Source organism: Symphodus melops (genome assembly GCF_947650265.1).
Source record: "Symphodus melops genome assembly, chromosome: 6".
Lineage (NCBI taxonomy): Eukaryota > Metazoa > Chordata > Actinopteri > Labriformes > Labridae > Symphodus > Symphodus melops.
The window spans coordinates 25,543,115-25,686,263 of NC_136696.1; the positions used below are offsets into that span (position 1 = coordinate 25,543,115).

Sequence of the window (143,149 nt, forward strand, 5' to 3'; positions counted from 1 at the left end):
CTCTGCCTACTTGTATGTACTAATAACAATTAAGTTCATCACATCACGCCAGAGTAATCTCATTATAGGGACAATTCAGACAACACAAATCTGTACCTTACTTTAGCAAAGCTAATTCATACATGAAACTTTCTACTAGCAGTGAGACGAACTACAGAGGACAGAGTCTTTTTTGGCCTTGCACACTGTCAGATGCCATACAGGGTTCAGGATTTGTGACTGGGAACCTTGTTTTAATCCAGTTTGAGCACAGAATGTCTGACCTCCAGCAGATGTCTTTTTCCTCTCATAGATTCCTACTTTGAGCCAAAGCAGACACCGTGACGAGAGCACCAGCAATCACTGGGGTTTCTCAAAAAGCTCAGGGCCCACCGGCCAGGCACTAACTATGCTTACAACCATACAACCATTTACTGTAAGAAACAACTTAGATGACTATCCCCCTGCCAGTAAGAAGCAGTATATAGTATGACAAATTAAACTTTATTTAGTTTTGCAGGGATTTATGCCTTCCTCTCATAGTTTCAAATTTGAGAGCTGCAAAGTGTGTTAATCTTGGTTCTGTTGTGTTTTTCATCAAACGCAGAGTGAAAGTAATTACTCAGAGGAGGGGAGTGGTCAGGGACGTTGAATGTTGAGGCTTCAAGGCTTCACTCATCACTCTGACGATTCAGCATCCTAAAGAGAAAAAAAAAATCAACCAGCGGAGTGGAAAACAAGCCTGGTTCATTTAAAACAGCTTTAAACTTTGAGTAACTTCTAAAGTGACTGTAATGGCCCAGAGCAATTCCCTGCGAGAGAATGCCCCGCTGATGGACAGATGCCCTTGAGCAGCGAGTGTTTCAACAGTGCTGCATACTGCAGGCTTACATTCCTCAAATTCAAAAAAAGATAAAGAGGATAACAGTCAACCGTGAGAGGCTTTTAATAGAGGCAATCCTTCACTGTCATAGCATCTTTTGCATATTGTACACAGATTGTGTGCATAATGTGTCATTAGCCCAAGGTCATGCCTTAAGATATGTTGACTGCACCCACTGCCAAGGTTTTAGGAAGCCTTTGGAAGTAGAGTAAACCGTTAAACACCTATAACAGATACATTTCTGAGGATCCATCCTTTTAAAGGAAGTCAATGTAAATAAGGCACAATAAGGCCTTTTGGTCCAAACTCTACAACATCTATGATAGATAGGAATAATGGAAAAAGAAAACTAACTTTAAATATTCAACCAGTAAGGGCAACAAAACACTGCTTTTCAACACAGCTTTTACTGATACAGTCGATTGTTTTTAACTGCAGAAAGTCCACTGATCATCATCTACTCCCCATTATGGATCCTGTTCAATAAGAGTGTTGATTGCGTGTTATTCTTTTTTTCGACAGCCTAGCAGATATTGGAATTTTGATACAGATTTAGATGGGGAAAATTTGATACCAACAATTATTAATAATACCAATAAATGTGCAATAAAATGTTTTTAAACCTAAATGAAATAAAAACCATCAAAACGAGTAATGTTTCTATTCCAGCTCAAAAAGTCACGAAACCACAAAAATCACCACATAAAACCCTTCATCTGTCAGGTTGTTTTATTGTTGGTAAGACAACCTGACAGATGAAGCCAACAAATAGCTGCAGGTGTATCATGACTGACTAACTGCGTAATGAGGCCCATTTACCATCTAGCATTGCTTAAAAGCAGCGCAGCGAATATGGGCTGAAACTAAAAGGGCTACACGTCTGTCCTGTCCCCAGTCTGCTACAAACAGCGGCTGCATGGCCGACACTTTTTCCTGTAGGTATTTTTATTCAGACACAGAATAAAGAAGATGCGTGTTACGAGACACGATCAGCTGCAAAACCACAGAAAATAAAGAAATACTTGAAAAAGCGCAACGTCAACAGTGCCTTTCTGAGAAGTTGTACAATTTCAAATTGAGCGCTCAGAGCGGCTGCACAAAAAAAAAACGGAGCGGGTTGCTTCTGCTGCAAACACTCTTCTAATTTGAACCCTTAATTTCAGACCGCCATGATCTGGTCCCAAAGGTTTCTGAATACTAACTCTGTAAACTACAATCAAATTATTTGTCATGTAGCCTACTGAAGTCATTTCATAAGGAAGTGGAAGTGCAACAGAGCCTGCTTAGACTTCCAGGTGCCTTCAATTGAGTGCAACATTTCAAGAAGAACCTCAGATGATAAGTGCACAGCAGGTATGTGTGAAAGCAAACGCCCTGAAGGAAAGTGTTCCGGCCTCCAGCACATGGTGCTGCATTAAAGGCACGATGTGACTGACAGCTTGACAGTTACACTCTGCTCCAGTCAAGCTGACAGATTTGGCTCTGGCTACGCTCACAGCCATGACAAGTTCTCCCTTTGATTTCCTGTGATTCTTCACTCACACTCTGCTCAAAAGTAATTAACGGGTGATGAGCATGTTGCGATTGATTTCAAAGGCTGTGTTTATGTTGGCTGTTCTATCTTTTCCCTTTGTCCTATCAAGGGAGATCTCCCTTGTCACCAACTACTCAAAAGCTGCATATCAGTACACGGCTAAAGATGAAGGAAAAGAAGCTGGTATCTCTTTTCACAACAACTGTCTTCAGGTGTCTTATTCTCTGTGACTGATGTGTTTTGTACCTAAGAAAAAAAGGACATTTTTCTCTCTTAATGTCTCTGCCCTGTTAATAAAATAGTTGGCTCTGAAGTCGCTACACTCATCGCAATTCAACCGAGTTTTATGACATTAAATGCAGTGCTCTATGACAGGCACATAAAACACTCACAGAGGCGTTCAGCTTCTACTCTGTTGGATTCAAACAATAAAACCTCAGGTGTTTTAAGGATTTTCCAGGCTGATGGTGATACCAGTTTGTGAAACCGAAGATACAGTTTGGTTTGTGTCAGGTATGCTTTTATGAACATTTTTGTTGCGTTGGAGTAAAGAAAAACCTTTTTGAGATTAGGTTTCTGAGACTGACATTGATTTCAGAGATAAAAGGCTGCCATCTTGCAGACACTACCAGACAGGCCTTTAAAAGTGAAAACTGGTGCACAGCAAAAATGTGAAACTTTGAAACCAGAGAGAATATTTCATGTAATATGCAATTGGGATCATTTCGAAAATCAGATTAGAAATCACTAATTTGGTTTGGCTTTGTAAGACAGGGTCGACACCAACCTGCTTTTTTTTCCTGTTATGCAAACTGTTTCAACAATCAGTTCAAAGTGGTATCTCCCTGAGATTTGCCTTTATTCATCACCAGGCTCGTGAAAAAGGCACTGGGCCTTCAATTTGGGATGAGCTTTTATTTGAAGTTTTGCTGTATTTTCATTGTATGTCCATAAAAAACACAATGCAACTCCTTAAAGGCCCATATAAGCTGATACATCTCTCGTTAAATCTAAACATAAGCAAATGCATCACTTGCATAGTTACACCAAGAGGAGAAGTACGAATCAGAATTCTTCTCAAAGTTTAGGTAAAAGAAGTCCTTTCAGCAGCATTTTGCACCTTCCACCTCTCTTTCAATGATGGTTTAATTTAAATGGATCATAGATAACACACAGATTGTAAGTTAGGCTGTTTATCATTATGCTATCATTATCTGCTCCCTCTCAGGTATGCAGTGAGCGATAGAGATGATAAAAAAAAGACTTCTGCTCAGAGGAGACAAACCCTCTTAAAGGATGTCCTCCATTGTATCAGTTGTGGAGCTTTTGTAGACCTCAGTTTGATGAGTGTCCCTGTGTTCATTTCTCTCATCACTATGCGTACAGTTCGTGCTCCATGAGAGCTGAGGGGGAACCATTTCTGTCTCCGGACGCCAGGGAGAATAAGATGGCATCATGAAAAACCCCTCCCTGTGAAACTTTCTGTGTCTGATTCCTCACAGACTCTGCATCTTTGGAGGAAGTCAAATCACAACGAATGACATTATATAGACAATCTGATTGGTCATTCAGGGAGAATAACGACGGCATACTTTAGGAACATTGAATTTCAATTTGAAACTAATTTGGCTTTTCAAATTGGATTGGCACTGGGCATAACATCCTGAGAGGGATAAACGAGCTGAGCAGAACAGCAGACCTTTGGTTTTACAGAACATGTCAAAATATTTCCTCAATAATTGATGTGCCAACCACTTTCTTCTGGTCTTTTTTTTTTGTTTTTTTGCTGTGGTCTGAGTATGTCACCATGGTGATGTCTGAAGATGTTTTGTATGGCCATAAACCCAAAGACATTAAATTGAATTGAAAAATTTAATTGAATTTAAAGTTGGAAAGGGAAACATCTGCAATTTAAACATGAAAAATGACCACGTGGAAGAACACACAACTTGGTGTTTATTCTCCCGTCATCTGACCAATCTAATAGTCACTGAATATGGCAGCTCTGGGACACACAAAGAAACAAAAGTCAAGAGTGTTATTTGAATTTATTTAATAACCTACACCCCCACCACCAAGGGCAATCGCATTAAAAAAAAAAAACGTTGTCGTATAATCGTACAAAAATCATTCACTCAGCAAAACGAGACGCAACGGAAGATATTGCAAACTGGATCATTCAAAGCTGTACTTAGTCCTCCGAGTGGACAGATGATTTAATATTTCATCCATGGTTTAACACTGAAATAGGTTAAAAATGAAATCATCCATGACATGTTTAACAAGTGACACGTAGTGCTAATTAGTAGCAACCAAAAAAAAAGCACCATGACTTTAAAGCATACCGTCAGTGGTCAACAAACAAACACCAGCATTTGCAGTGCATATGAAAATAAATAACACTGGATACAAGTACATGGTAAATATATGTACACAGAACGTGAGGGCTGAACAGTCGATGCATAGTAAAGCTCCTTAGTACCAGCACTGTGCCCTTTACTCACAGTCATCGAGCTTCTGTCCTCTAAGTCTCATCGAAGAATTGCACCGAGCTGGGTCGTCGTAAATCAAACTAATTATTGCACTGTGAAGCCCAAACGGGAACGCCACGGGAGCTGTGAGGACGACCTTTAACAGCGGCTCTTAAAGAAGGTCATTTCTACCTGGCATGCTTTGCAGTGAGTGCGACGGACTCCAAATGGAAACCAAATGTGTATGCATCTTTTCAAACAGTCATACCCTCCTGGGACGCATCCAATCAGGAGACGGGTTGTATAGTGGTGTAGTGATTGAAAAGAAAGAACATGAAGAAACAGCAGAAGAAGAGATCGGTGCATTTCTAAGACTTTCTGTTCGTTTGTGTTCTCGCTTTTGGAGTCATAAGAGCAACTCATCTGGAACAGAATCAACAAGTGTACAAATAAAAAACAAGAAAAATGAATGAGCACTTCCATTTTTCTTTCTGTATACATGTTTCCATGTTGACTTCTATTTTCTATAATCATTTTCATGTCATTATCAAATCAGGTAAGAAGATCCAACCGAAGCCATTGGATTCACAGCTTTGCTGCTCAATAAATAGAAACAGCATTTGGGAAACCACGAGGACAAGTAAAGAGCTCGGGTAAACGAAGTAAAGGTAAATCAGAAAACAGAAGATGTTCATAGATGCATGCTTACAGGTGTTGTTTTACATTTTGCTAACCCTTCAAACTTCAGAATATGTCCTGTTGTTTTTTCACATATCGGTTGTTTTTCATTGGACACTTGTGACTCCAAACTCAGCCACATCAGATCAGACCAAAAACAAAAACAAATCAATCAGTGGTTACTACAGAAAAATGCAGAGCATCTTTGCTCTGGAGGGATCCCAGCTGTAAACATGGGGAAGAATCTGTTTAATATTGTAGTATCAGGGAGATTAAACCTCTTAGACGCTGCTGAGGAAGATGAAAGTGGATCTGCTCTGTGGAGATTCTCCCTGGGAAGAGAAAGAAGAAGAAGAAAAGGGAACACACGGGTCGAGCCTGACGATGAGGATGCGTCACTGATGACCGGCTGAATAAGTTGGGGTGAGAACGATCAGTACAGACGGAGTAAACCAGAGAAGGAAAACAGGAAAAAAAACATTCCTCTCTAATGTGGCTGTAGAGTGTGAATAGTGGGAGGCAGGCGTGGAAGATGGGAGCGGGTAATGTGACAAAGAGGGTGAGGTAATCGTCCTTAGATGGGATCACAATGAAATTTCAGAGCTGGAGGCAGCTGTGAGCGCTGGGGCTTGTTGTGCAGAGGCAGGAAGTGCCATGTGAGATCAATAAAGATTAGAAGATGCTGCTGGAAGAGAGTTGAAGGCTGCTGCTGTTGTAGTGTGGAGTGTTTTCTCTCCCCCCCCCGTCTCTGTCTGTGGTTTATTTTGAGGTGCAAACTCAGGCGCAGATATCATCCTGCCTTCAGGAAATCTGGGCGACACGTCATTTCCTTTAATTGTCTCATACAATCTTTCTGTTTTTAAAACAACACAGGAGTGAGTCACATCTTTGTGAACAAATATCCAGTGATAAACAATGACTACATGGAAAACATATTTAGAACGACTGCAGATCTAAGACATGTGAAGTCACATTCAGATGAAGCACACATACACACACACTGGCATCTGCATCTCGCCAGAAGCTTTCAATAGATTTTTTTCCCAAATTGACTTTGTGCTTATTGTTTCAAGAGTTTCATGGTGTACAATGTATTACATTTCCCTTCTTAACATGATTATTGTGAAAACAGCAGAGCAGCCTGCAAAAAAACATTTAAAAGAAAAAAAAAAAAAGTGACAATTTAATAAGAATACACATTGTTATTGGGGGAAATGCAGTCTTATATTGGGAGCATCAGAGCGCTCTATAAAAGTAGTCCGCCTATAAAGTATTACAGTGTCAATCACCACTTAATATGCGCTCAATCTCCTCTAGTCTCTTCAAGGCAGCTGCTCTTTTTTCCTCTATATCTTTAATCTCATTAGTTGACTTACTCTTAGTCCGCTTGTCGGGCTGGCTGCCCTCCAAAGACTCTGATTGGTCCTCGCCCACACCTTCCAGGCTTTCGGCAGAGGATTTCCGCGCATTCTTCTCATCCCCAACCCCCTTTCCAACATCATCAGCACCCCTCCCTTCCTCCCCTCCCTTAACAACCCCCTCCTCTGCCTCTTCCTCAACGCTCCTGGGTGTTTCCTGCTCTGCCGGCACTGCAGCTCCCCCTGTCGCGGTGAGAGGATGCCCCGCCGCGCTCATGGCGGCCATTTTCCCTCGTACGATGCTCAAGTGGCGGCGCACGTACTCCTCGTTCGGTGCCATGGCCAGGGTTTCCTCCAGACAGCGCTCGGCCCGTGGCAGGTCACGCTCCTCAAAGTAAACCACGCACAGGTTGTGCTTTCCTTGCACGTTCGTGGGGTCCATTCGTAGGATGCGCTCGAAGCATTCTTTGGCACCGTGTGTGTCCTTCTTGTGGTTCATGAGGATGTCTCCCTTCAGGATGAGGCCCTTGATGTGCTCCGGGTGGTGGCGCAGAAGCTCGTCCAGGACAGGCAGCGCATCAATCTCCCGTTTGGACTGAGAGTAGAGCAGAGCCAAGTTAAACAAGGCGCTGCGGAAGCCTGCCTGCAAGCCGATAGCTTTACGCATCCAGCGCTCGGCCGCCGCGTTTTCATTGGCATCCATGGCCAACATGCCCAGGTTGAAGTAGCCGTTGGCATCTTGAGGCTCCTCTTCCACATAGAGCAGGAAACGACGGTTTGCCTCAGGCCAGAACTTCGGCTCGCCTGCCACAGAAAGCAGAGAGGAAACGGTTAAAAACGTCAACTTTGGGGCGCCGGTGGCGCAGTGGCAGCGCGCGCGCCCCATGTAGCGAGGCTTTGCTCCTCACACGGGCGGCCCGGGTTCGCGTCCGGCCTGTGGCCCATTTCCCGCATGTCTCTCCCCACTCTCTCTCCCTGTTTCCGACTCTATCCACTGTCCTTCACTATCAATAAAGGCATAAAGGCCAAATATAAACCTTTAAAAAAAAAACTAAAAAAAAAACGTCAACTTTCATGAAGACAATCGAATCTGTGTAGCTCACAAACTCATATCACAAAGAGCGATGAAGGGAGAACGACAAAGCATGTTGACTTAAAAAAAAGAAAAAGAAAAAAAAAGGATGAGAATGACCAGTGTTTACCAGGAGCCAAATCATCCACAGAGGTCTCATCCTCTCAAAACAAACCGAGCACAACATAAAGAAGTTCAGTGTTTCTCTTCTGCTCTTTGGTGGCCCATGAGGAGAACAGTTATTAACTTCCACTAGATCACTGAATAAATTTAAAAAAAAAGTATTCCTCTGCAGATGATGTGCATCTTCTAGGTTAAGCATGAAACCTAAACATAGTGATAAAAAAAACAAGACACATATGAAGCTGCCAAATGTGATCAGAGTTCTGACTCACACACACGTAACGTGCTTAAAGCACAGTACAGGACAGCTTTGCGAATGTGAGTGTGCCCTAATTTGGCCACTGCAATGGAAAATTCTTTTGTGGAGATTAGATGAGATTGTGTCTATTTATTGAACCTCTTTTGGTGCTGCCTCCGAAAAATGTTCACTTCCTTCAAGCAGACCGACTCTGTAACTGCCAGAGGGCGATGACTTCTATCTAGAAAGTGAACGCGGACAGCAGCCGAAGCAGGAATGTGAGAAAATGTTTCGCTGCTCGGCTGACGATGTTCACAGTCACACCTGTGTGCACCCGACTCCCTGCAGCTGTAAAGGTTTGATATGGGTGACTGGAGACCTGGCTCTTGAACATTATTAAAAGGAGTGTCTGTGAAGCCCATGGGGCTGCACGAGTCTGTAGTGCTGCAGCAGACAGTCACCTCACCTTTTTTTGAACTGTGTCATTTCAGAGAGAGCTTAGTGTAAACTATGCACTGTACAAACACAGAGCTTCAGGAGAATGTAATGTTTAAAAAAGGTAAACAAAACAATATCGCAGGTTAATCTCCTGACTGTTTCCAGTCCAACATTTTAAATCCTGCCACGCTGTGACTCATGTCCACACAATCTCATGGAGTATTATGACTTACTAAGTGTCTCTTAAACACTTGCTATAAATCATTTTAAGGGTCACTTTATCAACGCTTCAACTGAATGAAACCTCTTGAGTAATGCAGGACCTCATATTTAAGGTTGCCTCACGAGTCAACGCTGAGGTGAGAGCGTGTTGACAAGTAACATTGCTACCGTAATGACTTGCCCCTTTGTTTGACTTGGTGCGTGAACCGTCTCACAGAACATTCAAAAGGACGACTTCACCTGAAATATACCTTTATATTGAAAGGTAGGGTGATGTGATGTATGGTCCTGTCTTTGCACTAACCTGCAGCAGGACAGTGCGTGAACACTGCGGCTGTCTCAGCTCACATAAACCTCCAGTCAAACCTGCTGTAAATCTAACTGTTGCTTGTTTTTGTGATCGAGCTGATGAAGCGTGACCTGACAGATTCTTGGCCTCGGACTCTTTGGCGGTGCACGTAGGGTTCATTGCAACACAAGGGCCGATCTGAAGAACCTGGTTACACCCTAGAGGCAATATCAGTTGATTTCCTTTGTTCGTTTGAGACGATGTGAGAGAAGGGTTTTTAACAAACGTCAAGTAATGCTTTCCTACAGCAAGTGGAGCTTTGACTCGTAAAAGAGATCGGATTACATTTCACTTCCTCCTGACAGATTTGGCAAGCCTCACTCACCAGACTCCTGCATGAGAAGAGCCGAGTTGAACAGCGCCAGCTTGTGGCGTGGGTGGAGCTCCAGGGCGTGGTTGAAGTTTTTCAGGGCCTCAGACGGGTCCTTCATCTCGATGTTGACGATGGCCAGGTTGTACCACAGGTCAGCGTTGGTGCGGTCCAGCTCCAAGGCTCGGAGGTAGGCGTCCCGGGCATCTGAGAGCTTGTTCATCTTCAGCAGCAACTCCCCTCTGAGTCAAAATAAATTGACAAGCTCATAAATAACATCCAGGAGGAATTTTACATGGTAAATTATTTACCGAAACAGTTCTTGGACCTATTTTTGTGATTTTGTTTTTCCTTTCTCTGGTAATCAATGTCCAATTCCCCCAAAATACAAGTAAGCAGAGTTTTGGTCATGCTCCGGTGAAGTTCCAATTTAAAGGAGTGCAAAGGGCAGACAAAAGATGGGATTGGGTAACAAGGAGTCAGTGCACATTTGTTGAAGATCTTGCAGCTGTTGCTGAAAGAACCGGGTCTATTTAACACACGGGCTAAAATGTGTGTCTTCAGTAGTCTTGTGCTCTGTGCTCAAAGTGTGGTCCAGGGTTCTAGAAGAAAGAATCTGTGCATGTGATGGAGGAGTGCATGAAGGGGGCGTGGCCTAAATTGCCCTGCAGTAAGCAGTGTGCTATGTGCATGTGATGGAGGAATAGGACTGATACTTTAGTGTACTTGCATAAATTCTGGTTGTTAAGTCAGGATTATGCTAAAACATATTTTCCCAACTTTATTTAAGTTCCTAACCTTCAATTTAATAAATTTCCTGTCTATATTCCCGATTATTCCCATAGAAAGTTTCCAACTTTGAAAATTCCCCATAATGTTGCAACCCTACCCATATATAGGGAAATAAATGTGTTACATTGTTGTGTACTAAATGTTTTGTTTCTTGTCAGGAGTAAAAGAATGCACACCATGCAAACGATGAACGCTTATGATTCATGATCAAAGAGTGAAATGTGATGGCAAGAAACTTGAAAAAGATCTCGCCTGCTGATGTAGGCTTGTTTGAAGTCGGGTCTCATGCTGATTGCTTGTCGATAGAGCTGGTCCGCCTCCTCCAGCCGTGATTCGTTGGCTCGGATCAGATTGGCAAGGTTTATGTACACATTCAGATGGTTCGGCGCCACACGTGTCGCGTACTTCTTACCGGGAATAACCTGCAGAGTGGTCAACAGAGACATCACTGTTCACAGTGCATTGATGCCGACATTGATATATAAATAAATAAATAGACTGATGAAGAGGATTTTATTAAAAAAAAAAAAAAAAAAAAAAAAAAAAAAAATTCTCCTGAGCATACAGAGTCCATCTCTAACCACGTGTGTATGAGCACTCTTTCCATTTTCTTCATGTTTGTTGTGGTTGATCGCTATGTGGAGTGTCTTGATGTCCATTGGCTGTTAGTTTACGTGTAATGAAATGTGCTCTAAAAAAAACAAAAGTTTAGTGAGTCGACGATAAGATGCACAGACACTTGCTCGAATGGCTCAAAAACGTTTTATTCAATCACAACGTTTCGACCAAAAAAGCGATCACCTGAAGAAGACCTGAGGTCGAAACGTTGTGATCGAATTAAGACTTCATGAGTCATTTTAAGTAAGTGTATCGGCCTATCACCTAGCTCTTACATTACTAACTGGAATGTGCCTAATGACATGTCGTGGCAAATACAAAACAAGAAAAGTGAATGACAAAAAGGTGAAGGAAAAGGAAAAAAGGTTACGAAATCACAGTTCCACTGAAAAACAACACGTCAGGTTCCTGAGAAAAACATGAAACCCATACAGTGGAATTTCAGACCGCTACTTAAAACAGCGTTGTTGTTGCATTTTTCCAGTGAAACAACGACGGTTTTCTTTCAACAACAAATTAGCGATGGGTGCGTTATATTTTTATAATTTGAGTGTTTAGTTGAGTGTTTTATCATTTATTTGATTTGGCAACATATCAAGGTTCAGTCTAACAGTAGATTGTAAACTTTATAGCGCTTTGGCAGAGGCTGCTATGTAAAGTGATCATCAGAAGTAACTAATCACATTCATACGCTGCCAACCACGCAGCAGGAACAACTTGGGGTAAAGTGTCTCGCCCAAGGACGCATCAGGTATGTTCGAGCTGGGGACCGAACTCCCTGACCTGGCCGTTTTGAGACGACCAACTTTACCAACTGAACCACAGACCCCTTAACAAGACCCTAACCCTTTTTTTCTCCATCTATCCTCTTCAAGTCATTATCCAGACTAAAATCCCCAGAGCTGCAGCGGAAAAATACAGGAAGCAAAGCAGACTATGCCATAGTGCATAGTCTGAACATCTGGTTTAGATATGGATCTGATGATGATGACACCCTTTTATTCCCTATTTTCCCTCATCCCATTCATGTGTGACAATTGAGGCAGAAACTTCCAGGAAAAATCTAAGTGTTCGCTGGTCAATCTCCTCCTCTCTCCCGATCAGCTGAGATCTGATTGGTTCATCACACGTTACCACGGTGATCTACCTCATAAGAGTGAATCCCATTCCTGAGTTAACTGGATAATCGCAAATCCTGCTTCACAGATTACTACCTAGATGTCTACAAATAGTTGAATATTATTAACAGAGCACAGCAGCATGAGCAAGCAGAGGATGTACATCCATGACGAGGATTCAAGAAGTGGATGAAGAGTCCTCTTCCTTTGACTTTGTGTAACACGACCAGGTACCTGTGGCATGAGAGATTTGGCAACCAGGTAGGCCTCTTCTGCCTCTTTGGACCTGTTCAAATTCTTGTAGGTTCTTCCGACATTCATGTGAGCACCGATGTCATCTGCAAAGACATTGATGTGAAATTAAGTGTAAATGAAAAAAGAAACCTCAATTAGTTCATAAAGAGAAGATGCATATTTTGTTTCAAGGATCCTAAATGTGTTCTGGGAACCAGTAAGAAGAGTGCATAGTTTAAAAGGTCACACTGGACAAGGAGGAGTGATGGTGTATGTTAGTACAGCAGGAAATCCTCAAAGGGGCACTTGTTTATTCTGGTAATCTCAGGGAAACACTCTTGGGTGGTGAACCAGAAAATGTGTTGATTAGTGGGCTGAAGACAAACTTTGAGTGTGTGATAACTGTGAAGGCAGACAGAATGATTCAAGTGTAGAGGGAGTCGGGTTCCTGAAAGGTGAAACTGAAATCCAAAACAAATAAATGAACACAAAGGCAGCTTAACATGTAATTCAATTAGATGTCCAGGGGACCGGTTTGTTAGTTTTGGATCAGCTTGTGTTTCAATAGAAATACATGTTAGTTTATGAACTGTCCCCTCTTACATGTGATGCTCTTTTGCACTGTAATGTCGGAGCAACATGGCACCAGAATGTCCTTATCAAATTATGAACATAATATATACAGTATCCCAGAATTCTACCGGATACGTCCTCGTCAGCCAAACCACACAGACTGTGTTCTGAGTGCACAGGCCGACAGCTGGAGGGCGGAGACAAACAAATGCCCACAGTCATTTTACAGACTCACTTGCTACAGTGTGATGTATGTAGTCTAAAACTCTACATCAACCTTAGAAACACATATATATGCTCATTGTTCTGAACCGTCTTTTATTCTGAAAATAAACTGGGTGTTTTAATGTTGTTTCGGTGTCTGTCCCGCGTCTTGTTTCCTGTGATAAATGGATGCGTCGTGCTCCGGCATCCGGCAGAAATAGAAGCATTGTGCATCTACTCCAGAAGCCTCCGGACTGCCGGGGCAGAGACGGAGCTGAGCCGCAGCGGAGCCAGTGGAGGCACACACTATAAATGAAAACCTATCAGTTCCGCTGGCAAAGGAGCAGAGGCAGACAGAAGACAGATCTGGTAAAAGTTGACTGTCAGTCACAGTTAAGGAATCAGTATCACTAAATAAGCCTTTTTTTTATTTCGTCTAGATGCTAAAAAGACAGAAGACATGAAAAACCCTGATAGACAGAGAACCAGATGAAATGTCTCTGTCGACGCTTTAAAACATGACACGTATACTTAAAGCACAAAGGGTTTCACAGTGTCTGGGGACAATGTATGAATATTCTCAGAGATAAAGATTCATCTCATAAGTTCCATGAGGCTTGGAAAGGCTGGAAAGGCTAAGCTAGTTTTACGTTGAATGCTGAGGTTTGTCAAAAGTTACCAATGCACTATTTAGAGTTATCTTTTTTGAGTGTGAATGTAATAATGGGGGGGGGGGGGGTGTTTCAGATGATGAGATCTGTACAAGTGTGTATAAAATGTACCTCACTCACTCAAAAACACCTGATCCACATGTCTTACCTGGCTGGACGCGGGTGGCCTGCAGAAAATAGCGCAGGGCCCTCGCATAATTATTTTGGTTCTCTAAAGCGTGGCCAACATTATTCCACAGCTTGGCGTTGTTCTTGTTGACCTGAAGTGGCAAACAATATAAGGAAGGTAAGTCGTTTGGGTTTGGTCCGATCAGTCATTATCGTTACTGAAAGATATGAGTCATCTGAGAACAAATCTTTTCACACTTTGTGATCAAAGGCCGGGTTTCACTGTCTCACATTGGATCGGAGCCTCGATAAACTTACCCTCATGCTGCCTTAATTATCTTAACTGTTTACCTTCAGGGCTGAAGTGAAGAGTGTATACTCTGACTCCCAATCCCAATTCCTGTTGAAAGTTTTCACTGCATGTGTGGTTAATAGCACTCCAATTATCAGCCAGGAAATCTTCTTCAGGTGTCTAAAAAGAAATGCACAGAAAGTGTTTGTTGAGCAATACTCTATACCTCACAGGCTTCTGATTCTTTAAACCCATTTTACATTATAACTGTAGTAGTGTCTCAAAACTGGACAAGCCTCTAACAAGACAACAGTGCTTCCTCTTCGTGGTGATGATGATGATGGCCTGTGATGTGTTTTCCAAATCTCCCAGTAATCGATTCATCATGCCCGAGGACTCACCCTTTCTGCGAGACGATCTTGAATCCGTGTGCGACGAGGACGCAGAAGCCCATGCTGGGCACATAAAGAACCCGCTCCGCCACGACGAAACCCACGGGGAAGAAGAGGTTGGACGCGGGAACGAAAGGCAGGACGATCAAAGACAGGGCCTGAAGAGAGAAGAGTCAAATGGCAGTCACGGCAAGATTCAGAAAACGTGTTCAAAATGTGCAAAAAAAAAACCCCAGCAAGCTGAATATGTGAATGCTGTAACAGACTGGAGCCGTTGGGGTCAAGTTTGCCTTTATTGGAGAGGACGGCCGAAGAGTGACAGGACATGTTGGGAGAAGAGAGAGGGGGATGACACGCAGCAAAGGGCAAGGGTCGGATTTGAACCCTCGGCTGCTGGGCCTCTCACATGGAGCGCATGGCATAACCACTAAGGCTCTCCGGCGCTCTGTCCCGACCCCCCTACTAAAAAAAGCCTCTGCTATCATTACATGATGTCCAGCCTCTTCTTCAGACTTGTCGCTTCCCCCCCCTCTGATCGGCAGAGTTCTGCAAAGCTTGTCCGTGAAGAAGTGAAGAAAACCCCCTCCAGTGTAAACTAAGACGATTAACGGATTCTTACCTTGTTTATGACATATCGTGTTGCAAATTTGGAAGCAAACTAGTTCCTTAAAGGTATTCTTGTCATTGAAAGGGTTGGATATTCGCAGGTATCGGCTTTTCAAGATGTGACTGTTTTCTTTGTCTACCATGCCGATTGACTGGAATCTGGACCGAAAAAACATGTACCGACAGATCAGTAAATATCAGTCAGACTAAACAAGACGAGGGCAGACTGAGTTCAGGCTGTGGGAAAAGGAAACGTCTTCACCTTTCAATGACTTTTCTTGAATTTGACGAAGAATAATCACTTGATCAGATGCTGGTAAAAATAACCCGACACAGCTTAAAAAAAAAAAAAAAAAAAAAAAGAGAAGATTTCGGCCCCTCAAGTAGAAAACGGTTATTTAAAACAATGTCATGCGTTTTTAATTCCTGTGAAGACAGCAGCTGCCTTCAGAAGAAGCGAAGTAGGTTGATGCAGTTTGATATTGTTATACAACATATTGCAAAACCAGAGTAAACATTGCAAAGGTCATTTGTTTGTTTTTGTTTTTTTTCTGCTGACGCGCGGTGCCCTTTTCAAAACTGAAGCGAAGTGTAAGGAAGTTTACTGACCCTTAAAGCAAGAGAGCCGGTTGCACAACAGATGTTTCTTTTATACCGAGATAAACAGTGTTCACCCGTTCATTATCTGCCGTTTTATTAACAGCTGTAACCACCACAGCTGTACGAGATGCAGTGCTCGTTTCCATCTGTTGTCCCTCGGCAGGTAACAAAGAGCGACACAGGACAAATAAAATACAAAGGCACAAGTGACAGGACACAATAACAGAAGGTAAAGGTTAAACGTGGCCACAGACTTGGTGTTCTTTCATCCCCTGTTTGAGGTGTGTTTTAAAGGTTGCATAGGTTTGGGTATGAGTGGGACAATATACCAATATTCAGTTCCTTTGACTTACAGGACAGATTGTCTGAAGGTCGTATGTCTGTGTAGGACGTCCCACACAGACGTTAAAATGAACAAATTTATGTAAATTAAGTAAGTTCATTTCATCACAAACGTTGCATAGGCGTTCTGTCAAAGACTTTATTGCCTTTTTTTTTTTTTTACAAAGAGATTGTATTGGTTTAAGTGTTGTGCCATCCCCTTTAAGATCCATATCTTCCCATTCACTCTTTAAAAAACAGCTCAAAAAACGTCTTCTCCTTTCATGATTCATTTAGTCACCATCTGTCCTCTACATTGTCTTACATGTCATGTTATCCTTTTTCTTTTCTTTTTTTTTCTCTTCTAATCCTTTTTATCCTATGATGACAATCCCACAATTGTTTTTTTTTTCTTTCTATTTTCTCTATGTACCTTGTCCCCTTATTTCTTGGATCCACAATGATTACCTTGTTCCCATTGTCTTCAACGTAATTATGATTATTTTGTACTTTGTCTCCTTTATCTTTTTATTCTCTTTTTTTTTCATGTATCACTAATTATACTTGTACTTTATCTCCTTACATTTTAAACGTTCATTCATTAGCCTTGTAAATATAAATTGATTGTAATCATTGAAAGGGGTGGAACTCCTGTACAAGTCTGTTGGGCTTCGTTCCCTCCTTGCACCATTTTAATTTTTTTTGGAATGTGTGCTAAACAAATAAACTAAACTAAACTAGAAAGTGACCGTGTGGTTATACAGTATTCAACATGTCTCTATCTGTAGACCTTTATTTGTTCCGTAGATCTTTATTATTAATCGGTCCGGGAAAGTGATGAAGGACGAATACGAAAAACGTCCAACAGAAAAAAAAGGGAGCGCCTGCACGTCGGCTTACAGACACGCTAGCAAAGGCTCATCTTGACAGTCGGAGGGTTGGCTCAAAAGTTTTGATCTGAGGCCTAAATTGGTCTTTTGATCTTGAGGGAGCACTTAAGTAACTTGAACTTGTGTGACTTAATTTAAGAGCTAATAAACAAAAGGAGGTTTTCTATTTTTCAACCATTTTCTCCCGATTAATCCACTTTCATAAATCTGAGTTATGGAGGGGCTGAAAAATAAATGGAACAAAGGCTTTGTGTTTGTGAACACGTCATGTGATCGTCAAGGAGTAACCGAAGAACGTGTTTTAATGAGCTTTGGTTTAACCAAAGTTCTTCATGCTCATAAGCAATGTTATTGATTTTTTTACGATTATTGAGCTGCAAATAAGACTTGGCTCACTTTGTCATATTAAATGCAGTTTTACCTTCCCATAAACAGATTGTATTAAAATAATGTTATACACGTCTTCTGTAGAGCTTCTCTCTCTCGCCCACACGAGGCGGGTCGGAGCACTCACCATGATGACAGTCTTGGCGGAGCTGTGTCTGTAGCGCAGGCTGTGGTAAGCCAGCAGGCCCATGAAGGCGTAGAACATCAGGGTGGCCAGGTTACGAAGGTCCAGGAGCGACTCCACCAGAGGGATGGTGCCCATGGTCCAATCACAGCAGAGCTCAGAGGGATCCAGCAGCAGCCACGCGTTCACAGGAAGTAAGTAGTTGAAGGTCAGCTGTCTGGCAGGAGTGGGGCTAACTGCTGCTGGGTTATCAAATCTACAAGAGACGACACAGGAAGTAAAAGGGTGAGAAGCTAAAAAAGTTTTTGTAATCTATCAATTACAAAACGTTTGCAAGCGCTCCGGAAAAACAAAAAAAAGAGAGCATGTGTGAAATCAGCTTCAGGCAACACCAGATAGGAACAAAAGTGATGGGGCTCAAATTAAATTTAACACAAATCAAAACTTTGGAGCATCAAACACTGATAACAAGTCAAATAAAGATGAAAACAGCCATCAGATCATGTGTAAAATGAAACGCAGTATTTAAAAAAAGAAAAAAGAAAAAAAGAAATACCACGAAATGAATCTGAACAATGTGATGCAATTTCTGGGTCATTTTAAGCTAAAAGGTAGGACATGCTAAAGAAGAAATCGGTTCTCTCTGGGCTACAAAAAACCCAGCCTGTTCCAGTTCCTTATTGATTGGATCAGGGTGGTCACAGATTTGAGCTGGAGAACAAGCGCCGTAACACACTCTTCAATAAAAGGAATAGCCAAAAGGCTCCAAAAGAAATTCAAAAATAAAATAGAAAGATAAGTGCCCAGATTTCCTCTTTTTTTTTGGAATATGATTCTGGCTATTCACCTTAAAAAGCCTCTGATGTGGCTTTATACCAACATATTTTGGTCTCAGAGATTAAGTGCTGAATTCAACTTGTCCCATAAAGTAGTCATTTGTAGAAATACTGCACGAGGCTCAGATTCAGAAGAAAAAACACGATCTTTGTTGATAGAATCTTATCTTCCAGAAATAACACAAGGTTTGAAAAAGACTCCATGCGAGCAATACACCAAATAGCGAAAAAAACTTTTACATATAGCTGATGACAGTACCTTTAATGTTTTATTTATTATTATTTTTTATGTATTAGTTTTTTTTATGTATTAGTCGATAACATTATCTTCTTCTGTAGTTGATAACAGTATCTTCTTCTTTGTCATCTCTTCAATTAAGATGGATGATCTGCAAACAGGCCAACCACGGGTCAAATTTGCATCCCGTTTACAGAACATCTGTGGAAACCGTACCTTTATGAATTATAGCTCCAGCACTGTAACTGTATCTCCATCTGCCCAGAGCTGGAGCTGATAAATCAAGAGGGCTACAATAAAGAGAGGCAGCTTTGATATAACCTGTCAATTACATACTTCTGGGTGTTCCAGTGAGCTGCATCAGGTTGATGCTCGGTCTTTCTTTTTGTATGGGCCACAAAACACTCCCCTCACATTCTGTTGCCACGGTAACGACCCAACACATGTCATAACGAACTTAATCCTTACATGAAGCTTTGGAAAATGAAACCTTACAAAATCCCTTTTTTTTACTAAACAAATAAAGTCCACTACTCCCTAAAGGGACATATATGTTGCCATGGTTTTTTACAAGACCATTGATGATAAAAACAGGTTCAATAATGACTATATGAAGACAAAGGCTAAGTTCGAAACAGCGTACTTTCATTCACACAAAGAGTAAGTAGTATGACCTGATTTTGTGTATGCGGAGAAATACCTGGATGTTTAGAAAAAAACGTCCGATTTTTAAAGTACGAAACAGGGGCAAACTGGTCTTATTAAATCGCCGCACAGTGCACCGGGCGCTCGAGACTGTCCAATCGTAGAGCTCGGCAGCCAGCCAAATTGCAGCTTACAATAAAGCTCCATGCTGAAATTCATTTTATATGTCGGCAAATAACATTTGCCTTGATTATAGTTGTTAAATTCTATTCACTGGACGACATTCACACTAGCTTGATGCTAGCTCACTGAATGGAACGCTGCCATCTGACCTGTATTTCAGTAAGTTGCTAAACAGTCGGGTTAGCATGCAGTATATAGATTTTGAGCATGTGGTTGGCAGAATGTAGTATGTGGTTTGGGACACAGCCTCAGATTTGACAGGGCTTTGTTTGGGGACTGCGAGCCGCCGCCGACTCCAGCTCATCATGTGGTCACTAAAGATGGAGACGTTGGGTTTCTCCATTTCTTCATCTGGTTACATGGTTTTGCTGAGAACAAAATAAACTGGATCATTAAGTGCTTTTGGAAAAATGTGTGAAAGATAAGCATTTTACAACAATTTCTGGAATTGGGCACAGCAATATATTTTAAATGAAATCCCACTGAGGCTCCAATTCGGAAAATAAATGATCTGTCGAAAAAAAAAAAGAGCCCTAGGTGTAAAGAGGCTACAGTCCTTAAAGCGGGCAGCTCTGTGGCTCCTTTCTTTCCTTCTCTCTCTCTCTCTCTCTCTCTCTCTCTCTCTCTCTCTCGCTCTCGCTCTCGCTCTCGCTCTCTCTCTCTCTCTCTCTCTCTCTCTCTCTCTCTCTCTCTCTCTCTCTCTCTCTCTCTCTCTCTCTCTCTCTCTCTCTCTCTCTCTCTCTCTCTCTTCTCTCTCTCTCTCTCTCTCTCTCTCTCTCTCTCTCTCTCTCTCTCTCTCTCTCTCTCTCTCTCTCTCTCTCTCTCTCTCTCTCTCTCTCTGGTAATAAAAAGTATACAAAGCACTAAAAAGCCTTCAGATCTGTTAGCTTCCTCCTGCAGTCAAAATGAATTTGATTTGTCGAAGTTGCTGCCACAAACATTGCGTTCTGCATCCTTCACTGACTCTCTTTCTTTTGTTTAAGGTATCTCATCTCTCTTTGAATCTTAACTTCTATGGTGCAGCTGCTAGTCCAAACCCTTTAGAGGAGGACTTAACTACAATCACTGCTGGTATGTTGATCATCTTATATTCTATATTGTTATGGCTCGAGGACGGAAATTCTCTCAGACAATCTGGAGACGTCTTCAGGATTATGGCGAGAGGATTAGCACAATGAGGGCTAATTGTCTGAAATGTTATCTTAAAGATCAAATTCCTTTCGGTCGAGTCTGGGTGGAACCCTGCACTACCAAAAGAATCTATTCTCCAGAAAAACCTAATGCAACTGAACAAATACCAGCCATAGTCATAGGCAGAGTATTGTCAATTGTTATTTCGTTGATCTGAATCTAAATCCAGATAAGGAAACCTACAGCAGCAGTAGCTCCCTACAAGTAGATGTGTGTCTCCTCGTCTACCTCAGCTTTCAGACATTTTGAGCACTAATTGAATTCAGACTGGTACATTGATTTTATGCTCTTTGCTTATTTATAGTTAAGTTAGCAAAGATCGGCATAATGTAGCTCGTGGGCCATCTTCTGCTCTGTTGAAGGCAACCCCCCCCCCCCCCAAAAAAAACCTTCACTTCAGAGTAGTAAGATTCTTAGAGCATTTTAGGGTCAAAAACAGTTTTTATCAGTATCAGTAAAAAAATACTAAACATTTTAAGATATAGGAGTACGGGCATCATGAAACAATCAAGAAAATAAAGTTCTTAAAAAGACAACACAGAACCCAACAAGGTCTATGTAAAAGTTCAAAATGAAAAAACAAAACAAAACAAAAAAAACAAAGAAGAAGAAACACCGGGTATCGTCTATGTGTGGGAAACACAGGACAACATGAACGTCTCAGAACACCATCAGAACTTTACACATTAGAATATGAACAGGTTTGTACAATTGCCAAAACATTTCTGGAGGTAGATCAAAGATCTGTGAAAGTTTAATGTCAAATATCACAACAACACTGACTAAAATAAGATATTTTGGGGATCTAACTTTTTAACTGCTTATTACAACCAACCGCCTCAGCTCCACAGCTGCTGACGATATTACAGCCTTTCATTTTTTTTAGAGTACTGATTCGAACCTTGACACCTTTGAATCTTGTATTAACTGCCTCCCCATTAATCTTTACGTCAATACCTATTCAAGAAAGCAGTTTTATTGCATTTATCAAACCATGCTCTTCAACCTGCAGATAAATATTGAATGGACTCGAGTTTGGATCTCTTTATTGGTCTTCAGTCTGCTCAAAGTGCTTTTCACACCGCAGGTCACACGGACACATTCACAGCCTGGAGGCAGATGTCGCCGTGGGAGGTCAAGTGGGCGGCCATCACTGTTAACTAATCCCACTCATACATGTTCACATGCTGCTAACGGAGCAGCGGGAGCCGTTCAGGGTTACGTGTCAGAGGAAACATGAGACATGCTACCGCAGGAGCTGGGGATCGAACCCCTCGAACCCCTTGCACAGAGCGTATGAGTCATGTTATCTAGGTAGAGCTCATTGCTCTCTGATTAATCATCAGGTTATAAAAACAATCCCCTGCAGTGATTACAATCTGACATGCAACTCTAAAACCAACACCACAAAGCAGGTTATATCAGCTTCCAGGGTGTGTTAAAGAAGCTCCGAATCTTTCTGCTGATGATTTAGAGGAAAGAAGTTACAGAACAAAAATAACTCATCATATTTCTTTTTTACTCTCTTCAACAAAACGCAGAGTTGTGATCATGTTTGATCTGCAAACGGTTCGCATTTGAGGTTTGAGCTTTTAAGCTACACTGAGCAGGAACAACACAAATGCATCTTCAATTGATTTTCATGCTGAACTCGACGCCCTACAACATGGATGTGGGCCTGCAGTTACATCAGTCAGCTGCAGGAAGTCAGAAGCCATGGGAAGATTTTTCTCTCTAATAAAATAAACGATTACATAATCTAAAAAGACAAAAAATAATAATCAGAGCAGTATAACATGTTTATATAATCCTTGAATCTATTTACATTTTAATCATGACTTTGACTGTGATAAATTGCCCCTGCGGTCCCAATATGCAGATAAGATGCAAACGCTATGAAGCTTGACTTTTTAAAAGACGTATTGACTCTGACGTGCCAACAAACGGAGGAGCTGGAGTTCAGTCACCGTGTTACTGGATGAAACTGAAGGTGAAAAAAAGATCCGAGAACGCTGATGACTTAAATCTTCATCCATAAAGTGTAGAAACAATCTTGATCTCTGGACTGGTTTGAAGCGCGCCTCAGTTTCACCTCTTTTCCTGAAAGACCACCGACGCTGTTGGGTTTCAAAACGCCACTTCAGGCACCGATGGGTGATTTCATGCTGTCCCACGCCACTCTGCCCCACGCCACTCTGCCCCACGCCTCTCTGCCCCACGCCACTCTGTCCCACGCCACTCTGCCCCACGCCACTCTGCCCCACGCCACTCTGTCCAACGCCACTCTGTCCAACGCCACTCTGCCCAACGCCACTCTGCCCTCTGTTTTCATCAATTCTCCCTGCTTCCATCCATCATAAGCTACTCTGAGCTGAGGTCAAGGTGAACATGCAGTTTCTCCTCCAGTTGATGTTCCTCAATGATCTCATGGATGGCTTAAATCAAGCAGTAGCACATCTTCAAACAATAAAACACTTTTCACATCTTTCATATCATGCCTACTTCTTTGCACCAAACTGCAGAAACGTCTGTACGTCAAAAATCCACGCAGAACATTTCGCCTACCTGGTGAAGACAGGAAGCTGGGACTGGATGACTTGGACCCTGATGATGACGAGCAGCAGGGTGCTGATGACCAGGACGATGAGCTTCAGGAGAGTTTGCAGGACAGCGTAAGGAAAGCCGTCTTTACCCTGCAGGACGTGCCGCAGTGTGTCCAACAGCAAGGGCAGGGTGAACTGAGAGAAGCAGCGGGAGGAAGGCAGAGTAGGAAGGGTTAACCGACACACGTTTAGGGTTGTTAAGTGCTGGATGTGTTCAATCTGTACTGGACAACAATGTTGATCCGGGTGTTAGGTGCTCGATCTATGATGTCAAAAAGTGAGACATGCTTTGGTGTGGTGGGGACGAGTGAGAGCAACAAGATGACGGAGCCTTACCCCTTGTGCAACAAACACTTCATAAACACAGCAGATGCCGACGACAGTGATTCCCTGCTCCTTGCAGAGTGTGGCTGCAGCCACAAGAACAACCGTGAGAGCAATAGGAGTCCAAACTGGGAAAAAAAAAAATTATTGTGTGAATAAACAGACGATGCAACTGGGAACATTCTCTGTGGAAACATTATTTCAATCCAAAATGTCACGGCAAACCTTGCACAACACTGCAGCCTTTAACCGGCCTCCTAGAAGATGCAACTTGATGCTTTGGAAGCCTCAGCTTTGAGAGTCCATGGAGCTATTTATTGTTCAGACACTCCACGTCAACACTTGCTCTTGGACGGCCATCAATAACTGGTCAAACATCACTCAAACTTTACAGACCCAATAACAAAGGCGTCATGGTGAGAGTTAAACGGAGGCCAAACATTGCCTTGGTTCACTAACAGCTTGGATGTTGAAGATCACAGAGCATAACAGGGAAATAAAAGTCACATACTATATCTCCCTAACACAAGTTTGGCAAACCGTTCTGTCACGCTGTTTCAGGAACGTCCGCGCTCTTCCTTTTAACGTCCTCATTTCCTGTTTGTGAAGTGATACTCGCCCCAGTTGTATTATAAACTCGTCTTTGACTTAGAGAGCCCTGCGTGAATGAACCATCAAGTTAGGAAAAGAGCAGCCAGCTCAACCATCGGGGTCTTTTGAAGATTCAGCCCCTGAATTAGAGCTCAGTCTAAAAGGATCTGTCACGTGTGTGAAGAAACAGTGACACAGTGATGGCAGACGCTTGGCAGGCGATGTCAAAACAACAACCTCCACAAATAAGATCCACACAGAATCATTTGTGATATGCTTCAGATGTTAACATATTGAAACTGGAGCCTCGCTGATACTTCACGTTGCTATTATTGTTGGCTGAGAATTGCTTATTGGCCAAGCGTAACATCGTTTTCATTCCTACAGTAGCTTAAAGAATAGAACCCCGTTAGATAACAGTGACATCATCACAAGACTGTTGGGGGGGAGTTTATACCTTTGTTTGAACGCTGCAGGGGAGGGTTCAACACGCCACATCTTTTCACAAAGCTCGGTTTAAACTGGAAAAATCTGGCCAATGGCATTATGAGCATTTATAGAGCCCGACCGATGAATCGTCCAGCCGATAATATTGGCATATCAAGTGACAAGTGACTATCAGTGTCTGTCAAATGAACAGACAAGAAAGTCATTGGCAAACCTCTGGGTACGGTATACATACCTGATATATTCCAATATAAGATAACTGCCATTTAAACACACAGGATTTCCCATTTTGTTGGGCATTGTTGCAAGCAGCTTAAAGTGGAAACAAAGTGTTTTTGTGAGGAGGTTGAACCCTGACCGTTTGACATGAACTTTGTGTTGGACCCCCGACCTTGTCACGAGAGGGAATTTTGGTTTGGGGCTTCTGCCTCAGCGATGATTTATAGGTCGAGACGTCTCCACCTTGAATGACGAGAGATGAGGGAGTAACATTAAACTCACCGATGGAATGGTCTGCACCTGTTGATTTAGTGTAGGCCAGGAAAGCAGCCAGGAGGAAGATGGAAGAAAGAAGTTCAGCTCTGCCGACCACACCTGTGACCTGGTGGAGGAAAGAAGCAGTCAGTTATGCAGGCCCTCCAGTACTCACTTCTGTTTGTCATTACTTTATTAAAATGAGGTTTTGTCAGATTAACAACATGACTCTCCATATTAGACAACATTTTATCAAAGCAGTCTTTTTTTTTTTTTTTGCCTCACCTCCCACCAGCACAGGTCAACAAAAACACAGATACATTTTCAACCTGCAGAAAGTTTTTAGTGACAGAGGAGCTGCTGCAGATCCTTGAACAGGACACTTCATGTAAAAAAAACAAAAACAGGTAATAGTCTTCTTCACTCTTTGGGAACATTACACGTGTCTACAATTGGCAGCAAGCACGATCCACATGCTTTGGTTTTTTTGAAAGCAGCTGTGAAAACAGGTCTGTTCAGGTAAATTATCACAGCGAACGGTGCAAACATTTACATCTCTGCACAGCACTACTTCCTGACAGCAACGTCTGTCATTTGTGTAAATGATGAGTGCCCTCGTGTGGAAGAAATAACATTGTCACTTGTACCGTGACCAAAGACCTGAAGATAAAAAAAGAAGATAAATCAACTCATAAAAGTCCCACTCTAAGAAGAAGAGAGCACAAACTGTGCGTCCTTAAAGGACAACAACTTCAGAGAAATACTTTTCACTTTAAAGCACTTTTCTCAGAGTACAAATCAACATTCACGAGAGTCTTCACACCATGACTTCACTGAGGTGAGAAAAACTCCAACGCAGTGTTTCTGTTAGCATGCATCCGAATTCATTTATTTATGACTTTTAATAGTCAAAAGCGCACTAAAAATCAACTTCCCGGAACTCGTCCTATTGTGTCATCAACCTTTAAAGATCAGTTGTAAGTATTGCACGTGTCATTTCATACATCTGTAGATTCATCCTGAAATAAATAACCCAAAATGACCCAGTGAGACTGAGTCAATACATTTAAAAAGAAGAAAAAACAACATACATTATCTTAGGGGAAATGTCTGGAAGATTTCAGTCATGAAGTTGTCATATTATCTTTTAGTTGTTTTAACTGTGACTATCTATAATGGATCGTGGATGAAAACATAAAACATATCACGGCTGACTTTTTTTTTTTCTTCTGGGAGTCAATTCAATAATTCAATATGGTGTCATGGTGACACTTAGTGTTTTTCTTTAATTTGACAGACTTGATTTATGCCTGAGGTTAACTCTTGTTATTGAGAGACGCTCACATGCATTCATGGGAGAGATGTCAGAGTGGGGCTGCTGCACAGGAAGCACACCTGAGCTGCTGGGAGTACGGTGCCTTGCTCATGGGCACCTCGGCAGTACTTGGCACCTTTCCAACAAGCAGACCCCCAAGGCCTACTTCAGTCCGCATCGGAAATTGAACCCTGGACTCTTCCCCTGCCAACCCAAGACCCTACAGATTGAACGACTGCTGCTCCTGTGCTTCACAGACCGTGTTCTTTGTTTACACCACTTTCACTTATTCTACTGCATGAACTACTACTATTCTTTCTGCTGATTGTTTTGTTTCTCATTCATTTATTGTGTACTTTTTTTTTTATGTTGCCATCTTTGAGATTTTCCCCCACTTCAACGTGAAGCACATTGAGTTACTACCACTAGCGTCCACGACGTTTCATGAGACGTGCATGAAACGTCCATGTGCTACACTCAGCGTTATTAATATTTTGATTACAGGGACTGCTTTTGATCGTGGTAAAGAGCGACTTTGTCTGATAGGAACAGAGCTACTTTATCGCTATCACACTGGCCGTAATCAGTAAATGAAGTTATTTGGTACATAACATTCCGACAGTCAGGGAGGGGTGCACTTTAAATCTGAAGTACAATCAGTACATGGGCTTACAAACACGTCATATATGAAGAAGAAAAATGCAGAAGCAGCGTATTATTTTAGCAGATGAATCCAATAAGGAGACGATTTTTGTTTAATTACTGATTGTGAACCCAATTTTCTGTATGCACCCGTCTCTGCCGCAGATTTCTAGTGAGTTACCCAACAACCCCCCCCCTCTCCCCTCATGCCCTCGTACAGCCCTGCTGACATTCGATAATTTGTATTTGAAAATACTTGAAGACATTAAAATTGAAGCCTCCAATCAAAGACGGATAACTTTTAAAAAAAAACCCCGCAGGGGAAGACAGAGGGACACACAGGGTCTCTTTGTGCGTACTTATCATGAAGGGACCTTCAGTGCTCGGAGCATGACTCAAAAACAAATGATCCGTTCACAGAGAGATTCCAGACGACGATAACATGAAGGGCATTCGCTGGACTAACTCTAAGGGCTGATTTGTGAGGCAAATTGTTTCCATTCAAGAAGTCTGAGAGACTGTGCATAGATGAGAGGACACCACGAGGAAGACTGGCGCAGTGGGGCATGCTGTGTAACAGTAGCACTCCGCCCCAAGAAGCAGAATGTTTTCTTTGTTTTTCTACACTGGTCAGAGCCTGTCTGGTCATCAGTTCAGCTATTCCGAATAGGGTGAATTACATGTCCTAATTGGGGGTGTCTTTTCAGACGAGCCTTGCAGAAGAGGGCCAGATCAAGTTCAAATGATAAGCTTCAGGTTTCAGGTTTCCAATCCAGTTCAGTAAACATTGTGGTACCGATAACGTTCATGATGAGTGGCTGTAACAACAGAATAAATATTTAGATACGATCTCGAAATACAATCGTGTTTTATGGGCCGGCTTCGATGAAGACAGCTGATTTTAACTACACACCCGTGGCGTTTTTTTGTTTTTAACACATTCGCAGGACTCCTGAAAATTTCCCCAAAATTATTCGGTTGAGGCCAAATCTTTCCTCGAATTTCCCTGAAGGACCGCAGGTTGGAGGGCGGGGAGACACTTGTTTCATGTGACCTGTGAGCATGTAGCGTGGATGAAAAGGAGGATCCGTGAGGTCTGTGAGGATCGAGCTCTTCCACGCCGTTCGCCATCTTAAACTTCTGCGGTGCAATCCTACAGGTAAAGCTTCCCTCTGTGAACCACATACGAGCAAAACTGAAGAGTTAACTCAGCCAAGGGATAGATGAAAGGGAGAGGAGACACAGGGAGCACAGTGTGGACTGATACACTGCTTTAAGACTTGTTTTTCAAAGAGAAAAAGAAAACAGACTTTGACAGTTAGGAGGAAGCAAGGTCATCATGCTCGCCTGTTGACTTACTTCACCTTCAATGGAAATGTTTATTTACTTAATGTGATATATAACAGCTGAGTACGCTCACTTCCTGTGGACACAGTTCCAACACTGTTTTCATCCTGACAATTTTCAAAGCAGAGCCTTGTTTCTTTAAAAGGGCTATCTAAGATCTGTCAGGTCGTTTCCAAATGAACAGTGAGCAGAACATTATTGATTTCTTCAGTCAGTAGCAGTAAACTGTACAGAACCTGAACCAATCCTGTCCGGATTGATTTTGTCTTTGACGACACAACTTTCTGTGCTCGCTCTGATGTGAACTTTCAGAACATTAACCCCTACCTAAGAGGTTTTAAGGCCGGAAAAAAGGTCAAACATCCAGAAGAAGAGGACTGTCATTCCTTGCTCATGAGGACTAGAAACAGAAGGGGTTTAAGTGTCTTAACAGCAAGGGTTTAAGTGATGGTGGCCTTAATCCCATCTAAGATTCAAAAGAATGCAAGTAAACAAAGTCCACAATGAGACGGACATTTCGAGGCAGTTCATCACTTGCACTTCACTCCCGGCTTGGAGAGCGTCTGTGCCGACCACGCATGGAGACAGATCAGGGCATAAATACAGCCACCTGTTCAGCAAAACAGACGCAATATATGTGACCCCACCCAGCACACAGAGCTGGTGGGCATGTCAGAACAATGTTGAGGCAGTGATGTTATTGCAGTATTGTAAACAGCAGGTGAGTGATTTCCTTAACCCCTCCCTTACTGTTCAGTGAGGGCATGTACATAAATAAACTGCTTACATTCACACTGCAGCCTTTTTTTTTTTTTTTCTATTTTCTTTACATGAAAAAGGTGGACCTAAAAAGTGTTTTTTTTCCCCTTCGATCGGAGCACCTCAAATCTACACTGTAGCACACACTAAAGGTTCACCAAGCCCGGTATCTAAAGAGAAGCCTTACATAGCCGGAGGTCATACGCCTCATAACCACACAAACAAGTCCTGTGATTGGACGTTCTGCAGAAGGAAGATCGCTACGAGCAAATATAATCAACTGCTGCTCAATATGTCCAATACAATATTTAACTCCTGTTAGGAAATGTTCAAATTTAGTCGCCATGGTCGCAAGAGCAGAACCAAAAACTGCTCTTTGTGCATTTTACTGTTTTAATCCTACAACAGAGAATGATTGAGGCATTGTAATTGTAGAACCTGTACGGTATGAAAATCAGCTTTAATAATACTTTGAACAGTCTGTTTTAGATTGGCATCACAGGATGTTTGTCGGGCTAGCAGCTGAACAACTGAGGCTCAAATTGTTACACGTCATAAGACATTGATTTAAATCGACTAAACAGATGTAATCACAGTCAGATCTGTTCATGCTCTAATGAAGTTGAAGCAGTGATATCATAAGCATTTACTTACACACTGAAACTTTTTTCTTTGTTCTATTTGTCTCCTATTATTGTTTGAACTAGTTAATCATCTTTGACATCAGACTTGTCCATGTTTGTGTTTAGGGTTGCAAAGGGGAGGAGAGTTTCTGGTCAATTTTAGGTACATTTCCAGAAATATTTCATGGGACGTTAAGCTTGGGAACTTTGGAAATATTCCAAATCGGAAACTTTCCATGGGAATTAACTGGAAATTGAGGGAAATTAAATCAAACTGTAACATATCCAAGCATAAGTATAAACATTTTCTTTTGTCCTAAACAGAAATCTATAGAACGTAATACAATTAAAAAAAACATTTCAACAGATTAACGTCACATTTCTAAAATAGATCACTCCATAATATCGTCAAAACGTACTACCCTTTATGTATATATCCACAGGCTGTGTGGTCCAGGGTTATAGAATCATCTGTGCATGTGATGGAGGAGTGCAGTGTGCAGGTAGGGGGCGTGGCCTCAGTCGGCCTGCAGTAAGCAGTGTGCTCTGTGCATGTGATGGAGCAATAACAGTCTTAGTCAAGATTATGCTAAAATACATTTTCCCCAATTTTATTTAAGTTCCCTATAAATTCCAGTTAATTCCTATGGAAAGTTTCCAACTTTGAAAAGTCCCGAAAATTTCCAACCCTATTTGTGATTGGTCCCATCCTCACCGCATGATGTAACACTGCAGAGATTGGGAAACCCTGGGATGACTTACCTTGTGTTCATAATTGTGTTCACAATTCTTAACTTTTTCAATGTTTAACCAATTTTCGAAGGGTCTTAACAAGCACGCGAAAGAAAGGATATTTCTGTGACACTGAACTCTTCTCAAAAAGACATCTGTTTTGAGAATGACAGTGTGGTGGAGCATCACCCTACCAATTACCATCAAAGAGAAAGAGGCCTCTATTTTCCTCGAGACTAATACTGTATCTGGGTTTTCTATTAAAAAAAAAGAACTAACAAATGTCCCATTAATTAGGAACTTCAACTTGTCTGACAAACAAAAACATTTACAGTGTTCTTCTTAGAAAACCAAAAAGTCCATCAAATAAATATCACAATTTAATTTCTGTCCCAACCTCAGGCAAATCCATTTGAAGCTGAAGTGCGTGATGTATAAAAACAGGAAGTATGGGTCTGAATTTGAAAGAAAACTTTGTGAGAAATTTCAAAGCTAATCTCCTAAATCCTAATAAATGCACCGTGTCTCTCATGCAGCCAGGTCAATCTATCTCGAAACCACAAAATAAGCATTTCAGCGACAGTCGTCCTGAAATGCTCTGTAAATGTTCAGGATTGAATTTGTGGAAACGGCTGTCTCGAGCTCCGTGGAGTTTTAAGAAGAAAACTAAGCACATAGGAATATCTTTCTCTGCCATTAGACACAATAAACGAACGTTTCACTCACAGCTTCCGTGTGGATGGGATGGACAGCAAACAGCAACGCTGCCAACAAGCCAGAGGTCCTGTCCAGGAACAGTCGGCACACTCGCAGGAAAAGCACACATACAACTGCATGCAAAACGACGTTGAGCAGATGGTAAGAAGCTGCACTCAGCTCACTGAAGAGGTAGTTCAGTCTGAAGGTGAGCACTGTCAAGGGTCGGTAAGATTTATGGCTCCGCTCCTGCAGTTGGACATACAGAATTTAAAGTACAGTGTTCAAAGGCATGGTGTTACATGGTGTCACAAAGTTAAAGAGTCACCTGAAAGTCAAGGTTCAGTGGTTCCAATTGAATTATTAAAATGACCATTAGGAAACTATAACACGTTTTATGACCTAAGACATACCTGAAGACATGTCACAATATAAGATGGTACAAAAGATTTGATCATGAGACGTTTCTTTAAGGAAACATGATGTACCTCAGCCATGGGTGTTCCCCAGAAGTCATTGAGGAACAGATTGCGAAGAGGAGTTGAGGGCCGTAGATCCTTGTTGTCGAGAATGGCCGAGACATCATCAAACACGAAGCCACATGACAGACTGTTCCAGTAACATCCCACCACCAGTCCAGTCAAAAGTAAAATCTCCTTCCATGACACGACAGCCATGGCTGACCAAAGCCGTCATTGATCACTGGACAGGAAAGAAACACTTTGACAACCATCGAAACAGCAGCAACAAGATGTATAAACAGATGCTGGTCTGGTCATACAGTACTAATACGTATTAGATTTGAATTAGATATTAAAGCAACCATTCACTGTTTGGCACTGTTATTTGTGGCTTCCTTTCATTCCTATATGGACCAACTTCAAACAAGCCAAACCGTAAAAGCCAAAAGATTTTAACTATACAACAAACAAATGTGAGCAAATCTAGAATCTCTTCACTGGCTGGCTGCAAGTTGATTGCAGAATTGATTTTAAGATTCTGTTAAAAGGCAAAATATGGGCGGGTCCCTTACTATATTTCTGAGCTTTTTGGACGCAGTGGGAGATCCTCTGGCCTTTCCAGTGCTCAGGCTGATAAACTAAAGGAGGACGAGGCCCCCCAGCCATGCCAGAGCAGATTTAATTAATTTCAAGTTTCTTTGGTGTAGACATAACAATTACATTGGACAGATTATAGATGCATTGATTTTGAGCATTTTAGCACGTCCACAGGCGGCTTTTGAAAGGATGAAACAATTAAAATGAAAGAGAGAACAAAAATCAACAATAAAATAAAAAAGGATTTAAAAAAAACAAGCAAATGCAAATCATTTTCCATGTTAGTTACAAACTACAGAGCAGACAGCAAACAGCAGTCAGTCCCTCATTTATTTCTCTACTGAAGGCAAGCTTTTACATAATAAAGGTTCATTTTTTTTAATATTTGATTATATTCGTCTGTTTTTATATTCTGCTTGCCTTTAATGTGTCTTCTTTGTTAACTGTATTAAAAAGTCCTGTACAAATGAAACACAATAAGCTAGAATATAATAACACAGTACTCCCACTATTATGAATGGTATCTTATGTTGAGTTTACTGAATCGCTACATCCCCACAATATATATCAATGTTCATGTGAATGTTATTTGTTGTTTTAAGTCGTGATTTTTGTTTAAACTTTGGGAACAACTGGACTCATATCTGGGATGAGATGTGACTGTGACAGCCGTCGATACAAAGAAAGCACATCAGGATGGAGCTGAGAAGCAAACATGCTCAGTAAATGTCACATTCTTCCAGTCATTATTAGGTTGCGATATAGCAAATTAAGAACGCTCTTGTTTGAGATAGTAAAAAAAAAAAAAAGAACAACAAGAACAAGGAATTTCTTACCGGCTGCTGTTAGCTAATGATAAGGCTAGCTTAGCAGCTAACGCTATCGAGGCTGAATCAAGTCTTTTTAAAACTACATGAGGTGGGCACAAGTGTCTTGTAACACTTTCCTTAAATATCTTACGTACCGTGTCTATCAGAGGACGGATGGTGGCAGCTGAAGTAGTAGAAGTATTGTGTTTACAAACTATAACAGTGTGCAGCATTCGTTTATGGAAGCTAGCGTGAACGCATCTTCACTATCACTTCCGGTGCAGAGGTTAGCGCGCAACTTAAACGCTAGCTGACTCAAACGGAGATGATGTTTTGACAAACTTTTTAGTGTTTTATAGCCAATACAAATTCTTGAGAGACACGCGTGTTTATCTGTCAAGTGTCAGCAGCCTGGTAAAGCTCCTCTTTTCGGGTCCATTTTAGCTTTTTTTGTTATACTAGTTTGGTTTTGTCTCGGCTAGCTTCGTTAGCTCACCGGCGCTGTCAGTTGTCATTGGTAACCTAGCAGCCGAAGCATCATCATAACATGGCAAAATTAAGATGTGTATTTACTCATTTTGACTTAAATTAAACATTTATTCCGTATATGTCATATGACACTAACTCCAACAAAGATAAGTAAATGACAGCTAGTATTTTCGTTCAATTGTTTAAGGTGTAAATCACAGAGTAAGCTAAATCAGGTGTATTGATTTGTGTATGTTAAACAGCACATGAAATGGTTAGACACGCAGAAATAATAAGACAGCTAACTTAGCGAAAGTGTGTAAGCAACCTCTGAGAAGTCTCTATGGCCAACATGCCAGCTGCTCTTCAGTGGGACAAAGTGAGGGGACTCGACCCAGGGAAGTTGGAGGACCTCAATGATGAAGAAACACCGGGAGTCATCTTCAACATGTTCATTTCGGTAAATGTTCACACTTCACGTCTGTGTTCACTTGGCACCTAAAATGAATCTCAAGCCTCACTGGTTTAAGATGACTGCTCGATTCCTTGCATTGTTATCTCGATTCCTGCTTCCCCTTTATTATTTAATTAAATTGCTTTGTTATTTTAACTGACTTTCAGGATCAGACAATTGTTGCTTCTTTCTTTTGATTCAGTTTAATTGCATCTATTTTTCTGGATCTTTGTTTGTCATTAAGATGAGACATACTATATTAATCCCGCAAGGGGAAATTCAGTGAAATTCATGCAACTACACACAGGCTAAAGTACACACGCACGCACGCACACACACGTGCACAAACAGGATCATATGGACACGCAATAATGGAGTGAGAGCAGTCCTGAGCTGGGGGTGCCTGGCTCAAGGGGACCTTGGCAGCGCTCAGAAAGTGAACTGTCACCTCTCCAGTTATAGACCAATTTTCAGACTTGATCCACATCAGGACTTGAACTGGCAACCCTGCAGTTCCCAACCCAAGTCCCTTCAGACTTGACATACTGTGCATTACATTCTGATCTCACCCTTTTGTTTACACTTCATAGACTCAAAAGCACTTTGAAAACGTCTCATTTAAAGAGAGAAATAAAGGAGGTATATTTACGCTGATCCAAGATTATCATTCCATTAGCTGTTTAACAGTTATGCGCTGACAGAGCCTCTCCTTTTTGTTGGCATTATTTTACATAGGTGCTGTCTTCTGAGATTCTCTCTATTTACATGAAACTTGAAGTTACTCAGACATTTGCAACTCACCATGTTTCAATGAAACATTGTTGTCCATGTAGGCTGGAGAATGGGAGGTGGAGGATAAAGCTCCAGAGGACATCATTCAGGTCTTCAGAGTGTTTCAAGCCCTGTTGAAGGTGCACAATCTTCTCATTGCTTGTCAGTTCTCACCACAGTATTCATGTTGTCATGGTTTGACATACTCTCTCTGTCTTCCTGTTAGAGGAAAGATCAGGAACTTTCTCGCACCGATGACTTCATTCATAACATGGGTTTGAAGCAGATCAAAAAGGGTAAGCACACATTTAAATCTCAGCAGTAAAACTTGAACACATCTCTAAGTTTTACTTACAAACGAAACAGTTAATTGAATTGGTGATCATGACTTTGTAATGTAGAAAAGGAACTCATCGCCAAGGTGTCGAGGCTGGAACAAGAGTGTAAGGTAATGCTTTCCCTCTTATTTGATCTTACTTTTCTGCAAACTTACTTACGTGACATTAGTTGGATCTTCTTTATTCCTGAGACTGCGGTCAGCACCTTGTTGAACGAGGAAACACAAACATTAATGTGGAATGTGATTTGCTCTTTCCTGAGTTACTTCCGTAAACAAAAGCAGCAACAACAACTTCCATCTAAATCTTTAAGCCAATCATAGGGGGGGGGGGCAAACCCAGCTACAAACGGATTGGTTGTATGGACCACTGGATGACAACACCTAAGAAGATTACAGTTAATACCTTGCATGTTCAGCTATTACTTCTAGTTCGAACCTTCTTTATTATATCTCAATTTCAAACTTGCACGTTATCCGAATTGACACGCTATGTCCGTCTGTTAAAGTAAGTCGGTATGTACCGTAGCTACCTTTGTGACAGTGTGTGCATTAATAGTTCTTTGAACAAATGGAGGTGATGGAGGACTCTGAGGTTTCCTGGTGGGGGTTGTTTGGGTGTTTACGTGTCTTGTTTCCGGTCTGAAGGCTCAACCAACCGGCTCAGGGCCGGACACCCGCTTTCTCAGGAATGAGATCCGTCAGCTCGAGAATCAGCTGGAGCAGAGGGAGAAGGAGTTGACCCAATGCAAGAAAGACATGGGGAAAGAAAAGACAACCAACTCTGAGGTATGAGCATGTTAACTTGAATTCCCCCTGCATACGGTAGCATAGGAGCGAAGCATTAGGATTGAGTCCTCGGATGGCCTAGGAGTATTAGGTCACGAGGTAGCACACATGCTCAGTACTTCGAAGGTGCTGACAAGATTTTTTGTTTCTACAGGAGGAACTTATGGAAAGGATAGAGTTATCGGTCCACATTAAGTACCAACACGCTGAGAGATACAACCGTTGTTTACATTTTCCAACGGCAAATATTCACAATTAGTGACACACAGGACTGTTTTAGGAAAGCTGGACAGCCAAATCACTGAAGAATACTTCCTCGCAGGAAGTATTCTTCCTGAAAAAGCAAAAATATTAATAAATGAAGAGGTCTTTAAATCCTTGGGCGTCCAGTACACTCGATCAAATCTATTGAAAAATGCACATGGAACGCGTGTTAAATTTAGACTTTGTTTTGTGCATTTTCTACTCTCTGTTTGTTGGTTGTTAGTTGGTTGCACAAGCAGAGGCGGCGGAGGAGGAGGTCAAGAAGCTGAAAAGAGAGGTACGTGGCAGCTGGCACTACATCTTACAGATCATAAAAATCTATTTTTTTTATTCAGTTCTCCATCTATTTCTCAGGGTGGGACTCAGACTGTAGGTGTCAGAAAATCCTTACAGCTTTAGAAAATTTGACCACTTCACGCACATGTGGAGAAATTCCCCAGATGTTCTTTCCTTCTAATCTGAAACATGCACACCCTACACGATTTGAAAATAAGGAATCTTTACAACACGGGATGTTTTAAAAATGATTGGGTTTGACGAAGGGGGCAAAAAGGGGGGCTGATATGGCACTGTATTAGTGCCTCGTGATGAGAAATAAAAACTGCTGGCGTCTGGCACATGTGCTAACAATCATTAGGGGCTACGTCAGGAGTTTGGACCCAAACTCCTGTAGTCTGGACCTGGCTTTATCCCCTACTTTTTCTGCTTTTCCTTCTTTTAATGTCTGCTTCTGAAATGTCATCATCTCTTTTCATCTCTTTCTTCTCCATCGTCTAAGATAAAAAAGCTTAAGAAAAAGGTAAGAGTAGAGGTAGTGATGTCAGATGTGTCATTATTATATCTAGCGTCTCTAGATTAGTGTACACTCACGGGACAGTGGGTCAAGTTCCCGCTGTGAGACTCATTGTGTCCTTCCCCGCACCGCGACAGAACGAGCAGCTCCAGCAGGATGTGGACTTCTATCGCGGCGAGCTGGAGCAGAAGGAGCTCGCTCCGTCCAAAGACGAGAGCGCAGAGACCCAGAAGAAGCTCATTTTGGCTAACCGCCAGCTCTACCAGTACATGGAAGACATTCAGGTATTTAACTCTGGATGAATGAGCTGACAGAATGTTATCTGGCACACCTGGTGGTACGAGTGCTGCAGTCTTTGAGAAACGCGGTACCAGCAAGGCGTTTGGCGAAGGACAAACCCTGCACCTGCCAAAAAGACCCGCCAGATCATGTTGATGTCAATTAGTACGTTTTATGATGTCACCTTGTCTTATTTATGCTTTTGCTCTCACCAGCGCACTGAGGATGAAAACGCGCACCTGAAAACACAGAACGAGCAGATGCAGAAAAGTCTGGAGGAGTCTGTGAAGGAAATGGAGAAGATGACGGACGAGTACAACAAGATGAAGATTGTGGTGCAGCAGACGGACTCCATCATGGACCAGCTCAGGAAAGAGAGGGATCACGCCAAGCTACAAGTAATGACCCTCCTTCTTCGATGAATTCCTGTTTGCATCCAGAGTCAGCGGTGGGGCTCGGAGACGGTGCTCTCCATAAAATGAGTCGGCCGAAACCGTTTATCACTTAACTACCATGTTATCAGCGACAGGATGGGGTGCATCTGTAAAAAAAGACTCCAGGCTTTAAGCTGTCTCTTGTGTGTGTGTTTTTACATCTTTGTTTGATCGATATTACTGAGTTACTTGACTCTGTGTGTGTGTGTGTGTGTGTGTGTGTGTTTAACGTGCAGGTGAGAGAATTGACAGATAAGATTCACAGCATGGCTGAAGACGATGATCCAATTATGGCCGCGGTCAATTCCAAAGTGGAGGAGTGGAAGGTAGGTGTGAATCTAACGACTCTAACTCCTCTTGGCTTTTCTTTCCTTAACTGCGACCTTGTTTAAAAAAATATGTGCAACAAAGGTGAAGAGGTGTAACCTATGGAGCAAAGTCTGCGACTTTATTAGTCCTGTCTGACTGTAGGAAAATAAACTATACCGCCCCTCAAGGACCTTTTTATGAACTCATAAACGTTATGACTACAGGAGCACTTGGACTGACACACAGGATAATTCCAGTGTAAAGACGCTTTGCCAGCTAAGTTCTGTTACACTGAACCAGTTAGTGCCAATCAAAAAGGCGATTCTTCGATGTAAGACAGCGGGGGCGTCTACAAAAGTGTCACACACAGCAGGAGAAAATAAAAGTGTAGGTTTGTATAAAGAAGGAGGCTAAGTATTAATTAAGACTGATGAAGAAAGGCTGGGTTTTCATAAGTTATAATCAGGTTAGCTAAGTTTGATCATGTCATTTTTCTTTCATTGTAGGTGAATTTTTTTTTTTTTTTTTACACGTTCCAAATAAAACATTTCAGTGAAATCCCATCATCCCGTCTCTACCTGCCGTCAAATGGTAGGCAAGTCAATTGATAGAGCACATTTCATGGTACACTCAGTGTGTCAGGGGAATACAGGAATCATTTACTTCCACAGTCCATGATTAATATGAAGCCAACATCAGACACACCGTCCATCACAGTTGTGATTTATGGAGTGATACTCAAATTTTAAAAGCAGTTATGTACTGTGTGGGGAGCAAATGAGGTGTTTTTAGGACTGGAGAGTCATCGTGACAGATTTTCTGAGTTAACCCGTCTCCCCATATCATGTCTGTGAAGTTTGTGGACACACTAGAGTTTTTTGTGTACCTTTTACGAAGCATTAGTCAAGAGCTCCGAACAGTATGCACAGAAGAGACTTCTTTTTTTTTTTTTTTTTTTTCAGTTCCTTCTGCCTCATCAGGGATTTTGGTGTAGTCGTGTTAACCTGACCTGATCTTTTCCTCTCCACCCTCAGAGAGTGCTCTCCGGAAAGGACGACGAAATACTGGTGTACCAGCAGATGATCCGTGACCTGAGGGAGAAGCTGCGTTCGGCACAGTTAGACTTGGATAAAAGCAACATCCTCGCCTTGCAGCAGGTAGTGCCGTTACATCATCCAGGTGGATTAGTTTGCATGAGAAGCGCTATACAGCGACATACACGCTAAAGTACATCTCTCAGGAGATGTGGTCATAGATTGGAGAAATTGGCTTTAAATAGAACAAACTGTTTTTCCTTGGAGATACTACAAACTGGGATTTCTTTAACATCAAGGAACAATTTTAATGATTCCATCCATATGTTGCTGTATAAATATTTGATACTTGATTCCCAACCTGATCCCAGTCTGTGGGGCTACGTGTTCTGGCTGTAGGACGTATGGATGCTTGAGGATCAAAACAGGTTCTTGTAAAGCATCATCAGATGTGTTTTTTTGGCACTCATGTCGAAGAGGCTTTAAACATGACAGTGGGCTCTAGATTTATTCCGTCTACCTTACATATCCATACGGGCACGCTGACAGTCCTAATCACAACATGGAAATTATTACTTTCTGTTTATCGTGTTCACTGGAGCAGGAAGTCCTGACCTGGACATGGTTTGTCTTTTCATGTTCTTTCATCTCTCCTGTCAGTTTTCCTATTTTCCGCTCTCTCTCTTTGCTCTCTGTCTCTCTCATGTTTTCATCAACCTGTCAACATGTCCTTCTTTTCGCCTCTCTATCGCTGTCCTGGGCAAAGGTCATATATGAGCTCTGCACCGTAAGTTTCATTGTGTGCCTCTTACCACCTTTTCCCTCAATGCTTTTATTTCATAAATGCCTTTAATGATAAAAGTGTCAATAATCCTGTGTGTCATAATCATAAATTTGTCCTTTTTTTCATTTTTTTTCTTTGCTGGTGTTTGTTAAAGGCCGTCCAAGAGAGGGATAATCAAATCAAGATGCTGGGTGACCAGGTGGAGCAGTACACGGGGGAAATGGAGAAGCACACGCTGCTAATTGAGGAGCTAAAGACGTCCACTAAGAAAGAGAAAGGTGGGTTAGGATTTCTGATTGAACACCTTCGAAACCACGGCCAATAACTGTGTGGTCCAAAACCATCCGAGCACATCCACTTCAAAGTCAAGAAGTTAAAGTAGATAAAAGGAACTTTGTTGAGTTTGAGGGCCTCTGGGGTCGAAGTTGTGTGTTAAAGTTACCATGGTGATGTAGGGTCGGCTTCATGGTACTGAAAAATGGGAGTTCACAGACCTCCCTTCCACATTAATCTTCATTTGTAATGCATCTCCCAGTTCTTTGTTCTGAGCCACCTTACCAATACAACTATTTGATTTATCTTTACTTCTGCTTCACGACACAAATTCCATTGACTAACCACTCCTCTTTCTGTGAGCTCCTGACTTGTTTGTTTTTAAATGATTTACTTACATTTAAGACAGATATGTAGCTCTTCAATAGCGCCGGTTGAGTGTGCGCTTGCAAGGATAAGTGTTTCTGCCGGTCGGCTTGTGGTAGAAAGTGTTAAAGTTTAGGAGATGGAACCTAATTGTACTATTTTGTTCAAACAATGTATTTATTTACACGTGCTGCTCCCTTTAGGGAACTATCAACCTGATTGATATGCGGGTTCTAATAGTTGAGGATTAAACTATTCAATCATTGAGCTGTAGAAAACATTGGGCCGTGTGACGTTTAATATCCAAATATTCTTTTTGGTCGTCGCAAATGAACGTTTTTGTTTTTTCTTCACCCAGGCCTACCTCCAACCGTGCAGCAGAGAAAGATGGAAGATCTGAAGTCCAGGCTAGAAACGGCAGAGGCCAGAGCCGAGGATGCCCAGCGAGCGGCAAAGCTCGCAGAAGTTCATGCTGAGGAGAAAGACAAAGCGCTCATTGAGGCTTCAAATCGCCTGAGCCAATATGAGTCTGTACGTCCTCAAATACCTTCTGTCTCTTTAAGTACTTATTTCAAATTCATCAGGGGTTTTTTTTTGGGGTTTTTCGGTCCAAACTAAATGATGTGAAACCAAAATGACAAGAAGAAAGGCTTGTGTTTGTTTTCTTGTCCATCATCACCATTATAGAACACTTCGACATGACAGCGTGACGAGTGTTATCAACCTTCTTCATTCATTCATCCACAGGCTGAGGGTTTGTCTTTAGCTGTGTCCAATCATGTCCTGATTTCCCCACAAAGCTTTTAATTGAAGCTCAAAGAGGTGAAACAAGATGTCTGTGGATGAATATTCAGTGTCTGCTTTGTTTCTGTGTCGCAGGGCACTTATGGCCTGGAGGCGGCCATTTTGGAAATCAAAGAATGTAAAAATCAAATTAGGGTGAGGGATCGTGAAGCAGAGGCCATGACCAAAGAGATCAACCAGCTCGAAATGAGAATCAATGACCTTATGGATGAAAATGAGGACTTCCGAGAAAAACTAGGTCTGAAAAAACTTAAAAGAAAATCTTTACTTATTCAGTGTTTCAGTCTATTTTGACAACTTGATGTATTAGCTGTGTCATTGATTTCTTTAATTCGGGTTCCTCTGTGTCTCTATCAATCTATCACAAGGTCTGGGACCAAAGCAGGAAGTGGATCTGACAGAGTTCAAGCGAGCCAAAGAACTCAGACAACGGCAGTACAAAGCCGAAAACCAGGTCCTCACCAAAGAGGTAAAGAAGTGTGAATCAAAACCTCTTCTGACGTAACCACTGAGGAGCTCTCGTCTCACTCTTTGATATCCTCCCAGATTGAAAGGCTGGAAGAGGAGAGACTCGAGCTGAAGAAAGCGATCAGACGCATGGTGAAAGAAAGAGGTGAGGCAGATCTCACTGAATTACAGAACAAGTCAATTCAAAAAAACTCTATTTGTCCCCGGAGGGAAATTCAGAACATGTATTGTTGGTATCAGAGCAACAAATACAAAAAAACTGTCTGCAAAACAGAGACTTACTAAAGAACTGGATTTCACCCTGACGGCTTCAGGGGTTTTACAGGATACAGCAGTGTGTTGGATTCCACCCAGGAGACGAAAACCAAAACACACCAAAGTTATATTCTTTTCTAGTCTAAACTAGGATTGCACAACAACTGTTTTGATTCACAAAAGGTAGTGCATGCTGTTTGGTCATGTTTGGTTTAATCTGTAGGAACGCTGATTGTTTTGGCTGAAATAATAATCTTAGCGCTCATCACATCGATCTCATATTGATTATTTTAGTCTTGTTGCAATGACATGCAGGCCAGCAAAAACCCAGATACCCAAACCTCTGCGTCTATAGATGAAAATCAGAACCAGTGAGTTCTGCTGTAGATTTCACGGCTCCATTAAAGAGAAATGGAGATAAGGCTGATCACTTTTGTCTTTAGTTTATCTCTCGCTCACTGAGCCAGCTTCTCTCTCTCAGGCCAAATTCGAAGTTCAAAATGAAACCGTGCAAATGTTAAACAGAGTAAGGGTTCATGTTTTAGACTCTGCTTTGTGTCAAGTGCTAACAACAATCAGCTGTGTTTTCAGGGCTCCCACATTCAAGCCTGCAGCTGGAGGATGACGTCTGGTCCAGCACGAGCGAGCGACTCTCACGCAAACAGAGCGCCACTCGCACAGACGAAGAAATCCGAGTGAAGGTAAGCTCCCGGATACTCACCTGAGTGTGGATCAAGGCCAAGTGTTTCAAAGGTAGACAACTGATCCAAAAAGTAAAAAAAAAGGATTCATTGTGTCTATCATTGAATACAATCAACAAAAAGGATTTGTTTGGCTGTAATGATCTGGAATATTCAAGTTTAGATCCAAGTCCCCTCTTCTAATCGGAAATAATAATAATAATGAATAGCAGCTATAATGAAACTTCCTGTAAAGTTTTAATGAACCTCTCTCTCTCTCTCTCTCTCTCTCTCTCTCTCTCTCTCTCTCTCTCTCTCTCTCTCTCTCTCTCTCTCTCTCTCTCTCTCTCTCTCTCTCTCTCTCTCTCTCTCTCTCTCTCTCTCTCTCTCTCTCTCTCTCTCTCTCTCTCTCTCTCTCTCTCTCTCTCTCTCTTCCCCCCCCCCTCCCTCCAGAATGAGTACCTCGAACAAGAACTGAGCAAAAAGGAGAGAGAACTGGAACTGCACAAGACCCAGTTTCATGTCAAACGTAAGTACAGCCCTGCATTCCAAGTTCATATTTTTCCCTGTTGTGGTTTTGGTCGGTCTGGTAATCCTTAAAGTATCACAGGATACACGGCAGGGGCCCCGGCTTTACTGATTTTGTTCTCGTCTGTGCTTCATACACTCTTAGTGGATGAACTGTCAAAAGTTAAAAGAGACCTGGAGGCTGCACTTGCAGATGTTCTGCAAGCACTGAAGATAACCCAGGAGAACGTTTCATCTGGTGCTGCTCTCAATATCCCCAGTGTGGAGAGGCTGGCTAATGTAAGTGATACCGATGCACCCAACGAGATATAAAACACAAAGGTTTGGGGTCGCCGGTGGCGCAGCGGCAGTGCGCGCGATCCCACGTATTGAGGCTCAGTCCTCGCGCGCGGGCGGCCCGGGTTCGCGTCCGGCCTGTGGCCCATTTCCCGCATGTCTCTCCCCACTCTCTCCCCCTTTCCGACTCTATCCACTTTCCTCCCTCTATAATAAAGGCATAAAAACGCCAAAAAATAAAAAACACAAAGGTTTGAGCTTCTGTTGTCATGACTACGAGCAGGTTTTGATCAGCTCAGTCTTTTTCATCTACACAGTTGCAGTTGTTCAAAGTCACTTTAACTTTGTTTCAACATGAAAGGTGTCTGGCTGAGATTAAAGGGGACTGCTGGAGGGTATTTTGACATCTTTTAGGAGCTTCTGTAGATTCTTTCTGCCGACAGCTGCAAAAAAAGAGAGTAATCATTGTCACTTCTGAGACCACGTGTGCCTGTTCACTGGTTGCTTCAAGGACATGCTTTTATCACTGAAAGGCTCAGACTGTTTTAGAAAATGTAAATCAACTTTACTTCAGGGTTCCCTACAGAGATGGACATTGTTACATTGCTACTTGTTATATCGCTTCATTTAAAGCTCACATATTGTCCTCCTTTTCAACAAGATTGAGCAAGTCTGTTTCGCCGTCTTTGCCAGCACAGCGTGCTATAAACTTTTCAAAACACGATGAATGGGGGATGCATTGTTAATCACATCATTATCCGCCTCTTCCGTCAGTGTGCGAAGACCAGATAAGACAAATACACGAGCTCAGGTCCATTCATGTAAATGTTGTTGGTGTCAGTCATGTGATTCTTTTTGACTTCAGCCAGGACCCTCACAGAAAAAGTTCACCAGAGACAATGACTGATAAAACATGATTTGAAAGTTACCACATGTTTCCAATGCACATAGTTTTACCGCCTGCTTTGCTGCAGACAATGGGCAAACAACCTCGTAGCTATTACGTTTTTTTGTAAGTTGAGGAAGGGCTTGTCACATAGCAACCTTATTAACAACAAATGCAGCGAGTCAGAAACAGTCGATGGTAAGCAAACCTTCAGTCTATCGTTAAATAGATTGATGAGCTTTATTAGCTGGTCAAACTGGAGCCAGATGAGGATCAGTTTTTGTTTGACTTCTGTGGAAGAAGGTGCAAGCTGCATTACATTTAATATTTACAATCAGCAGTTAGATTTTGGATAAGCAAGAATATTTGTTTTCAGGTGTAACACTTTTAAGAATCTCTTAGATGTTACTCATTAATCCAGTGCCTTTTGGGGATATCTTTAATGACACTTTGACTGAGTGTTTCCTCCCAATTTCAGGTTCTAGATGTAAACAGCATGAGTGGGCAGTCTGAGTCCGCCCTGCACCTGAAGTCCCAAATGCATCAGCTGCTGGGGAGGAACGAGGAGCTGAGGCAGGAGCTCAAATGTGCCCGCGAGGAAGCCACCAGCAGCTTCAGTCAACTTGCCTCAGCCACAGAGAAGGTACACCCGGCCGCAGAGTCCAGGTTCAAAAGACCGATTACAAAAAAACCACAACATGAATGCTAATCTTGATTCACCACCTATGAAGGTGCTAATAGGGTCGTCACAACTTTTAAGCATAACAGTAACAATCACACAATGTTCATGTTCAAGGTTCTTTTGCACCCATTTAAGGCGGAAATTGAAGAATTATCCTCTAATATGTTCACCCAAAGAAAGAATTTTCCCACAAATTTCAGAGCCGTTTTTGCCAATTGCCCTTGAAGCAAACATTTTCAGGCTCAGGATTTGTTTTCACTTTAAGCCCTGTAATTATGTTACATCATGAAAAATAGATATCGTTGCCCTCGCTATGGGCGACCCGGGTTCCAATCCGCCCTTTGAAAACAGAACGCAGAACAACAAACCCACAGAAGTTGCCATCTAAATATTCTGAGTGTCTCAGAATATGAAGCCTTAAATAAACAAGTGAACCCTAAACAGACTTTGAGTCTGTTTTGAATGTACTTGTCATAGCCACAAGCCCACTTAGTCTCTGGTGGCAGTTTTCAATTATATTCCCAACAGTATGGTCAACAGACTTCCTGTTTGGGGCCAAACCCCCATTTACCCACATTTAATTCACTTTTTCATGTCTGACATTTGATCATCTTTTTTTTTTCTCGAGTCTCTTAGATCCACACAGTCCGGTTCATTCAGGGACACTTCAAATGCTAACAGCTGACTTTCAAAACAATTAAATTTAATTTAAAAAAACTTGATTTGTCCCCGGGGGGCAATTCAAAAAATGTCTGAAAGTTCTAACAGACGTGTTAGGCAATTAACATCATGGCAACTGATAGAGACTGAATCTTTGCCTGACACATTTTCAGTCTTTTACGGTCGTAAGAATGACTGGAACTTGACGATGAGCAATCCATCTCCTCCGATTTTAACATGTTGCTTGTGTTTTGGGTGTCAGGAGAGCAAGGCTAATCGAACTTAGAGCTTATTTTTTATAGAGCACATTACATTTTATTGAATGAAACAACTGCCAACAATGTTTATTAGTTTACATTTTTTAACTTTGTTTGAGATCAATAAGACGTATCATAGCTCCTCATGAAGTCCTCCACTCTCTTCAAATTGATCGTATATCTTGTGCTTTTTTATTCCCTTGTTTGTTTCTTTGGCTCATGTTTTGTATTGAGTTTATTTTTGGAATGACCCGACTCAAAAAGCCAACGGATCTGTTTTAAATTATTGCTCTGAAGAAACAGACTCACAATGTAACAGCGAATAACAAAAACTAAAATAAGGCAAATTATGAACACAATACGAGGTATGTGATGAAATTAAAATAAGTTAAAACGAGAAGATGAGAGATTCAACAAAAAAAATCAGCGGAGGAGAACTTGATGGGATTTTTAGGACATAACTGACACTCTATAGCTGTTAGCATTGTCCTCGTGTGTCAACGTCTGATTTTTATCAAGCCGCAACCTCTTGTGCTTAAAGAAATAAAGCCGAAGTGCAAAAAAACCTGCAGTTCCAAGAGCGTCCACTTGAGGCTGGCTGCAGAATCCCTGAACGTCACATACACACCCCATTTTCTTTTACTGCACAATTCACATCTTTACAGCCTGGTTCCTGGCACATAACTGTACAGGATATGAATTATTTAACATCTCATCTGTTTTTAACTTTTAAAAAGATAAGAGGTTTTTTTTATGACTCACTGAATGTAACTGTTTGTCAGGGGGCTTAACATCTGCCTCAGCCAGCTCCAGCTTTTTGCCTGTGCTTAGGTTGACTTCAAGTGAGGTTTTGACAGCATTTCAAATATGGCTTCCTCCAGCGACGGGCTGGTCTTCTTCAGCAACCAGTGACTGACATCACTGAGACTTTGTTCATATTTTTATAGAGTCTATGATTTTTATGGATGCTTCTCAATTTCAAGCCACATTTCCAGAGGCGCCAGTAAAGACCACAACATTGTAATGCTCTTCCTGTTTTTTCATGGCCGTTAGGTGAGCCAACTGAAAGGTGAATTGGAGCTTTTAAGGAGGGCAGGCAGCGGTGGAGTCGTCCTCCGACCTCTGACCCTCCCAGAGGACCTGGAGCCCAGCAGCACCGAGGTCATCAGCTCTCTCAACGAGTACTGTGTCCGACTTCTTCAGGTCAGTGCCTCGGCCTTCCTCAGACGTGGGCTGCAAAATCTTCAACTCAACATCACATCACAATTCAAAATGGAAAAAAAAAAAAACCTGTCATGATTTTGTTTATCAGGAGCTCAAGAACAAGGAGGAGCAAAGCGAGAAGCTCGTAATAACACTGGAGCAATACAAAGAGAAGTTTTCCGTTGTTAGCCACCAACAAGGACTCCTCTATAAGGAATATCTCAAGTTAGTTAACAAGAACCTTCCTCCAAGCTTGTTACTGTTTTTTTAGCTTTGCATAAAATGTCAAACTGTTGTGTTTTGTTTGTTTGTTTTTTCCCAGTGAAAAAGTGGAGTGGCAGAAGAAGAAAGAGACATTAGCAGAAAAAAACAACCAGCTTGAGGAACAGGCGCAGGTGGATGCTGTTAGACTCCAACAATTTAAAGTAAGCCAGATAAATAAATGCTTCTAATGTTAAGCAGACCAAAGTGCTGCGAGATGGACTACGTGAATGGTTTAAAATGTACCTGGAGCATTTTATCATGTGCCTCTCGTTCAACCACACACACACACACACACACACACACACACACACACACACACACACACACACACACAAACATGCACACATCAGTGCTTTTGGATGTTTAATGTTCACAGCCTGCAATGTGGAACAGGATCTGCCATACATAAATCTCACCAAAAACCCTCAACTCCCCAATTTTTTTGCCTGTCAATTATCCTCCAAGTCATTAAATGTGAAGTACACATAAGGGGAACAGACCCCTGAGTCTGTGAAGCTTTTTAAAATACGAGCGAGACCCTTGAGTGGATTAGACACAGATTGCCTCACAGCATGAAGGACCAGGTGTTTAACCTCTCACATGTTAGACAGAGGTCCAACATGTGTAAGTCCTATTTGAAGTGCTTTTTTTTTTTTTTTTTAACAAATGATTAAGTGCAAAAATGGATGAGACGTTGTTCAAGAAAACCTAAGAAACATTTTGTAAATATTCCTCTGTCACGATTCTCACCTCCTGCTGAGTTTATCCCTTTTATTAAACATGAATCTTCAAACAGCCTTGTGTTCATCTCCCTCCTACAAGGAGCTGCTCGACACACTCCAGAGGGACCCAGAGGAAATCAAGAGGCAGTGGAGCGAAGCGTTGCGCAACGTGACGGTGCTGAAGGTCAACGAGAAGAAACTGACACGTCGCTACATCACCCTGCTGGAGCAAGAGCAGCACCTACGCAGGGAGAACGGCAAGCTGAGGGAGGAGAGCAGCCAAATGCAGGCGTCTGTCACCCAGAGGATGGGCTACCTGCAGAGATTCAAAGTAGGGAGACAGGAAGTTCACCTCCATATAAAAGAAAATCTAACCCTTCTGTGTGTTTTTTTAGCAGGGTATACTCACATCTGGTAAATAAAAGTGTGGAATTAATCAAGTCAAACAAGGCTTTCGTTTGTCCGACTGGTTAACAAGTAAAAAAACCTGTTTTGTTATTGTCAATCGAGAAATATAAATCCCAAGTATACAACATTAAGAAAAAGATGTGCCAGAGGAATTGATTGTTTCCCCTTTTTGTTGCTTGACAAATGAATTTCCCCGTCTATATTTATAAACGTCTGATGGACTCTTGTAAGGTCGAACTTTAATCACATCGACCATGGCCACAATCCTGCAGCCAGCCTTTAGGCAATAAAGCAGAATGAAACAGTACAGTGCTTTACAATGCAGGACTTGATGGCTGCTTTAAACTGTTGTCTCCCAGCAGATAATAGATGATTAATTATGTCTTAATAACTGCCCTCCAGATGTCTAGTCTGCTGATTTTCCCTCCTGACTCTGCAGACTGCAAAAAAAGGAAATGATGTTCTCCCCGCTCACAGCCGTTTAACAGAAAAGAACAACTATATCATTATACCTCCCATATAAAGATAACACTACTGGAGAATTCAAATACACAACACAACCTCTTATGAGACTGAGTGAGATGTCAGAAACACACGACTGCATGTGTGAAAATGATTCCTGTTGTGTGTCATGCTAAGGAAATGGCTGCCTATAAGATCGCAGCACTGCAGAAGGCTCTGGATGACAGCGTGCCCTCATCAGACCTGGAGAAGGCCAACAGACAGTACACAGAGCTGACAGTCAAATACAGAGACATGCTGCAGAGGGACAGCCGCCTCATCCAGAGGACCACTGACCTTGAACATTTGGAGGTATGAAAACACGTTTTACTTTAAATCTCCAACAGCAGCACCGTCTCTGATACTTAGCTGTGCACTGTGACTGACCTTCGTTTGCCTCTTCCCCCCCGTCCTTATCTTCAGAACGAGAACGAGTCTCTGAAGGAGCAAATATCTTCCATGAATAAAGAGCTGGAGATCACAAAGGAGAAACTGAATACTTTAGAACAAGCATGGGACAACGTCAGTGCTAATGGTGAGAAAAGGCTAAAATGACTATATATGTTGCTTTATAAATAATTTCCTTGATATAATATGTTTGCCTTTTAAATGCAGCTTGTTGTAGAGTCACATTTCTGTCTAAAGAATTAGATAGATGAGTAAACATCAAGAAGCATGTCTACCTTAAGGAAATGTGTTGCAAGAAGGATATGCATGTTTAGAGCTTGTGTAAGGATTGTTGGCAGAAACAACCTCATGTATGCAATAAGCTTCGATGTACTCTGTGTTTAATCCTCTGTCTTTACACCGACGTTCTGATTCAAAGCCGTATGTTTCTCTCTTCATATCAGGAGGAGAAAACAGCATGGATAAGGCGGACAAGGCGCTGGCTAACAATGAGATGGTATCAGCCGCCAGGCGGATCACAACTCTGGAGATGAAGGAGCTGAACGAGAGGCAGAGAGCTGAGCATGCACACAGAATGTATGAACAAATGAAGAACTCCCTCAGGCAGGTGGAGGATCGAAACTTAGAACTGGAGTCAAAGTTTGCAGAGGTATGACGCCAAGGACAAGAAAGGAGCGGGTTTTTATCTGACACAAATGAGACTGGTTTTTGCTCGGGGCAGTGGTAGTTGTTGTTCCAATTAATGTGCTCGGTGTCAAAGGCTGACGGTTCACCTCACAGAGATGCAATCTTAAAAATAAGCAATACATGTAATGTAAACATGTTAGTTCAACAAACCCTAAAAACAGCAAACAAGAAATCAGTTTCATGAGAAAGTTTTTGCTTCGTGCTCACCATTTTTCCCCAGGGGTCTTTGACCAAAAGAACATCTTGAAGCATTCGTACCTGTGGTTTTTTCTCCCCTTAGTTGACCAAGATGAATGTGGAGGCCCAGAGGGTAGAGCGGGAGCTGAGGGACGAGCTCGCAGGCAGCATCAGCAAAGCTGTGAGTGACGCTGACAGAGCCAGGATCGCAGAGCTGGACAAGGCTGAGGCTGAGCTCCGCATCGAGGTTTCAAAGTACGTGCGCTTCAAAATCCAAGAGTTCAGAAGTAAATGACAAAACTTTCTGAGGTTATTGGATTTTAATTACATGTGAAAGAATGACTCAAACTCATAGTATTTACTGAGTTTTATGAAGGCTTTTAGGCCAAATTATATTCTTGGTGTAAAGGATGTGATGTGATGTGATGTGTGTGTGCGTGCGTGCGTGTGTGTGTGCGTTTGTGCGTGTGTGTGTGCGTGCGTGTGTGTGTGTGTGTGTGTGCGTGCGTGCACGCAGGCTTCAGGAGGTGTCTGATGTGGCAATGATGCAGGCCACTGCTCTGCAGGCCAGACAGCAATCCAAAGAGCAGGAGATGGAAGCTTTGAGGAGACAAATACTGGACTTGCAGGTAAAACGTTGTTGTTGTTGTTGTTGTTTACAGATAAACATAATCTCTGTTCTGTTCATCAAAAGTGTACCACACTTCAACAGTAATGCAAAACTAAAAACACCAGTGCATCCCATGTGCAATGCATGTGTTATTGTTCTTTTCATTGCTGCTGACTTTGTACCTGTTTTTATTTAATACGGTTTTATTTACTAACATTTGACATGTCTTTCTTATTAGAGAGATATTAGATATTATTACTCCTATAAACGTATTGTTCAAATGATTTTACCCACATTTGACAATCGTCACACATCATGAATCCTGACGCAGTGGACGACTAACATCTGGTTCTTATTCATGTCATGAAGTGGAGACTGTATGAGTCCAAACAGAACCTCTCCAGCAGTCAGTGAAGTACGTTAATGATGTCCTCTCTTTCCTTCAGTCCCAGTCAGACGAGAAGGCCCTCATCGTGCGTCTCCATCAGCACATCCTGGCTCTGCAGCTCAGTGAGTCAGCTGCTTTGTCCAAACTCGAGGCCGCCAGCACTCGCATCCAACAGCTGGAGGTCTACAAGCTTCGTGCTGAACAACGGCTGGACGCCAGCGACTCCGCCCTGTTCCTCGCCCGTCAGGAAGGCAGGAACCGCTGCAAGCACCTGCGGCAGACCGTCCAGTCGCTCCGTAGGCAGTTCGCTGGAGCGCTACCGCTCCCCCAGCAGGAGAAGTTCTCTTTGACCATGGTGGGTCTACTGGAGGACAAAGCAAATGCCCAGGAGGAAAGGAAGAAGGCGGTAGAGGAGAGGAGGAGGGCCGAAGGAAAGGCGGAGGAATTGCAACAGAGACTTTTTGGCCTGGAGGAGCTTGTATCAACACTGAAGGATGTGAAAGGGGCGCAGAAGGTTGACTTAAAGATGAAACGCTTCAACTTTAAAGAAAATTACACAGCTACTATTATAATCTCATTTATCCGCCGGACACCTGTCAACATCTCTGAACATCCAACAGGTTATCGAGTGGCACAAGAAGATGGAAGACGCACGGCTGCAGGATCTGAGGAAAGGCCGCGAGCTGGTGGTCCAGAAGGAAGAGATCATGTACCTGAAGAACCTGGTGAAGGAGCAGGAGAGAAGCATCCGCTCGCTGGAAGAGGAGAGTGTGCAGCAAAACATGGTGAGGGTCACACAACAAATTTGACAAAGCTGTGAGTGAGGCTGATGAGCTCCACATTGACATTTTGATGTATGTGTGCTTTAAATCTTTTTTTTACAAGGTCATTGAGGTCACTGAAGTTTATTGAGTGTGATTACAAATTCAATCAATCTTGTAAAACCTGATTGATTTATTAAAAATTCATTAGACACAAATTTCCAAAGCTGTGAACCAGCTGGAGATAATTAAACAGAAAAAAGGATTTTTGTGGCATGTTTACTTTTATCAAAGAAAAGAGAAGCGTTGAGAAACTCACAGTTAGAAGTAAATCTGTTGATACAGTATAATTAGAGATACGTTATTTAAAATGTCTGCAGCTGCTCCTGTACAGAACTTAAGCATTAAGAAATATCGAAGTGTGTCAAAGAAATAAGATGAAAGTAATAGCTGACACTTGAAGCAGCAGAAGTTGTAGAAGTTGGTTGTATTGAGGCGATTGAGAGTAAAAAAAAGTAATTCATAAAACTCCTCTCTTCTCATGATAAGCTTCAAGATGAACGGCAGCTAGCGTGGGATCAGCGCGAGGTGGAGCTGGAGCGCCAAGTGGATCAGTACGAGAAGCACCAGAACGAGATGCTGAGCAGTGCTGAAAAGGCAAACACGTCAAGCTAATCATACTTATGAACACAAAAGGAAGGAATATGATTACATGCTTTATTGTCTGTGGTTTTCAGTTCGAGGACGGGACTGGATCACTACCGGACCCCAGTCTTCCTGTGGCTCATCAGTTAGAGTTCGCGTTGCGAAAAATCCGAGAGCACGTCCGCACGATCTTGGACACACAGGCCACCTGTAAAAGTCTGGATGAGGTATGCTGTTCAGCTCCTCTTCACCTATCCTCATAAATCAAATGCACAGCTTATTACCCTTTTTTTTTTTTTTGCAGAAGTTGAAAGAGAAAGAAGCCGCCATGTGGACGGCGGAGAAGAACATCTTGTCCCGGGATAAAGTGATCAATGAGCTGCGTCTTCGGCTCCCAGCAGCTGCCAACAGGGAACGACTGCTGGCTGATGTTTCCAATCACGTAGAGGCCCAGTCGGACTATCAGCCCGCCCTAACGCTGGCTCACCAGACCATCAAAGACCTCCAGGGTCGGCTTGACAGAAAAGAGGACGTTGTGCAGAAATACCAGAAGCAGTTATCTCAGGCCCGACAGGTACAGCCATGCAAGGAAAAAGACTCTCACTGAAACAAGTCAGGCTTTTTAATGATTTTTAAAAGAAATAAGCCAGAGTCACGTTTTATCAGGCATGAGCTGTAGTTTGTGTTTAATTTAGTGCCTGTGGTGAGATCAAATAGATAAGAGCTATTTCCACACACACATTCAGACTATAAAGTTTGACCAAGGAGTAAAAGTGTTCGTCTCTTTAAATCAAAAAAAAGTCCCTGACATTAGAGGGTTCAGTGATAATGAACTCTTTCTACATCCAAAGTATGTAAATCCCTCTGTGCCTGCTTGTCTCGGCCAGAGGCAATAAGTTGTCCGATTGTACAACAATCTGTCCCGTTCTTGTGTAAGAAGTGTCTCACATACGCCTGGAATTACTCAAGAACGAACAGATTAGAATCGGGTTGTAAAAAGTCGAGGACATTCTGATCTCTTAACAGTTTTTTTGGCCATAACTCAGGAATTCATTCACTATTTCAAACCAAATGTTTTTGACCTGTACTGCAGTGAATGTGATGTCACAAAGACCTTAAGAAGGAAACATCTTAATTGGTTAAAATGGCCAATTGGATTGTTTGATAAAGTCAACAGATTTTTTTTTTTTTTTTTTTGGGGGGGGGGGGGTTGGGTCAACAGTACGGATGACCGCCGTCACACCTGCTGTGACTCCACCTTTGTACTTTAACCCTGAACCTCAAAAAGGTCTAACGTTAGTGTCCCAGTGTGTCATTTCAGGCAGCGTAGGAGAAGCAAAAGAGGAAGAACACACGTGAAGAAATATGCACACACTCTCTCTGACACACGCACATCCCTGTTTCATCCTGCTGGATCAGCTGCTGACACACACTTTGTTCTGCCTGTGTTGCACCCTTACTACCACCTCTGAGGTCGGCCTAGCGTCTGAACAACTGTTGCCACCCTCAGACTGCCTGCGTGCCTTTCACACAGATGTTGAGGTTTAAGAATCCCGCGAAGTGTGAAAAACGCTGCAGAGAAACACAGAGAGACAAATTCTCTGTTGGAAAGTATGTTGAGCCTGTACATGGTTTTGGTGTGACCTTTTATTGTTGTTTCCTTTTAATGATGTTTCCTTTACTTAGTTAAGCCGTCATAACGTTGGGAATACTAAGCAGTGTGAACTGCAACTTGCCGAATCGATGGAAACGTAAAACCTTGAGACGGTGGCTTTTGTTCCTTGCTGCGTTGAAATAAACCCTGTCGTCCTCCAGGATCAAGAAGAGATGATAAAGAGACACCAAGAGGAGCTGAGATCGCTGCATCAGAAGTTGGACTTGCACACAGACAGCTCCTTGGACACCTTTAAACAGACGGCAATGGTACGCATGATTTATTCTTTAACTGTCCATGTTGTGTTTGGATTTTCTGAGTCGTAATACAGGTTTTATTTTTGGCCATGACAGTAATCATAGACGTCATATTAGCTGTACCTGTCAGCATACGGTACGTTATTATTCCATCAATGCATTCTCACTGAGATTTGAAAACATCCACTTTTCTTTGTGTCTCTTTAACACCAGAGTTTGATGAAGAAGCCCACCCTCAAGGTGCCAACCACCAAGCACCTGGAGCGCCTGGCCGAGCTGGAGCAGGCGGTGGCCGATCAGGACGTCTCGCTCTCCTCCGTCACCGAGAAACTACACCGGACCGCTGCGGACCGAGAGCGAGAAAGGGTCGCCAGGGAATCGCAGGCTAAGAAATACACGGAGGAGCTGTCAAAGTGACTACACCTTTATTAAACCTCATTTCTTCATTAACAGCCTTTCCATTTATGTTCTTTTATTTTAGTTTTGAGAACTTTAACCTGGAACGGTCTGTGTACACGATGCGACTCGCTGCAGGACGATACAACTTGACATGGTGTGATTCAGTACGATACGTGTCGGCATGTTACGAATCGACATGACATGAATCGACACCACACAATAAGGCGCAATTTGATTCGATGTCAATTGATACAATATGATATGACCTGACACAGAACGACAAGATACGATAAACTTTACTGTGCCCTTGTGTGCTGCACCCATTGAGCTGCCCCTACAGTAACATGCAGTATAATAATAATAATACATTTTGTTTCTTGGATGCTCCTTTCAAGTCACCCAAGGTCACCTTACATATGATAAAAGCATAAAATAACAATGCAACATAACATGCAGTGTAATAGGCTTATAAAGGCCTGATGTGCTTTAGTCCATTTTTGTTCATGTATATACAGATGGATACTTTCAAAATATGCCTCACTCCTTCCTATAGGTTTATCCTACTCCAGCCTTAATCCCAGATTACTTAGAACTAATGCAACTGTAGGCAATTGGTTAATGGAGATCACAGCGGGGGTTACAGCTAATGTGGGAAAAGCCCTGTGCAGCGGACTGGTCAGCAGGTCATGTCAGTGTCGGGGCATGCTTCAGAGTCCTAAACAAACCCTGACTAACTTCCATATTCTTTCCTCTTATGTGGACTCTGGAGGATTTGGTTTAATGTCAGTGTCGAGGAAAAACAAGCTGATACTGTCTGACAGTGAGGAGCAGGGTGAGTTTAGCACCCTTAAAGCCACTTAAGAGGGTAATTAAAGGAGACTGGATGTAATGGGGTTAAAAGTTTAATTAAAAAAAAAAAAAGGCTTTTAAGAGTTCATCAGTCCATTTCAGTCCTATGAGAGTGAATTCACCGACCTGTATTTGATAAAAAAAAGTTAAGCCGGATGATTAGTCAGGGTAAGTAAATAACTAGCCTGTGTGTTTGACTTCCAAACCAGGAAGTACATGGAAATATCTCCCAGCAGAGTCGAAATATTTCGGCCATGTTGCTTAAAGTTTCCCACTCAGACTTGGAGGGTGTTGGGAGTCGTATGCTGCTTTGATCTTTTACATTTCCTTTTGAATTTTTTAAACATGCTTTCAATAAAAATCTGTCGTCAAGCCTGGCTAACAGTCCGGGGGTATTTGTCACAGGCTGGAGGAGCATCACGCTGCCCAGATGAAAGCTCTGACCGAGGAAAACGAGGAACAGCGGAGTCATGTAGTCCAGATGGAGAAGGAGATGAACTCCCTCCGGACCGAGCTGGCAGCGCAGAAGGAGGCCAACGTGCGCTCCCCCAGCAACACCATGAAGAATCTAGTCGAACGACTCAAAGCACAGCTCGCCCAGAAAGAAAAACAGCTCAAGGTTGGTCTCAAAACATTTCAGTTTTCATTCTTTTGGAGGAATGAGGAAATATCGCCCGTCTTTAGAGGAAGATATACTTCATTAATCCCACGACAGGAAATTGGGTTTTAGACTTCGACTTTCTTTGTTGTCATTCAAACTTGAACTTTACAGTGCAGATAAGAACATGCATCGGGAAGTAGTGCAGGATAAAAAGAGCAGCAAGTATTTACATGAGGGAAGTAGTAAATAGATCCTGAGCTGGTGGTGAGGGGGGTTTGGTGCCTTGCTCAAGAGCACATGGGCAGTGCTCAGGAAGTCAACTGGCACCTCTCCAGCTAACAGACCAATTTTCCAGATTTGTTCCTTGAACTAACCCACGTCCCTACACACTGAGCTACTGAGCTGAAGTGTAGTTGAGTAAATCATTTTTTTTAGTCCAGTTTAAACCAAGTGTGTCAGAGGGGAAGAAATAGATAAAGATCCATTAACCGTAATATGTTGTTTGGCTTCCACCCTCATTGCATTCATCATGGGCTGACATCAGGCTCTCAGTAAGGCTCTGCTGGAGCTGCGGAAGGAGATGACGTCAGCTGCCGAGCATCAGGTCATCGCCAGTGCTGCACAAAGAGAGGAGAGTCTCAACGTCCAGGCGCTGGTTGACAGACACACCAAAGAGCTGAGGGTGAGCGGCATCATGTCTGTGGTCCATTACCGTCATTTGTCAATTAGCTGAATAACTGACATACAGAAAGTCTTGGTAGTAAATGAATTAAAGTCACACAAACCTGCTTCAGCTTGTCGAACACTCGAAGCTTTATTCCAGCTGGAGGTTGAAAGTTTGCGAGCTTAAATCAAATAAAGCAACAGAATGCTGTAAATGGAGAGAGTTGTGTTTAGAGAACCAGTCACATTTCACAGGAATAATTAAAAATATTAATAAACCAAGCAGTTAGTATAACATTGATGGATATATCAGTGTGTTTTTGTCCAGCTCAAAGACCAAGGTTTTTCTGCTCCTTCATGGCACTCGGGGTCGTGCTTATTTGTTGCTATTAAGATGATTTGTAAAATATTTACGAAATTAAAACAACAGGGCCACAGGCTATGATCCTCCAAGCGGGCGGCCCGGGTTCAAGTCTGACCTTGGGCCGCTTTCCCGCATGTGACTTCAACTCTGTCCCCTTTTCTTTCCGGATAAAAGTAGAAAAGTGCCAAAATCAATCAGGAAAAAAAGAGAAAGAACTAATAAAAATGCAATACACTACAGTATTAAAGTACTCATAACCACAGTGTAGTACACATTTAGTGCAATTGTGATTATTCCAGGCAACAGCAGGGTCAATTGAAAGCTCAGGAGTGTCACCAAATGTATCTTTGACTCTGGAAAACTCATCTGTCCAAAGGTGAAAGTGCAAGAACTTAATGAAGAACTGCAAGCTGCAAAGGAGTGTGTCAGAACAGCGAGAGGCCGAGAGAACACCCTGAAAGAAGAAGTGGACAGCCTGAACCACGACCTCCAGAGGACGCAGAAAAGCCTGAAACGTGTGCAGGCTGAAAAGGAGGAGTGCGAGTACGAAATCCAAGAGCTGAAGCAGCAGGTCAAGAGGCTCAGCAACGCCCTACAGGTGAGAGTCTGAACGTCAGAGCATTGCCTTATGTGCACACGGGCAGACATTCTGTCTTTGATTTGAAGAGTGCAGAAGAAAAGCCCCCGTCTCAATGCTGCCTTATTAATGGTGCCATGCTAATCGTTTTCTCTGTGCTGATTTAGAATCAACCAGAAGCTGACGGGAAGGGGCTGACCTTGGAGAATCTGCAGAAGAAGATCAGGAGGCTGGAGGCCGACTTGGAGAAGAGAGCGGAGAAAAAACCTGCGAAGGATGATTATGGAAAGGTTTGAGCATAACACTTTGATGCGACAGACATTCTACTTTATTAGCACTACTGTCATCAGCATCAGTATGGTTGACTTTTTTTCCCCTGACAGACCAAAGAGGAAATAGTGCGTTGGGAGGAGGGGAAGAAATGGCAAGTGAAGCTGGAGAAGATGAAGAATTCAGTGAAGGAGAAGGAACGAGAGAGTGAATCCTTGACGAAGCAGCTCAGCACGCTGAGAGACCTCTATGCCAGGTCAGACACAGTAGATCTCAAGCAGGTGTTCTCTGACCTTTTCAACCTCTGGGTTCATGATAGAATGACTTGCATTTGAAGCTGCAATACATCTCCCCGTAAAGTTAGGACAAGGGTAGGAACGGCAGATGTTTGCAAAACTTGAAAGAAAAATCTGGCTCGTCCCTTTTTCAGGATGCTGAGTCGTAAAAAAAAAAAAAAAAACAGGAGATACGTTTATGATGCACAAAGACTCGCAAACACTACACAGAACAGTTAAAAGGGGACATATGATGCTCTTTCTTTCACCTTTTCAAACAGTCCTCTGTGGTCTAACTGAAACATCTGTGCTGTAACTAGATCAAAATATAACATGAATCAAGCAGCAGAGGAGGTTTGTGACCCTGTAGAAACCAGCTCTCTCAGAACGCTCCGTTTTGGTGTGTGTGTCACTTTAAATGCGATGAGCCAACCTGAGTTTGCCCAGTAGACATCACTCCTCTGTAGAGAGAATAAAAATGGCGGACCTGCGCAAAAGTTTTGCTCTCGGCTGGAGGTGGAGGTTCACATTCGTCTGCATGCTCAACTATTCTTCTCCCTTAACTGCTATTGCAACACATTTATGTTGGGGTGCATGTTTTGTTGTTTGTTGTTTTGTTTTTTTTATTACGTGGTCGCCTATGACTGCAAACAAAGGTTTAGTAAGAGTTGGTTTGCCGTGACAACATGCAGCTGATCCTGTCGAGCTTTGGTTTAGTCGTCAATGAGAGAAGGTGACGAGATCTCAGCTCACTGGGGTTTTATGGTGTGTTCGTGTGCAGACTGGAGCAAGAGAAGAGTGCGCTGCAGAAGAAGCTGAAGGCTCGAGGGGTGACCGTGGATCAGGTGGTGGGGGTGCGGTCTGCTGAGATGGAGAAGGACGTGGAGGAGCTGAAGAAGAAGAATACAGAGCTCGAGACAGAGATCCTCACTATCAAGTAAATAACCGTCTTCACAAACATTTACAGTGGTTCAAAAATGCTGTACAGGCTCAGTGTAAAAAATGTAGGAAGTGCATGCTGACTCAGAGTACTTGTGTATGTTGAGCATCACTTTTAAAACAGATGCTTTAACAGGAGGCCTCGTTTACATAATAAATTCAGTACACATTTATTCCTTTACATTTTGCAGCTATGATTTTTCATCAATTTAGATGTTAAAAAAATAAAAAGAGAAGCATTACACAATCTTTTAACAACACATTTTAAACCAAAAAACACAGATGCATACTGAACACCAAGGCCTTCAGGTAAACTTCATCAGAATCCACTCCTGCTCTGTTCACTCTGCACACTGATCTCATAGTGGGTATAGGTGTGCCCAGTCAGTGAGGCAAGGAGCACCACACACACACACACACACACACACACTGAGTGGATCACTGTAGGATGAAGGATACGGAGTGGGCTGAACTGATGAGTTTAATGCTGGCGTTTTATCGCTGAATATGACCCTGAGGTCAAACTGAGGTCACTGATTCTAATCTATATCCTCATAAATAAATAAGACCCGTAGAATTTTGATCTCCAGCATCTTCAGTGTCGTGGAACTCTCTTTATAATCTCTCACATCGCAGCTCACACGCGATTGAATTACGCCTGTTAAATATTAAGTGTTAATACGCGTTTAGCTTGCAGTCTATGCTCATCTGATGGCCGCAATGACGTGTCATTTTTGAATGAGGCCAGTGATGGTATCAGTCAATAACATGTCATGGTCAATATTCATTTATTACAAGAACACATGTTAACTGTCTTTATGGAGGTCATTCATTCAAACTTGAGACAACTCAACAAGAGAATTAATCACACATATACACATAGAGCTCACACACACACACACACACACAGAAGCAAAGACAACACAAGCAGTCAGTAACAACACTTTAACAGAAGGTCAGATGAAGCTAAGGCTAACTGTGAAGCGCCCCCTCGGATTCATTAGAGCCAATTTAGTGTTTGATTTAGGATTCAGGAGGGACATGTTGCAGATACTGTAAAAAACATGAAGGACAGACACTGACACTGACTTCTTTATTGATTTCATTATTGCAGAACTGAATGATCATTTCACTTTGCATATTTTCCTCACAGATTTACAAAAGTATAAACCTCTTACTATTGTCTTTTACACTCCATTATATTGACTCTGAACCATTTTACAAACTTGCTGCTATTCTATTCCAAACCAGTATAGGACTGTCCACTGCTGCTACTGTGTACAGTATATATCTTTATATCTTAATAAAACTTGTCCATTTATTTTAGTGTTTTTCCTGTTTTTCGTGCTACCTGTTTCTGGAGTCTGAATTTACCTGAGGGAACCGTCCCAAGGCATTAATACAGAAATGTATCAGACGTGAGGTTGAGTCATGACTAATAATCTCTAAACTTGCAGACAACACCAAGCTTTGCCTCGAGATGACGCCATGGAGAACCTGACCCTGAGGAATCGCTTCCTGGAGGAAAGACTGCACTCCTTAGAGAGCCAGATATCCAAAGAGCCTCCATCCAGACCCTCTGTAAGTAGTCCTCGACATGCACAACACCACTGCTGCAAAGATTCAGTCAGAAGGATCCAGATAATCAGGAGTGGGAGCATGGAAATGTAATGAAGCGAAAAAGTCTTTTTTTAATGGCTCTGGGCAGGTGACGTCTTCAGACTGAGGCGTCATGTTGTCTGTGCGTCTGCAGAGCAATCTGTACATTTCATCTTTTTCAATAAGATATTCACAACAAGCCTGGAGGGACATTCTTCAGATTTGGCACACGTCATCTGGGACACAAGGATGAAGTGATAGGATTTGGGGGGCTGCTCACGGGATCAGATCTCAGAACAAATGTGAAATTGATGGCACTTTGGTGAAAACAGTTGTGAATTCTCTTCCTTTTGATGTCACATTTGCTCGAGGGGAAAAAACACTTTCATGCCAATTCTTTTTTTAAACTCTCACACTAACTTGTAAAAAATACACCCATTGGCTGGCGGTGATTTGTTGGTACTAGAAGTTCATCAGGCAATCAGTTTGTGACGCCGTGTGTCTCCTGAGTCACTCCAGGAGTTGTTGTCCACATACTGCGTCCCTCATGGTGCAAAGTTTTTCTTTTTTAAACTGGTGTCGCCGCAGGAATAAGACATGAGGTAAAAAGGAAGTGCTATCCTAATGTTTACAATCAGACGGGCAAAGCAGAAGGCGACATGACAGCACGATCGTGTCAACCCTACGTGTTATCAGACGCATCAACAAAGAGTGGATCAGAACATCCCGGGGAGCAGTCACACCTCGATGCTCACTGGTTCTGTGATATTTAAACGCCGTCTCCCCCGTTCTGCTCCCTCACCCTGAATTTTGCAGAATATTTCCTCCTGCGATCCTTCCCAAATCAACACACCCCGACATCTCGCACTAATGTTAGCGCGCAGCAGTGGTGTCCAAACTTTGTGTCATGTGGGCAGAAATTGTCGTGTTAGAATCGCTCACTGGGCCACCCGTTGTTTTATTTATATATATATATATATATACATAATTTTTATTTATTTTTTTAAATAATGTAAGGAACTATTTTCTATTGAATATATATTTATTGAATATATTTAACAGGCTTTGTAGAGCTCTCTTGCTAACATGAAACAGAAAAATAACAAAATATGCCTGATCTGAATGAGGCCTCGCACCAAAATCTTCAGATTCTTCAATTGAAGTCAGGGGCCGCAAAAAATCCCAGCAACGGACACAAATGGCCCCCGAGCTGCACTTTGGACTCCCCTGCCGTGCAGGAACAAGTCGTCTGTTTGCATTCACTCGTGTAGCTCACCAGGAGTTTTGTGCATGTGAGAAAACAAGGGGCGGCATCAAGCATGTGACCACCCAACATAATCATCTCAAATCTTCTTACATGAACTCATAAAAAAAACGCTCTCCCTGTTACATCCTGATGAATCCAGCATAAATGTATTTTTTTGCAGTGAGCCTTCGTTGCCATGCGTCCTGTCCTGGATTGGTTCCTCTCCTACTGTATTTATCATCCCGGTGAAAAGGATGTGCAATGTATTGAGATAGATGTTATTAAATATTGAAAACAGAAGACGTTTCATTGCACAGAATATTTATTGCACTTTTTGTACACATGGTGTTCATCGCTGCTTTGTCGTAGAAGTCGAAAACATCTCCACTTTTCAGCGTGATCCAGATGTTTCCCTTCCCCTCTCTTCATTCATCATTCTTCTCTCTCTCTCTCTCTCTCTCTCTCTTCTGCGTGTCTCGTCCTTCCCTGGCGCTGGATTTAATCTGATTAACTACCTGTTTAGGGGGAGGCTTCGTCCGATGCTTTGAGAGGGATTTCTTCTCTTACTTTTGATGTCGGGGATGGGTCATGCGGAGGGAATGCAGCTCAAAGCCCTGTTGAACCCTGCTGTCTCTGTGAAGCTCCTGAAGGCCCCACCGACCAACAGGGGGAGCCAGAGCAAGACCAGACAGCTGGAGAAACTCAGTCCAGCATCGAGGGAGCAGAGGATGCTGGTGTGGGAGAAAATACGGCAGCAGAAGCGAGCGAAGAAACTGAAACAGATGTTATGGAAAGCACTCGAGATATGCCAGGCGATTCAGAAGTTCATGTGGCTGAAGAAGCACAGGACCAAAAAGGAAATGACAGTGATCCATCAGAAAGAGCAGGGTCAGGGGAGTCCTCCTCTGAGCCTGCTTCTGCAGCGAGAGGTGATGATGTGAGTGATGCAGCGATTAAAGACGATGGAGACACGGGGGATGAAGTGGGAATCGGCGAAGAAAAGCCAGATGACACTCGGCAGCACCATGAGACTACAAGGGAAGCAGCAGAGGAAGATAATCTGCAAAAGTCTTATTCAGCTGAAGCGGATGCAGATTTGAGCTCCACACCAACAAAAGGTCAAAACAGGTCGAAAGAAAGGGATGCTGGTTCGAGCAGATCTCACAGATATCTGAAGGTACTGCAGGCCTCTGTAGTCACCTCGCTGAAGTGGTAGTGCTGTGATTGCGTTCCAGTAGATGTGGCAAAACTCGAGGCATGAAACGTGTGTGGTTGTCACAGTCTCAGATTTGAAACGAATCGAGTCAAATTCCCACAATTTCCATACCAAACCAAAAAAAAAACCTATAATTGGGTAATTTCTTTTCTTTTTTTTCTTTTTTTTAAACCAAAAATGCAAGTTGCAATGCTTTACTCTTGCATTTCCCTTTGCACCAGCTTGGTTTGAAATACGATGACACTTCTGAAGCTTCAGACGGCTGAAGATAGTCGGGTAGTGTGTGTGTGTGTGTGGGGGGGGGGGGGGGGGGGGGGGGGGGGTAGTAACTGACACGCAGTAACTGCAACGAGGACTGTAGTCTCTGGCTCCACCTACTGAGCTCCACCAGAGTCCCCACTTATCTACTTTTTATTTCTCTCAGTCACTACGATAACATTAGATCAGATAAGATTTGATCGTTCTCAAACATGTGGCAGCTTATTGGTTGTTGCGCGCGCCCAGGTACAGAGGCTACCTGTTCCTCCTTTACTGCATGTCATTTCCAGCTCTCTCTCTCACCCTGATTTCCAATCCTATCCATTGAAAGGCACAAAAAGCCCCCAAGAGTAAATCTTCAAAAAAAAAACTGTTTTTTAAAGGTATTGGACAAATCGACAACCGTAGTGTTTTGTTACCCTGTTGGTCTCCGTCTCCCTTCACTCCCTCCAGTGCCTTGTACGCTCTAAGCATGGTCCCAAATTGCTGCTGTAGAGTGTAGAAAAGAGAATTTGAGAAGCTGTACTCATGGCTGTGTTTTGCTCATTTCGTGCCTCTGGTTTTCCGACAGACTTCAGGACGAGGCACAGGCACTCCATCACAAAGAGATCAAGACCTCCAAAAAGAAAACCTCAAGCTGGCCTCTGAGAACCTGGAGCTACGTTTCCAGATGGAGCAAACCAACAAGGACTTACCCAGACTCAAAGTAGGCCTAATGTCAATTAGAAAGCAATTTGCTTGTACAGTGATACCTCAGAAAAAGACAGTTTTTTTAAGCCTCTTGTCAAGAGAGGACATGAGAAGATGTCCACTAATCCCATACCATGTGATTCAGTATGAAGCTCTGTGTCGCCCTGTGTGATTCCAACATGCTGCTCTGACTCTTCAGCTTAGTGCACATTTAAAAACACTCAAACACTGTTTATAGGTGGAGATTTAAAATATATATTTTTTTGGGTGTCTCTCGACTGAAACTTCAGATTTCGACACGAGGCTGCTCGTAAAGCCTTCATTAAATAAAGGGTTGGCAAAAAAAAACATGAGCACGTCTGTTTATCTCAAGTAGTTACTTACCACACATGTCACGTCAAAAAAGCTCTTACTCAGCTGTAAAACAAGTCTTCTTTGTCTGCATTTTATTATCATCATTGTTTAACCCAACGTGATGTTTTTTATGGGATTTATTTTCTCCTTGTCTTTGTCACAGGATCAAGTGTCCGATCTGAAGGAGATGTGCAACGCGCTGAAGAAGGAAAAAGCAGATGTTGAGAAAAAGCTGGCGCACGTACGCGGAGTAGGTTGACATATAGCTGTTTCTCGTTACCTTGTTAAGTGTCCTTGTTGACTTGTCACTCCCCCCCCCCCCTGTAGCGTGAGATGCTGAGGTCTTCAGTCGATGATCATGGCTGCTATAATCAGAGCGTCTCGGATCTGGTGTCCGCTTGGCGTTTTCTCCGCTGGCTGTGCGCTCAGAAAGTGTTTGTGCACTGCACATCCGTCCCGTCTCTATGACAACAGTTTTTATGACTGACATATTGGAGATAGTTTTGTTTTTTTTCACCCGATCAGACATAGAGTTTTCGGCTGCTAACGCTCTCTGCTCATTAAAAACCATAAAAAAAAGGAAAAAGGTGCTGGAGCTTTGAAAAACACGCCAGGTGGACTTTTCTATGCATATTTTGTCTCTTGTCTCTCTCTATCCTTTTCATGACTTGCTGCTAAACTGTGCAGCTACAAATAAAGTAGAACTTTTTCGTCCTCCTTGACATCAGAAGAAAGAAAAAATACCGCTGTACTCCGAAAGACTTTCAAAGTCAAAGTCCTCTACGAACAGAAAAGGCTAAACTAGTTCCATCCAGCACTCTCTTCTTCTGACTTGTTTCCTCATCAGGCTGGTCACAGTGGTAAAACCGTCCCTGAACTGGAGAAGACCATCGGGCTGATGAAGAAGGTGGTGGAGAGGGTGCAGAGGGAGAACGACACGCTGAAGAAGTCCAGCGCTCCTGTCAATCAAGAGAAGATCTCTGCTCTGGAGCAAGAGAACCGAAGACTAAAGGTGGATGATTATGTCAGTACGCGTCTCCTGCTTTCTGTTTGACGTGTTCTGCTGAAGCTGACGTCCAAACGCTTTGTTGTTTCCAGACTGACTTTGAAAAACTGAGGAGTGAAAGCGAGGCCGAGCTGAATTCCAAACTTGAATCTAAAACCAAAGGACTGGAGAGAATAGTCATGGAAAATGAACGTCTGCGCAAGGAGATCAAAAGGGTAACTTCATATTCCAAGTTGGTTATTTATTTATTCTGAATTGACTTGTTACATTCTCCGCTGTACGTCCTCTTGTTCCGACGTGGTCAGGACTTCTTGATTATTGTCAAGTAAGCATGAGATATGGATCAGGTCTCTACTCAGTGAAATCATTAAATGACTTGACGATATCCCAAAGGAAACATGCTGTGTTGAAGTGCTGGCTTCTCTGACGACAACACAGCAGCCAGTACGTCCTCCCTCGAGCTTTAGATTCTGCTCCTCAAGGGTCTGGATTTGTCTGGACCAGAGAAGGGAGGCATCCCACTGTTGTGGACGCTCCTCGGTTTGCCAGGCAGACGGCAAACCAACGGGTGTTGCAGCGATGGAAGCGTGCAGTGGAGCTGCTTCAGATAGAAGTGATTGTACCTGAGCTAAAAAAGCTTCTGCAGGTTTCTAATAAGCTCCAGCAGCAGAAAGCTGCTCCAACTAGGATCAATGTTGGAGATGCTTTTGAAAATAATATAACTATGACATGGCAACCCACATGCACATCGACTCAGCTCGCTCCAATGCTGAGAGTTTTGACTGCAGTACCCATTTTAAACACTAGGTGTCAGATTCTCACATTGCTCCTTAAAAGTAATAAAACGTATTTTCATGTTAACTGTTGTAATGCACATTTCCATCTAGCGATAAACTCACCCCTCACACGTTCGAGTTGTCCGACCTCGATGTGAATGTTTCATACTGTTCCAGGAGATGGAAGCTGCCGAGAGGCTGAGAGTGACGAAGACGAGCGTGGAAGTGACCAATGAGAAGCTGGAGTCAGAGCTGGAGGAAACCAAGCAGAGACTGCGTGCAGCTTTATCCAGACCCATCTTAGAGGGGGCTGACAGTAAGACCTGGAAGGCTTCTGTGGTGACAAGGTCAGAGGCCATCACAGTATTTTTAGCGTGTGCACAAACTAGCAAACTAGCTTTAATGAATTGCGTGTGGTGGGAGGGGAAATCATCAACAAACCGTAAAAGACAGAAACACCATTTTTCTCCTCTCAGGCTTCAGAGTTGAAACCTTGACCTGATGTTCTCAGAGCGTGAGCTGACGTGTGTTTCTCCTGCATCCACAGAATGTTTGAGAACAAGATGAAGGAGCTGGAGAAGGATCTCTCCCAGAAGACCTCCAGTCTGTCTGAACTCAAAAGTCAGCTGAAGGACGTGACGGAGCGGGAAGACAGAGCTCAGATAAACATCCGGCAACTTGAAGATCAGGTACTGGCTCAATAATTACTGCATTTAAAAAAAAAAAAAAAAAAAAAAAACCTCAGGTACACATAACGTTGATTAAATTTGGACAGACTGTGCGAGTTTATCTCCTAAAAGAATTCAGTCAAACTGAGAGGGATCAGACGGAGCAAACATACTGGCTCTCCTGAAAGCTACGTTCCTGCTCGAGCTGCACCATAGTATTACTGTGCACCATCGATCCTCCTGAGATTTACATTTAAACCACAGACTTCTGTCAAACACTGAATCAGGACATTTTTAAAACCTTTGATTATTCAAACGTGGAGCTGTGAATGTCTTTTTACAAACCAACACAACAATAACCAACTGCAGCTCGGGCACTATGAGAGCAGAGCCCGACTGATTCATCGGCCAGCCGGTCGCATTGTATTACAGCAGCAGGTCTTTCACCAGCAGAGGGCGCTATGTGGATTACAACAATCATTCTAACTCTCGGTAGTGTTACGCAGTGATGCACGTACATGCACAGTTACTTCTCCAGTTTATTGACCATCTTTTCTTCATTACATATCTTCACTACATAAGTGTTTGATTAACTGCATTCGAGGGATCAACGCACTAAAAGTGACTACATCTATCTCTGCACACTGAAAATAGATGTCAGAAGACATATAGGGATTGGGATTTTTTTTTTCTCCTAAAGAGATAACGTTATCGACCCTACAATAGAGCAAGAGCTGTTTATGCCTAATGTGGACCAGCGAGGACAAATGGTATTTGCAACCTGCCACCTCATAAAGAAAGGGGGCCTCATCTCACTGTAGATACGAATGGTGCAACCACACAGATACAATAACTTTGAGGAGTCACTTTTTAACCCGCTGTGATTTATGAGGTGATTCAGTGACTGATGGAAACAGTAGATCCCTGTAAATCTCTCACACCGCTCATACAACACTGCTGATAAATGACGCTGGTGTGGTAACCATTCTCCTCCAGCCTATCCATCAGGCTTTTTTTTTTTAACACAACTCCAACATCTACGGCATCTTGTTGAGTTCGCCTGGTTTCAACAATCGTTTTTAAGTCTACACCTGGGAATTTGTAAAAAAAAAAAAAAAAAAGTGAAATTCTTTCCGAGTTAAGATGACGAACGTGATGAGGTCATGATCGCTTTATTCGTCAGGCAGAAGAAAGCACCAGAACATAAGTCATCGATTAACCGTTTCCACACACTGAGCCGTCCGAGTCAGCTGCACTCCTCTTTAAACTTCACGATCTTGTCAAATCAGTGGAGAAATGAAACGGCTAAGTGTGCAGCGGGACTAACGTGTTTAAATGAGCCTCACGTTTTGATTCTTGTTTTTTTCTTGGTTTTTTTAAGGTCGACATGCTGAAAAGGTTTCCCGCTGCTGCAAAGTCAGACGGAGGACTCTCTAAGGAGTTCAAGGCAATGAGGTGTGTGAGGAAGAAACTCAAACTAACAAGCAGCGATACGAGGGCTCAGATGTTTGGATCACGTGATTGTGTTGTTGTTTATCCAGTATTATTGAAAATGATATCGATGTTGTCTCGATGAATGTCCAGAAAGAGCCGAGCGGCCGTTGACCTGATGCCGTTTGAGGAGTCAGAAGACTAGAATAGAGATAAGACGAGCTGGAGCGTGTTCATACAGACCTCGGATCAGTCTGAGCTTTTGAAGTCGAGCAGTTCTCGGCTGGTTGACGGAAATCATTTGTCTTTGCGGTCGGGCTCTGCTTGGCTGCAGAAAGTGACTCGTTGACCCGGCGTGTTTATTTCAGACTGGTGAACACGGAGCTGCAGGACGAGAACACGGAGCTGAAACAGAGGCTGGAAGAGTACAGCCAGCGGTACGGCGAGACGACGTCCAAACTAGGTCAGACTTTTCACCTCTTATTCTGAATTCATTCTCATACGATGCCGAGCTGAACGTCTGTCCGTGCACGTGTGATCGTGTTAATGCACGTGATAAAAACGTGCGATTATCCGTCGTGTCCCGTTTCCTCTCAGATCCCGGGAAGCTCCGAAACCTCCTGCAGGAAGCAGAGAAGGAGAAAACAGCGCTTCAAAGCGAGGTGACGAAGCTGAGGAGAGAGCTGCAGAGCTTTGACCCGACCTTCTTTGAAGAGATCGAGGACTTGAAGTATAACTATAATCTCGAGGTGAAGAAGAACATTGTGCTGGAGGAGGAGCTGAAGAAGGTGTGTGACCAGTTTGGTGTGAAGATGGACCTTCCCACCGTCTCCGTCAGCTGAATCAGGGACGCTGTTACTGTGCCTTTAAACTCCATCAGGAACGCAGAATCAATCACCTACATGTACTTTAATCTAGTCTCAAACAAGCAGAACACATTATTGGATCAAATACTTCGTTTATTGAAGCTCCTGCTGATGAGATGACAAACATTTAAAGACAGAAAACGACAAATATTTATTTTAGATTGTTTATTTTTATAACTTGAGCTTCCACGACTCCAGAATGCAGACAAACTGAGCTGTAAACTGATGACCTTAGTTTTTCATCTTAGTACACGTAGTCTCACATTTCACAGGATTTGATTTTCGGAATGTGTGCACGCGTGTGCGGTCTTTACCTTCGACAGCTCCTGACGTCACGCTAAAATGTTGAGAAGTTCGGGTTTTTTTCAGGCTGCTTGCTTTAGGACAGTTTTTAGGAGTTTGCTGCATTCATAAATATTGCAGTGTTACATCTTCACACAGCAGCACTGTGAAGTCAGTCAGCTTATCAGTAACTACAGTTTGATTTTTTTGGTCCAAAACTGAAAAGAAACGTCTGAGAAACGGCCTCAAACTAAAGTTTCTCCCATCAGGCAGCTGTTCGTCTGTGTGATGTAATGTAGCTTATGTTTCTGTGTGTGTGTGTACAGTTGTAACATAGTGTGTGTGTGTTTTTGTCAATAAATCTATAATCGTTTACAGACTGGCTGTTGATTCTTCTCTTGACAACAAAGAGCTGTAGTCAGTGTCTAAAGTAAATCAATGCAACATGTGGAGTAACTTTGATTCTTCAGAGTCCAGTTGGTCATTTAGAGTAAACATGAAGCTGTCAGCATACAGTCATACTCGCCCCCGCTGACTGTTTACACGTCAAAGTGTAAGTCCTGCAGGCGGCTCAGTCTTTGTCCCTTTAATGCAGCGAAGGATGAAAACAAGTCCTTGCTGTTCCTGTATTCATCAACCGTCCCGTCGACGTGAACCAGCACCGACTTGTCAGCGAGGCAGGTCTCCCCGTCAGGCCACCTCAGACCCAGGTGATGACGGTGAACCTGCAGAGATCACAAATGCTCACTACATGTAACGCAGCATGTGTTAGACTGCCAATAATGTGGAACACTTTGTAAGAGTCTACAGCTTCACGCATCGATGACCCGAACTGTGTAGACATTTATTTTTCATTTTTCAGAGTACCGATGTGACACCTTTGAATCCATCTTTAACTGCCTCACCATCCCGAGACGATTTCAACTCGATGTGCACGCGAAGCCTTCTCACCTTAAGGAGCGTGCCGTCGTTGCAGTGCCACACGATGCCCTCGACTCGGCCCTCTGGACTCTCCTGGAACCAGGAGCGGAGCTGCTGATAGTCCACCGGTGGAGGGTTTCGGATTCTAACGCTCCCGTGAGACACCAGGAAGTGAACCGGCTGCTTCTTACTCCCCAGCCCTGTGAAGACCAGAACCCTTTAAAAGACCTCAACGCACCTTTGAATAATATACAAACAGGACACATTAACATCTGAAAAATAAAACCCTGACAGCGCAGATGCCATGTGTTCACCGTAAGGGTTGGCGTTGACGTTGGTCCCGATGAGCTCCAGCGTTTGCTCCAGGAGGTCAGCCAGCGGCACCGCACGGATTTCTAGCACATCTTCATCATCAGCGCTGGGTCTGAGAACAATCACCGCCCCGACTTCATAGTCCACCACAGAGGAGTGCCAGCAGTACTGTTTGTTGTCTCTCTCCACGGGAACCCAGCCTGAACGTGCACACAGGAACAAATCAAAGCGTCACCCGCAGTCACAGAAACAACGTTCAAATCCATGAGCTGTGTCTCATGGAAACCTTTCATTCTTTTCTTTACACACTCATCTTTAAGCCCATTTCAAAATCTGATGCATTATTCAATAAATCCCAATTACAAGCTTTTATTTTGGTGATATTCTCCTAAAAGTCCTTCCTTTCTAACTCCTCCTCTGTCGTGCAGGAGCAACACAAAATGAAGCTGCGTTAAAGAGAAACTTGATGCGCTCCCGATGTCAATTTAGTCTCAGGGATTTCTTCTTTTTTTTTTTTTTTTTAAAGGACTTGATTGTCCAGCATCAGAAGAGCAGCAGCAGAGAGTTTACATAGGCTGCTTGAATACTTCACATATGAAAATGTCGCCCAATCTTCAGCGATCTTTAGACCTCGGGGGGAAATGCAGAATAAAAAAATTCCCTTCAAGAACTCCATTTGAATAAATACTCTGATTACACTCAACAATACTTTCGAGTAAATGTGTGAATTGAAAATGGTAGTAAAACCCTTCTGTTGTTCATAATTCCTGTGTTGCTGTCTCTGCTCTTAGCTGCAGGATGAGGAAAGCGTCCTCCTCTGGAGCTATCGTTTGAGTCGACATGAACGTGCTCACGGTTGACGCTCGTAAAGTCACCCTGCCTTCTACATCGTATCGAAACGCCTCCTTCGCTCCGTTCACGCACCTGGAATGTGTCCGTGCTCATCGGGCAGTGGTTGGCCGTTGAGCTGTTTGACTCTGTGGGCGGGGATCCACGCCTCGGGCACCGTCTTAAAGTCTTCTTCTACGTTCCACGTGAATCCTGACGACGAAAACACAGACGGTCAGAATCATCCTCCTCTTCCTCAGAAACCCCCCTTTTAAACACGTTAATGGTGACACGTGCTGCCTGCTTGATGGTCAGCACTACACTAGTCTAATCTCGTGTAGCATCCATCGAGGGACTTCTCGACATGTAATCTTTAAAACGTTCAAACACGCAGTCTTAAATCCAAACACTTTGATAAGATACCTTTGCAGCTCCTGTGGGCATGCTGATACTTTTTGAACCTCTTCTCCGCCTGCTTGTTTGGTTTCCTGTCCAGTCGAGCCCACAGGTAAGGTTGCCCTACAAAAAAACAACAACAAAAAAACAGACAAAGTACCAACGTCATTAACATGCATCATCTCTCAATAAGAAGCAGACGAGAAAGATGTTCCCTCCCTAACATGAAGCAGATCTTTTTTGGTGCTTTCAGACGTCCACTCGCTCGCTTCAGAGGGATCAAATGCTCCTTTTCTTCCTGAGACGTACCGACCTTCATATAAAGTCACGTAGCAGCAGGTGCCGTCTAGTTTTTCTGTGGCCAGCGCGCAATCAATGTCGGCCTCCAGAGCAACCGGGTTCACACTTTCACTGGCAACAACCTGAAAGGGCTGAAGAGACACAGACGGTTCAAATTAACATAGTAACCTTTGACCTCCTATAAACCCTGATCTCATTATCACTGCAGTAATTCTTGCCTTTTTTTTTTTTGTTATTGTTTCAGGATGTTTTCTTAACTTGTTGCATCTTTTTTTTTTTTTTTTTTTATACAGCTGCTGGTGTTTTTCTCTCTGAAGTCATTATGATTCACTCGTAATGCTGTGTTCACTTTGTGGGTGATTTCTTCTCTCGGGCTGCTCTGCTTTTTGTTAACTTCAAAACAGGAACTGTTCATTATTTTTGTGGTCGTATGAAGGCCCGCAGGCCCCTCCCCAATAAATTATTTTAATTTAATATCCTGTATTAGCATAAACGTAATAGGAAGAGTGTTTTTAAAACTGTCAACTTTCATTCAGATTTAGAGGAAAAGTAAAAGAAGATAACTAAGCAGACTAAAATAGCAGAGGGAGAAAAATAAATAAATTGCTCTGCGTATATTAATGTGGGATTGATGTTTAAGAGTGTAAACGTGTGTGTTTGACTTTGTTTATATTGGTCGTTAAGTGTGTGTGTGTGTGTGTGTTGTGCGTGTGTGTTGTGTATTTGCCCCAGTGGTTTGGAAGCTCAAAGGGGAACAGGCTTCAAACCATTTATAAAACAACAAAATCAAAAACAGAAATACAATTAAACAGAGCTGAAGGAAAGAATGCAACAGAAATTAAAATAAAAAAAGGGCTTCGTAGGTTTGTCTGCAGGTCAGGACATGACCATGGAGTTTCTCCAAATAAATTTAGGGTATCAAATGTTTTCTTTGTCCTTTAGTCATATCTGAGATGTATTGTTATTTTTTTAGGTTAATTGTTCTGGTTATTGTGCCGTGAATTTGAGGCCTGAGCTAAAGAAGTGGAGCTTTGACTCTCTCTTGTGTGAGTCTTTACAAGATTAAGATAAAATAAAATAATCCTTTATTCATCTAGCAAGCGGAGAAATTTACAGTGCTACATTGGTGTTGATTATTCATGTGTGACATTAGCAAAAATTTATTAGCATAAATTAGCGATTAAAAAGACCGTATAGATACACAAAGTGTCATTCGGTTCACTGTTTCTGTCTTTGGCCGGACAGGAGGAGTGTTTGAGGATGTTAGCACCTGTATTACTGACGAAGAGACACACGTCACCTAATAAACAGAAAGTACACAAAGACGTTTGGTTTCCATGGCAACACACTCTCTGTCAGTGCCTCCTCCGTGGTGGGCTAGCAGCAGCACTCACCTGACAGTCCCGTTTTCTGGATGCTTCTTCCTTCACCTCGGTGAGAAAAACACACGCTATCTTCTGCTGAACGGAGCCCAGACGACGCATCGTTGACGCATTTAACCTCCACGCGAGACCACGTAAAAAAACCGGTCACGTTTGTCGCTGTGTACGCTATATTATTTCTAAAGGTTGTTTTAAAGTTCAGCATGCGAATGGAGGTGGGCAAAACACGCGGTCACGTGACGAGCTCGTTCTTCTTCTTCTTCTTCTTCTTCTTCTTCACCTTTTTTTTGTCGGCTGTGAAATTGCTCATTAGCGCCCCTGAGCGGTGAATATGGATCAGTCTCTAACTCCATCACTTACAGTAATGTGACAGAAACAAGAGGCCTACATTAAATGTCTATTATCACATTTACATTACATATTTACTTTAATTGAAACAGATATCTGACTTCTATCTATCATTTATCTATCTATCTCAAAAAAAAAAGTGTATTGTAACTAATGTCTTGTGTCCTGCTACTGGATGCCATGAATTTCCTTCGGGATCAATAAAGTATCTATCTATCTATCTATCTATCTATCTATCTATCTATCTATCTATCTATCTATCTATCTATCTATCTATCTATCTATCTATCTATCTATCTATCTATCTATCTATCTATCTATCTATCTATCTATCTATCTATCTATCTATCTATCTATCTATCTGTCTATTACATTGTGAATAAATTGAATTTCTTAAAGATATAACCATTTTTAAGTGTAACTGCATTGACAACTCGTTCACCTCTAAGTAGTAGTTGTCATAAAAATTGTGATCTCTGCAAAATTGTTAATTACATTTCAAGCTTCAAAACCTTTTCTTAATTAACTTCATTAATTAAAGCTTATAATAGACTTCAACAACCATTCAAACAGGACTTCAACCTGCCGACCAATTTCAGTGTCCAAATAGCAAACAACGGTTTTCTTAAAAATTGATCCAAAAAGACACTTAAACACAAAGAGAATCACTATTTTCAATTGATGGAAAAACATAAAATGCACAAGCATATTTACAATCATTTTGTAAAGCTTATGAAAAAAGAAAAAAAAGTTAACCTTCCTATATGGTTTGTAAATGACTAGTTAAAAAACGCTGGGATGAGTCTGAAATGACTAAATCCACGTCATTAATTAAAGAGAGAGTCAACGTGAAGCTACTCTGAAGAGTTTGTTTTGGTGTCAGGATTCACACAGAGCGTGATGTCACTGGAGTACTTCCTGTCTGATTCTTCATCTTCTTCTTCTTCTTCTTCTTCTTCTTCTTCATGTAAACTGTGCAGGTCCATCTCACTGCTCGTGTGCTTCCACATCTCTGTCTCTATGTCGTCCTTCTGCTGCGTCTGAGACCAAAGGGTGAAAATGTTCCTTTTTCCGGAAGAAGAGAGAAACATATTACACAAAATATACATAAAAAATCAAATGTTAAATCTATAAAAGCAATCATAGGTAACAATATATCTCTACACTCGTTCAGACTGGGTGAATTAAAATGTTTTTCTTTGATTTTAGTGTCTGTTTTAAATCTCTTTCTGTTTTAAAATATGGTAAAAAAAAAAAAAGAGGAAAAAAATCAGTGTCAGACCGTTTAAAGTAACACAAGAAAACACAACTCACAGTTTGTAGTACCAAACGACGCCTGCTGCTGTGAGGAGCACAGCAATGACACCGAGGATGATGAGTGTTGTTGGTACGTCTGTAAAACAACCACAAAAAGAGATTCACATCCCACTGCAAAAAACTCCATTATAAATCCAAACTCATACATACATACATACATACATATATACATTACACCTAATGTGTTGAGGACAAATAAGATCTTATCAAGACTAAAAAATGTCAATCTAAAAATAAAGAAGACAAGTACACACCTCCTAGAGAAGATTTTTCAGAGTCCATCGTTGGTTTTGTCACTGACGCCGACGTGAAGGAGATATCTGAGGCATGATCAGCGGTAGAAAAGGTGTCACTGAGGAGCGTAGGTGACGAGGTGACGAGGTGAGGAGACGTAGGGACATGAGTGGAAAAAGGTTTCTGAGAGGTGGGAAAGGAGGTGATGACGTCTGAACGTGGGGTGATGACGTCTGAACGTGTGGTGATGACGTCTGAACGTGGGGTGATGACGTCTGAACGTGGGGTGATGACGTCTGAACGTGTGGTGATGACGTCTGAACGTGGGGTGATGACGTCTGAACGTGGGGTGATGACGTCTGAACGTGGGGTGATGACGTCTGAACGTGGGGTGATGACGTCTGAACGTGGGGTGATGACGTGTACAGCTGAAGTCAATGATGTCAGTCCAGACGCTTCAGTTGTTGTCAGCTCTCTTGAAGGTGGAGACTCGGTTGTCAGAGTGAGCCCAGGTGAAGCAGGTGTGGATGTCAGGGTCACTGCTGGTTATAATAGAAATCACTAATTGGGAGAGCTTCAATAATTAAAAAGTAAACATGAAACATTTAGAAAATAAACCGTACCTGATGCATTGAAGCAAAAGACACCAAACATTCTATCTTCACTTGCAGCCCACTGCGCCACTCCAGTTTTCCCACTTCCACATTTTTGGTCAGCTGTGAGTCGTGGAACCACAGCCACCTTTTCAGAGATCCATCCAAATCTGTTTACACAGGGAACAGAGCAAAGATAAAAGAATCAACGGACAGGCAAAAAAAGTGTTCTTAACTGTATAAACAGAACAAGAAGAGAATTTATGCAGATTTCTGCAGCTTCAAGCACAACACCATACCAGGATACAAACCTAAAGATTGCACTTTATTCAGCTCCATAATGATAACTCACAAGGAATATTGTAAAACAATGAAATTCAAAGTCAGTAGGTTTTTCCACCTCTGCAATACCACTGTGCAAAACTGGAAAGAAGGCTGACAAACCCACAGCGTTCAGGCAGTGCAGTATAACACAACCCTATACGTTACGTAAAACTGCACAGCAACAGCTCTAATTCTGTGGAATGAATCTCAATCTGTAAGTCTTTGAATCCACCCAATGAAGTATAATAACTCAGCATACAATGCTTATAAGTAGTAGGCCTCAGTCTGCTCTGCTGTTCTCCTGCTCACTGTTTCTGCAGATCAGCTGAACACCAGAGAGCAACATGTTCACACTGGAGGGCTGAGTGAGGTCTCAGATATGAAAAAAGAGCATTCATAGTTAGGGCTCCACTTGTTGTTTGAAATGACCGATTTAGTAATAAAGTGAAAGTTTTATGTTAATATAACAACAAAATAACTGACTAACCAAATGTCTTCAGTTGTAAATCACTATGTAAAACTGGCTCTTTAAGTATCAAATCACTGCACATGCACATCTGTCATCCTGATAGAAAACAGACAAATAGACAAATCATAGTTGTTGTTTTTTTACTTAATCAGAAACCAGTGTTGACCAGACTGTATTTTTGTGGCACTTTGTTAAGAAACATTTATCTCTAATTTTATTGTTTTTTAAACCATTAAGAAGCTGTTCATAAAAATAAACATATTTGACCGTTTCAATTGGTCAGCAGGCCTCAACAGGGTCTTATATCACTACCAGAACCAGAACCAAATGCTTCCAGCCTACTTGCACGTCTGCAGGCCATACTGCACTGCTCGCTCCATCTGGGCTCTGGTCGCCATGGTGACGTTGAGGAAAAGGCAGGCATCTCTTGCGGCGGTGAAGTTGAAGGTGTACTCTCCTCCTTCGATGAGCAGGAAGACTCCAGCTGCGGTGTGATCTTGATTTACAGGCAGGTATATTGTGAGAGGCAAACACTTTGAAAGCATCCAAAAGTGAAGCTGTCATTTTTGATCACAATGATTTTAACTGGATTCTAAATGGGAAAGTAATTTTTATTTCTGTGCATAAACATTTTAAAGTTAATAATGGGGTGAAGAACGCCTCCATCTAACCCCCTAGTACACGGGTACAAAAACATCCGAAATAAAATTCAACACATGTAACTTGTAAAAATGCTTTCTTCATTTACTGTGGAAAAGCAACAAAGTAGGAAGCACAAGTTGGAACTTAAAGTCTCTTTACGTCGAAGATTACAGGTAGGAGTAGCGTTATTTTTATGCTTTCAAATCAACAAAAGAAAACATCAGAACAGCACACACAACTGATTCAGTTCTGGGACTAAAAGTGACGCTCCATCGACATCTGAAACATGTGACTTACCTTTATTCAGACTGGAGTCAGAGGCAAGTGAAAACGCTGCCAAGAACCAAAACATGGACAGAGTAAACACCAACAGTCTTGCCATCTTTTCTATAAAAATCTCAAAAAGTGAAGCGTTTGAGGGCGAAGGAGCAAACACAGCGAACGCAGAGGGAACAGCCTGCAGGACAAACGTGGTGTGGACGAGGAAACAGGAAGACGAGGTCAAACCTGCCTGATGGCCCTGAACGAGATAAAACACCAGCTTTCACATTATTTTAAAGACCTTCACAGGAACTCTCTTTCATCCAAACATTGTTGTTGTGGATATACTGTATGTCAAAAAATATCACGAAAGTGCTTAAGAATGAAAACAAATTGAGGATTTCCTGGAAATATTAAAGCAGTAAGACAGGAAACATTAGCTTTAAGTGGCCTTGTGAGAGACATCAATAAAAGAAGAGGATCCTTGTGGATTTGTTAAAAAAAACAAAAAACACTTTAAGCATGTTTTTCAAAGGTTTTCTGTGGGTTCGAGATTTTCTGCTTAGCCAGCATCCATCTTCCAGAGGTTTGTTTCCTCTGACAGGCCTGTCGGAAAGCGAACTTCCTCCACATTGTCCCTCTTCTTTTTGTCTGTTTCGTTTTTTCTATTGACTTTAACCCTTCGTCTCTGTCACTGTATGGAGCTCGTCTGTTCTCTGTCAAACTGTGGCGTGTTGCTGCTGCACTGCGTTGCTCTCATGGCTGAAGGGAAAGTCATCCGGCCTCCTTCCTTTAGCGCAGACACATCAGCATGTCCCATAGCGCGCATCAAAGAAGAAGCAGCAAACTACATGCTGTTGAATCTGTTTGCATGCTCACAGAAGGAGTCAGAGTGGGTGGGATCAAACCTCCAACTGTGACAGGGGAAGTCCACGTTACATACATGACCAGTCATTTTAACCTTTCAGTTATTTACATGACTTTTAGCTATGTTTCTCAGCCTCCTGCATATCCTAGTGCGAGCTCTATTATATTATTGATTAGAACGATAAATAAGAAGAGGCACTGTTAGCTGCATGTTTGTCTTAAAGGGATACTTCATCCATTTACATGAAGCTTTGTATCACTAGAAACATGGTAGTAGTGTTGAATGGTCATGAATCCAGCCCTCATTTTGCCCTGAGACGAGAAAAATGTGTTTTTCTTTGCTTGAAAGTTTTCTTCATGTGATGCAAAAAGCGTCATATTGCATCACATAAAGAAAACTTCCAGGCAAAGTGAAACATATTTTTCTCTTCTCAGGGCAAAATGAGGGCTGGACTCACGACCATTCAACACTACTAGCATGTTTCTAAGTATCCCTTTAACTTTGATTCACAATGCAGAACTGCATTCCTCTAGATCCAACCTCATCACATCTGCTCAGTTGAAGCTTAATGTTTCACATTAATTCACATTAAAGATCAGACATTTTAAGATCAAAAGTCTGTAAACACTTCTTTAGCCCAGCGTGAACCCTCAATGTTTTAGTAACACCTCCCGTGTTGGTCGTCTGTATTAACAGCCACTCGCTGACAGCTCGGATGTTTTAGTGTGTGGTGTTGCAGAGGGAGAGAGGTCAGCATGTCCTCCTGTCGTGACTGAGTAAATATCATGTAATGAATGGTCATTCCTGCCCTGATTCAGGCTGCAGGGTGCAGACTGAGGATGAGCTGTTAGGGATAAAGAGCTGTAACAGAAAGGAGCTACAGGAAAAAAGAATTGGTCAAACTTCACCGGTCAAGACCAAGAGGAAATTTCCAGAGTTGAAAAATGAAGCCAATGCTGAAGTACAAAATCCGGCAGTTCTTCGAGGGTTCGCTTGAGTCCGGCTCCAAGAGATCCAAAAGTCACGTAACAGTTCATAGTCCATAGGCTTCAAACCCGCCTCAGCTCCAGCTCTCAGCCTGTCGTTACGTCGACTTAAAGTTGCCCCCAATGGGCCTCTGAAGCCCCCTGCAGTTACAGATGGGGGACGTCACTCAGGCTTCGTCCATTCAAATTTACTGTACAACCTATGCTCAGGTTCAGTGGAAGTCTAACTTCACCCATCAGGAAGAAAAAGCATAACTCAGAAAACTCAAGTCTGGGAATCCAGTCTTTCCAGACTGGAAGGGAAGGTCGTCCATCCCTCTGAGGCTGTATTCATAAAGCTTCCTGGTATTTAGAGTTTCCCACAAGTAGAGAATTTCTTGGAATCATTATCAAGTTGTTGGTTGATGGTCCCCGTTTAAACCAATTGTATCACCTAAAAACTTTTCCCAACTCCCCGTGTGCAGATATTGTTGATGTAGTTTTGGTGCAGACATTGAAGATCCTCCTCTGAGCTCATCTGAAGATCGTCAAATTTCACATCAAAATCTGACGAAAGATGCCCTCCTACCAAAACACACAGACTGTGTGTTGTCCCGTGCAGGCTTGTCCTATCATGTTGCCTCATGCATTCTTAATGATCCACGGTTGGTGATCGTATCCACTCAGTGAACTCTGCGTGAAACTGAGAACATCATTCACTTCCCACCTCGACATTCTGAACACAAACTTAGAGCCCCTGGTTACTCTAACAGCATCTGTACAAACACAGAGAGGAGTCACTCTGAAGTAGACTTCACCAATCTGGCTTTGAAATGTCACTCAGAGCCAAATCCCACACAGATCTGCAGACGGTGGGGAAGTCCTCGATGGACGACAGCCTGTACACGTCCGTCTCCATGAGCAGCAGTAACATAAATAGAGGCGGCCGCTTCGCGAACGGGACAGTAGAGGAAGTCAAAGGTCTCTGCAGACCGTCCAGGAGGCCTGTACGGCTGGTCCGGCCCGTCAGTGCCGTCAGCTCCAATGGATCCTTTCTCCAGATCAACCACCTGCAGGGAGAGCTGGTCAGAAAGAGGAAGGTGAGAGGTAGAAGAAGAAGGTACAGAACTGAACTTCTCTGTCCAGAGATTCACTGAATGGCTTTAAAAAGACTCTCTGTGACTGCTGAGCTCTTCTGTGGCCTTCGTGAGCCAATGAGTTTTTGAGCGAGTCGACAGTGAAAGATGTGAGAAAACAATCTCACAACAAAGTCCGTTTAGTAGATCTTTGTTTTTTCAGCATTTTTAACAGAGAGTTTTGTCTCATTTGAATTTAACAGAGAAATAAAAACAAATCCGTCAAAAACTGTATAGATTTAATTTGCATACGGAAATTGTGCATCACTGAAAACTGAAGCCAAAATGACCTTCTGTGATTTTGCTGTTGTTGTAGCTTAACCTAAAGAATTTGCTAAACTGCTATTTTCAGGGTCAAGAAGGAGCTTTGTTGAAGTATGACATGAGAAATGTCTTAGAGGCTCCAGTCCAAACCTTAAAAACCTTTAAAAAAAACAGTGTTCTGTTTCAAAGCGTGTTTACTGAAGGTGATTCTTGGAGTGTTTTGTTTTATTTAATCAATTTATGAGTTTTAGGACCTTTGAATTTATCGCCAAAGTTGTTGTTCCAAACAATACATCACGGATAATGTGAGCCTTCCTCAGGAATGTGAGGATCTGAAGAAAGAAAACAAGTACCTGTCAAACGAGATCCACATGGAGCGGATCATGATGCGCACGGAGAACGAGCTGACCATGAGGAACCTGAGGAACCTGAACCAGGAGCTGCAGGCTCAAGTCAAAGAGGTAAGAGGACTCGCACAGTGGACACGGCTCACAGCACTTCACCAGACAATATGACTCAAGAGCCTTTTTCAAAAATCATTCAAAAAGAATTACAGTGTAGGTTTTTTTTTTTTTTTTGCAACATGATGACAGTCAGCACATCTCAACCTTGAGTGTGATCTTGCTTTTACACAACTGTTATACAAACTGCCAAAAATCAATAGCACATAATTTACTTGTCCACTAACTCAACGAGCTCCACATCTTAAATGAAACGGAACTGTTGCTAAGCAACCCAAACTTTCCACTGCGCTCTGCTCTGTTTGTTTCCACGGTTGTGCACGGCTGGCTACCTTGTTGAATGCACATTTATCTGCATGTTTACATCTTAGCATGCCACCAGTGTTGTGTGATTCTGATGTATCAATCAGCTTCATCAAGGCAAACACTGTCTCCTCGTGTGTTTCGTAACTCTATTACATGACTATACAACGGACTCTGTGAAATACATAGTCCGTGAGCTTGCATAAATGTTTATTAGAGTTGCATGTTGACCTGTATCCACACACTGCAGCTCAGTGCTGACCCTCATTCTGACTCGGAGTGCTTGGAGTTGTGTTACATCTAGAAACAAAGACAGGCCTCTACTGTTTCCTGTCTGAGTCACTAAAGCATACACCTCTCTCCCTGCCTGTTTCTGACTCCCCATCAGCTGAACCAAAAGCTGTATCAGAGCCAGCAGAGGGCGACGCTGTGCTCCCGGGCTGCAGGTGAGGCGGAGGAGTCCAGAGGGGAGGCGGAGAAGAGCAGGGCCCACGCTGAGGCTCGGGCCCTCGGGTGTCTACGGGACAAGGAGACAGCGGAGGCAGACAGGAGCCGCCTGAGCGAGGAACTACAGCAGCTTAAGAAAGAGGTACACGTGAACACCCAGAGTCAGCGGGTCACCTTTAAACTGCATGTTAGTGACACCTCAATGATAGCTTGTGGAGACAATTAGTAACCATAGCAACATGTAATAAACACGTTCCATGTTCGCCCCCTTCCACCTTACACATTATCAGTGAGCTATTCCGATTAAATTAGGGACTTCTGATGAAGCATATTTTTCTTCTTTCAGCACACTGAGATGCAGCTCCTACTGGCACAGACAGAGAAGAGCTACTTTGAAGCCAAGCTGAAGCTGGAGCGAGTGTCCGGTGAGAAACAGGCTCTGCTGCAGGAGAACAGGAGCCTGGAGGGAGACAGAGAAGACCTCCGAAACAAGCTGAGACGGATCACAGAGGAGAATGTAAATCTTAAAGGGAGGTGGGTATAATTCAAGGTCACATGAGTGACCAGTACAAAGAGTACTTTTTTTGTACTCAAGTTGGTAAATTAATTTTGTCTTGCCATTGTTGGCCTCTCTTTAGATCTTTAGAGGAGCAGTCATCTTGGTTGTTCAAAACAATTCCTCTTCTGAAAAGTCAATCCATCCCATCCATGCTTAGATTAATGGTTGAGTCTGTCTTTGCTAAATGTTGACTGTTAACTTTGCTCATAACATAAACGAGCTCTTTTTAAAATGTACATACTGTTCATAAAAGTCTTCATTTGTTCCATCCAGAAGACATAAAGCAGTCTGTCACCCTGCGTTAAGCAATCACAACACGCTTACTGAGGAAGAAAACAAACAATAAGAACTTAGTTCTGCAAGCGTAAATTGAATTAACAACATGTTGGAGAATAATTATCCACTAAATGTGGAAAACTATAGAGGACTAAACTCAAGCTTAATGTGAGATACTAAAGCAAAGCAATGTTTCCACATTGAAAACAAAGTGGTTCACAGAACGACTTAGTGTTCAAATCTAAATTTTGGAAACATTGAAACAATCTTTTTCACATTAAAGAGACTTAAAGAGAGACAACAAAACGACTTAAACTTAATAAAGGGGTTTCCAAAAGCTTTACAAAATTCCAAAACGTTGTTATTTATCATACGACAAGAATCCTGCCGTTATGTCCACATAAATACAATGCATTATGTACTTTCCAAAAGAGAGTGTCTGGTCATGGTTCGTATGTTGAAAGTGAAACAAAAGCAGGCACAAAACCAGAACACAGTGACCTGTTCACAACAGCGAGTGAACCATGAGGCCTATAGTGCTGAACTCTTCTCTGAGACGGGAAGTCCAGGCAGCAGAGGGAAGATGTTTTGGGTTCACCGTGTCATACACTTCCTGCATGAAGATAAGAAGAGCTCAAGAGAAACTGTGAAATGTTTTTAGCCCCTTATCAACAGAGTGAAGAGTCCGCCTATAGGAAGCGATAAATCATCATGGAGCAGCAAACTCTGTAAGTGTTGGAAAAGTCAAAGGGGGAGTATATTGTCAGGTTACTATAAATGATAGCTGGGTAAATAGATAGTTGGGTTGAACCACATCTGATGCTACCATTTTTCATTGATTTGCTTTACAAAAAACATTAGCTCAAGCTACAAATTGTGACTAGCCAGACGTCTTGTTTCCATTAGAAAATCACAAGTAACATATCAGCATCAAAAGGAAATGGACAAGTGGGAGAAAGAAAAAAAGAAGCAATAATTCTTAGTCTTTAAGTTTTTTTTTTCCTTCCTTTTGCAGATAAAACCAGTAAAAAATGTCCCTTCAGTGGCAAAGAAAATACATTTGGCATTAATCTTACTTATTCTGAGCCAGGCTGTGAATATCATCTACATTTGAATGATAAAGGAGTCCCTTGAGGTCGCACCATATCGAAAGCTGCTGTCTGAGTCAGGTCAGGTCAGGTCAGGCCTGACTTAAATGTTTCACCATAACAATCGGTGCACTTTTTGAAGAAGATGTGAGGGAGCCAGAAATTGAAGAAGAAAGACATCAAAGTCATCAAGTAGAAAAAAAAACCCATAACAAATATGGAAGCCAGAGAAGGTCTGTGTTATTCTAAGACAGTTTTCACAAGACATATAGTGGTTACACATGTTGAAGCCTTAAATCACACGCCGTCGCCTTCATTTGAACATATTGACTCTCCAGCATTAATAAACTTCAAAGAAAAAAATGTGTGGAATTTCCTTAAATCCAGATGTGCTTTGTTGGTACAGATTTGTCTAAACGTACTTCATGTCTATATGTGACAGGGAAACCAAAGATTTGCAGGCTGGTATTTTATTTGTTTTGGTAGCAGCTTCAAAGTTAAATGATTTACTTACATTTAAAGCATTAAAGTAACAGATATGTAGCTCAATAACACAAGTGGAGTTTAGGGAATAGAAATATTTATAATAACATGGTATTGCATCAAAGATGAGTTGTTTCAGGATGTAATTTCAGCCTTGTGTTTACAGTGAGATGAATTCAAGGCGCAGGGCGACGGCCTCTGAGGAGGAGAGCAAAAAGGCCAACCAGGCTCAGCGGGAGGCCGAGGCAGAGAGACGGCTGGCCGAGAAGGAGCGGCAGGAGAGGACGGCCGAGTGTCTGAGCTGGAGGGAGAAACATCAGGAGTTAGCCGACAAGTTCAGAGCTCAGGAGGAGCTGAAGGCTCTGAGGCAGAACAAAGCAGTGAGGAAACACGTGCAGGTTGCGATGACAACACAAGTAATCAAAATGGTGTGATGTGAAGTAAATTATGTTTTTGGTCTCCTACAGTGTCAAGCCAACATCAAGAGTTATTTCCTCTGCATGACGGAGAGCGATCAGAGGGTGAAAATCCTGAAAAATCCAGACGGCAACCCACGAAATTTTACGGTGAGCTGCCACAGTTTAGTTATCCTTTTACTGCAATCTCAAATAAGTGATGATGATAATGAACATTATTTCAAATAGACTGAATTATAAATTCAAATAATACATGTGATTTGACAGATAAATTCGGAAATATAACAGGTTTAAAGGTTAGTTAAAAAAAAAAGGGTTCCAATAAGGGTTAATGATTAAAACATTCAACAAAATTTAAAAAAAAAAAGGTGCATCTTAGGTTTTATTTGGTAAATGCACATCAATAAGTGTGAAGCATTCACATTATATGGTTTCAGGAAGGTGACCCTGTGTACATCAACACACCTGAGTCCAGTCCAGAGGAGACTGAGAGGAGTTCATCCAGGTAACATCGCAGCCACCAGGGGGCAGTATACAAACTCCTGTTTTTAAAAGCCATTGTTTAAAATGTACAGGATGTACGTCCAGCCCTTCAAACATGTTATCAGTAGGGCCAAGTCTTGAAGGGAAGTCAGTTAAGACAAAGAGGATGTGACATTTAATAGCGTGCAACCATTTGAAAAGAAAACCATCCTCTTAAATAATTCCCTTAAAACTGCAACATAAAACTTAAACTTTTCATTTAAATTCAATCCTACATAGATTATAGGACTAATTTCCACTTCAAATTGATCAACTGCATAACAAACAGGATACTTTGATTGCTGCTCCCTCAGGACCATGCTGAGGGTCTCTGCCCCCCACATGGGGAGGGATCTGGGTCCAAGTCACTTCGATGAGCTGCCTGCTTTTGTCGGAGAGCGACCCGACTCTGCTCCTCAGCGCCGGAGCAGGAAGGTGGTGGACTACTTCTGGATCCCCACAGACGAAGAATAGTGGCAGCACCGACCCTTTGCATTCGCCCTGAGGTCATCCTGCACGGTCATCCTCATGCTCAAAAATATAAAGAAAATCATAATAAAAAAAACCTTTAATGTTTAAGCTCTGATGAGGAATCAGTCAGTGGTTATGAATGTTTGTATCAGAGTGCAGTGAGGAGTTGGAAGGTGAGAATAAAAGTGAGACCGAGTCTTGTTGCTCATGTACTTGTCTTTATTGACATTAAAGCAACAGAGGTGCACAGTCATTTTGAATTCCATACATTATGATCTAAATCCATCGCCTCATACATAAACACGGCCTGTGAGCACAATTCTTCGGTAAAAGTTGATCATTACGTAGCAGTTAGATGGGTTGTTTCTAGCCGGAAAGGGTCATTTACATCTTGAGGGTTTGCTTGAAACGCCAATTTAAGAAAATCCTTCAGGCTTCTTTCATGAACCATGAGGCGCATTTTTAAATAAACAGGCCACTCTGAATCCCCGACCTTTAACACTTACACTTTTCATAGAGGACCCTCTCTCTCTCTCTTTTTAAAACTAACTGTCCATACTTTTTAAACATTAATGCTTGTAAACCACGTGAAGCTTCACGTCAAAAATCTGCTTCATTTTTTTTTTTTAACAGTTAAAGGCCAGGACTAACTCAAAATACTTCAGCGTGTGCTCGGGCTCTCGCTTTTTTTCCTTCTCTTTAGTAGATTTATTATCCCAGCACAAAAAAACAAAAAGCCCATCTAACTAAGAGGTAGAAACACAGGCAACTTTGAAACGTTACGGCGGCACACCGACGATTACAACTTTAGTGAATCTTGTAACATTTGAAAGATCGGGAGTATTGCAACCACTCAAGTAATAAAAGAGGACAAAGACGGACAGATGGAAGGAGGAAGGGTCAAATCAATAAAAATGATTCTTTTATAAGCCGACTACACGTGCATCTTCAATGCTTGTCCAAATATCCTGCCAGCTGTTGCTTTGTCGCCCTTACCGCTCAGCACTCGGGATTTAAAAGCAGAGTGCTGTTGATTAAAGATGACACACGCGTGTGATTGAGGGGAAACTCCAGGCTGGGCCCTTACAGAAGATCACAAAGCAGGTCACTAATGAAACCTTTTGTTAATGGTCTTAAGCTAGCATTAGCAAAGAGGGCTACCAGTTTTAGGGACACTCTCGTTTCCAAGCGATGTGGAGGGTCAAATCAGTAAAAATTAGGCGAAAAAAATGAAGAACATGCAAAACTGAGAAAAAAAAAGAAAAAAGAAAAGAAAAACTCAACACAGTCAGAGCAAAAAATAATAAAAGAAAGTAAAACTCATGGATGAGCCACTTCAGAATTCATGTGGCTGATCAGAGCACGGATCCAGAATCAAACATCCATCAGGCAACAGATCAAAAGATGCTTCTCAGTGTATCGTCATGGTAACACACAAGGCCCTCGACAGGTACAAGCTTTTTTCTTCTTCTTCTTTTTTTTTTTAAATTTGCAAGCCAGAAGCAGCCGAGTGCCACGTGGTAGTGGTTAACTTAAGCATGGAGTTGAATAAAGGAAAGGCGACTGTAATAATGACGATGAGGTCGATCTTCTACAACATGATGCTTCTGTTCCGCTTCTCAATCTGCGTCGTCCTCAGACTCCTCCTCCTCGGCCGTTTCCAGCCAGGTGAGCCACTGGTTGACCTGAGGGAGGGGGGAGAACAGTCAGACAAGAACATCACTCTACCTGCGGTCCTTCTGAACGTCCCGTACCTGGAATAAAGCTTTTCCTTTTCCAGGGAATTCTTGAGTAATGTCTTCTTTCCAGGCGAGGAAGGCTTCTTCTTCAATGATCTCCATGTCGTAGAAGTTGACAAAGTAGCGCAGCAGCATGCCTTAGGAGAAAAACATACATTATTATTTCCAGTTTTCATCAGCTAAGAATGTGAGACAAGATGCATAGACTTTAATAACTTGTATCAAAGAGGACATATTTTAGCCCTTTTCTAACAGTCCTCTGTGCTGTGATTTGGTCCAAATATACCATGAATCAAGAAGCAGAGATTTGTGACCCTGCAGGAAGCAGCTCTCTCAGGACGCTCTGTTTTGGTGTGTGCGTCTCTTTAAATGCAATGACCCTCCTGAGTTCTCCCAGGAGACATCACTCCTTTGTAAGAAAAAAACATGGCTGACCTGCGCATACGTTTAGCTCTAGACTCAGGGTGGAAATACCAGGAGAGCAAATTTTAATCAGAGCATTTTATTCTGTGTTGTCTGATGCAGAACACAAACTGAAAGGACGGGATGGGTTTAGCTTGCTTTGGTAATTGTTCCAGACTTTGGGGGGGTAGATGGGGGGGGGGTGGCTGTACCTTTAGGGAAGGTGCTGGTGTTGCAGTGCACCTGCAGGGCGTACAGGGCGCTGACCTGCAGCTCGGTGTGGTCGTGCAGGAACTTCTGCATGACGGGCTTGAAGGCCAGCAGCAGCTGTTTCTCCTGCTCCAGCTGCTCTTTGGAGGGGGCCGCCAGCTGCTCGTCGACCTCCGCCACACACAGCTCCTGCGCGATGTACTGGAGGAAACTGGGAGAGACCAGAAGAGCAGCCGTTTACACTGGAGGCTCAGACTGTCAACTTTCTTTTAAGAAGCCAAAAATAGCTTCTGTATATTCACCTGGTCATGAGGATGTTGACAAAGCCTTTGTCCGTGTGAAGCTTGGGCGAAATGTTGTCTTTAATCCACTTGTAGATGGACTGTGGAGAGGGGTCTGCCTTAATCTGCTTCAGCAGCTCTTTCTCCAGCTTCAGCAGCGGGAACAGGAAGCTCAGGCCCTTCCCCTCCAGGATCTCCAGCATGCGGTCCTTGTTCTGATCGATTTCTGCAGAGAAGAAGACGTCTGTGACTTGGGGGAAAAACAACAACAAAAAAACAGAAAACTGCTGCCTGTGTTGTTGTTTGTGCCTGCTGAGAGTTCACTGAGTGGATGTCTGCAGTACCTGGGAGCATCTTCTGCATGTTGACCTTGCTCTGCTGGAACAGGTCGGTCAGCCACTCCCGGTCCTTCAGCTTGGCCGTCTGTTGCAGACAGAGCAGGAAGAGGGGGAAGTGGGTGCCGTTCTCCAGGGGATGAGCCATTTCTGCCACGCTCACCAGCTCCGCGATGATGGCCCGAGCTGCAAACTGGGCCAGGTAGGACTTGACCAGGGGCACGTCCAGCTCGATCTTAGGGCACTGGTCCAGCACGGTGAGGAAGGCCTGCAGAAGCAGCAAATAATGAGACATGGGGGGGGGGGGGGGGGGGGGACACAGGTCTGTCTCCTCTCCCTGCAGGTGAATGATGCGATCCTGTGCAGGATTTTAACAGATGTGATGCGCGTACCTGCATGAAGTTCTCTCCGGTGATGAGGCCTTCAGTACGCAGTGTGTGGATCAGAGTGCTGGCGTGCTCTTTGTCCTCATCGGGGCGGTCCAGGGAACACACGATGATCTTACTCAGCATCTCAGGCAGGAAGTGCTTGGGAGCCTTCATCTCTCGCACGCCGCTCACAGCCTCGGTCAGGTTCTTACTGTTCAAGTACTCGGTCATGATCGCCTCCTGACGTCACAATTCAAGCACAAAGAAATGAGCCTTAAAAAAAACAAAAACACTGAAACGTGAAAACGAGGAGGAGCCGCTCACTGCTCTGTCTTCTGTTAATCTACAGGCACACGCCTTAAATCAGCTGTGGACCACTAACAGCACAGAGATGCCATGGCGATAAAAGTTCATCGTCCAATCGTGTTGAACCAACTTTAAACCCTTTTCTTTTGGAGGGTCTGCAACCTCACAGAGAGAGTCTACCTGTGCTTAACTTTAGGCTGAAGGTTGTTTATAACTTTACATGAATGTGCATGAAACTGTCATGTTTAAAGGTCTCCAGTCGTTTGAGAGGAAACAGACGAGGAGGAGTTGTTTCTGTTTACCGTCATTTTCAGCAGCTCCTCCCTGGCAGGAGGAGGCTTCTTGTTTATCTTCTGAGGTTTCTCTTGGATGGGCGGAGGGTTGGTCTTCAGTCCAAGCTGTGGAGGCTGAGGCAAAGAGTGAGAAATGAAGCGCGTCCACAAAGAAACAGCAGCGTGATCGGCTTTTGTTTTCTCTCTTTCTTTTTTTTTAAAAACCCTTCAACACGTTCTCTTGTTCTTCATCTGTGTTGGAGTGTTTGTAAAAACGGATTGAGGGGGATGAAGCGGGTCCTTACCTGGCCCAGCGGGGGGGTTTGGGTGCGTGGGGGCTGGGCGCTGGGTGGCATCATGTTGGGGATCTGGGGCTGGAGCTTGGGCACCTGGTTCTTGTTGAGGAGGAATGACTGAGCAGGTCTGAGGCTGATCTGCAGCGTCGTGGACACAGAAACAGACCAGGGGATTAGTCACGTGCTCTGGAGCAATTTAAAAAAATAATGTGCACTTCATCTGAATCCATGCCCTCATCTCTCATAATCGCAGTCAGCGGACCAGCTAGCAGTCTGAAGAAGAGACGAGTGGAGGAATAAGAGAGAGAGAGTGTGAGAGAGAGAGAGAGAGAGAGAGAGAGAGAGAGAGAGAGAGAGAGAGATCAAGGAGGAAGAGGAAGAGGAAGGACTGGCAGCTGGTTGTGTTCCTCAGAATAACGCGTCTTTTTATAATCACCGGGCGTGGCGGCATCATTAAGATGGGAGCTTTGTGACGCAGCTACCTCGTCTGCGTTGAGCTGTCCTTTCTTGCTGAAGCGCGGAGGCATGTCCTTGGACTGGACCTGCTGCTGGGCTGCATGGTTCTGGTTCTGGTTGAGGAAATGCTGGTTCTGAACCTGTGGGGAGTCACAGGGGGGACGGAGGATTACGGTCCTGAACTCAGGAGCTGTGCGGACGCAGCAGTCAGCGTTAGCATCATTTCCTGCAGGATTTACCTGGTTGGACTTAACAAAAGACTTTGGCCCCATTTCGAACTGTGACTGCGGCTGAGGGGCGATGTGGCCGCTGTGGCCGTTGAAGAGCGGGTTGGTGCGATGGCGTCCCATGGTGGGCGAGTACCTGTCCTGAATAACCCCCGGGCCAGTTCCAATCCCACCGCCTGAGAGGAAAAACAACGCAGACTGAAGGTCACGTCAGAGCAGATTGAACCAACAGACGAGGCTCCGAGCGCGAGGATTCAGACGCGTTACTGGAAACGAAGCAGAACCACGAGGAACAAGAAGCCAGCTGACACACGCTCACATACTTCTGAGCCTTCGTTTAAACAGAACAGTCACACCAATGTTTCAAAAGGGACAGAAAAATGTCGCTGAAGTTCGAAAAACATTTACAGCAGAGAAAACGCTCTGCCGACGAAGCACGTACCTGGCATCTGTCCAAACATATCGGCCAATCCCCCGAGAGTCTCCCTGTCCAGTTTCACTCTGTTGGGCATGAAGGGGCTTTCCAGGAAGAAGTCCATCCTCATTCCCTGAGACATGGGTGCTGGGATGAAAACCCCCAAATCCTGCAGGGACACACGGCAGACGAAGGTGATTAAAGGTGACGGACATCGAGATGATGACATCGACTCTCAGGCAGCTTGTGAACCTATTTACGCACACAGCAGCTCACCAGTATCATTCATTATAGACTCAAAATGTGTAAAGGGCTGAGGACTCGCTCTAACTCGGTGAAAGAACACTTTGCACCAAGTGACAGAAAAATCCAAAGTCTGGACCTGTGCAGCTCTGTAATTAACCTGATGGTTATATATAATTTCGTTGCACTATACTTGTATATGTGTAATGACAATAAAGTTGAATCTCATCTCATCTCATCTCATAAAAACAGATTCTCCTCATGATGTTGATCCGAAGGTTTTCAAAATCTGCTGTTCACGATCACGACACAATCTCCTCTCTTTTAATGATCAACAGCAGAGCAAAGGGGAGGGAGCACCGTCTCACACGTTACCAGTGTTCATTCAAAAAGCAGACGCGTGGAGGGCGGTGACAAATATTCTGCTAATTCTTGCTTCTTCTTCAGTTGGGGGATTTGAAGAAGTCTGAGGCGCTCAAAGGGTTAAAAATAAAACGCCTTTAATTCATCGAGGCTAAAGGTTCATTAAACATGGCAACATGTTTCAGCCATACAGGCCTTCATCAGGGCAGACACCAGTGTAGTTAACTTGGATGTTTCGGTGCATATACACGGTGTATCGCATGTTCAAAACTTGTATTTTTGTTGCCGTGGTAACAGTACAGAATTGGTTCGACCATATTGTTTGATTTTTACTCGTGTCATATCCACGTTTAAAAATGTGAGGTCGGGACAACCCCGCTCCACGCATTAACGGTCTTACAAGTGTATTTGTGCAGCCCTTCGACACGAGCACTCCTCAAACTGGGCTTCACACGGTTAAGACAGCGAGCGCCCTGCGTCGCTGGACTCACTTTAACTGCATCCTGACGGATCTGGTTAATCGTCTTTGGTCCGTTGTCGATGAAAGCCTTGCGGGGGACCCAGTTGTTTTCTCGCAGTTCCACTGTGTCTTGCAGCAGGAAGCGGATCCTTGCAGGCAACTCCTTGTTGTTCATTAAGGAGCGCATACGGCCAAAGTACTGATCCATTAAAGACTGGGGAGAGTGGAGAGAGAGAGCAGACAGGTGAGGACACACAGGAGTCTGGAACTACAGTATAGCAGGAGTGCATGGTAACGCTGGCAGTGAGCCAAGTGGAGGTGAGTCTGAGTGCAGCAAGTCCAAGAGCTAATCCAGGACCTGAAATGACTGCAAAAGGCCAGAATGAAACAGGTCTGCTTTGTTTCGCTCTCTGCTGAAGCTTAGAGGGATTTACTTCTGCATGAAACAGCTCAAGTGACTTACTGACCTATAAAAAGGTTATGATGAAGATTTTTGCCAGAATAATCCCCCGGTGACAAGTCAACACACACACACACACGATGACGAGCGGTTACCTTTGCTTTCTCATGGTCGAGTCTCGGCCCCACTGTTCTCATTATCTGACAGAGGCACTCCAGATCCTCTCCCATATCCTTGAGCTGGACTCTCTTCTTCTTTTCCAGGAGCTTCAGTCAAAGTGTGAGGAGAGGAGGAAAGCAAGGAGGTCAGACAAGGTCCTCTGTGACATTTGCAGCACGAGTGCCTTCGAACACTGACACCGCGCACGTTTCTAGAGAAGGCTTAAAGAGCGCACGTACTGTTTTGATGCACTTATGAAGGATAGATTCGTGGATGAGGTCGAGTTTGCCAAGTTCCCCGATGAATTTAATGTTGCCAAGCATCTTGATCTTGGCAATGTTACGCTGCTCCTCCTCCTCAGAAGTGAGAGGGTTGTCATGTTTGTCATAGACTGAAGGGAGAGAAGACAAACGCACGTTAGCAGGTGAAACGCACAAAGACAAAAATACGGCTACACCTCCCAGCAAACAAACCGTAAGATAAAAAGGTCTGTGCGGTTACTTCTCTGAACTCAAACAGACTCGACAGGACTCACTTTCAACATTTCTGGTGCGGTTTTCAAATTCATCTTGAAGTTTGGAAATCAGCAGTCTTCGGAAGGTCTGTGAAAGCAAAATAAACATTTGTTTGACTGATAGAATATTCACAACTGATCATGTGCAAGAAACACATTGACAGTGACGGGGCATTGAGGCGTTAATAATAACAACAACAACAACAGGGTGCTACTGATGACTTAATGATAGCCTGCTCAGAGGTAACGGCAGCGTGGTCGTGTAAAGGAGAGGACCAAACGTACTCTGGCTCTGATCCTTTTTTTTTTTTTTTTTTTTTTTTTTTCAAACTGTAGCAGGATGAAAGGAGCCTCACTTACTGTGCTCTGCTTTTGGGATGTTTGGATCTCAGATGAAGGGCCATCAAAGTTTGGTGCGTCCTCTGCCAAGCGCAGACATAGCTGAGCATAGAGTGAGCTATACTTCGGCTCTTCTAGGGCTTTGTCTACAATCTGAACCACAGCGTGGGAGGAAAGCAGAAACAAAGAGAGGGACCACTCGGGTCATTAGAACGTACGAGTTATGACTCACTCAGAGCAGCCGGCCAAGAATGCATAGAGACATTTTCCAGTGAGCGGAGAGTCCGAGAGAAGGAGAGAGAGAGAGATGTAGGCTTACCAGCAAGATGATTCCTTTAAGGACGAGTTTTGAATCTACGCCCACGTTCAGGAGCTCAAGGCATAGCTTGTCAAACTTTTCAGGCGTGAGTTTGTTGAGTATGCTGAAAAGAAAAGAAAAAACAAGGGGGGGGTCAACATAAGAGTGCAGGATCGAGATGCTGGGATCAGATATGTTATCAAGAAGGCCATTACACGCAGGAGGCAAAAAATAAAAAATAAAAGTCTGGCAGGAAAACCCTTGAAGAAAAAAATAAAAAATAAAAAATCAAGTTAAGAAGAAAAACAATCCTGACATGGGAGGTGTTTGTGTTTTTGCAGAGCAGTCCAATAAAATGTTTGGCTCCTATTAGCTACATCATCTCTTCTTCCTCAGCCGTGGTGCTGATAACGATGGTTGACTTCTGGCTGCACCGTCAAAGCCCAAATTACAGTTCCTAACTTATCGGACAACAATGCGTTTATTGCACATGTTCATATAAAAATGACGAAAACAAATGCAGGAGGAAGAGGTGTTTAACCCTTCGTGTTTCACCTCACACACACACCATTAGAGGCATCAATCCATTTAAATGACAATCAAAGACCAAATCTGACTTCAGTTCCCTTCATCAGCCTGCAGCGACAAATCTATTACTAAGACACGTGAACTGGTCTGACGCTTCGATAACACTGAGCTGAAAGCAGCGAGACATGTTGACCTGCAGCTTCGGCCACAACAGGATTTATTTCAGAGATTCTACGTAAAGCTCGACACAAAGTTGACGGCTAAACTCATTTCAGACGTCCCATTTTCCACCACCTCTCCTCTATTCAGACGGATGTCGGGGCTTTAGGACGGTGGATAGAGGCCCGCTGTGGTCAAAACACATCAAGTCAACTGAAAGGCTGGAAACGCAGTGAAACGGTCAGAAAGAAACGGAAAGAACTGACACCAGAGTGGAGACGTAAAACAGGTGACATCGTCTCTTCAGCGTGTGGACACAGCGGGAGAGAGAGTGATGTACAGGAGGAGTCACATGTCGGACTTGAACCCGGGCGACCAGCTTTGAGTACTACCGCCTCTGTACATGGGGCCCAACCTCATCACAAGGCCATCAGTGCCCCTCCACTTTATCCATTATCACTGTTCACAGTGAAAGTTGTTCATCACACAACAAGAAACCGATGACACACAAAGATGTCCTGCATCAGTCTAGAAGACACCACGGAGCTTCTAGAAACATCATCCAACCACTTCATCACTGATGCTCGCCAAGCAGCGCTTCACGCTGCACACACGGCTGCAGCATCCCTGGTTTCATGAGTCAGAGATGAATGATTTATGAAGCCACAGACACACATCTTCACTCAGTCGTTTCTGATTCAGTGAGCAGGCGGCGTCAGCAGCTGGAGTCGCCTCGCCCTGGGTAGTGACAAGGATGCACAAGTTGCTGCTCAGCACATTTCGTAACGCTCTACTTGTTCTGTTTTCTTTTTTTACTGTTTTTTTTCTGGAAGATTTCACAATCTGTGAGACAATGTTAAAAACATTTTTTTTTAAATCCTCCAAATTACAGCTTAATCATTGTTTTCATCGTCAGCTAGCCAACATTCCTGAGGGGAAGCATCAGGTCTTGTAGCTGTACTAAAGACAGGCTGTTCAGACAGGACACGGCCAGTGCTGCATGTGTGTTGTGTTGCTCGGGGAGCGGTAGATGATTGGCTGCTTTTCATCTCCCGAGGGATGGATAGCTGACTTCTTAGTGTGGAGCCTTACCCCCTCACTTTCCTGAAGATTGCATCGTGGCGCTCTTTTTCGTTGCTGGAGTTGACATCTCGTCTAGTGCTTCGTGAAGGAACCCATCTCTGAACGCTTTGCCCTGGGGTTTTCCCCAGGAACTCGCTGTAGAAGTAAAAAAAAAAAAAAGGAGAGACTGAGTCTGCAGAATCTCATGATGACCCCCTCAAAAAAAAAACCCTCCTTTAAATCAAGTGACATCATCCGCATGCTACCATCTCTGCAGGGGGATTTTTCTGTTTAAATATCAGACAGAAGAGCCTTTTTAAGAATTAAGAAATGTGTTCTTTTCAGGTTGATTTCGGGGCTTTCGTGTCTTTATCGTGTAGAGACAGAATAGTGAATAGAGTTTGAATCAGTGAGAGAGAGATTTGGGACTCCGACCCGGGCCGCCCGCCTGGAGCTCCTTTAGCCCGTTCTTAAAGTGATAGAAGTTCTTCATAAGAATCTCAAAAGCACTTTTAAAAACAACAACACATAACCCGAAATCTAAACCCTGAAACATAGTTCTAAATAGGCCGTGTGTGCTTTGAACGATGTCCATTTAAAGGTCATCAACGACATGATGATGTGAAGATAAGGCGTGGGGTTCTTAAAGACGCGCTTTCTGCAGACCATTACTTTCACGACTCCAAACAAAACGATGGGGTCCTCTCTCTCTGCAGTGGGATTCATCAAGTCACCTGAGCCGCAGCTGCACTCATGACATCACCAAACAGTCGTCGTGTTGTAGAGGAATTATGACCAACCTGTTGCCGACAGTCTTGGGATGGTGCTGAGGTGCACCCCTACCACCTCCTCCCCCCGAAGAAGCACTGAAACCAGCACACACACACACAGGGAATCACATTAGAGCATGCAGCAGTCCACAGGGTGAATGATCTTTACCTCGGGGGTACAAGACAAACAGCACTGCTCATTTATTCATTCAACCTTTATGAATGCTGAGGACACTGAGGAGCCCTCGCTTACAACTGACTGATGGAATTTACAGCTCTGAAGTGAAAAACAAAGAAGCATGATTGGTAAAATCCTCCTTCAAGAAAACAATCCAATCAGCCACTTCAGTAAAGACGGCGTTCTGGATTCAGCAGAACTGGAAATCATATTCCTTCTTCACTTCCGTATTGAGGCTTTAATTAGTAGGCTGTTTGTTTTCTTTTTCACAGATTGAACATTTTTCTTCCTTTGTTTCGCATCACCTCTGAATTCATTTCTAACTTTGAAACTTGTCTTGGATCAGTTATCGTCATACCCGTGTTATTGATGAACCGCAGATTGTTCGCTGCTGAATTCCTGCTGCAAAATGTCGCTGGCATCATCAGTGATTTGTGGCTTAACTTCTCTTCATGCTGTGACGCAGAATAATCAAAACAGGGTGCATTTTACAGACTGCTAATTGGAGGAGTCAGCAGGAAAGCAGACACCTGCTAATGATCACATCTCCAGTACATCCTGTTCAAATCACAGCAGCATTGTGGCACATGCAGAAACTGATCACTGGTATTTTCAAAGCGTCTGCAAGCCTGGTGAGGTCGATGACACACTTTGAGGATCAATAAAAACAATTTGCCAGCTGTCAAATGACATGTGAAAACAGATGTGACTGAAGCAGTCTGTGAAGATTGCACCATAAATACTGCATCCTTAAAACCCACTACGATCCTTTTGATAATCAGCTGTTTTACATGTCAAAATTCAAATCCAGTTTGTGTCACATTGACTCTGTATTTGGTGTGCTGCCACCCCTAATATTCCCCCAACAGAACAGAAATCCTCTTAGGGTAGGGCTTATTATGTCAAACCCACCCTCCCACTTTTTGCAAAAGGTTTCAGAGAGTAAAATGTCTGACTGCCATTTTGAGCCTTCCCACATCCTGCTTTGTTCTGAGGGCCGGAAGTCCCTGCCCAGAACACGAGCAGAGTGGTAAACATGGGGAAAAAATAGCTACAGGCATGGTTTTTAACATTACCTGAAACGAGAAGCACCCCCTTCTGCAATCACACTCTCCACTTTGGCGGCTTGGCAATGAAGAATACTCAAAAGAATAAGAATAATAGGAGGGGATGGGGGAAAACGGTGCTGAGGAAGAGAAAAAAAGGGAGGGGCGATTAGTGACTGCATGAAGGGAAGGGGGGGGAAAACAACACATACTCTGGCTTCATCATTAGCCACACATTTCTTAACTGGGTCACGATGTTGTTTGATATTGAGCGTTTTCAAATGACAGCTTGATAAAGACTCCATGTCTTTGTTAAAGGCCTACATACAGGGGATAAAAAACAACGCTACACTGAGATTTATTATCACATCCACGATGCGTTATAAACCAAAATAGACTTGTTTAACGCTTATTTTGAAGCTGCAAAGAAAAAAAAAACCGTGGCCCCTTGTTGCTAAGCTACGAGGCGAAGATGCGTTGCTAATAGCGAAGTTAGCTCAGGGTCAAACTTGCTTTAAGGCGACGAATGGAAACGAAATGTTTACGGTTAAATATTTACACAGCCACCTGTCCAGTATCTCTTGTGTCGCGTTTGCAGTTTAATCAAGAAAAAAAAATACGGAGTAACACTAGGATGTAAAAGCTCCCCATCTATGGTGCAGTAAAATGGGGCAGGGCGGCGAGGTTAGCCGCTAATGTTGTTTTTCATTTTTGCTTGTATCGACCAATCCCACCATGACAGACATGACAGGACGGTTACAGCCCCAGTTCTCCTCGAATAAACGTGAAATAAATCCCCTGTATCTTTACACTTAATTGTGCATAATATATATTTAAAAATAAACCGTAACCGATTAATCACCGCCTTCTTTTTTGTTCAGTAAATACTCGTTAGCGTAGCTAGGCGACGACGCCATTTTCCACTTCAATGTAAATGAGCTCGCAGGACAGCGTAAAAAATAAATAATGATAAACGTATATAAATGGCAGACATAATTTAAGCACTGTCGCATTCTTTGAATTCCTCCACAGACACTTCCATGTCAAACACCGTCATTGCAGGCTATTTAAAGTGCGTCTTCTATCAAGTATACAGAGCAACGACACTTTAACTTTCTCATGTATTAACTTGTCGTACTTTGGCATTCACCTATCTGCCATCAGAAATAACATTTCATAGGAGTTGTCTAACACTTCCGGGAGGTGCATGCACTTCTTGGCAGGGATGCATTTCTCATCGTAACACCGGCTCCCGTTAGCTCAGGAGAGCTGTTTTAGTGTTTTAGCTTTGCTGGCTAACAGGAGCCATTTTGGATGAGCCGGTGGGAAGGGAAATCTGTCTTACCTTCACCAAAGCAACTTCAGTTTTGTGTTGTTGTTTTTTTTTCGAGTGCAACAGAAGAAAAAATGCGTTTGCAAAAATAAATGCTGGTTTTGCTACGGATATCTAGTGAGCTAAAAAGTCAGAAAGATAACCGCACGTACACACATCAAGATCGCCTCTCGGCTTGTTTGCGTTAGCTAGCTTAGCGGAGCTCAAGAAGAGCTCGACGGGGGACAAGAGAAGTCACCGATTTTCATTGGATGCGTAATTCGTTGCCATGTCAAGATTGACCAATCACAGTAAAGACACGATTATGAGGCGTTACCAGTAGCGCATGTTGTCCAATGAGAGGCATATTAAATCGAGAAGGACCGCCTTCTTTAGATGATTGACATGCAATTTAACATCTGCAGTGCAGAAAAAAAAAATACAACTTATAATAATAATAATAATGATAATAATAATAATAATAATAATAATAATAATAATAATAATTGTTTTTTTTGTTTTTTTTTAAAACGCATTCAGTGTTTCCTCTATAGGTTTACTGCTTGGAGGGAAGGAAGAGGGGACATATGAACAACAACAACAAACAAAGGAATTGGTGTTCATGCTTTCTTTTAATGACAGCTGGTTAAGGTATCCTTTAATGACTTCAGGTGTAATCTGGCTATATAGAAATTTTAATTAGATAAATGAATGTGGGGCACAGTGGTTAGTGTGTGCAGTGGCAATTCCAGAGTCTGTTGGGGCCCTAGGCAAAAATCAATTAGCGTCAAACAACCATATCTGCCAGGCCTACTTGTCTTCTACTTTTTTCCTTAATTTTTTTTCCTCTCCTATAGACAGATTATTCCTCTTTATTTTGCTTTGTTGACTGTCACTGACAAAGTGTGGTTCTCAAAGGAATAGTGCATGTACCGCTGAGCAGGGAAACCTTTTACATGACTGCGTCCTAAATTGTCTTTAGGTTCAGTCAGTTCTGTTCCCCTGTTTTTGAACATTAAGACTTGGTTTCCCTTGTTTCTGGAATGATTGAGAAGCAGTTGCCTGCCTGAGGACACAATGCATCAATGCAATTTTATCACAAAAAGTTATATATTTAACTAGGTAATTAACCCATTGAGATCAAGTCCTCTTTCACAAGGGCGACCTGGCTTAGGGGGCAGATGATAAATATGACATGATTAAGAAAACGGTTTGCAAACAATAAGTTGAGAGCAGAATAACAATTAAAATGTGCAAATTGGGGATCGTCGGTGGCGCAGTGGCAAGGCGCACGATCCCATGTATTGAGGCTATAGTCCTCGCGCGCGGGCGGCCCGGGTTCGCGTCCGGCCTGTGGCCCATTTCCCGCATGTCTCTCCCCACTCTCTCTCCCTCATTTCCGACTCTATCCACCTTCCTCCCTCTATAATAAAGGCATAAAAGGCCCAAAATAAATCCTTAAAAAAAAAAAAAAAAAAAAAAAAAGTGCAAATTGGTTGGCAGATAAAGTTCAGAGTTGTGAGATAAACACTCAAAAACACATTAGGCACTGTCCAGTGGTTGTCCATGTTTTGTGTTTGAAGATAGGTCGAAAGGCTTCAAGTGAAATGAGATCTGTCAGTAATTTTAAGTGGAATAAACTCGTTCTCCATTTCTCATTGTACATTTACAAAAGTTCTTAATGGAAAAATGTTGCACAATATTCTGCAGACTCACCAATAAACTCCATAAACCTTGCTTATTTTTATTCTAAAAAATCAGAGTACATGTTAGATGCTTGAGGCTGTAAATGACCCATGAGACATTTATCTATTATTTTGTCGTTTTTCTAAAAATTCAATTCACCAACTCAAGCTGCAGGATGTTCTGTGCAGGAGCTCATTCACCCTGCTCCCTCTGAGCCAATCAAAATCTACTGTCAGTAATTTAAAAAAGTCCTATCTTCAACTTTTATAACTTCATTTTTGACTCCATCCCCAACTACTAGATTTTGTCGGTCCTCGCCAAGGACAAACTGCAGCACATCACTCAATCTGCTGTGAAGGCCATGGGGTCACGACCTCCTCCTCTCCACGCAGCCGGGAAAATAAGCGGGGACCTCTATCACCTTAGATGCCCCAAAACTCAGCCTGGCTCTTCCAACTAATCAATCCTCCACCTCTTCACTTTTTCCTCCTGCAGAGTTCACAGAAAACTTCTGCTCCAGCAAAATGTTGGGAGCGTGTGATCCTCATAACACTGTTAAATAGTGTAAACTATCTTATATGTTTAAGTCAGACTGATATGTCAGACTGTTTAATCAAGCCTGCTTACCTAATTTGGTAATACATTCAAACAAGGAAGAACAAAACAACTTTTCAGCTGTTTGGCACATGTCTCTAAAAGGTCATTTAGACTCTTTTAAATTCTTTGATTTAAACACAAATGAAAAATACTTAAATGCTTAGAATTCAAATGCAACATCAGCTGGATTGGCTGCTAATGGGTGTAATCAGCAGGTGGCTGCTGAAATGTAAATATCTCATTAAAGCTCCTTTACGGAGTTTTTAGCTGGCAGTGAAACAGATTGAAATCAATACTGATGCCATTACATGATGTGCAAAAGCAAACTGGACCATTTTTATAAATTTTACATGCCTATCACCCCATGCCGCGGGATAAGTGTCAAAACACTTTCAGGGTTTCAGCTCAGTTGGTAGACAGGCACCATCTCTCAATCCTGATGCTGTCTTCCCCCTTTATACAGTATCTGATTGATGGTGTCTATTAAAAGAACAGTTTGTAGATGAAGAACATAAATGGAGATTAAGGAAATTTGTTTTGCAGGCTTTCTTGTCACCTTTGTTTACCCTCTTTTCTTAAAGCAGCTAACGAAGAGTGATGAAGACATTTTAATTAAATGGTTATTTCACGATTTTAACGTCTGATGTTTAGCAAACAATGAAGACTGATCTGCTCATTTATTAAGAACAGATACTAACACTTATATTCACTTTTTGCAAATGGGCATGATGAACATACACTGTGTAGAAATGAAGATAAACTAAACGTTAAACAAAACCCTGTGTGCTCAAGGAGGGTTGAAGTCATGTTACTTTAGTTCATTGAAGTCTCCACAAGAGGGCAGACTGAGCCTGTAGTTGGGAATTCAACTCAAAGGTGTTTTAGGGAACGCTGCTCTATTCCAGCGTCCTCTCCAGGACTCATTATTACTGTACCTTCCCCTCCAACCACAAACTTTAAACCCCACAAACAATAGAAAACCTGTGTGCCAGCCATCCACAACACTTCTAACCTTGTTGTTCTCTCCAGCCTCCTTGTGTCTCTCTCTTCATCGCTGTCCTCCCATCCTTCAGGAAACCTTTCAGGTCTGCAGTGACCCGTCTTATTGCTTCTTGAGGATAAAGATCTCCGACCCAATTAGCTGTGTTTATTATACATCAGTCCACTGGCCCTCATCGAAACCACCAGCCAACACCTTTGTGCGTTTTTTACAAGTACAAAGTGATTACAGACTTAATTAGCTTGTTGTGTCATGATATCCCGAAAGGGGAAATGAAAAAGAAGTTAACCGAGGTCACGTCCACACCTTGAGTTCATTAAAGAACTTGAATCACCACCCACACTGTAACACCCATCAGTCAGAGTCAGCTTATTTTAGAACGGTTGTGAAAAAGCAGTCTATGCCGGAAATAAGTTGACTGTATAAGACAATGGTATTAAAAAGGGACCTTATATACATACAGTATATGAAATTACTTGGTTCAGTCTCAACCATATTGGATTTCTTCATGCGTGTGAGTCTTTAGACGTGCAGAGGAGTCATAACTGTTTACATGTCCGTCCTTATTAGTTATATCAGGGACATGAAAAGTGAGCGCTGGCATTGAACTCCAAAGTGAGAGAGAAAAAGTCGTCAAGCTGGAGGTGACAGAGATGTTCTGTATAGAGACGCTGACAAAGTCGACCAGGGAGGTGATACTCTTTCCTCTGCTTAAGAATCAAGCAGATGTACGCAAGCAAATCCTTTTTCTGCACCCTGTTGAAGAAAATCAGCCATTGTATAAAAAAAAAGGTTTCTGCTGCCATAAATAACTGTCTCTGACCGAGCTTATGATTTACTAAAAAACCTTGACCGTGTATGGATGATAAAAGTGTATAATTGGGGTTATCTCTTCAATTGAGAGTGAAGCCTTTCATACAGAGTAAGCCACAAGATGTCACTTTTATTTGTGTTTCTCTAAACAGGATTTCAAAGGAGTCTTTGAGAGAAGCAGGTACTGTCAAAACCCAGCCGCAGCTTCAAAAACAACAAGCAGTGTGACCTTTTCCCAAAGATGCATTTATCGCTCAGTGACAGCCACACAAGGCTATTTTATTCTTATTCTAAGTTTTTTTTTTTTTTTTTTGGTTAAAGGGCTGTCTGTGCTGCAAAGGTAAATGATGCATAAGGACGATCTGATAGTTTAAAAAGAGAGCAGAGTAAAAAATACAAATAATGAATTTTGTCATCAATGTTGTAGCAGCACAGAGAAATGTCTTTTTCAATTGAACTTAGTCCACTGAAATCCATTAAAGACCTTCAGTAACTCAACTTGTATCACAGCCGTTTCATTATATTGAGTTTACCGGCATAAACATTGACAAGGTGACAAGGTTATGCGCTGCGCACTTTTCCACATTGGCTATTTATGCCCAGCTCACCTTTAACCTGCCCTCTCTGTGGATTCAGCCTTGACCTTCAGAGAACACAGAAAATATGAATGAAACACTCCTTTTGCACCCCCAGGAGATGTGTGTGACCTTTTCTTACACATTTCAGAGCCTCTATTTATCCAGGGAAGGCTTCTCTCAGCATGCTGCATGCCACAAGCCCAACATTTACTTCTGAGAAAATGCCCGATACCCTCTGCATCCCAAATGCCCCGTGCCCACTGCATCCACACAGGTGAGAGAAAGATCTGCACAAATCATTTTAACATACCAGAAGAAAATGATAATTCACATCTCATTTTGTATTGAGGAGCGGTACACTGATCCCTAACCAATTTGAACAAAAACAATATTTCAAGGCCCTAAATGAAGGTTGATAGTAAGAAACTGTTCCGTTACATCTAGTTTCAAGATTCCACTTTTTCACAATGACATTCAATCATCATTCTTGGAGAATCCAATCATGGAGGAGGAGGAAGCAGCTCCATCTTTCACAAGCAGCAGTCTCCAGAGACCTTGCTGAAATACAATCTTATGACATGTATTTTAAGTCAAGGGTAAGACACGCTTCTGTTGTTTACTGCATGGGAGGGGTAAAAACAATCTCGAGCTCTGCTGTCACCCTCCGCCTACAACTTCACACCTCACATGTGTGCGGATAGTTAAAGGGTATTCTGGGAATTGTGGAACAGAAGTTTGGTGCACTATTTCTGAAAATGTTGGCATCCAAAGTTTATGATAAAAACAAAACTCGAGGATCACAGGCTAATTTGTAGTAGTCTTCGTAGCTGTGCTTACGAGTGTGAGTGCTGATTTTCACCGTTTTTTTCTCAGGCTGAATTGTCAATAAATCGCTGGACCTATTGCATCTGAACTTTGTAATGACGTTTGTTCTCAACGGAGAATGACCCCGACGCCACGAATAAAGTTGACATTTTTGTTTTTGTGGTATGCCAGGAAGAGTCTGCTGCTGTGAAGTGCATATGTATGTGCATACGTATCAAGAACAGTCTTTCTGATATATTTATCTGCCCACATTTTTTAACCATTTTTATTTATAATTTTTTGGAATTATTTAATCCAATTGGATGCACTAATTTACGAGGAGACAAGACCGGGTTGTACTTCTACAGAATTTAATTAGAGAAAAAAATAAACCAGAGAGGAATTAATGCTTTTAGACGCTCTGTTGCTCCTGAGAAGGAACAAAAGAACAAACGTCTCATAATTGTGCCATAAAACATTGTGTTAACTCGATCAAAACACTCCTGCCCTTTACCTAACATTACTGCCCCAGAACACTGACTGAACGTGAAGGCTGACAGTGATCCTGATACTCTGCTTAAGTAACCTTTAATAGCTCGTGTCAGCTAATTAGCACTCCCAATGCTTGGACGACGAAGCATTTCATGACATTATTGAACCAGCCACATCAAAAATTCACAAAACTGTCTGATCATTTGTACATTTATTCTGCTGTGGCGGACAGGAAGCATTATGACAGGATTTGAATAGGGTGTGATATGATACATGGCCCACAATCCAGTACTATAGCGATGCATTGACTCTGCGATAAATGAGATTAAAACCTCATCACGCTTCATTTCTAAACTTCTTGTCCCCTATATCGCCTCTCTTCTTCTTCCTCTTTAGCCATTAACTTCCTGTTTACATTACCCTCGGATGATGTGCCAAGATGGCGCCGAGGATGGTTGCCACGGTACTGCGCTCTCTCGAAGTTGTTGCGCTTTTCTTTTCTTCGAGCACAGTCTGCCGAAGTTAAATTCCTTGTGCGTTCAACATACCTGGCCAACAACACTGTGAGGAGTCATCCAGATTAGACATGGTGGGTTTACAATTGGCAGGGAAATCTGTTCAGAGGTCCAATTTCATGGATGGATGGATGGATGGATGGATGGATGGATGGATGGATGGATGGATGGATGGATGGATGGATGGATGGATGGATGGATGGATGGATGGATGGATGGATGGATGGATGGATGGATGGATGGATGGATGGATGGATGGATGGATGGATGGATAGATAGATAGATAGATAGATAGATAGATAGATAGATAGATAGATAGATAGATAGATAGATAGATAGATAGATAGATAGATAGATAGATAGATAGATAGATAGATAGATAGATAGATAGATAGTCCCACCCCTGTTCATGATATAGTTTGTGATTCAAGCAAGCAACCTTCCAAACATAAACCTCATATGTTGTCCTGAGCCAATCACTAAACTATCGTTCTGAAGTCACAGATATTAAAACAATGGACTGCACAAGCCTTTATTCCTTCCCCCTTTGTCCCCAGAGGGTTTTTATAAAACGTCTCCTATTCCCAGGCTGTCTGTCGAGCGGCTGATAAACTGCCGTACATGTGACCCTCTTCACATGCGAATCAATAATGCACTGTGATATCTTCTTTTTAATCTCTCCAGTCAATTACATTGTACCTGACAGGCTAATCTAAAACAAGGCATTACTGTTTGAGCGGCCTGTGGCAAAGGGTATCGCTAACCGTAGAACAAAAAAGGGCTTTTCTGGCTGCTGCTTGTATGAATTAGAGTGCAGAAAGTCAAACGACTTCATATCACATTTCAGACACCACCAGAGACGGCTGAGAAATAATTCAGTCTTCACTGTGAAATCGATATGAGACCATGTTTGCAAAACTTTCAGTCAATTTCTGCTTCATCACAAGCTGGTGATTTGTTTGGCAGACTTTTCCATAAACTTCTCTAAGTGGAACAATTGATCATTTGTCAGCTCCGTGTCGGAGTCAAGAAAGCCCTATTAGGGCCTAGACCAAATAAAGTTCAAGACAATTACTCCTTTCAAACTCCAAACAGAGTAGATTCACAAGCACGGATACATTTTCTCAGCCTTAATACGCACACCATTTGTTGGGTTTTTTTAAGCTAAACTTTTTCCTCTCATGGAATGAACTAAATCTCGTTTGTTTGTGTTTTCCTTTTCGCTGGGTTTCTCTCTGTCTTGGGAATGCAGGATTAAAATATTAGCACTTCCTATTCAAACTCTTCCCTCAAGAATCAATACATGCTCCATTATGTAAAAAAAATGTTCAAAGAAACCCGCTCCCAAGGGTGGGGTCGTTCTTTGTGAGTTTCTTGACTCGAGGATATACATATAACCCTCTGACAGAACCAAAGGCTGCCTTTGGATTGAAATCTTAAAAGGAGTTCACTTGAAGCTAAAGCCTTTTTTGTTCCTTTTCTTTTGCATGAAATAAAGCAGGCGATATTCCATTTGCATAGATTAATGTTAAGTATTCATGATGCATATGTTTGTGTGTGAATTCTAAAGAGTCGCTTGTGGGTGTTATTGGATTTGCGTTTTGTTTGTGCACACATGAAAATGTCCCTTTCCATACAGAATCTGCTGAGGGGCTGCAGTGGTCCGGTCCCTTGATGCTGGCAGTGGAACATATGGAAAAGTCTATTATTAACAGCCCACAGTGGGACTTATCTCTAAAAACAAAGAGTGCAAACAGTAAATCAGAAGAAGCCGGCCGGGTAAGACTGTGAGATTGATTGCCTCGCACCAATATATTCATTGAAAGCTTTTTCTGTGAGTGGACAAAATGAAGATTTGTGCTCCTTTCTTTGCTGTGGCTTTAAAACGGCTCCTCCCTGCTGACATTAAAAGAAAAAGAGCCTAACTGTGGACACAATAAACGCACAGTAAATCTTCTTTTATCCTTCAGCTTCTGTTAAGAAAAAAAAAATAGCGGCACCAAAATGGCCCTCAAACACACCATTACGCCGGACCTCCGCGGTGATTCTGCACGGTGCCAATTACCACGCCCCGTCATTTGTGCCATCCAAACAGTAATGGGCAGACCAACGCAAGAGAGGGCTAAAAAAGAAAAACATCAGTATGATTTCTCGCTGTATAAAAGAAGGGACCAGTGAGCGGGAAAGTGCCCTTGGTGCTAATTAAAACAGCTGGCTGCTACGGGCCGATCCCCTCCCTCATTAAAGCCTGCGGTCCACGAAGAAAGACACCGAAGCAGCAGTCAGAGGTTGGATCTGAGAAAATAAAAAAATAAAAAACCAAGGAGGCTTTGTGGGGGATGACATCCAAACTCAAATTAAGTTAATTTAAGGTTCTGCTGCAGGCCTGTCAAGTCCTCACAGCGTCAGGACTGTGGCAGACAAACGGCTAATAGGCAGGATGGCTCTGTGGAGGAAACACTGTGAGCCGCAGAGTGAGTGTCACACTCTTTGTGTGTCTCCGCTCGCTCTTCCCCTCACTGACACTAAACCTGCCTGACATTTTCTGGAAGGAAATTATAGTTAATTTGTTTGAGGTACAGCTTGTTTTTTGTTTTTTTTCTTCCAAGGGCTTCTGTAAAAGCTTTGATGGACAAATTGTGGCATTTATGGGTCCTAATGTGTGTCACCGTATATTCTCATTTGGAGAAACATTTGATTTGGTGAATTTTTTTTTTATACAATTACAGCAGCATAACGGATGAGGCATCAGAGACAGAAATCAACACATCCTCTTTAGATTTTGATTCAAAGGAGCCCTACACATGAAAATAGATTACTTGTTATCTTCCAAAGGATTGTTTTACATTCCAACACGTACATTAGAGGTGATTCCTCATTTCTGTAGACTTATGTTTAAAGTGCTTTAACCTTCCTGCATGTCACTTCCCTTGTTTCAGTTTAGTTGTCAGGGACCATGCACAAACAATAACATTAATCTCACAGAGAAAAGATGCTTCGTACCAGATTATAGCAGTTTGCTAATTTCCATCTGCAGTTCCCTGCTCTCTCTACTCCCCATCTCTGATCTATCCACCATCCTATCTCCAAAAATAAAGACATAACAAGCCCAACAATAAACCTTAAAAAATGTACTCAGATGCGGACCAAGGAACTGGACCAGTACCACTTGAAAACAGGTTTTTTGTTTACCGGAAGTGATAATGCAATCCGATAAAAGAATCAAACCAAAAAGCAATGCATTGTGGGTTGGGGTTTTGCCTGACATTTCAGAATAAACATGAATATTTATTGTACACTCCTTTTAAGAGTGATTTTTTGTTTTCATTTACAGACAATAATCTAGAAATATACCGTATATAATATATTTGTTCTAAGGCTGAGTTTTCCACTTATTTGCATTTGAATAAATGTCAGTGATATTTTGAGGCTCTGAAACAGGACCAGTAATTTCCTGTATTTATTACAACTCTCCCCGGGGTGTGTTGTTCAAAGTCATTATGAGAAATGCAGCAAACTCTGAGTCACAGTCGAGAAAGTAAAGAAAAAGGGAAATGTATACGGCACATTCTCACCTGTCGACGAATGCAGAAATATGATTTATAACAGTGAAGGACAGTTCAAGGATGGGTTTGGATTTTTTTTTTAATTCTCCACATCAGCAATAAATAATTCTTGCTTCCTGGTGATCGTACTCTGTTCAGATGCATTTTCCACCTTCAGTGCAAACCGACACTTGATTTGAGAAATGCAAATCAAGCGTTGGCAAACGTTTCTGACTTGTACTTCCTTCGTCTCTGTGGTCGTTCCTCCTGAAGAGAAGCCGTACCCGAGTGGCTGCTACATGGCTTTAATTAAGATGTGGAGCCACGATAGGAAATCTCTCGGAAAGTTTACAAACTGAGGCAACACGAAACAGTGATGTTTAATTTATGTCTTTGCCTTTCAACATTTAATGATGTCCTCAGATGTTCTTTAGGGGGGAAAACACACACATTTCCATGCAAATGAGACGACAAACACAAACAAGTGTAGCTAGTCTCGTGGATCAGCGCATATCACACAGAACCAGGCGCCCAGATTATTCCAACGTCTGAACAAATATGCCCTTCTCTTCTTTGTTGATCACATTTTTTGTTTAGTCTGTTGCCTTGTTTGTTCATGCAGAGAGTATTATTTGGTTCCGGCGGTTACCCCGTCCATATTTTCAGGCGGTAGCCAGTTTACCCCTCAAACAAAAACCTGTCTGCTGTGGAGGCTTAGAAAAATGAGCTGTAATTCAAATAAAATGAGACTAATGTGCAATTAATCTCCGACAACAACCAGAGGAGATTAAAACGTCTCTATTCAGCATGAAAAGGTGCGATGGGAGATTAGCTGTAAGTGGTACAATGACACACGGATTACTGCAGGGGGAGTCAGTGTCGTTAATTCTTGTTGACGATTAGGCGTGATTATCCGATGTCTGATAAGCAAGTGTTGATTTAGTTTTGCAATTGTTGACTCGAACGTCGCAGAACGTTGCAGAAAACGTTGCAGAAGCGTGCGCAACGTGTCGAGTTATTTGTGGTCGACGTCTGTAAACACCCCCTCAATAAAATCCTCCTGTCAACAAGTTTCTGCAAAACAGCTGTCAAAATGTTTCTCCTGCAGACAGAGCAACACACGCGCAGCATTTTCTGTCTTTCCAGTCGTTGGGGAGAAGCCTTTCAATCCTGCACCCACAAACCTGACACAATGACGGGAGCCAGCGTAATGGATTCCAGAGGGGTTTCGAGGAATGAAGTGTTGAATTCTGTTGATCATTACCGCGGAGGCTACCATGTGCTTGTTAGGTTTGTGCCAAACAAATTCAGTTTGTTTCTGAGTGACAGAAAATAATGAGAGAACTGCAACAACTCAAATATGAGTGCCTGACTGCAGACTGCAGCACAAAAAAAAAAAAAAGTGCAACATTTTTACTTCTCTCCTACAATCAAGCAATCATTTCATGAGTCAATATAAAGTACAAGATGAATTCATCTGTTGAGGGGAAATCTCACTGCATGTGTGAGGGCTTTGGAAGTTTAATTAGCTGTAAATTAGTGTGGCAAGTTGTGCAGCTCCAGCCTAATTATAATTATAATGGTGGAAACAATGATTTAGCCTTGCTTTATAATAGGGCCACTGACAAAGGAGCTAGCTGTTTGTTTGTCAGAAGATGGTGGAGACCAAAGCAGAGGTAAAGGGAGAGTCAGTCAGTGATCATCTTTTAAATAAATAAAGTCTAAGATTTAATAAAAATACATTTATTGATGAGGATTTAATTTTGGCAAAATGGATACTCATGCATTTTTTTCTGATACCAAGCGGGACGGCAGTAGCTCAGTCCGTAGGGACTTCGGTTGGGAACAGAAGGGTCGCCGGCTCAAGTCCCGAGGTACTGAACCCCCACCAGTTCACGGGGCGCCTCCAGTGAGGACAGCTGCCACACTCTGACATCTCTCCATTAATGCTTTCAATGTTTACCTATTCTTCAGGTGGATTGTTTTGGTAACAATTTAAAAACATGTATTGCCGTATGAATTTTGAATTGGATTACATTTCAGAGTCTAAAGCTTATTCTGATGTCCTGACTCTGTCAGATTAACGTCAGCTACGGGGCGCCGGAGGCCTCGTGGTTATGTCGTGCGCCACATGTGTAGAGGCAGCAGTCGTTGTCGTAGCGGCTGTGGGTTCACGTCGGGTCTTGGCCCTTTGCTGCATGCCGTCCCCCACTCTCTCCCCCCAACATTATTTCCTGTCTCTCTTCAGCTGTCTTGTCTAATAAACGAAATAATAATAATAAAAAAAATCTTTAAAAAAGAATCATCAGTTAGTCTTTCGGCTCATATATTCTACTGTGTGCACTGTAATGAATAAGATTTTGGTAATGATGCAGCGGGCAAATGGCATTATAATATATGCATAATTCATGCACAGGTGAACAAATGAATGATTATATTTTTTAGCATCAGAAGCCGCGTTGCTAAGGACAAACAACCTAAAAGCCCCACTGAACACATGGATGATAACTTTCACTCTTAATTCAACCATGATGGAAAAAAACAGCAGTATTAAAACTGCAGCTTCACCATTTTTTTCCACAACATCAGCATCCTGTCAGCTTTATCATCGCCCTGAGTGTTATCATGCTGTTTCCATACCATCAACACGACTGGCAACAAAACTGTAATCAAATTGCACCTGGCGAGTACATTCACTCGTCTGCTGTCTAAAGAAGCATCATGACTGTTGATGTGTTGGAATCATTAAATTCAAATTTTCCTGCCATGTGCTGCGAACCACACAAGCTCATTTGGAAGCCAGTCAGTGCTGGCTGCTGTTTGTTTTAATAGCTTATTATGATGGGGCATTCCTTAGTTAATGAGACATGGTGCACTATTGTGCTTCTTGTTCTGTCCTGATTTATCATGTGAGTAAGTTTGGGGGCGCGGGGGGGGGGGGGGGGGGGGTGTTGATCTGTCGTTAACCCTAGGCTGGTGCACACATCAGACTGCAAAACACAACATGTCTCTCCGGATCACAACAGTCACTGGACCTACTGTATCCAACTTGCCATAAGAATATACACTTTATACATAACAATGTGCAGAAACGTAGCACATGTGACATTTTAACCTCTATATTTCAGCTCGGGGATCTCGGGTTTGTTTGCCTTCAAAAGAACAGCGATTACCCCTGACTCCTATTGTCAACACCTGATTTTCATGGTATTTTCTTTTCCATCAACACACTGTGTTGTCAGTGCGACATGGCAGCCCTGCAGCAAAGTGTGCATCGCATCGCATCGCATGGGAGGTACATTCAGCCTCAAAGACGAGAACACGAACCTGAGCTCCTGCTGAGCTCGAGCACAACAAATAAGGAGTGATGTGTTTGGAGGAAAGACGGCAGGAGAGGTGACAAAGGTTGGCAACTCTGAAGGCAGACGACGGCTCTGTCTGTGTCAACTATGAGCCTAATGTCAGCGTCGTTTCAGGGAAAGGTCAGGAAGTCACAACCTGCACAGGAAAAACAGACAAAACATAAATCACAAGAGTTAAGCAGGAACATCTGGCAAACATTTTTTAAAAACCTGTTTACAAAGTAGGACACGAATACACATGATGGCTATAACATGTTGATGAATTTAACAATGACATTCATTTTCCAGGATGTAAGGAAAAGCCTTTATAGCAAATTCTGAATAGGTGTGTCACCTTTGATAAATGTATTCCACAAGTATAATCTGGAAATGAATTATGACTACACATGCAAATGAGCTTGTGTGCTAATACCAGCATATTTACTTAGACGTGTGAATTGCTGTTAAATTGAATGATGTTCACTTTCCTAATTCAATAAATTTAACATAGATAGGATTCAGTGTTGGCAATGTTACAATTGCTGGATAGACTAGTCCTCAGGGCATCTTTAAGTCAATATGGTTATCATTAAAAGGAGACACATTACTTACAATCCTTCTCTAATGTCTGTCAATAACAAATGCTACTCTCGATGTTTTCTCAAGTCTGGATTTTCCTTTTATAATTACTCGCAGCAGTTGCAGGGCACTTTGTGAGCGGTTTAGTGTTTGGTAAAAACGATGTAAGTGTGTCTTCTGAGTGAAACTTTTGTCTCTGAGCGTGTATGAAAACAAGGTGGTGCAGAAATTGAGTCTCCAGGGAGCAGATGAACTCTCCGCTGCTGGCAGCTGATGTCTCACTGAGAGATGGACTGTCGACTTTTTATTGCACAAACTATTAAATGGAAGGCCATGCCAACCTAAATCTACAGTGTGACTGTCAATTGCAACAAGAACACCCTTAACTTTAGCTACCAAGGTTTAACCCAGCAGAGGTCACACAGACGGCTGAGATCCCCAATATAAAACTCCTCATTAAACAACTAAGGCAGCAAACACAGTCCTGAGAGAAGTTTCCAGAAGGTTGTTCACCATGCAGATGGTGGGTGACTTTCACCAAAGCCTTAACAAATGGAAGGAGTAAATGAAGTAGACAGTTTCTCCGGACCGGAACATCCAGAAGGTTCTGCAAACTGGGAGGAAAAAGGATTTACAATGAGTTTCACTAGCCAAAGGACATAATGACACATGAAAAAGTGTCCTGCAGCTGCTAACTTTGTTGTTAGGAAAAAAACCCTACAGACCTAATATAAGTCAGACAAACGTCCCTCTCCCTCTGGGCATGTGTGCACCACAGATCTATTGTTATTTGTTTACTGTTGGTTCACAGCACATGTCCTAAAACAGACACTGATCCATATTTCACTGAGGAGAAACGAGAAAAGGCAAACACAAGCTTCAGAATCTGCCTCCTGCTGCTGTTTGCATGATTCCTATTGCATGATTATGAACTTTTTCAAACAAAGGAATCACACTGAGTAAGGCAGTCTGGCAATTAATCAGGATTTCAATTAACAAAGTGAAAATGTTTGCATTATCACTGCCGCTCCGGATAAAGCCGGGGAGCAAATGAAATGAGGATCAGCAGTTGGATGTGCATCAGATGGAATGCTAATGGACGACGATAATTACACTCCTACAAGCTGTACATCGAACAAACGTGTGTTTATGTGAAGGGAACAAAAGAAGAAAGCAGGGAAGAAATCTGTTTTCCTTTATATCACAAAACAACCATTGAGTCCAAAGACCTTCTGCTGGGACAAATTTCCATCATAAACATGTGTTGTAATTAATACATTATATTTATTCATTTGTCAGAGTTTGCCACTTAAAATAAAGGCATTTTAATTCTACACAAATCCTCCAGTGTGCCTTGGATTGGTTTGAAAAGACAGTTGCAGTTTGTGGTTTTAGCTTGACTTCATCCTGCTACCCCTTCACATGAAATGATAGAAAACCTATATTAGCCAAAGAGCCCCTGTATGTGATTACTACAATACAAACACCCTGCAGCACTTCCACTCCTATTTCTAAAAATTCAGCTGTGAACTTTTTTTTTTTAAAGATATGTTTTCTACTTGAGTTATATAAAACCCTTCTGCACTGCATGTGTGCATCACAATGGAGCTGTTTGTTGATTCAGCCGATATATAAGATTTTTATGGTGAGCATGGCTCTCAGACATTTATATTAGCCTCTGTGATCAATAGAGAGTTTTAGCTTTATTACAATCAATACAACCAAAACAAATGTTCATTAGATCTCATGATACATGAGACCCAGAAACAATAGCTTATTGATTCTCACAGCAGTTTTATATTAGACATCTTCATGTTGAACCCTTGTAGCTTTCACAAACCAATATAAATTAGCAAAGTTATTACACAATATTCATTGCCCATATTTTCCTCTCAGAGCTATGTTCAAGTCTCAAGGTATTCTTATTGATTACAGCAACGCTTGAAAAACTGCATTTGATAAATTGCCGCCCATGCCTGCAACCTGCATCAAAGCTTAAAACAGCTGACAACAAAACTGGAAGGCATAACAATGAGGGTTAAAAGGCTAAGTGGGGAGGTTTCTCTGCAGCAGACTGCTGGTTGACCACGTTGTTGTGCAGATCCAGCCTGCCTGCACCAGCCAATCGATGCGAGCGGATACAAACGATGAGGGAGCACAGTCCAAGGGGAGAGAAGTTGAATCACATGGTCTCCGATCGATACTCAGCAGTGCATTTCACCTCGGTTAAGACACTCGCCCACCACGGTCTGGAACACTCACCAGCTTCAAAGGCCACAGATTTGTGGAGCTTTTTTTACCTCCTTTACAAATTAAACATTTAACTCCATTGACATGTTGAGATGTATTTCTGCCTGTGTTTCTCGGCATACATCTCCCTCACAGGAAAGATAAATGATCACATCAGGAGCTGTGATCATCCAAATTTGAGTATTTTTTAAAGAGACAGGGCCACAAGTGACGATGTTATCCTCGGAGAAACTAATCAATAGAGAAATCACACACCCAGCCAGGAGGGCTTTACTGCCAGGACACTTATTGATGCTTTTATAGATGTGAACATAAACCACCCCTCAGCTCCTTCTGGCCCCCCTTAGGATTCAAAACCAAAAAAAAAAGAAATTTAAACACTAACGAGAACATGTATTTCTTAGCTAAATGTGTTTGATTTTCTCCTTCACTTTGGAACCACTGCTCATTCAATACTGACACATTTTGCAAAAAAAACTAAACAAACTCCCCAACCAAGTTTAGTTCTGCTCAGCCTCTTCATTTGTCCTTCATCTGAGAGCAGAGTCCAGGTTTATCGACACAGAGAAGTTTGAGAGCTGTTTGTGAGGAGGTGGGTGTGGGTGTAGAGAAGCATGCCGAGAGGTGCACTCACGAAAAAAAAAAACAGAAGGCAAACAACAGATACACTTTTATACTTGAGCTTTTGATGTGGCTTAATGTTTTATTTCAACGCCAATTATTAAAGAAAAAAAAGAGGCGGACGAGAAGAATCAATGCATCTTGAATAAAAATCAACCAATCTTTCACTCACATTAACACAAAGCACATCTCAGCGTTACATAAAACAGTAATGCACTAAGCCCATCTAACCCTACATTGTACAGACAAAAGCATACAGATGAGCTCGTCTGAGTGCTTTTTCTTCAGAGTAATGTTGATCCAAGGCTGCTATTGAGGGTTTTGTTTCCAATGAGAGAGAAGAGCAGCAAATTCACATCTACCGTTTTATTAGGAATGTTAAACCATCACTTTATGGTGCATAGTTCAGGTTTATCAAAGTGTACATGCATAGCAGCCGATACACTGTGATGATGAAGGAGAGCAAAAAGGATTATTCAGACTGCTAGTATTGAGGCTAATGTGTGGAAACAAACCACTGGTGGTCCATGAACACAATGCCATAGTACGTATAAACTTTCTATACCAAGTAAAAGCTCTGTCAAACTGTGATTGGGAAAAATTTTGTATCAAACATTTCATCTGTTCCCATGCCTGCTTTTGTTCTTGCCAAATTGAACTGGACTGTTTGACAGATAGGGAAAACCAGGACAGGTCTGAAAGTGTACTGGTTAGTTAATTAACAATGTATAAATTACAGCATGTTCATAATTAGCAGTGTTGAGGGTGTTAAAGTATGTCCACACCAGCACGGGACAATAGTGAGCGTCAGCAACAAAACCAAACAGCTTTATTTTGATAGTTTCCTACCGGGGTGTCCTTACAGCCGAAGAGCAATACCACACAAAGCTGCACGATGTGGCGCCTGTTTTATACTCTCCTTTCTGTCACTCGCACATGGATGAGGAACAAGAGAGAAGCTCCTTACTGTAGATTAAAATATGTGCAGGCGCCTGGAGCAACTTATTGTGAGCTGTGTTAACACTCTACCAAAATCAAGTTAACTGTAATGTATTCTATCGTGCCTAGCAGCTGGCCTACTCTCTGCAGGAGGCAGATAAAGTCACTTAAAGGCAGAGTTGATAATTTTTAAAAACTAGCATGATTTTGGAAGTAGCAGTCCCTCAGTGCTCCGTCTTCACCCACCCCCTCCCCTCCCCTCTGTGCTCCCTCAAAAGCCACACCCCTCGCTTTCATGAACTAGCGCCATTGATCCAGAAGCGGACCTCAGCTCATGCTGTGAGTGTGGGCTTTTGCATGCATAGGGTAAGGAACAAGCAGAGAGAAAGGGAGGCATGATTGGTTCATCAACTGTCTTTGTTCCTTTTTCAAAACACATTATTATTATTAATTAATGTCTGTCAGGATCTAAAGAGAATTTCAATCAAAGTCTTGAAAAGTGTATCTGGAGAAAATAACCATCCATGCCTTTAACTACTGGCATCAATTTGATATTTGTAACCAGACATGGGTCAGCTAATTGCTGCAACAGAAAACAAAGAAAGGCAGGTTGGGCCGAACTGTTGCCTCAGTTGTTTCAGTTTTCTTTCTGCTGGTCCAGCCTTTGTGCTTCAAGAGTTATTTTCGCTTTGGCACCAACATCCTTCAATATCCGGAAGATGGGAAGCCCTCAACCTGCTATAATCCCAACACCTTCTCCAGTGGCTCAAAGATTCCTGTTGGCCTCGTCAACTCTGTGTCTGCTCAGAGGCAGAGCATAATTTGGATGCTAAATTAATTGCACCACAGGGTGTGACTCTAATTAAAGCTTTGAAGGCGGTACAGCTCTTGTATGTGGGGAATTTATCAGAGTGGAGGGTAATTGCCTCTGGGCATCTGAACCCTTTGCATTCAACAATAACCCTCACAGTTGGGCTGTACTGCTACTTTCATGTGACTACTAGCTACACCTGCTCCCACGTCATCCAGGTTTGACCTGATTCCATTAGGTAAATGATAAGTCATACACAACTCATTATACAAGTATTCTACAAATATCTGCCAAAAGCCTACTCTCAACGGTCAGCAGTGTCCTGCAGGCAAAATATGAAGAACTCATTGATAAACTGCTTCTTACAACTGGGGCTTGGCCTCATAACCTCTTATTCTGAGGTGGTACTTTCAAACCTCAACTGATCTCCAAAAAAAAAAAAATAAGATCTCCAAAAAAATAAAAAATAAAAATAAAGTTACTTTTGATAAGACCATTGTAAACATTACTCCTTATATAATATCAATGGATTAGAAGTTAATGACCTGCTTTGGGTTTCTATCAACTTCACGAATTTCAGTGGTTTTACGTTTGTAAAACACTATATATCAACAGATCACAATACAATTCCCTATTCGAGCAGTGTTTGGAGAACCAACCAAATCTATCATACATAGAGCTATAGAAAAATATGTCACTGAATTTACCATATACCTGTTGAAAACTTTAAGCATCTGCTTAACCAAGGTTAACCCTTAAAATGGAAATACTTGATATTTTAATATTGAACAGTACACTATAAACTTCAACCAAAAGGAAAAAAAGCCTGAAAAATTAGGCATGCATTATTGCTTTCACCTGCAATCTTTCAAATGACCAACAATTGTTACAAAGAGAAGAGTGATACATGTAGGTTTATAAGGTAGGTAGGTAGGTAGGTAGGTAGGTAGGTAGGTAGGTAGGTAGGTAGGTAGGTAGGTAGGTAGGTAGGTAGGTAGGTAGGTAGGTAATATGGCCACTTCTGGCCCCAATATAGCAAGATGGTTACAGCCTGAAAGCTGAGGTTTAAAATTGTTGTCCATATACAAGTGGGTGACATCAAGGTTGATTGGTCAATCTTTTATACATTCCCAGTCTGACTGTTAAGTGTCCGCCTGTTGCACGGCTGAAAAACTCAAAGGCATAGTGGGGGTCACAGAAATAACCAGAGAAACTGAGTCACCAAAATCATGTAAATGAATGCCGCAACATAACTTGATGAGTGAGAGTATGAGTCAGACAGGAAAACTCTTAATATACACTTAAAAAAAAGAAAAGGGGGCAAGAATATTCCTAATTTGCCTCCCACAAAGCCTCGCTCCCTCCTGCCTGTCCCGTTAAAGCAATTTGTAGAGCCAGATTGCCTCTGTGCAGTATGACAGCGAGAAGTGGCTGTTTATCAGACGAGCTGGTATTTAACTTTGTAGGACACATTCGTATTGATTGGGCTTTGTAATTTTCTCCTGAGTAGATTGAGCTGCTGGTTGCTTGCTGGCATGCATTAAAATTAACAGGATATGCCTCCAGCATGCATGAATAAGACCATAGTGAAGAGAAGCCTGCATGATTCTCACAGTCATTTATAGAATCTATAGATTTATAAAATGGTAACTTTTGCAAATAATAAACAGTACATGGCAAAACATGCTGGGGTGGAATTAAGTGTCCCTCTTTGTTAGCACTGTTGAGGGACATTGGCACTTATAGAAACTGTTCCTTCCAACTTTTTTGGTACCCTGCTGCTGGGTTGTAAAGTGTACCAATAAAACCCTGACGGGTAGATCTATACAAACTGCAGTTCTTTGATTGGTTTCAATAATCTTTGCTTCCTGTGCAATGGATTCAGAGAGAGTAATTTCAAGGCTTTTTATGCCACTATTTTTGCAAATAGTGTCAGTGTGTAGCATCGCCCCATGGACAACCTCAGAAATGCAGACCTTCCTCTGAATCATCAGTCACCCTAGTTGACTGTGATTTAGTAATGTGCTGTGCTTGGCTGTGTAAATGCAAGCATCACATCATAAACATCAAGGTTTACTGTACCAAACCTGACTGCTCGGTGGAAAGGGGCCTTTATAAGTGGAATGCAATCCTATACAGTAAAATAATTTTTGTTTGTTTCACGTTTGAATGAAAACAGACACATTTGCTGCTGACTTAGCGCAGCAGGTAAAAGTTGATGAAGTTGATTATTGCAACAAATGCTCTAAAAGTACCAGGAGTATGTAGAGTAACTATCAATCTCATGCTTTGAGTTCCTTTAAGCACTTTGAATCCACTGTCTCAAAAAGACGACTGATTAGGTCCATTAAAACTTGAATTTCCCTCGGGATCAATAAAGTATCTCTATCTATCTATCTATCTATCTATCTATCTATCTATCTATCTATCTATCTATCTATCTATCTATCTATCTATCTATCTATCTATCTATCTATCTATCTATCTATCTATCTATCTATCTATCTATCTATCTATCTATCTATCTATCTATCTATCTATCTATCTATCTATCTATCTATCTATCTATCTATCTTAAAAGAGCGAGATAACGGTGAGAACTGACCTCTTGGCTCTTGAGTTCTTCTTCCCTCCAAGTCTTCTCTCTTCTTGCAGACTTGTGTATTCTGACTGTGAGGAGGTGGAGTACAAACAGACCTCTTGAAATCCACCTCTTGACATAAACCGGTGAGTGTTTCACCTTGGCCGGGGCCGTCAGGCGAGCGATAACAGTTGTTTTATTGTCTGTTCCACATAAAAGTTGGAAACTCAGGGAAATGTATACAGTAGTTTCATTGAGATGATAATTCATGGTTGCTATGTATGATATATTTGTGACGTGTCCTACATTTCTAACACACATTACCTCAACCACCACCATCTCCATAACCACAACCACCATAACCACCACCAATCACCACAACAAAAACGACAATCACCACAACCAACCCCAGCTCTATCAACACCTTAGCCACCACCACCAAAACCACAACCACCACCATCTCCATAACCACAACCACCACCACCAATCACCACAACAAAAACAACTACCATCTCCTCTTCCGCCACCATCACCACAACCAGCACCACCATCACCACAACCAGCACCACCATCACCACAACCAGCACCAGCACCATCATCACCTCAACCATCACCACAACCAGCACCACCATCACCACAACCAGCACCACCATCACCACAACCAGCACCAGCACCATCATCACCTCAACCATCACCACAACCACATCAACAACAATTTAGTAGTTTAGATAATAGAATTTCTAATAATGATAATACACTGATTTTAATATTTATAGCAGTTGTAATCAGGTGGATCAACAGCAGAAAGCTGTCTACAGCAATGAACCAGAGGAATCTACGACCCAATGGAGCTCAGGAACTCCTGGGACTGTACGGTTAGCATTTTAAACAGTCTGTGATTAAAGTCCAAACCTCGCTCATCTGGGGCGAGGTTTTAGTTTCAGAAAATGTTTTTATTCTCAATATTTTCGACAGCACCTTCTAGCAGGACGGCAGCACTTGAATTTGTTTGAAAAACAATTGTAATTTCAGTGAAATACTTTGCTGTGGAATGCTTTGCCTGATTTATAGAAATAAAAGAGACCTCCTTGGTGGACTGGGAGAGGATGCACAGCTTATATTTTTTGACAGCAGTTCATGTTGTTAGTGACAGTTTACTTTTGCTCCCTGCAGAGTTCAACTTGTCAATTATATATGCTCGTCGCAGTTCACTGCCTCTTTCCAGGTAATTTCCATTTGAGTGGAGTTGTGATTACCATCCACGGCAAAGCGAGAGGAAGTCTTGATGAACACGCAGGGCTCCCTGCTGAGAATCATTATCTTCATCTCCGCCGTTGTGCCAAAGGTCAAACTTTTTTTTATACATGCCCACATAGACACACATTTAATGAGTATTTTACTTAGTCAAATTGTTATTCATACTTTCATGGAAATGTTTTTTAATAACTTTTAAGCTTTAATAAGACCAATTATATATATTTAACAAAACAAATATTCAGTTCAGTTTCTTACCATGTGTAGTGTAAGAACACATTGGAAAGCACGTGCAATATGATAACACATTTTTCATTATCATAAAAGAAATATTTTTCAACAGTGAGATGAATGGATATGTGAATAAACTGATCTGTTCTGATCTGTCAAGCTATCACAATCTTTTCTCTTCTTGATGTCAAATTGACATGTTTTATCTATTAAACAGATTTTAACTTTTGAAAAAAAAAGGAACCCTCCCTCCTTTTATAAGCAAATATCAAACTAATTTATCTTCACTCTCAGTATGTTTAAATGATGATCTGTTTAATTCAGCTACACTTGAGGCTCGATTGGGCCATTTCATTGGAATACTGTCCTCCTCCCAGTGTACATGCACTGGGGAAGAATTGATTTGTTGACAGAAAAATGGCAGACTCTGCTATTATAGTTGAGGATGTGCAGCCTTTCAGCTAGTTACCTTCTTCAGGTTGACATTGCTCCACATGAATGCAGTTTAACGTCTGGGTCTATAATCCTAGCTGGGGAACTGTCAAGCATGCGCAGAACGCCTAAAGTCCAGTTTGGGTCCAAATAAGGTAAATACATTCAGTTCAACTTTATTTGTCAATTCAATGCACATCCAAGGGGTTATTAATCTCCAAGAACATGCAGTAGGTCTGTTAGTCCGAATTACAGAAATTCAATTTAGTACCATTTCAACATATTTATATGCTATTAATGCCAGATAAATAACCTTTTCCTAACTGCATATGAACTGCATGTAAACATAGATGTACTTTTCAGACTTTTTTCCCTTTTTATTTGATAGGTGCGCTGTTGTGTCACAGCAATGATGTTCGTAGTTTCAGATCAGTGTCTTACTGTGAGGAGTTTGCATTTTGTTTGCTTGAACAACTCATGAATATTTAATTCCTTACTGCGTTAAAATGTTATCCTGTTAGGCTAGGACTTTTTTTTTTCTTTTTTAAAAATGTTTTCTTATTCCTGTGGAGAAGCTTTCAAAAAGCCTACCAGGCATTTATTAGGAATTTGCATTCATAATCACCCTCTTTGCACCATTGCTGTAACTGCTTCAGTGGTTTCAGAAAAGGTGTTAAACTACTCGGTTCCCTTAGAGACCCTGAAAGACAAGAAAACTGACAAAATATATACAGACGTTTCCTCGGGAGGAGGGCAGAATGCAAATCACCCTGATTATTTTGCTTTTATCTCCAAATGGTTTACAAAAAGTAACAAGGATCAGTTATATTGAATGATCTTCTTCAAAAGTGTCGTCTTAGTTTAACACTTTAATGAGTGGGAGAAAAGTTTTACAAGCTACTTAAACTCAAACTAAACCTCCAAATTATGTTTTGCATGTTTGCCTATCTTCTCCTACTTTGTCTGTATGATAAGCTAACCACGAAGGAGGGAATGTAGTGGATGGATGTGAACAGGATTGCAAAAATAATGAGTGAGCATATGTGGAGGAGGGCATGTGACAGCATGAATGACATACCGGTACTATAAAATAAAACCAGCGTGCAGAAAAAAGTCTTCCTTACTGCTCTTTCTCTAGAGCTACATTTCTCAAAAACAATTTTTGCAAAAACTCTAGCTACATTTTTTTTTTCAGGAAAATGAGAAAGACATACACAAGACAGAGAAGGCTTAATGGAGATTAAAGCAGCAGATGTGATCGCAGTTTTAAGGGAAAGACGAAACACAGAGAAGAGTACTGTTTTTGTGGATGCATTTTTGTTATATGGGGCATTTTATAGCAGTAAGGTAAATGAGAAGGAAGGCCAGGATATTGCTCAATCTGTTGGTACCTGCACTCGATCATCCTCTGGCTCTCAGCGTCTAACAAGGGATATGAGTTCTGCTTCCACAAAGCAGGTTACAGGAATCCCAGAGGTCCCTGCAATGCTGGGGTGGTCCCTGGTGTAAAAGTGTGTGCAGGGATGTGTGTGTTTATACCATGTGTGTGAATGCGAGTGTGTTTGTGTACGTGCATGTACCTCACTGCGTAGTTAGGTGTGTATCAGCGGTTCAGGACGGAATAGAAAACTCCACTAATAGCCCTGTCGTCTCTGCAGGCTCTCTTCCAGGCTCGGCCGACCTTGAGCGAGGGGGGGGGGGTCTTATAAAGATGACATGCCCAGGCTTTCTACTCGCGCTTGGCCCCGAAGTTTGGAGAAATATCACGTAAACCCTTCCATTAATCATGCAACTCCTGGGTCATTAAGCAGCTCAAATCGCCTGCTGCAACATCTACCTTTACAGTCATGCCATCTCCCCATAATAGCCAGGAGCTGTGACATTGCTCTTTAATAACAACCGTACACACGCTTCTTCCACACACAAACACGCCCTCCCTGCTGCCCCCCGCTCCTTCCAGACCAGCACTCTTTGGGAGTCGGTAACTCTGCTCGTTCTGCACGAGTGGCGTGCTGCTAATGCGGAGAGACGTGTGTAAATCAGAAGATAATGAAAAGTACGGCGGCCTGGACCAGCTCCGTGTGTTAATACCTCTGCTCTCTTCACTGGAGGCAAGAGCCAAGACAGATGTGATTTCATGAGGCACAGAGCAGTTTGCCTCCATTCATTGGTAATGATAAGCGAGGCACTTTATGGCATGATGGGAAATCTGTTGATGCAGAGCGACAGTCGGAGCACCGTTGAAACTGGGCCACACGCTGGGACTTGTTGTTCTTTCCTCTCAAACGTCACCAGGATCAGAAAAGTGAATTTATCAGAGCGTTACATCCAAATTTTAGCTTGAATATTTTCAGCCACTTAAAAAGCTACCACCAATGTTTAAGAATGTATTTCACTCTGTTTTATTTTACATCTCACATTGCATGCAAGCATAGGGATGTCAATAAATTTAGAGTCATTTGATTACTCCCCCATGTCTGTCTATACATTATGCAACGTTTAAAACTGCAGCACAAGTCTTTTTAAACTCTGCTGTTTATATCTTCCTTCCACATTTTAATTCTTCTCTCTTCTTCACATTTTTAGAGTGAACTCACACACTTCTTTAATCTAAGGAAGCTGCTTCCGCACAGTCGCAACCCCGTATCTGCTCTCTGCACGGCGCTGCCTGCTTCACCCCTCCTTTCAGTTAGTCTCCCCGTTTTCACAGCACATGAGCGGCGAGAGGAGGAAGCTTCTTGTCAACGATGAGAAGAAAAAAAAAACGATGGGAGAGAAAGTTGTTTTGAATGGCATTGGAAGTTATTGCATGCAACAGGAGTAGATGTATGGATGTGCTTGATGTTTGCATGTACAGTACCTCAGTGTGTGTGTGTGTGTGTGTGTGTGTGTGTGTAGGTGTGTGTCACGAGAGGAGAGATCAATGAAAGGCGGCCTTATTAAAGGATCCCAGAGGATGTTAAAATAATCAAAATCTAAAGCCCATGACATTTTGTCATACGTGTGTTCATCAGAGTTTAATTAACTGGTGAGTTTTTTTTGTCTGAGATGAATTCATTTAAATGAACACGTTACTTTGACAGCCCTACCTGCTGTTTGTGGATCAAACCTGAGAGGAATAAGCTCTCGTGTCTACGAGTTAAAAATGTTTTAAAAAACCTCGTCGGAATCAAATGAAGAATCCAAATCCTCTTTGTTCACCAGGTTTGCTCAAACAGGAATTCATAGTTTTGAGCCCGAGAATTTGCTTTGCTGTTTCCTCGATCGCAACTTTCACCGATGCCTTTCGACAAAGACATCTTCCCCCAGCATGTGAAATGTCACATTTTATCCTTTCAGTTCGTCAATCACACATTTGGAGTGAATTTAACACCAAAATCTCTCACAGAATTTCAGTTTTATTCCCATGAAGGAATTTTGCATGACTGTTTTATGTACAATTACACAAAATACGTTTTCTCCAACAAATAATGCAACGTTGTTTTTTTTCCTCTGTTGCTTGTCTCCAAACTCATCCTTCATCATGGACTCACAAGTGATGCTTCTTGACAGCAGGCGAGTGAATTAAAGAATCTGCCAAACTGTCGGGATGAAAAAACACTGATTTTTTTGTTGCCATAATGCCAGATGGAAACCAGTTGGATTTCTCTGACCACAGTCCCTGCTCCCATTTTCATGCAGGCTTTACCATCTAATTACTTTTGATTACGGAGGAGTGAATGCACCTTAGCAACAGGCAGTGCGAGCAGGATTGTGGTCTCGCCAGTGTGTGATGGGGAGTTAAAGCACAACAGGGCTGATGTGTGGTTTATGGATGACTTCTTCTGGGGCCTCGCGGGGAGCTTCTGTCTGTGCGCGGCTCCTCGAGGGCTGAATTAGCCCCCTGATCCACTAATCAATTTGGAGAGGAAGGGAAAATTAACGCTGCTTCTCCCTCCTGGAGTCGAGGAGGAAATGCATTCCTCCTGGTGCTTATAATTTGCTGCTTGTGTGAAAGAGATGCCAATATAAAGAGCAGGCCATTCGTGTCAGAGGGCTTGTTATTATTGCTGTGTGATATGTAGGACATGACTTTTTTTTTTGTTCTCTCGAGAAAGTGTGATTCAGATTCCTAGCATAGGCATCGATCATTCTTGAGGTTAATGATAACCATGTCAGGTCTCTGTGACCAGGGTTAGAGAAATATTTGAGCTCCTAGCATGACCTGTATAAATCACATCCTGTGGCATATTTAAAGTATTATGGTGCCATAATGAAATATTCAAATGTGGCTTTTCCTGCTTCCAGCACCACGGAGCAGGTAAGTCAGTAATGATGACATTACGGCCGGGGAGGAATAAATGGGATTCAAAGGAAATGAATCAGAGTCACTGAGACGCTCAGTGTGAAGGATGAGGTCGGAAAGTGGGTCAGAACCACAGGTTGGTTGGCTGCACATCTGGGCCGAGACACAGAGCCCCGGGCAATCAGGCATCCTCAGACAGGCTGGCTCTACGTTCAGCTGCTCTGATCACACATCCTGAGGTCAATTATAGATTGCGGCTTACAGAAATCGGGCCTTCAGATGATAAAAACAGAGTCAGAAGGATGATTTATTTCACTTTTCTCTTCGGAGTGAAACAGTTTTTTCTCAAGAATCCAACCTTGGCTCACTTATGACGACTTCTAAAACTCCAGCTGTCTCCCCACAGCACGAACAAAGCACTGTCATTTGTTGATCTAGAGGAAACTCGTTTTAGCTACCTTTCACTAAACTCAGAATTTTCCTGCAATTAATCATGGAGCTGTTAAGTGTGATTGCAATGAATATTCAGTTACCGACTGAGGTCTTTCACCCCGACCCTTCCTCTCCCCTCGTCTTAATTATGCTCTGTTCTGTGGCTCCTGTGGTGGAGTGGCGCCTGTTTGCCTTGCTCACCTGGCCTCCCCTAAACAGTCATTAAGAAAAATGACACAAGCGCAGGTAGTGAAAGCACCTCAGTATGAATAAATTAGTTTTTTAGGCAGATGCCATGCAGCTTGCAGGAATGTAAACCCCTCTACCTCCACGCCGCTCAATGTGAAGAGTCATAAATCACTGCACGTTCCTTCCTGACTGGTGAGAGTCAGAGCGTCGTGTCTTCGAAAGTGTGAGGCCGGGAACCATTAAACTGCACAACTGCACCTTCCTGCCCTTCAAAACCTTGATGCGTCTAGCTTGGTGAAATGTTGTACTGAGACTTAATAAGGCGTTGATAAGGAGGTAGCTGATGTTGATTGTGTGCACTGTTGCATTGCTGAAAGTGCTTTGAAACCTAAATCCACAATAACCTTCTAATGTCATTCAATCTTCTATGTTATTCAAGGTTTATATATATGTATATATATATATATACATAGACTAGTAGTTAATGGGAGGGTGGCAAGGAAAAAGTGGGGAACATCTGTTTTAAAACACAGCGAGCAGTAGATAGATGTAAAAAGAAAAATAAATCACTTTAAACTCACCAACCTGTGACCGGTAGATATGTAAAATGTAAACATGTCAGGAGTTCTACTTCCTGCTCCTCCTCCTCTGTGGAGCCAGGTTCGATGTTAATCAGGGTCCGGTCACTTCCTGAGTCACAGCTCAGAGGGTCGAGTGAAACATTTCTTGTTATGTCGAGCCACATATCCCGAGGCTTTAGAGGAAAATTCAATCCATTTGATTAAACCATTCATCATCAAGCTGTGCTTTATGTCTACTTTGGTGAAACAGGTTCCACGTGTTCAAACTCTGCAGCTTGTTGAGAAAAAGGACAGAAGCTTTAAAAGACAAACCACATTTAAATTTCAAACCAGAAATGATAGAAGAGTTGGAGGTAAAAGCCTAAGATACAAGCTCCTGTGTGTTTGTAGAGAATGAATTGTTTTTTTCTTTAAAAAAACAACTTTATCTTGTGCTGGAATAAGAAACATAAAATAAAGTTGCATCTTTGGTGTAAGAGTTTGTGTTCGTCCAAGTATGGATGAATAGTTTATCTTGTTTATAAAAAAAAAAGCTTTTACCCTTCAGAGAAACTGTTGTTAGTGTCTGTAACCCTCCGATATCTCCTCCTAACCACGGACTCTGCCTGTGCAGATGAAAACACACATCACTTCTCATCACTCTTACTTTTCAGATGTCAGATTTTTTTTCTCGGATTGTCTTTGTCACTCGCTGGTGGCTATTAATTCTTTCCCTTTACAACTAAAGTCTCACCCTACATCGCATAAAAATACTCATTTGTGTCTCTTTAAACTTTTGATGTGTTTTGCTCCTAAATTCGACATCCTGCCTCAAACTCAGGCCGGCTTCGAGAGAAAAATTGCTCAGGGTGCCCTCACATAGCGAAGTCGTCCTGTACTGTGCTCAAGCTTGACAGCCCCCCTCCCCCGGTCGTGCACTGCTCCAGGACTAACCGGGCCTGAGTGCGGTTACCTCTTTACATCAGGTCCCTAATCTCACGCATGTGTGGCTTCACGTAATTATGAAGCTTGCTGAGTTTACAAGACATGCTGACAAAAACATTTTTTAAAAAAAGGGACGTGTCGGCACATCAGAGAACACAGAAAACATGACAGCTACTTATTTTGAGTCATTGTAGTCAGATACAACCACAGCATTGTGGATTTCTCCATCATGAAGGCGGTCAGCGTTGTGTTCATATGCTCGTGCTGGTGCATGAACGGTACCATGCTGAAGCGTGCCAGGGCAAAAGAAGTGTATGTGCTTCAGCACAGATCAGAGCACTCACTAGTCAAGGGAACAGGACTTTAGTGGTGAAGTGTGCTTGGGCACGAGTGCGCCCTTAGAGGTGAAAGGGGGTGCAGCAGCTACGGTGACCGGCAACAGCATTGTAAAATACAGTCGGTGTTATAGATCCTGCATGCGATCCTCTGTGCTCCTGTCATGACCATCAGGTCATGGATGTAATAAATACAATGTGAGTCACTGTTGTCATTTAAAAGATGTATTAATCATTGTGAGACAAAAAAAGATAGTGTTTTATTTGCACCCATTCAACACAGGATGCAGAAACTGACCATGCTATAACTAAAGATATTATTAATACATTCATTTATGATTTTGTACAAATTCACATCAAAATGCCTTTAAAATCTGCACAGAACACCAAAGCAGCCATCTTTAGACTCTCCACTTGGAGAAGAAAAAGAGCTTTTATGCTAAATGTTTTCTATAGGGAAAAAAAGATTGATGTACTCGATTCTAATGCACACTTACACCCTGAATAAACTGCCAGAGATCAATCATGTCACTTTATCCTCCTCTGCATTATAATCTGATGTCATTTTCAGTGTGTCTTATGTCAGATGAAGGTCATAAATGCCTACATTTCAATAGCACTGATGGTTTTTTAATGGAAACTGCATGGTGCTTCATCTCTCATTAAATCTGCCCTTCAACAATAATATTAGTATTAATGGGAAAAAAAGGCCACAAAGGAGAAAGCTCACATCGATGTCAAGGTCATGCATTGAACTGTTAAATATATATTCTTTTTTTATTATGAAAGCTAATGCATAGAAAGGAAAGTCATAGAGGGGACTAATGCACTGAGGTAAATGTACATCACGTAAGGGTGCAGACACAGTTACATAAAACATGAAAAGTTGTTGTTCACTAAAGCTGTTTTTACATCTGCACTCGTGTAAATATGGAGATGATTTCACGAGGACTGCTCCGGAGATGTTTGGCCTTTTCACTGACCGCATTGCGTGAGAATTTTTTTCTTTAACGATACGTATGGTACAACAGTCCATCAGTTAAACCCGTTTGGGGTAGCGGAGGGCTGAAGCAGATTCCAGCTGTGATTGGACGAGAGGCGGGTCACACCCTGGAATGTTCGCCAAGCGACTGACATGAAGAGACAGACAACCTGATCAAATTCACTCCTTCAGGAAATGTAGAGTCACCAATTAACCTAAGAAGCATGTGTTTGCAGGAGGACCCATGGGTGCAAAGGGAGAACATGCAGACTCCACACAGAGAGGCCATTTCCCACGGGGATGCAAACCAGAAACCTTCTCGCTCTGAGGCAACAGCACTGATCCACCGTGCAGCTGTAGTACAATTATAACTGATGTTGAAACTCCTGGAGCAGCTTTAAAGCAAGAACTGATCATTACGTTTGATATAATCACGTGTTAGCTGTCTTGGAGCAAATGTATTGATTTTCCATTGATTCATTTGTATGTCCACGCAAAGTTTAAGGACTACAAAGATTTGGTCAAAGCTTGTGTACTGCAATGCTTGGCTCACAAATGAGCATTTATTCTTCCTCAGTTCCTTCTAAAGTAGCATTGAACGAAACAAAACTGAACAGAGTTACATTTTAGTGCAACAGCAACAAAAGATCATTCGACTGTTTAATGGTTTAATTCATATCTAAAAATTTGACTGTTTCAGTGCAGGATTTTTTATTTATTTTTTTTAACTCCTGCATGCGTTCCAGTTTCCTCGAGGCGTTTAATTCTTCTGACAACATCTGTTCAGCGAGGCAGGACGATCCAACAACTGTGACCATTCGTGACTTTATTATGATAAATGAAGTCCTAATGTTTGTGTCAGCGCTGGAATTGCAGTAATTACGTCGCGTTGTGTTCCTGCCTAATGATGCACGGTGACTTGTGTGGTAAACAATGTATCGCTTCCAATGTAACTATGTGACTTTGGCAGGGCCACCGTCTGCAAGGTCAATAACCATCACCTGTTCAATGAGTTCTTCTCCCATAATACAATAGAATATCTTTACCTGGGCATCACAAGTCTGACTAATATGCAGGTGTGACAATAAAGAGGAGCTTGTTTTGGTCTTAATGTTTCAGTAGGAGCACAACAGGCAGAAAGACATTAAAGGGTAATTCCAGCAAGATTCATTCATTTGTTATTTTCTTCCCCTTTAATGATTATTGTGGAATATTTGACACGTATGAATCACAGTTAAGGAGCTTCTTTATGGTCATAGTCAAAGATTCCCCCTCTCATGGATATCCACATTAGAAGGAAAGATTTGAAAAAACAGAGTTAAGAGGAAAGTCATCTTTAATTCATTGGCTGCTTGTGTTGTAGTCAAAACCACACCAACCAAGAGCAAGACGTACCCGAGACCAGAGGGCTCTGAGAGCAAGGCAGGGCGAGACAAGACCAAGACCATAAATATCAATAAGAAATCATCATCTTGTAGTAGGCATGTCACTCTCATACCGTAACAACAGGAAGGTTGCGGTTGTAACTGTGCGAGAAAAATTGAACTCGAAATGAAATGAACTTACTCGTTCTATTTGAAAGCTGCATTTTCCTTCTAATCACAGTAATGATGAAGAAAAATTGCCTGTCAGTGGTTGTCTTCATCTGAAATCCGGAGTCTGTCCAGTTCAAGGCCGAGACAAACTAGAGTAAAAGTGCTTTCGATTCTGAGACCAGACCGAAACTTTTAAAAAGGTTGGGGCTCTAGATTTTGAGACCCCCAACACTAGTTTTAAAAAATACATCATTTACACATTTGAATGACCATATCTCTCCCACTGCATATTTACACCACAGTGCAGCAGCTGTGGTTTTACCTAATTTTACCTGTCCAGTTGTGTGACAGGAGGCTGGATGGAAAGGGAGAGTCGCTTTGGACAAGTCCCAGGTACAGACCAGCTTATGTGCAGCATTTAGCGTTTATTTTTGGTCTTTTTTGTTTGTTACCTTTTTTTAGAGACAGGACAGCAGATAGAGTCAGAAATCTGGGAGAGAGAGAGAGTGGGGAATAATATGCAGGAAAGGAATCACAGTTCGGATTTGAACCCAGGCCGCCCACTTGGAGGACCATAGCCTCCTTTTTTTTGTTGTACTCAGACATTTTCAGAAAGCCACTCTTACTTCAAAATGGTAAACATCTTCAGCCCCTGTTGTTGAAAAGCCTTTTCTCTTCATTTTCTGTAGCAGCGTCGATATAAGCTCTGGGTGTGTTTGCTCAGGATGTATAACTTTACAGAGTGATAGATGGTTATTGATCCCATTGTGGCTCAGGACGTCTTTGCCACAGATAAGATGTCCTACAGAGCAACAGAATTAGAGCAGGCGATCGATGTGAGAGCATGCCAGTAACATACATCATCATTTCCTCCCAGTGTGAGGAGAGAGAAAAGAATGTCAGATGCAAATCTGATGACAGAGCAGGTGTCTAAATAATGGATGAAGAATTTAGAGATGCACAGATGTCCGTTTTTTCCGAATCAGCTCACAAAGAGTATCAGAGTGCATCATAAATCCATACCGTAGACATACTGCAGACTTTACAGACAACGTCACTAAATATTAGATATTACTACTAATCACTTTTATGAATGTTATCTTCCTCACGGACCCAGATTCACCTGCTGGTCTTCTCTAATTGATATTGATTAAGGCTCACGGTTTGCTCCGTCGGTGTTTGGATGATCCTTTTCATCAAGGATTCTGGCTGGTGGTGTAAAGGTGTGGGGGCTGTTTTCTTGGCACACTTTGTGCCTTTGTGTCATTGAGCATAATCTAAAAGCCGCAGCCTACCATATTATTGTTGCTGACCATGTCCACCTCTTGATGAACACAGTGTATCCATCTTCTGATGGCCACTTCCAGCAGGATGACGCGCCATGTCCCAAAGTTCATATGATTTCATAGTGGTTTCTTGAACATGACAATGGCCTCCGCTGTCACCGGATCTCAGTCCAATAGAGCACCTTTGGGATGTGGTGGAACGGGAGATTGGTCTCATAGATGAGCAGCCGACATATCTGCAGCAACTGCATGATGCAATCATATCAATGTGGTGCATGTGGTTGCATCCATGTATACTAGAAAGATCTATCTAATCTGCAGATGTAAACTAGCTCGAAGCTAAATCTGGTGCAACACAACAAATGGAAACATTAATGTTTGATTTTGAAGTTAAATTAAGTAAAGTGCATGGTCGATGGCTTTATGTTAGTTGTGGATTTTAAGATCAAATTCTGTGAGCCAATTTTTGCCTGTCTGAGATCTTTTAACCTTTCTTGGCTGGTGTCTGGGCTGCAGGGTGGTGCAGAGGGAGGTTCCTGGTTCTAGTCCCAGGCGGGCAGGGCCCTTCTGTGAGTAGTCTGCATGCTCTCGCTGTTCCTTCTGCATCCTTTCTTAGTCCTCATTAGGTCAATTGGTGACTCTAAATTGCCCGTACAGGTGAATGTGAGTGTGGCTGGTTGTCTGTCTCTACATGTCAGCCCTGTGATTGACTGGCGAACAGTCCACGGTGTGACCCACCCCCTCGTCCAATGACAGCTGGGAACGGCAACAGCAACCTGCGACCCCGAACGGGAAAAACCAGTATAGATAATGGAGCTCCTAATATTAGCTTTTAGCTCCTCATCACAGCATATCTGTAACCAAAGACTATAAAGGAAAGATTGACTGATGTGTGCGGGGGCTCTGCTTTATAAAGTCTGGCCTGAAACGAACTCGGCGCTGCTTTAATGTGTGCAAATTCTTTTGATTTAAAGTAGATAAAAAGAACTGGGAAAAATGTTGTTCATTGGATGTAATTAGTGAGGTACGTTGAAACATTTTTTAGATAAAAACCTACAGCCACATATAGAGCTGGTGAAACTTTTTTCCTATGCAAAAGGCCAATTAGTATAAAACTGTTACCCTTAGAAGTTCAAGCTAGAGTGTGGCACTTTCATTTAGTGTCAATCTTGACATCTCCTGTGGACATAGTAGTGCATCTTACACTTTCTGCTTATCCTGTCTTGTTCATGCATAACTACTATTTAAAAAAGTTAGCTTGTTATCTTTAAACTGTCAAACACATCACAGACTGTGACAGTGGAAATGTAAACAAAGGCACTTTGAGTGTTTGCTATCTTGTCATGTCTGTCAGTGGCACCGTTCTCATTTTGTCACTCCGTCCAGACAGTAAATGCTGCCTCTCGTTTCTTTTGTTGTTATTTTTAATTACTGTCAATTCTTGTTTTATTTTGTGACTTACCCTTGTCTCTGTTTTCCAGATCCTGCTTCTCATGTTGACTGCCTTGTGTGGCAGCCCCGCCCTCATTGTAGCCTCGTCCTAATCTTCACTCTGTATTATCATCTAGTGTATGACTCACCTTTGACCTGCCTTTTGTGTTTTTCCTCTTGGATATGTTTGACTGAGCTATTTGGACTTTTTGTGAACTGAACCGGACTGTTTAATAAAATGTGCCTTTTTGTACTGATTTTAAATGTCCTTATTTCACAATAATGTTTATTTTTTTTATTTTTTTTTTAACAAAATATAGATAATCAGTTTCCTCTGATGGTCTTATTCGCTTGTGTGTATCATTTAGACACACTTATCTTCAGTCTGTTTCATAACCAGCCAAAGGCTTCTCACAGGAGCTTTAAATCCGAACACGTCATAAGGTGGATGTTTTATCTTCTCTGACTCACAATGCATTGAAACTTAAGTTTTACTTTAAGATCAAACAAACAAACAGCTGCACTCTCTGTTTGTGTCACAAGGAAGACTTATTCAATTGGCTGGACAGATGAAAGTTTCTCATTGTTAAAATATCAACAACAGCTGGCAGACACAACTTTGTGTTTTCAATTGTGCACGCATAATCAACACACAGTGTATGCACGAGATGCATCCAGTGCATGAGTAGTATGCAGCTATAATTAACATTGTCATGAACAATCAGCCGTATAAATGAATTAAAGAAGTTTTAAATGATTGAAAGACGGCTTTGTACTGATGTTTGGTCTCCCTTCAAAGAAATCACATTTGTGGATGTTTGAGGAAAAAGTAAGTCAATAATAAGAAGCCTTTAAGAGTCAAGATTCAAAGATTCAAAAAATGTCTTTGTCTACCACATTCTGACAGGAAATTGCCTTTGGTTAGAGGCAACATAAAAACCTTCACACGCCTTAGACTCGTAAAATCGTAGCAGAGGTCGTGTGATGTGTGAAGCAAAGAAGTCGTGTTTATCAAGCCTCGACTCTCGACAGTATTCCTTTGTCAGAAATGACAAGTAAAAACAATCTGTGCAAAGCATCAAGGCGTGCGACTCTCACAACAGTATGGCAGACTTAAAAGTGATTATATAGAATCTCAGATGTAATTATTAAAGAACTATAACACTTTGAATTTACTCTAAACTTGAGAGTTGGCTGATGTCTCCACTTGACCTTCAGACAACATAACAGCTTCCCTTTAAAAGTACAGACTCTTGATGAATCGCTCTCACCAGACATAAAAGTACAAGATAACACATACTCGCCTAGAGGACAGAAAATACAAGGCTCAGTGACCCGCTCTATAAAAAAAAAGAAGCTGTTTCAAGAATGACAAAGTTTAAAACTAACAAAGGGAGAGCTAAGTCGACATCTTTCAGACGTGACAGAGGGGCATTGATCTGTCCTGGTATAACAGACCCACAGTGAATGGGACCCAGAATAAGCCGATTATAGGCTCTGCTGCCGCTGTCGATTTAACAAGAATTAACACGCACTGGGTCACAATTCTCTATAAGAACATTTAAGCTGCATATATTTTAAATACTCACAGACTGAATATTTCAGCATGTTGGTTCCTTTGACCACACCAGCTGTGAAGACATAGATATGACCTGCCAGCCATCCATCCATCCGTTTCATATAAACTTTATGAAACAAAAAAGAGACCAACAGGTGCAAACTGGTTCAGATGGAACTGATTCTTCCCGACCCAAAATGGCATTTTTCTATTAAGCTACGTGATCAGAAATGTGGTGAAACAAGGAGTTCTTTTGGAGATGCTTTTGAAAAATGGAGATAGGCTAGACCGTAGAAAGGTTTCAAGACTGATGCAGAGCTGGCTAAACACTGAAGCTTCAGTGTCTAAGACCTGGGAACCTGCATCGACTCTCGAGAGGAGGGGGAGGAGGGAGACAGCACTCGCCAGTGTTTTGAATTTAGACTGCAGTTCCCACAGTTAAACATTTGTCCTTTAAGTATAGCATTTGGTAGTTTCGTCATTTAATCCATTATTCAGTTAAACTCTAGTTTATGCTGTATATATAGCACAAATTTCACAAAACTGCATTCACCTTGTATATTACGCATGGTCTGAATCTAAACTAATCATTTGTGCTAAGATAAAAATGATCATGAATCTGGATTAACAATAGAAACTATGGGCATGGCCGCAGGAAGTGGGGGTGCTGCAGCACCACCTAGTGGTGAGGGGAGGTTTTTTAATTAAAAAAATATATCTATATTAAAAATATTTTTGAGCAATTTATAAATTCCATTTTCCCATTCCTTTATGAATGGGAAACGATTTTGACACGCGTAGGCTACTACATATATTTCTTGATTTTGATTTAATTATTTTTAGGCACAATCAACACAAGTTCACGGAAGTTACGTTGTCGACGTAAGGCCAGCTCGTGGTTGCAGACGCCGAGTAAAGTGAAAAGGTTCCCTGCTCGGTCTACGAGTGGCACAGTTCCAGACGTAGCATCGTGATGGACTAAGCCCCAGTAACAAACAAGAGCCATGTTTTCAGAGACAGAAACATTGATTGAGTTATGTCTGTGCCTGCACATCTCTGTGGCCTCACCTGAGCGCACGTTCTCAGCCTTACGTCTTTTGAAGACACGCAGCACCATGATGACCCAGAAAAGACTCACAAACCATTCATTGATGTATGCCAACACAGACATCATGAACTCTCTGGACATTCGTCCCCTCATTAGAGACTTTATTTCCACGTCCTCAGAGCGCACCTGGACATGTGGACACCTGTAACCAGGACATCCTGTCTGCAGCTCAAAGTAAGATCATGGTGCCGCCGCGCACTTTCACATATGCAGTTTAATGTCACACTGTAGTATTTTTGTAAGGTGGTGGGGATTGAGAGTGTTACTTTGATCGTGTGTTCTGTGCGTAATGGATTTGGAGAACTGTTTAATAACGTGTAAATGGTTTGGATTGTTTCCTTGTGGCTTGCGTAAAAAAGGTTGGAGATGGAGAAAACAGTGTGATTTTCTGCGTATGTTTGCGTAATGAATGTGGAGAACTATTCAATAATGTGCTTAGATTGTCTGAGATGATTTCTTTGCGCTGTGCGTAAAAGGATTTAGGAGCTGATAGAGTCGTGCATGACATAAATGTAGGTGCAGTGACTCAGGTTGATGCCAGCTGATCAAACCTGTTGCACTATTAAAGTGTTATTGTGAAGTTTAAGTAATTGTGGATCAGTTCTGAGAACTGATGATGTCTGTGTGTGTGTGTGTGTGTGTGTGGCCCTGGCTGTGCTCACTGAAGAGTGTAAAACAATGACGTGGTGAATCTTCATCTTTTAAAAAAATATTTAAATGTATATATTATAAATGTATTCTAAATAGGCTCATAGGTTTTTTTTTGTCCAAAAAAGAACAAAAGATTTTTTACAGCACCCCCTGTTCAAAATAACTTCCATCAGCCCTGACTATGGGGGATAAAATTGGAGGTGTTGAACCAAAAAATATTCAGAATCCTTAAATGCACAGCCTCCACTGTCATCTACATTGTTAGACAATCTGAACACTTCCTCTTTGTGGTGACAATCATTGCTGTCGAACACACAGTGAGCCGAAGCTGAAGCCTATTCAGCCATGCTGCTTTGTGAAGGCCGGCTCTGCTCTCTAAACTTTTACACAGCTTACTGAAAACTGTCTACTTGTCAATCTGTCCTTCTTTTTTTTTTTATCTCCTTCATGAAATTTACAAGAAAGTCGGCCGGGTATGTTATCCATTGTCCCCATTCTTTCACATCAGCTTCCTTTGTACCTTCCTGCTATTATTTATGATTGTTACGAGGGTTACGGGATGTCAGAGTGCCACTGCCTCCGCATGTCTCTCTTCTGTAAGTCTGAGCATTCAAACTGAGGGTAATTCTGCCGCACACGTTGTAAGTCATTCTGGATAACGGAGAAATGACTCGCATAAAAATGCTAATTCAGTGCCACTCAAAGTTAGAGCTTCTTTAATATTCTGGAGGAGGGGAGGGGCGGTGCTTTGCTTTAAGGGCTATAAATACATGTCGTCTTTGACAGAGAGGTGGTAATAATGTTGTTAATGTCATAAAAAGTGACAGGCGACAGATGACGCACAACTGGACTGTGTGTGTCCCAGGAGGAGGTGTGAATGACTCTGCACACCCAACACACATTGACTCATACTTTTCACAGGACACACACGCACACACAAGAAAAAAAGGTAAACCAAAAGAAGCCTTAAGTCTGGCTCATACAAACATATTTTTAAAATCTTATCTGTCATTGAAAATGTAAGAGACCAAACACAACAGTTTTATTCTATATGGTGCAGAGCCAATGATATGACCAAAACACCACACACTAACAGAGTCCATTCACAAACAACCACAAACATCATCCATGATTTCCAGTTTTTAAAAACTGGAAATCATGCAACATCTTCTGCAGTCACGCTCGACTTTAAACAAAAATGCGGCACAGGACGGACAGGAAGAATTAGTGATAATTTTTGGATTGTTATTTTTCTTTTTTACATCAGTTTTTAAAAAAAAAAATGCCTTTATTACATAATATTTTAAGGCATGTAGGAAAGGAGGTACAGGTTATACCCCGGCTATCTGCTTTGAGCACTTCTACTGTTAGTTTACACCATGGCTCAGAGAGACAAACTAATCTCGAGACCACTGGCGCCTGGCTTTTGGACTGGTTTGAGCTGAAAATCCACAAAGGATAAGTCATTAAGGATAAGGTCATGGAGGCAGGGGTGTGTCCAGAGGGGGTGGACAGGGGTGGCATGGGCCCTCCTATCAATCTGATTGGACACCCAAAAAAATCCTAAAGAGTGATTGGCTATTTGCCATGCCAGAGGCCGGACATATGTTAAAACCAACTATTAGGCTTTTTTACACAGAATGTTGCGAGTAGTTTTCTTTACATATCATTGTAAAAAAAAAATGTTCGTTTGTACTCTAAAGTTTAGATAAAAACTTTGTATGTAGGAAAGTAATGCACTCTGTCTTACTTGCAATGACCTAATAGGCGAGATCATGGGACAACAACATTGCAAGTTCGACTTTGCAGAGTTTGCATGTACTGTACATTTTAAGTACTTTATGTCCTTGAACATAAATCTTCTTTTTGTGTAATCTGAAAATGTGCGCACAGTGCCATCAGGGTTCCCCCCACACAACAGGATATCATGTTGTAAATAATTGAATAGCTGAAATTGGTGCAGGCCCAACGTTCTTTCAAGCAGTTTGGATCACTCTTCACACATCTCGCGCCAAAGAACAATCCAGCCAGATAAACTTAAGAGCCATCAAATTGGAACTGTGATGTGTCAGAAGGAGGGAATTGGGCCCACAATCAGCCTGGTTATCTTGTCGACTGTACTCTGCTTTATTTCCTTTATACGTGCTTATGCGACATGACATTTTTTTTGAAAATTCTCATTTATAACACAGAATATGCTAATATGAAACATAATAGTGCATGAATAATTTAGTTGTACTCCAGATGAGTCATTAACACTTCAACTAGCCCAAACCAAATAGTCCCTTCGGCTGCAGTGACAAAGCATTTTTCTCTGCGGTCTGATTGAACATTCAAAATGATTGTGATGTTCTTGGACAGGTGTGACACTTCTTAATTAGTTTGTCTTTTTTAATCTTTCAGGGAAGTGAAACCTTCATGTCACTGTTAATCACTGTGTCTAGTAATTTTTTTTTTGTCTTTTTAATGTTGCAAAAGGTTTTTATATGCACTGTGAAGACTCTCCTGTCACCTCACAGTCTGTTGACAGCTGCATTTTTAGACATCCCTAATGATTACACCCTGCAGAGAAAGGCAGTCTGGAAGATTTAATACTGTCCAAATATGATTGTATAACTCAAACACAAAAATAATAAAAGAACTTGCTCTGAGTTAAAGGAAGAGTGTGCAACATTTTACACATAAATACAGCAGAATCCCACTATATCCTCTGAGTCATGTCTACAATCAGTGAGAAGCTTGAGTCCTGCCAACTGAACTGTTGTCAGAGCTGTGTTTACATCAGGTTTACGTGGGCTGGAAGGCCCTGTGTATAAAGCTATGTTAGTCAAGAATTAGAGAAAAGAAGAATTACATACTCACTGCTTATTCAGACGTCACATACTGTAAGTGTCTGGAGATCACGGCCATTCTGTGTCAATTTATGTGTAGTGTGACACCACGAGCTAACCAAAGAGCGCTAACATTAGCCTGCTAACACAACAATGCAGGACACAGACAATCGTAGCTCAGCTTGGTATACCTGGATGAAGGTATGAGATAATAATTGCCATACACGTTTAAGATTAACTTCCTGTCAAACGTTTAACATGATCCTCTTAATAAACATACATACAAACGCTACAACATGGTAAAAGCTTTTGTTTATATGTCAAACTTTTTTTCTCTGTCGGGTTGATCTTTCAGCTTTCCATCAACTCCTGTAACTTTGCTATCAGATGAAAGCACCTTTTGTGTCCTTTCAAAATAAAAGTTCTTTAGTTAAATGAATAAATACTTCACCTCAGTTACCTACAGTAACATGCGGTCAGGTCACTTACTTTTTCTGTTTTGCATCTTAGATTACTAGATATGCTATTTAAATAAGGGCTATTTTTATTTGCGTACTCATTGTGTTCACTGAATCCTGGAAAAGGAGCACTGAATAGGTGATAATAAAATGGGGCATTTGCTTGGTAAAGCTTTTCACACCCTGAGAAAAGATGTTCAGAAATGTCTCTGGCTGCTCCCCCCCCCCGCCCCCACCATACACCAAAATGACACACTTCTTCCCTGAGACAAGAGGGGGTTTCATCATGTGCCACTCCAGAGTTTCACAGAGCGTTCATGGCACATTTACCTTCACAGATGTCAAGCCGGGTTTGTCATGAATGTCACACTGCCAAACAAAGCGAAACCTTTTTTTTCATACTCGACACGAGCGTCTCCTATGGCGCCGTGCCACTCCTCAGACTCTCTGCAGGTGACCTACCTTCACGTGGAAAAAGAATCTCCGCCTCACCTTTGTGTGCAAGACGAGATGCCTAAATCATCTGTGACATGCTTATAAATGTTGCATTAAAGGAAAGATTTTACTCCACAGATCTCTATGCACACACTCTAATGTGGAATTTTTCACTGGCAGCTTCAAAGTGGGCTGAAAATAGAAATCCACACAGAAGTCAGACTGCTATGCATTTGACTTTTAACTCACACTTTTCTTTGGGAGTCATATTTTAAGAGCCTCAATGGAAAGAGAGGAAAAGCTGGGTTTTAGACACTTGAATTTCAGCAATGCATACACAAGAAGAGGAGTGGAGTCATCTTTCATCTCTGCAGGCTGAATTTAGAACAAAATCTCGATGTCTGTTCAGGGCGGAGGCACCATAATTAGGCAGAGTTAGAAAGTTTTATCTATAAAGAAAAAAAAAAGCTTCAAGCTGAAAATCATAGCTGTGGCTTAAAAGCAAATGTTTACTTTAAACGAGAACATATTTGAAATATAAGTAGAGGGCTTTTCGGGGCCGTACATAGCTTTTACAAAGTGATAAAGTCACTGAAAAGTAGCTCCTGAACACCACTTTTTAGAACAAGAGAACTCTTGCAGGCGAATCTGTTGGGTCAGCTCTTTTGTTAAAGTGGAAATCCAGATTATTCTAACCAAAGGTGACTGCCCCTGCATCTGCTGCCCCAGCAATTAATGAGATGGGTCTCAGGAGTCACTGAGGCAGATCCCCGGATAGAGCTGTCCACTTTATCTTAGCCTACATAGAAGCGTTGCAGGCCAGACAGTGATTTAGTGCCTGGGCTTCCCAGAAAGGTCACAGCTTCCTGTACCACACCGCAGGACCTCCCCTACTGTATCCAGCCAGGAGTAATGGGGGCTGACTCTGCATGCTCCGCGGCTAACATTAACATTTTTCTTTTTTGACGTGCTTGAGAATTCTTCACACTTATGATACAGTTTTCCCACAATCCTCAGTGATGCGCTCCGGGGAAATGCCAAGTACAAACAGAGAGTTGACTTTCACAAGGGTGAAACTGGGGTTACTTTCACACCATGAATTTGATCATGCGTTGGATAGAAAATAAAGAAGTGAGTCTAGTAATCGGATCTTCTTGTAGAGTAGACACTCAACGCTTGATCTGCTGTGTGATCTGTGCCAGCCTCAAGATCTGCTGCAGAGCAGAGAGTCGAAAAGTAGTACAACCCTGATGTAGATGTCAATGTCATCAATGTGGATTCAAAAGAAGCTTGTACACTCTGTAAATTGTCTTCATGTTAAAAAAAAGTTTAGTTTGCCGAAAGATTGGAAAGAAAGCACACAGGGTTCAAT

The 143,149-nt window shown here is 42.2% G+C and overlaps 6 protein-coding genes across 7 annotated transcripts; 2 read left to right on the plus strand and 4 right to left on the minus strand.

The window, feature by feature from the left end:
* Positions 1-4,427: 4,427 nt before the first annotated feature.
* Positions 4,428-33,364, minus strand: tmtc3 (transmembrane O-mannosyltransferase targeting cadherins 3). The gene is made up of 14 exons (XM_079345406.1): positions 33,254-33,364; positions 31,720-31,933; positions 31,262-31,480; positions 25,145-25,244; positions 23,618-23,733; positions 23,244-23,416; positions 17,589-17,841; positions 14,667-14,815; positions 14,325-14,445; positions 14,014-14,125; positions 12,418-12,521; positions 10,700-10,869; positions 9,671-9,897; positions 4,428-7,707 (listed from the first exon to the last, which is right to left on the minus strand). The coding sequence occupies exons 2-14, from the start codon at positions 31,906-31,908 to the stop codon at positions 6,827-6,829; spliced, it is 2,814 nt and encodes a 937-aa protein (XP_079201532.1). The 5' UTR covers positions 31,909-31,933; positions 33,254-33,364; the 3' UTR covers positions 4,428-6,826.
* Positions 33,279-70,336, plus strand: cep290 (centrosomal protein 290). The gene is made up of 51 exons (XM_079345405.1): positions 33,279-34,026; positions 34,854-34,931; positions 35,018-35,087; positions 35,193-35,239; positions 35,777-35,917; positions 36,405-36,458; positions 37,112-37,258; positions 37,469-37,651; positions 37,924-38,013; positions 39,031-39,153; positions 39,969-40,092; positions 40,812-40,984; positions 41,333-41,495; positions 41,626-41,726; positions 41,804-41,870; positions 42,572-42,681; positions 43,114-43,189; positions 43,334-43,467; positions 44,829-44,993; positions 47,003-47,152; positions 47,262-47,377; positions 47,475-47,577; positions 48,239-48,469; positions 49,186-49,359; positions 49,471-49,582; positions 49,899-50,104; positions 50,423-50,574; positions 50,837-50,948; positions 51,376-51,831; positions 51,938-52,102; positions 52,628-52,735; positions 52,816-52,950; positions 53,028-53,297; positions 54,539-54,646; positions 54,848-55,047; positions 56,288-56,501; positions 57,028-57,165; positions 57,887-58,108; positions 58,255-58,377; positions 58,471-58,613; positions 59,414-59,569; positions 61,029-61,152; positions 64,462-64,596; positions 65,098-65,184; positions 65,782-65,946; positions 66,033-66,155; positions 66,894-67,063; positions 67,264-67,405; positions 68,766-68,839; positions 69,184-69,278; positions 69,413-70,336. The coding sequence occupies exons 1-51, from the start codon at positions 33,910-33,912 to the stop codon at positions 69,655-69,657; spliced, it is 7,317 nt and encodes a 2,438-aa protein (XP_079201531.1). The 5' UTR covers positions 33,279-33,909; the 3' UTR covers positions 69,658-70,336.
* On the minus strand, positions 69,836-74,370 carry rlig1 (RNA 5'-phosphate and 3'-OH ligase 1). Its single transcript, XM_079345417.1, has 7 exons — positions 74,115-74,370; positions 72,734-72,851; positions 72,448-72,543; positions 72,121-72,237; positions 71,199-71,396; positions 70,915-71,084; positions 69,836-70,688 (listed from the first exon to the last, which is right to left on the minus strand). Exons 1-7 carry the CDS (start codon positions 74,202-74,204, stop codon positions 70,503-70,505), a joined length of 975 nt encoding a protein of 324 aa, XP_079201543.1. The 5' UTR covers positions 74,205-74,370; the 3' UTR covers positions 69,836-70,502.
* A 745-nt stretch (positions 74,371-75,115) lies between these two features.
* Positions 75,116-78,591, minus strand: lyve1b (lymphatic vessel endothelial hyaluronic receptor 1b). 2 transcript variants are annotated; one of them, XM_079345416.1, is made up of 6 exons: positions 78,327-78,591; positions 77,730-77,883; positions 76,625-76,764; positions 76,022-76,540; positions 75,765-75,843; positions 75,116-75,515 (listed from the first exon to the last, which is right to left on the minus strand). In XM_079345416.1, the coding sequence occupies exons 1-6, from the start codon at positions 78,409-78,411 to the stop codon at positions 75,305-75,307; spliced, it is 1,188 nt and encodes a 395-aa protein (XP_079201542.1). In that variant the 5' UTR covers positions 78,412-78,591; the 3' UTR covers positions 75,116-75,304. The 2 variants fall into 2 exon arrangements, with proteins under 2 accessions (XP_079201542.1, XP_079201541.1); XM_079345415.1 differs by having other exon boundaries at positions 76,022-76,543.
* Positions 78,592-81,027: 2,436 nt separating this feature from the next.
* LOC306824971 (uncharacterized protein) lies at positions 81,028-87,285 on the plus strand. Its single transcript, XM_079345414.1, has 8 exons — positions 81,028-81,223; positions 81,844-81,984; positions 82,676-82,876; positions 83,081-83,268; positions 85,307-85,520; positions 85,608-85,706; positions 85,994-86,061; positions 86,393-87,285. The coding sequence occupies exons 1-8, from the start codon at positions 81,041-81,043 to the stop codon at positions 86,550-86,552; spliced, it is 1,254 nt and encodes a 417-aa protein (XP_079201540.1). The 5' UTR covers positions 81,028-81,040; the 3' UTR covers positions 86,553-87,285.
* Positions 87,286-87,444: 159 nt separating this feature from the next.
* eif4g2b (eukaryotic translation initiation factor 4, gamma 2b) lies at positions 87,445-121,531 on the minus strand (the record flags this gene model as incomplete). The annotated part of the gene is made up of 22 exons (XM_079346807.1): positions 87,445-88,234; positions 88,304-88,425; positions 88,903-89,111; positions 89,203-89,407; positions 89,526-89,784; positions 89,909-90,124; positions 90,493-90,597; positions 90,768-90,896; positions 91,241-91,354; positions 91,454-91,617; positions 91,884-92,025; positions 92,954-93,136; positions 93,478-93,588; positions 93,721-93,872; positions 94,017-94,083; positions 94,356-94,487; positions 94,654-94,756; positions 96,412-96,537; positions 97,182-97,247; positions 98,406-98,515; positions 99,721-99,822; positions 121,349-121,531. The coding sequence occupies 22 exons, from the start codon at positions 121,529-121,531 to the stop codon at positions 88,169-88,171; spliced, it is 3,066 nt and encodes a 1,021-aa protein (XP_079202933.1). The 3' UTR covers positions 87,445-88,168.
* Between the last annotated feature and the right edge of the window lie 21,618 nt (positions 121,532-143,149).

Excerpts from the sequence above, each read along its gene's own strand:
- lyve1b (XM_079345415.1), bottom strand. The coding sequence starts at position 78,411 with ATGGCAAGACTGTTGGTGTTTACTCTGTCCATGTTTTGGTTCTTGGCA. Across the intron at positions 76,765-77,729 it reads TATGGCCTGCAGACGTGCAA|ATTTGGATGGATCTCTGAAA; the intron begins GTAGGCTGGAAG and ends CTGTGTAAACAG. Across the intron at positions 75,516-75,764 it reads GTCGTTTGGTACTACAAACT|GAACATTTTCACCCTTTGGT; the intron begins GTGAGTTGTGTT and ends TTCCGGAAAAAG.
- LOC306824971 (XM_079345414.1), top strand. The coding sequence starts at position 81,041 with ATGAGCAGCAGTAACATAAATAGAGGCGGCCGCTTCGCGAACGGGACA. Across the intron at positions 81,985-82,675 it reads TGCAGGCTCAAGTCAAAGAG|CTGAACCAAAAGCTGTATCA; the intron begins GTAAGAGGACTC and ends ACTCCCCATCAG. Across the intron at positions 85,707-85,993 it reads GCAACCCACGAAATTTTACG|GAAGGTGACCCTGTGTACAT; the intron begins GTGAGCTGCCAC and ends ATATGGTTTCAG.
- rlig1 (XM_079345417.1), bottom strand. The coding sequence starts at position 74,204 with ATGCGTCGTCTGGGCTCCGTTCAGCAGAAGATAGCGTGTGTTTTTCTC. Across the intron at positions 71,085-71,198 it reads CGTCAACGCCAACCCTTACG|GGCTGGGGAGTAAGAAGCAG; the intron begins GTGAACACATGG and ends TGGTCTTCACAG. Across the intron at positions 70,689-70,914 it reads ACGACGGCACGCTCCTTAAG|GTTCACCGTCATCACCTGGG; the intron begins GTGAGAAGGCTT and ends TGATCTCTGCAG.
- cep290 (XM_079345405.1), top strand. The coding sequence starts at position 33,910 with ATGGCCAACATGCCAGCTGCTCTTCAGTGGGACAAAGTGAGGGGACTC. Across the intron at positions 44,994-47,002 it reads TTGCCTCAGCCACAGAGAAG|GTGAGCCAACTGAAAGGTGA; the intron begins GTACACCCGGCC and ends CATGGCCGTTAG. Across the intron at positions 52,736-52,815 it reads TGCTGAGCAGTGCTGAAAAG|TTCGAGGACGGGACTGGATC; the intron begins GCAAACACGTCA and ends TGTGGTTTTCAG.
- tmtc3 (XM_079345406.1), bottom strand. The coding sequence starts at position 31,908 with ATGGCTGTCGTGTCATGGAAGGAGATTTTACTTTTGACTGGACTGGTG. Across the intron at positions 31,481-31,719 it reads GGGGAACACCCATGGCTGAG|GAGCGGAGCCATAAATCTTA; the intron begins GTACATCATGTT and ends GTCCAACTGCAG. Across the intron at positions 23,734-25,144 it reads AGGTGCAGACCATTCCATCG|TTTGGACTCCTATTGCTCTC; the intron begins GTGAGTTTAATG and ends TTTTTTTCCCAG.